Source organism: Acinonyx jubatus, chromosome A2, assembly GCF_027475565.1.
Source record: "Acinonyx jubatus isolate Ajub_Pintada_27869175 chromosome A2, VMU_Ajub_asm_v1.0, whole genome shotgun sequence".
Lineage (NCBI taxonomy): Eukaryota > Metazoa > Chordata > Mammalia > Carnivora > Felidae > Acinonyx > Acinonyx jubatus.
In genome coordinates, this window is record NC_069383.1 from 165,534,786 (window position 1) to 165,669,732 (window position 134,947).

Consider the following 134,947-nt stretch of genomic DNA (forward strand, 5'->3'; position numbering starts at 1 on the left):
GGGCACTTGTGGACAGCAGGGCCTCCCGGGTCTCAGGGTTGTGAGTCCAGGGCGCCTCGCTGAGCAGCGGAGGCAGGAGTGGAGAAGCATTTCAGCGGACATGGAGGGGAGGGAGGGGGGCACACACACCGGGTCGGCCTCGAGCACGGACTTTATTACTGCCGAGGAGAGGGGCCTTTGTGGGGGTGGGGGGACGGGGTGCCCGCTCCCTGGGACCCTCGGCCTCCCCTCCGAAGGGGCTGGGGCATGATTCCAGCTTGGAAGGCGGGCGTGGGGAGGGCTCCCCGCACTCCCCGCTGCATGCAGGGACACTCCAGTTCCGGCCTGAGACCTGCACTCCGCCAGGGAGCGGGGGGGGGTGGGGGGGGGGGTGGGGGGGGTGGGCTACCACCTTGTGGTGCCTCCAGCCGCCCAGGGGGAGGAGGCAGGGAAGGCGTGTGGGCGCTCAGCCCACCGGCTTGACCTTGGCTATGAAGAGGGCGGCAGCCTTCTCCAGGAACTCCTCCCGGGTCATGGGGGAGCTGGGCCGCCGAGCCACCAGGGCGCGGTCCATGGCCAGCGCCAGGCTGTCGGGGCCCAGGCGCGAGCCAGCCTCCAGGAAGCAGGCAGGCACAGCAGCTCCGTCGCTGGCCTGCAGGGCCCCCTCCAGGGTGTCCAGCACGGCCTGGCCCACGCGGCGGTCGGCCACAGCCAGCGTGGGGTCCTCCAGCAGCTGGTAGAGGGCGCCGGCCCGCGCCACGAACTCCAGTAGCACGAAGCAGGTGAGCATCCCGGCGCGGAAGACGTCCAGCGGCACGGCCTCATGGTCCCGGCACTGGATCTTGTGCAGCAGCGGTGCGACGACCTCCTCGGGGGCTTCCCCGTCCCGGCAGATGCGCTTGAGCAGCTCGCTGTAGGTGCGCCCGTCCAGCCCCGGCTTCTTCTTGCGCCCACTGGCACTCAGGCACTCGTAGGCCACGCCGACGTTGTTGTTGAAGGCCGTCCTGCGGGAGGATAGGCGTGTTGGGCCAGCTGAGCAGAGTCCAGCACAGCCCTGGGACCCCTCCCCTGTCCCCATCTATCTTCCTCCAACAAACCAGGCCTGGGGGAGCCCCAGGGCCTTTGCACGGACTATGTGCTTTGCCTGGAGTGCCCTTCCCCCACAGGCCCTCCAGCTCCTGAGTTTTTACTGAGATGTCACCTTTCCTGTGGGGACCTCCCCTGCCTCCTCTATTTTTCTCCATGGCAGTTACCACCATCCGACTTAGTGTAAGATGTCCTTTCGGAATGTCGGCCCAGGAACCCTAGTGCCTAGAGCACTGCTTGGCGTATGGCAGGTGCTCTAGAAATGTCTGCTAAGTCAACCAACGGGCACTGCCCCACAGGGACCGCCCGACAATCACATTTACGCTTACGGGGTGGTCACTCTTGGCCAAAAGCTGAGCCCAGCGTTTAATACGGATTAGCTTATTTCATTCTGTCACAGTCCCATGGGCCAAAAGTAGGCAAACTACACCAGGGGGTCAAGTCTGCCCCAGCCCCCCCTCCCCATCTATTTTGTAAATAAAGCTTTATTGGCACAAGGCCTCGTGCATCCATTGACATGTTGCTTGTGGTCGCTGCAAAGGCAGAGCTGAATGGCTACAACAGCGACTGGGGCACAAAAGCGCCGGCACAGGAGGGGGCTGACCCTGCTGTGAGCTGTCGGTGCAAGGTGGGCATGGCTCAGGTTCCACTGCACGGCCTGGCCGTGCAGGGGGCTTCACGAGCTGATTGGGGAGCACGGCGGTTACGTGCGGGTTGCAGGGTGAGCCTGGGTGGCTGGTTCGCCCCGTGTCTCACTCCCTCACTGGACTGGCAGCCTAGGGCCTGGCCGGTGGCCCAGCGCTACTGTGGCTGGTGGCCCGTTAGCGTTTCCACCGTGACCAATAGGTATTGAGGCTCGGTGCAGGCTCACGGTCAGGCCAAGGATCCCAGAGAGGAGGGGGCCGGGCGACTGTGAGGCTTACACTCCTCCTCTGTCCGTTCCGCTCCAGGTGAGGGAAGGTACGCGGAAGCTCCACTCACCTCCCGTGTGACCTGGGCACGTTGTCTCACCTTTCTATGGGCCAGCGAGCAATGGACCCCAGCAAATGCTGGCCCGTAAGCAGCGGGTGCTTAGTGGAGGCCGGGCTGGCGCACGGCCGGTGCTCAGTACATGCTGGTCAACACGTGACCGCCACTGCGGTCATCACTGCTGCCCGGTGTGGGGCTTGTGGGCGGATGTGCTGACCCAGCGAGCTCTGTGGATTGGAGCCCCACGACAGAGGAGGAAACCGAGGCCCAGAGGCTGCAGAAGTGTAGCCTGGGGGGTTTCTCTGCCAGCTGGGACTCGCTTCTCCGTCGGTCGGGCTACAAACCCCTTTCTCTTCTCACTCATTGGCCCCTCGCCATTGCTGGAGCCAGCGGTCGGTGAGACTGCCCCGGGGAGCGCTGGGGTGGCGTTAGTGCTCACTCCTTTACCACGACTGCCACCCACGTGAGCCGATGCCTCAAACCAGCCCTGTGCAGGACTTGGGTTTTGTTTTTAAACATTTGCTTATTTTTGAGAGAGAGAGAGGAAGCACGAAAGTAGGGGAGGCGCAGAAAGAGGGACACAGAATTGGAAGCAGGCTCCGCGATGTGAGCGCAGAACCCGACGTGGGGCTCCAACTCACGAAACGTGAGATCACGACCTGAGCTGAAATGAGCCGAAATCAAGAGTTGGCCACTTACCCGACCGAGCCCCACAGGGGCCCCTGCAGGAGCCCGAAACATTAACTCCTTCCACCGGGAGGAGGAAAGAACGTGGGGGAGGTCCGCTGTGAACGGACTCGGCTGTCACTGGCGCCCCAGCAGCTACGTGTCGCTGCGTAACAAACTGCCCTGAGCCCAGCGGCCTGAAATGGCAGCAAGCGTTCATGGCCTGTTTCTGCGGGTCGGGGACTCGGCAGTGGCTCAGGGTCTCTCGCGAGGCTGCCGTCAGGGTCCCCTGAAGGCTCACACGCCGGCACCCTGGCGCCCAGGCCCGTGGCGTCTCCAGAGCCACCGTGCGCCCTCCCCACGTGGCAGCCACCCCATCTGACATGCGGGCGCTCTGAAGGCCCGCCACGCCCCTCAAGTGAGAGGAGCCACAGGACGTGGCTCCACCACCGACAGGTGAGCGGAGCCACGCGCAGTCCTCTCTCGAGCCAGCTTTGGGAGTGACTGTGGTGTCCCCACGGTCCGCTCCCCGCCGCCGTACTTGGGGAAACCAAGCAAGAGTCTGTGAGCACAGCCCCTAGCGGCCACGGCCTCGTGGTGTGAGAAGCAGTCCTTCGTGTCGGGGCTGTTTGTTACTGCCGAGTGACACGGCTTGTCTCGACCGACACCGACGTGGCCCAAGACTCATCTTTTCCAGCCACCGATTCTCTTGAGCGAGTTCGCTCCTCCCTAGAGATGGAGACAGCCTGGTGCGAGAAACCCCAGGAGCCGGTTGGGTCCCCTGTTCACTGAGCTCCTGAGCCCCCCACCCTGGGGGTCTGGACCATGAGGGTCCTAATGCCTGTGTTGCAGGATAGAGGGATGGAATTCATGCCAAGGACTTAAAACAGCGCCCCACACGTGGGAGGGCCTCCTGCGCTCTGAGCCGCGTCCAGGGCCGCGGTCCAGTGGGCTGTCCGGATGCCGTCTGCCTCGCGGGGCAGGGAGACACGCAAAGAGGTAATCACAGTCCCAGGCAGGGTGCTGAGGAAGGAGACACCCGGCCTCCAGGGCACTGGCCTCAAGTCAGCCCCTCACCCACACCGCACGCGGGGCCACCTGGCTCTGGCCACGTCACGCTAAAGAGCGCGAGCGTTCGTTTTAAAGATACGTGTACGTGCGTGTATCTCCAGAATGAGACGTGGAAACGTTTCGCTTTAGACCAGAGGTTCTCAACGGGGGTGAGATCTGGGGACACTTCTGGTTGTTACCACCGGGTGGGTGGAGGCGAGAGGTGCTACTCGGCCCCCGGCAGGGCCTAGGATGGCCCCACTCAGAGTGAGGTAAGGAACCGAGCTTGGTGGTGCCTTCTGAGCGTTTTCCCGGGTCATGGGGGCGCGAGGTGGCGCTCTTTCTGTGGCGGTACAGTGGCTCAGAGGCCCCGGGGGCCACAACACCCAGCTCGGGCTCCGGCTCTGCCCCTCAGTGGCCACACGGCCCTCAGCAGGTCTCATAAAGCTTGTTTTGTGCTCTTGGGGACTTGGGGCTGGCAGGGGGTGGCCGACTGCACACCACTGCCACCGTCACCAATCCCGGGGGGCCAGCGCTTCTGATTTTGCAAGACGTAGGACAAGGGGAGTTTGGATGACTTCTTCCCAAACCTTTCATGCCGACGACAGCCCCAACCTGGCCCAGTCAGCCCCTCCGCATCAGGGCGAAGCTGCACGGCTTCAGCGGGCGCCCCTGGTTTCCGCCCGGGGACTTGCCTGGCCTGGCTTCTGCCTTTGGCCCGTCAGGCAAGGTTCAGGGCTCCTGACTGCACTGTCTTCTGAGTTAGCCACTGGCTCCATCTCTGGGGGGCCCAGGTGAGCCCCGATGCCAGCGGCAGACATGCCCTCGTTCACTGCACCCTCGGTGGCCCTGCCGTTCCAAACTGCCTCCAGCCAACGGCTCCCATGCCCCCGCACTGCAGTAAACAGAGTCCCCCACAAACTGCACGTCCATCCAGAACCTGTGACTGGCCTTATTTGGAAATACAGTCTTTGCTGAGGGAACTAGTTCAGGATGTGGAGATGAGATGAGGTGGCCCTACATCAAATGTCCTCAGATGAGAAACAAGAGGACAGAGGGACACAGAAGGAGGGAGGCTTACCCTGGAGGGAGGAGGGCCGTCTGGAGACCCCTGAGCTGGGGAGGCAGGAAGGACCCTCTCCCCTGGAGCCTCCGGAGGGAGCACGGCCCCGGGACACTGACACCTTGATCTCAGACTCTCAGCCTCCAGAACTGTGAGAGAATAAGTTTCTGTGTGTATTTCTCTTTTTTTAAGATTTTATTTTTAAGTAATCTCTTACACCCAACGTGGGGCTCGAACTTACAACTCTGAGATCAAGAGTCGTGTGCTCTACCTACTGAGCCAGCCAGGTGCCCCAGATACCTGTTGTCTTAAGCCACCAAGTTTGTGTTAATTTGTCACAGCAGCCACGGGAAAGGAATAGGGCCCTCCCGGCCTTAAATCCAACAGACGCTTTGCGCCCTCGTCTGCGGGCCACTGGACGGACACAGGACTGCCCCAGTCCACAAAGTGCCTCCGTGCGAATTAGGAAAAAGCTCTGCAAAAAGCCATTTATGTAAATACCCTCATTTGTGGCTGCTTGTAGGTGAGTGCTTCATGCAGTGCTTGACCTGCATCACCCTACATGCTGGCCCTTGTCCTCCCTGCAAGATGCCCCAGGGTGCCATTCTCTGCTGGTTCCCGCCTTCATGTCTGGTTGGCCTGATCACGCTTTTTTGCGGGCTCTCTGAGGCTGGGCTCCTCAGGGTTGGGTCCTGAGCTCTTCTTGGTTCTCCTGAGGCCTTCACACCCCTCCCAGCTGACGACCTCCTGTCCCAGTTGCAGACCTACCTGTCTACTCTCCAGCTGCAAGGTTCTCCCAGAGCCTGACTTAGAGTCCTGGAGCAACACTGCACGCTTTCCCCAAACCAATGACCTCCCATCTCAGTGGATGGCCCCAGGGGCTACCTGGGACTCCCTTCCCACCCCAGCCCCTGCAGACCTTCAGACACATGCATGCTCTTCTCAGATGCCCACCCTCCACACCCCTTCCCACACCTGAGACCTCTCCCCAGCTTCTCTGTGCTGTCCTATGGCCTGTACCCGTGACTCTCTTGGGAGGCCGCCCAAAGGTGGGCACGTGCTTGAAACGTGCGGGGACCCCCTAGTGATCAGGCTGGAACACTCCCTTGCTTGGCTTCCGCTCCCTTCCTTGGTTCTTCTGGAAGCACTCCCTTATAAAATTACCTACCCACAGATGCTTGCCTCAGGCTCTGCTTCTAGGGGCCTCTCTCCAGGGGTCTCAACCAAGACCTAGCCATCCACACCCAGTCATGACCTGGTCTGGTGGACGGTGCATGTCAGAAAGCTTCTCCTCAACCCCCCCTGATGTGGACCATTCATTCAATCCATGGTCCTCAACCACCTTCCTTGGGCTCAGAACGGTTGGGGGCGGGGCCGTGCTCCCGTACGGTGGCCATGTCCTCCACCCCACCAGGCCTCAGCCACCAGAAGGCTAAGCAGCCTGTGGGTCCCACACTGCAGCTCTACAGCCTCCAGGCCAGTGCACCCGCCGGCTTCGTGCCTGCAGCACCTTTCCCTGTGCCTAAAGCAGGCCTCTTTCTGGACACCACTCCTGCCCCATGGGAGCTACCTCCTAAGGTAGGGGTCTTGGGTGACTCTACCGCCCAGCCCTGTAAATATCCATTTTCTGGCCTAACGGATGGGGATGCAACGACGCTAGTAACAACACATCTAGGAAAAAACCTAGCTTCTTAGGACCTGGCTCGGAGGTCTCGCTCCGTGACTTTGGGTGAAGTCCCCTCTGAACTTTGTGATTTTTAAAAGTGGCGTGGGCTTCAAGGGGGAACTCAGCACCTGCAGAAGGGCATCACGACACACGAAGACGGCCAGAACTACAGGCGCCAGACCCCCCACTCCCACCCCCCCGCCGGGAGGCTTGCGCACCACAGTGCCCAGCACGCCCGCGGGCAGCGAGCTGGGGCTGCAGGTCCGCAGCGGCGCCGCCCCGGCCCCGCCCCGCACCTCTGGGAGTGGTGAGCCAGGCGAAGGTGCCACAGCGCGCGGCCCAGGCGCTGCTGCTGCAGCAGGAGCTGGCCCGGGGGCTCCCCGGCGCCGCCGTTTGCAGGCGAGCGCAGGCCCATGTTCTCGAAGTAGTGCGCCAGGAAGGCGATCGGCTCCTCGGGCCGCGCCTCCAGCACCTTCAGCAGAGCCGCGCGCAGCATCTCCGTCACGCCGACCTGCCGCAGGAAGTCCTCCTCACTCTCGGTCGCTGCCGCTGTCCGGGACACCGCCGGCCGGCCGCTGTCGGGGAAACTGGCCGCCGGAGCCACGGCCGGCCGCCGCTTCTCCACTGCCGCCATCTTCGCTGAGGGCAGCGGGACCGGAAGCGCCGCCGTATTCCACAGTGCGCTGGCGCCTCGGGACGGCCATCTTGGTTAAGGGCAGAGCCCGCCCGGATCCCGCTGGAAGACTCTGGCAAATAACTGGAGCAGTCCACTTCCCGCCCCCTTGGGTTTTAATTGGCACGTTCCCTCCGGGTTCCTCTTCACGTGGGTTGGACAGTTTTCCAGGCTTCGGTCAGGAACCTGAATTTTACCAGACTCCAAAATGGCTGTCTAGGAAAGGACATGGTTTCTGGCCTGAAGCCGGATTGTTTGCCATCTTGGTAGTGGGCGAGTCCTTCATTAGCATGGTCCCCTAGCAACCGGTTTCCTTGGTTATCAGCGATGCCGGGCGGAGCGTGCGGGCGATGGTTCCAACTCCAGGACGGAGCGCCGCCCCTGCGCTGTTTTCTGATTTTCCGCTGAGTCTGTGCTCAGCCTGGCCTTCAGCCTAGTCCAATCTCCGTCTGAGTTTCAGGCTCACCCGGTGGGGCGAGGTCTCCTCTCCCCCGCCAACCACCCACCAGGATGAATTGGGGGATCTGCTCTGAGCTCCCACAGCTCCCTGAATGAGTGGACCAACCAAGGCCCCCATTTCCCCGTCCCATGCTGTTGCCTTGCCTCACCACCAGAGGGCTCTCTCACACCACAGCCTCTGAAGCTCTGAACTCTCCGGTAACTCCCCAGTGCCCGCAGGCGGAATCCTCAGCATCTACAGCCTTTCACCTGCTCATCTGATTTCCAGCTCTCCCCAACCCCACCCGACTGACTTAGCCCCCAAGCCACCCCAAGAGAGATAAAATTTCCTTTAACGAGCCGCTTCTGTGTCTTTGCTCACACTCCTCCCCATCCCCCCCGCCCGCCCCCCCCCCCCAATACCTGTCCCCACTTGTTTTGAGGAATCCCAGTTATTCTCAAGTTTCAGTGTTCCCACATCCAGGAGAAGCCACAAACAGTTGTGTTCTCCCACCCGGGCAGAATCCACGCCACGCTCCCTGTTGCGCCCTTTCCCCCAGCCCTGGCCAAGTGGGGGTGGGGTGCCTGTCCATCCCCACCTCTCAGGGGAGCCCCCCAGTGCAGAGGGTCGCTGGGGCTGGGTAGGAGATTCTGGCATCCCCGAAACACCACAGACACCACTGAGGTCAGACCACACGCCCTTTATTCCCTAGCTCTGGCCCATTGGGAGGTGGGGCCCCAGGGGTCCCACGGAGGGGAAACTCAGATGCTGGCCATCAGAGTTAGCAGGTCATGGTCGGCTCTCAACCGTGTAGATCCAGAACCCTGCAGATGTCCTCTGTTTGCAACTGAGTGGAAGGCAAGGAAGGCCATTTCAGGCCAGTCCTCCTCAATCCAGTCTGCATGGGGCAGGGGCCCAGAGGGTCTGCTGGGGTTTGGTGGTCAGCCAGCAGGCCTGCAGCGTCTCCACAGGCGATGGGTGAGGAACGCCAGGAAGAGCAGCCCCAGCACCAAGCTGCCTGGCCACAGGGCTGCGGATGTTGTTGGGGGACCTAGAGAAGGAAGTGTTGGGAGCTCTGAGCACCTCTTGGCGGGTTTGGGGGAGAAGCTTAGTAGAATCTGCTAGGGGCCTCCACATTTACGGGGTTCCCTGAAACTTTACAAAGGACTTCACGGTTTAGAATGTCCTTTGAAATGTCCAAAAGCTGCTAGACTATCCAAAGGTTTTGGAGTGAATCTTTTGAAAGGCACATAGGACCTTGTAGTTAGAAACGGGCTGTCCAGTGAGGTGACCGCCCCCCATGCCTGTGTTTGAAATATGGCCTGTCTGAATGGGAAGTGAGGTCAGCGTAAAATCCACACCACATCTTGAGGACTTAGTTTGAAAAAAGGAGAAAAGAATGTAAGATGTCTCATTTATAGTTCTGAATGTGGCTACTAGAAAATTTGAAATGACCTAAGTGGCTGTATTCTATTCTATAGGCTGTTGTAGGCTATAAAGTTTAGAGTTTACAAAGTGCTGTGAAATCTACACAGTCCCTTAGATTTACAGTCCTCGCCCTGCCAGGTAAGCGTGATCTTACATTTGGGAAGCCCACTGGACAGTTTGGGCAATTGAAGCCAGGCGGGACCATTCCTTGTCTAAGGTCTTGATGCAAGGCTTTCCTCCCTCTGAGGCTCCCCCAGCCCCCTCCCTAGCCCCCAGAACTCACAGATTTCAGGGACCAGGTAGAGGCTGGCCATCTGTCCCCCTGGGTCCAGGCGACACTGAAACCAGCCTTCAGGGTTGCACCTGGCCCACAGCACGCTCAGCCGAGCCAGGGCCCCAGCCTCCTGCCTCTCGTAGGCTTCAAGACCCCCGGGGGCCTGGGTCCAGCTCGCTGACATACCGGGGCCACAGGCTGCCTCACACAGTAGCTCCAGACCCCCTGGTGCTGGTGACTGGTGGATCTCAGGGCGACAGGGCCTGGTGGAGCTGTTCCCAGGCGGGGGCCCAGGACTCCTGGGGCTGTGGGTGGAGCTCAGCTCTGGGGTGGCCTTGGGGGAGGTCGTTACAGGGGGCTCCTGGGAGGTCAGCCTATGCAGGACTGGAAAACAGGGGGGTTGTTTTTTCTCCTGCCCCAGGCCCCTTCTCCTGCCTGCCTCTCCATTTAGACCACAGGGTTTGACCCTGTGGCCCCATCCTGGGCCACTTGGGCAGATCGAAGGGTATCCCAGTGGGTAGGAGTGGGGCCAGGGCCTGTCTCGGTCCTCTCCCCACTCTGAGTAAGCATCTGAACCTCTGCACCTCAATTTCCTCAGTGGTAAAGGGGGTGAGAGCCACCCATCCTAGGGGTGCCATGAGAGCAATCAGGGTGTGGGCTTGGTGAGTACTGGCTTTTATAAATTACAGGGCTAGTAGGTGGACAGAGGGGAGGTGCTCCCTGACAAAGTGAAGGGTGCCGGGGCTCTCTGCTCATCCCTTGTGCCGGAGATGGGAGGCTGAGCCCCAGGAGGGGTTTGTACATCTTACCAGAAAGTACCTTTCAGATCCAGTGGCCTCTCTGTGTGCTCTCCCACCACCCCTTCCCTGCACCCCGCCCCTTCCAATCGATCCCCGCCCCCCCCCCCGGGGAGCTCCCTTGATCTACCCCCACGCCGATGACCCCAAGTGCAGTAACATGAGTTTCAGGGTGCCCTGCTGGAGAAGGAATTTGTGCTTTTTTAATGAGAGCCTGCCAGGGGCTTCATGATGTGGGCAGGGCCCCTCCCACATTAGACACGTTGTTAAATTAATAATGTCTGATACGAACTGAGCACCTGCTGTGTTCTTAGCCCCAAGTTAAATGTTTTCATTTGTTCATTCATTCAGCAAGTATTTACTGCGTCCCTACCACGTGCCAGGCACCGTGATTTCATCTGTCCTTCCGTCTACCCATCCGCTCATTCGGAATGTCTGTTGAATACTTACTATGTGTTGGGCACTGTTTTAGCCACTGGGGACGTAGCCGTGAATAAAACATATTCCTATCTCAGCGAAGCCAACAGTAGGGGAGACAGACAATGGGAAAAAAATGAAGAGAAAATCCAGGATGACAGATATTGATAAAAAGTGTCAAAGAATATACAATAAGAGAAGTCACATGGCTCGTGTGTGTACACATACATGTGTAAGGGACAGTAACGGTGCTTTGACCCTTCAGACAGGTCAGGAAAAGCCTCACTGGGAAGGCAACCCGAGGAAAGTGAGTGATGGAGCAATGGACACAGCTGGGGGAAGAGCATTCCCAGTGGAGGCTGGAGCATGTGTAAAGGTCCTGAGGCAGGACTGCATCTGGCCTGTTGGAGGAGCAGCTGGGAGGCTCATGTGGCTGGAGCAGGGTGATGGAGGAAGAGGGAGGAGGTGACAGCAGGTCATTCAAGGCCCCGTGGATGAAGGAGGATTGTTTTTTTTGTTTTTTGTTTTTTTGTTTTTTTTTTTACCCTGAGGGAGGTAGGAGCCCTGGAGGACTGTGGGCAAAGTAGGACAGAATCTCAGGGGGTCTGACACAGGGTAGGTGCTCAATAAATCTGTTGAATGACTGAATAGATGAGTAGGGAATGTCACTCTGGTGGCAATTGATAGCCCCACCTGCTGTGGGAATTGTGACCGGTCCACACCGGGACACAGCAGGTGAGGGGTGGAGCCAGGATTCCAGAAGAGCCCCTGGGCAGCACTCATCAAGGCACATAGGAGCTGGGTGACTTCACCTACTTCCTGGGGACACCGAGTGCAGGCTGTCCAGAACCCTGAAGACTCACCTGGGATGGGCTGGTGGTGGCTCAGCTCCAAGCCAGGCAGCTTCATGGTTGCCTGGCAGTGGAGGGTAGGTGGGGTGGGGGTCCCCAGGGGGGGCAACAGCCAGCGCTCTGTCACTCGGAACAGCAGGTCCTCACCTTGCTGGGGCTCCTCCTCCACATCCCGGCCCAGGGCCTGCACCCCCTCCAGTTCTCGGTCCCCCAGGAGCAGGGACAAGGAGAGGGCCTCGGGACTGACGGGCGTGACATTGTGCGCTGTGCAGGCTACCTCTCGGTCCTGCTTAGCCACCAGGGCTACTGGGGAGACAGTCAGCTGGGCTGGGAACGCTGCAGAATGGACAGAGGGTTGGGGCCAGGTGGGCTTAGCCCGTAGGTCAGCACTGGGCCCTGAGGAGGAGGCTTGAGGGCAGGGCCAAGGAGTGAGTGGGGGCTGCTGGTGCATAGGGTGAGGGGAAGGCCCAGCGGCCACAGCTCGTGTGTCCAGAGTGCAAGATGCTGAAGAGGAGAGCAGAGCAGAAGGGGCGGGAGTCAGGAGGGGCGGGCTGGGGGGTGAGGAGAGCAGAGCAGAAGGGGCAGGAGTCAGGAGGGGCACTGGGGGGGTGGTGAGGAGGGCGGGGAATGGGTTGCTGAGTGACTCAGGCTGAGCTGGGGCAGTCTTTGATCGGGGTGGGGGGCGGGCTGGGCAATCTGGGAGGGCGCCCAGGAAAACGCGGTATCGGACCGAGGCAGGGCAGGGCTGCTGGGCTGCGGAAAGTGCGAGGGCGGCAGGGGGGGTTGGGAGCTCACCGAACACCAGGAGCTGCACGGTCCGCTGGAAGGTCAGGTCCCCGCAGGAGCCCACGCACACGCGCGGGCCCGCCGCCGACAGGGAGGCGTTGTGCACGGTGAGGACGCTGCGGCCTGCGTCCGACCGCACGGCGCCCAGGCTGGTGTCCAGGCCGCGCCACTGCACCGAGGGCGCCCGGTTGCCGGCGCAGGCCAGCCGGCAGGTGAGCTGCCGCGACCCGCCCAAGGACACCGCCACCACCGGGTCTGGGGGCTCCACCTCCAGGGGCCCACCTGCGGGCAGACGGCGCTCTCAGCCCTGTCCCCCACCCCCACCCCAGCGGCGGACCCCCTTGTCCCCGCCTTAGGGTCCTCAGCGGCCTCCCCGCCGCCCTGCTAGAGTCCTCCCTGTGCCAGCACCCCTCCCCCTCGCCCCAAACTCGTTCCCCTAACGGGGCCCCTTCCCTTGCTGACCGAGGCCTCGATGGAGGAGCCCCAGGAAGAAGGGGAGCAGGAGGCAGAGGCTCTGGTCCATGCCGGTCCGGCTCTTTCTCCCGCCCAACAGGACTGGCTTAAATAGTGGTGACCCGGCTCCTTCCCGCCGCCCCCTCCTCCACCGAGTCCCTGGGGGTTTCCCGAGGGGGTTTCCCGTCCTGACCCCCGACCCTGGAGGCGACACGGCGCTGTGAGGCAGAGGCCCGGGGCCAGAGATGGGGGGCGGGGGGACCTCGCGGCCGAAGTCAGAACAGACGGAGCGGGAGCGGGAAGGTATGAGCGCGCTCCAGTTTGAGAGACCGGAAGGTTGGAGGCTGGAGGCCAGAAAGGGGTGGCAGTTGAGGTCAACTGAATGGAAATCAGAACCAGGCCGGGGGAGGCTGAGCCGGGGCGGGGGTGGAGAGTAGCCTCCTTACCTCCGGGAAGTGCAGAGATGGGTGGGTGGGAGGTGGCCTCCTGGCGGCCAGAGTCTCTGGGGTGGGCTCCTGGGGGGGCGGTTTCTGGGGTGGGGCCTCCTGAAAGAGGGGTCCTTCAGGGTGAGGATTTTGGGGTGGTGGGGGTCTCCTAGGGGTTATGTTCTCGGAGACGGGAGGGTCTCCTGGGGGTGACGGAGCTGAGACAGGTACCACCGCCGCCTCTGAGCTTGTCTGCCCTCAGGTAAGACAGCTCTGGCCCTTGGGAGTCTGGGACCTCCCTGCTGTGTTCCACACAGGTACTGAGATCCACAGGGAGGCCAGGCTCCCCACTCACAGCTGTCATCAGTGAGTCCTGAGAAATCCGTCCACGGTTTCCTCTTGCCTCTCAGCCTGGCCTCGTTTCTTTGTCCTTTGTGGCCATGCATCACCAGCACCCAGAGTGACACCTCTCTGCGCACAGTGACTCACACCGCAAGGCTGCCTGTGGCATAAAGGGAAGAATCCTCACTTGCCGGGAGCCTTGCAGGGTCGGGCAGCCTCAGGGCCTTGGCGTGGCTGTGCCCTCACCCTGTGCCATCTCTGCCCAAAGGTTGCCTCCTCAGAGTCTTTCCCAAGCAGCTTCGGTTTCCCCGGCAATGAGGTGTCGATGGGCCACTAGCCCTGCGCCTGTGCCCTCTCAGTGTCTCAATTGCCAGAGGCAGCAACCGAGGCACAAGAGCGGGGGGCTGGTAGCACAGGGGGGAAACTGAGGCGTCTGTGTGAGCTGAGACCTGTCTTCCTTGGTCCCATCCCCCTCGAGCCTTGTGCCGGGAAAGCGGCACAGGAAGGTGGACTCCAAGGTGCGGCCCTCCCCAGGCCGGAGGTGCGGGCCTTTCTCGGGAAGCTGGGCTCTTAACCCGGGCAGGGGGCAGTGGGCCCGGTGAATGGGCCTCTTCCCAGCCCCTGACCCTGCTTCCTGCTTCCGTCCCTGCTGAGGCCTCTTGTAGGGTGTGACCCAGCTCTCTGGGCTATGCCACCCCACCCATCACCAGTGCTCCATGGTGCTCATTCCAAGCCCCAAACGCTCTACCTGTGTGGATGACAGACCCTCGTGCTCAAGGACACTCACAGCTCTAATCACCGCTGGTATGGGCTGATCAGATTAAGAGGGTTCTGGGCAGAGGTGAGGAGGAGCTGGAACCTGGGGTGGGAGGAGGGGAGAGAGGGGAGGAAGAGGGGGGAAGAGGGACGGGACAGGGCCTGGAGAGAGGGTCGAGGTGGACCCTGGGGAGAGGGGGGGGAACTCTGGGAGCCCAGGACCAGCACTGGAGGGGACTGAACGGCATTTCGCGCCTGCATCTGGGATATCTGGTCTCATTGTTAGGAGACTGAGCCCATGGAGCCGCCTGGGTGGGGACTGAGGTCCTCCCCTACATCCCCCGCCCCCCCAACCTGAGCTTCCTGCAGTGCCTGCCTGCAGATCCCCCCCTCCTTCCCGGCATTGTCCCCGCCCAGGATGAAGTCCTCAGTGGCCTTGGCAGGAAACCTCCTTCCCATGGAGGGTCCCAGCCTCCCCCCACCCAAGACTTGTCATCCTGGACTCTACCTTCCTATGACAGCAGTAGTTCTTGGGGGGGGGGGGTGCTGGCTTCCTCAGAGGGTATCCAGGGGAGACCACTTGCCCAGCCCCCCAGAGATGCCCATTCTCTTCAGGGACACCCTTCCCACCGGGGCTGGGCCAGCTCCACTCATTGGTGCTACTGGTCAGTTGGGGGCTCACAGCTCTTTCTTTGATGTGGGCTGGAGCCATGAGGGCAGGGTCTTCTGGGGTCCTTCATCTAGCTCTGGTGCTGGAGGACCCCAGACCTAGGACATGCCCCCCCCTCCTGTGGTCACTCTCTGCTTCTGTGGGTCTCAGCAATGGTGGAGAAGGCTATGGAGGATGTGAATGATTCTTCAATAAAGACCCACACAGAAGGCTCTGGAGGGCTGGAAAAATTGCCCTGAAGTTGCCTGGCTGAGCTAACCAAGGGAGCATGGCAGGAGGGATGATCCCCAGGGCACCAAGGTTGGGGGCCAGAGCCCCAAGTAAATAATGAACACTGAATGCTCATGAAGGACAACACTGCATGAGTCTCTTTCTGTGAAGCTCAGTCCCAAACTGGTGGTGGCCAGGTAGCTGTCACAGGCAAGGCTGTTAGACCTGGGGGTCTACACCCTCCCTGACCCCTTGGGGCCTGTCTGAGGACCTGAGATGTAAGTTGTTATGAGCATCAAGGGGGCAGAGGCTTTGGGCTGTGATATCTGATTCAGACTGAACGGAGGCACCCAGTGCGGGGTGGGGTTGGGGTAGTCTGCAAAGGCCCCGCAGCTGGGCCCGGTGTCCCTGGGAACTGTGGCGGGTCCCCCCACCAGGGGGACCTCAGGCTGGGGTAGCGCTGAGGGAGTTGAATAGGCAAGGTTGGGGGTGCCCTGAGGATCCTTAGGCCCTGAGGAGCCGGAAGGCACATCTTGGTGACAGCTGATTTTGGGGTGCTGGCTCCATCACCCCAAGGCTGGGGGACCTGAGCAGGAGTTGGTGGGGCCAGGGCTCCCAGAACTGTAACCCCTGACCTCAGGCCCTGTTGCTAAGTCAGGCTATGCTGTCCTCTAGCAGCGGCTTCTTGCTGATGGGGGCCCCACCCGAAGGGCTGTGGGACACCTTGGGGACCCACCACCAAGCTTGTTGTGGGCACTGGGCTGCAGGGCAGGTGATTGTGCTGGGGGCGGAGGGAGGTCAAAAGGGTGACCAGGAGCTCGAGGAGAACAGAGGAGGTGCTGAAGGGGAAGGGTGGCCCAGGGTGATGCGCCAGTGAGAAGACAGTGAGCATCAGAGGTCAATGTGGGTGTCCCTGGAGGCAGGCAGGTAGACATGTGGGACGCAGGAGGGTCAAGGGTTTGTCCAAAGGGTTTGCCATGCTGGTCCTGACTTTGTCTGGGGCCCCGGGCCGCCATTTTGCTCAGCTCCATGCGGGACAGATGGAAGACAAAGCTGTAGTTGGGGGGGGGGGCCAGCCTCTTGCACAGGCCACGGATGCCGGCAGTCATGTTCTGCACGACGCCTGGGGCCAGAACTGCAGGTGAGTCAGCGCCCCTCCCAGATGCCCCCCAGGGCAGGGGGCAGAACAGGCCCAAAGTGACCCTAGGAGGTACGGGCAGACCAGGGTGGAGTTCTGGGGCCAGTCCTGTCAGTCTAACCAGAGATCTGCCCATCTGTCCGTGTGTCATCCACCGCTGTCCATCCATCTATCTCTCCACTCCTTGACCGTCTGTCCATCCATCTGCCCGTCGTCTGTGCATCTACCCGTGCACATGTCCGTCATGTGGACACCCGCTCATTTGTCCTGCCCGACTGAGTGCCCTCACCATTCTCCCCTCGGGCTGACCGTGCCGACCACGGCAGTCACGGACTGGGGACCAGCTGTACCTGAGGAGGCAGTCACTGCTGTGCCCCAGAAAGATGCAGTGCTGGTGACTCTTTGGCTTTTCTGTGAGGCGGTGAGGCGGTGGGCCATCCTTTCCCCATCCCCATCCGTGCCCATATCCATCCACGCAGATGTGGTGGTAAATTCGCATCGTTCAGAAGGATTTGCCCATGGGTCACCGGGTCCGTGCTACACCAGCCACGTGCTACATCAGCCTGGCCCAGCAACCACCGGAGGCCGGGCTGGCGAAGTGACAGCTTTGGGCCACACCGTGAACGGAGGCCAGGGCGGCATTGCCGGTGACTTGTCCCTACTGACCACCTGAAATATAATTCTGAATTAAAGTTTCAACTTACAAGCAGATACTTGACTCAAGTACTAGAAAACTTTTAAGTATGTTTGGAACAACTTGGCTTTGTGAATCTGTTTTTCATCTGCAATTTTGTTAAATCTTATAGATGAAAAACATCCAATGAAAATTAAATGTAAAATGCACGTAAGTGGAAAATACAGAGTAAACTCTGAGGATCTAGTATGAAGAATGTCACACATCCTAATATTTATTATATGTTGAGGGACGCCTGGCTGGCTCAGTTGGTTAAGCGTCTGACTTCAGCTCAGATCATGATCTCACGGTCCGTGGGTTCGAGCCCCGCATCGGGCTCTGTGCGGTCGGCTCAGAGCCTGGAGCCTGTTTCAGATTCTGTGTCTCCCTCTCTCTGACCCTCCCCTGTTCATGCTCTGTCTCTCTCTGTCTAAAAATTAATGTTAAATCTTTTTTAAAAATATTGATTACATATTGAAACAACTGTACTTTGAATATACTATATATAAAATACATTTTATCTTACGTTCTATAAAACTCATTTTATTTATGCTACCTTTTAATTTTTTATTTATCAAAATGTTTATTTTTGAGAGAGAGAGAGGGAGAATGCGAGTGGAGAAGGTGCAGAGAGGGAGGGAGACAGAGGATCCGAAGCAGGCTCCACGCCGACAGCAGAGGGCCTGATTCGAGGCTCGAACTCATGAACCGTGAGATCATAACCTGACCGAAAGCTGACACTTAACTGACTGAACCACCCAGGTGCCCCTTAAAGTTTAAAAAAAAATTATTTATTTTGGGGGCACCGGGCGGCTCGGTCAGTTAAGTGTCTGACTCTTGCTTTCGGCTCGGGTCATGATCTCCTGGTTCGTGGGCTGGAGCCCTGCACTGACATTGAGGAGGCTGCTTGGGATTCTTTCTTGCCCTCTCTCTCTCTGCCTTTCCCCTGCTCGAGTGTGCTCTCCCTCTTTCTCAAGAGAAATAAACTTAAATAAAAAAAGGCTTATTCATTTTTGAAAGAGAGAGAGTGAGCAGAGGAGGGGCAGAAAGAGAGGGACAGAGCATCAGAGGCAGGCTCCATGCTGACAGCAGAGAGCCTGATGCGGGGCTCAAACTCATGAACTGTGAGATCATGACCTGAGCTTAAGGAAGTCGGACGCTTAACCAACTGAGCCACCCAGGTGCCCCTATGCTACTTTTTAGAAAGTTATGTATTGATTTATTGATTTATAGAGCATGAGCTGGGGAGGGGCAGAGGCAGAGGGAGAGAGAGACTCTTAAGCAGGATCTATGCCCAGCGGAGCCCGCCACACTTGGCTTCAAGAGATCATGACCTGATCTGAAATCAGAGTTGGGAGGCTTAACCAACTAAGCTGCCCAGGCGCCCTAAGACTTTTTTTTAAGTAATCTTTCCACCAATGTGGGGCTCAAACCCACAATCCTAGAACAAGAAGAGTCGCATGCTCCCCTGACTGAGCCAGCCAGATGCTATTTATGTCCCTTTTTCACTGTGTTTTTTTCAACATGGTTGCTGGAGCATTTAAGTGAGCTATGTGTTCTAGTGGGCAGGGGGCTCTGTCCTCAGGCTGGGTTTGTGGCCTGTCTTGGGCACAGAATGGAAATGTCCTTTGGTTAGGTGGGTAGCTCCCCTCTCCTCCACCTACCTGCAGGCTAAGACCTGGGAACCCCTGGTGTTTTATCACACTAGGACAGTGGTTCTTACCCTGGTGATCCTGAGTGATATGTAGCAGAGGCAGGTGGTTGTCAGGGGTGGGGGGGGGGGGTGCTCCTGGCATGGCGATGGGGGCTGCTACTGCTCAACCCCCCCCCACGGGGCCCAGAGAACAATCGAGCCCCAATGCCAGCAGTGCTGGGAACTTCAGAGGTTGGGAAATGCTGGATGGGTGACGATGGTGGAGGGGTAGGGATTGAGGCCGGGGGTCACGGTCGGCGCTCACACCAGAGCCCTTCAGAGAAGGTCTCTTGCCCAGGAAGCTTCTTTCAGGCGTCTGCACCTGCGACATGAGTTAGGCCACGGATGGCACGGACGGGAGTCTAGCAGTTATGTCTGAGTGATGAGGCGGGGCCAAGTTCAGAGCATGGAGGTGGTTCTGCGAGGAAGGTGGGAGCTGAGGTTGCAGGACTGTGTCCGGTGTCTGCGACAGAGGCCTGGGTGGACCGAGCTGGCGTTGGGGCTTCTGGGAAGGGAGGGGGTTCAGCGTCCAAGGCTGAGACTGGAGTCCCGGCCCGTCCACACGGGCTATGGGTGCCCAGTATGGTTAGGGTTGGGGTAGGGTTCCGGATCGGGCCGGCGCCGAGGGTCAGGGGTGGGCAGGGGCTCGGGCACTTTCGGCGCCGCCGTCCTCGGTGACGATCTTCTTAGCCAGCGGGACATCGCGAATCTTGTCGTCGGCAGCGGCGCCCCGGCCCCGCAGCATGTTCGCATCCTGCCTTCCGGCCCCGGTCCCGCCCACAAGTCCCGGCGGGCCCTGCGCTCGCCCCGCGCTGCCGCACTACAACTCCCGGCATGCCGCGGACCCCGGTCGGTGTTTCCCACGAAGCACCGCGCACAGCGCCTGCAGGGCCCCGAACCGCGGACCCGCGGGGGCAGGGGCGCGTGCTGTGGGCACCTGGCTGCTTGCGAGGTCGCGCGAGGAACTGCGGTGCTCGTCCCCCGCCCCCCGCCCCCAACCCTCTGGGGTGGGCACCGGCCCGACCTCTCGGTCGCGCGGCCGCGGGGCCAGTGTCGGGGAGGCAGCGAGAGGTCCTGAACCCGGGATCTGCGTGCGGAACCCGGGAGGCAGCAGGCGCTCGATAGATACGCGCGGCATGAGTGCACAGAGGGGCGTCTCTGGGACCGGAGTCCGAGGCCGCGGGGTTCCTGCTCTCTTCCCCGCGGGGCCGGGATCGCGGCTAGGGGCGCTGGGATCCCTCTGCGAGAAGGAGCCCTGTTGCTGGAGGCCGGGGGCTCATTGACCGCCCTGGGGCCAAGGTGCTGGGGAACTCGAGCGTGTCATCTAAAGGTTGGAGGATGTTTCCGGAGTCTGGCGAAATGGTGCCAGAGACCAGAGTCAGGCCGAAGGGTGGTTTGTCACGGGGGGCCTGATGTCAAAGTCTGAGAGCAGTTGCTAGGGATAAGGGTCACTCAATTCAACCAGTATTTATTGAATGCTTCCTAGATGCCAAGCATTGTTCTAGGTGCCAGGGTGACAGCAGAAATCAAGGTGGGCAGACCCCTGCCCCAAGGAGCGTTCATTCTAATGGAAGGGGGAGGGGGCAGGAGACACAGGGTAAAAAGCCTAACTCTGTGGCGCATGCTCATTCCTGTGGTGTCGCTATCCCGTCGTGGCTGATCAAACCACCATCATGACTACCCACATGGCATCAGCCGGCTCACGAAACTCCTGCAAGCTGCACAGTCGTCTCTCACAACTCCAGCCCAACACTGGGCAATGGGAAGAATGGTACACTGTGTTAGCTAGTGATAAATTCTGTGAGAAAAAACGAGTAAGGTGGAAGAGGGGTCGGTAGAGTGGTAAGCTGGGCGGTCAGAGGAAGATGTTTGCAAGGAGGGGTCTGAGCAGAGACTTAGCAAGCATGTATGGGGGAAAGGGTGTACCGGGTGGAAGGTACAGTGAGTGCAAAGGCTCTGAGGCTGGGGCTGCCTGGTGTGTTCTAGAAAAGCAAAGAAGGCAGAGGGCCGCAGCAGAGGGATGGATGGAGCCAGAGAGGAGAGAAAGCACTTGGCCGGGCAGGAGTTTGTAGGCTCCAGGAAGCCTGCCGGGACCCCCATCCAGCCCTCCAGTCCTCCCAATACAGCCCTTCCTTCCTCTGAACCTCAGTGTTTGCACCTGTAAAATGGAGACTTGGCAGACATGCAGCCGGGCACCCAGCAGAACACGAGAGCTCTGTCCCACGTGGAGAGCTGCCACTTTCCTGGAGGGAGAGCGGAGGGGAGCCTGGCTCCCCTGGTTCACTGTGTTCTTGTCTTGGGAGAACAAGTCTTCTTTGTTAGAGTCTGCTCGGAACAAAGGGGCAGGCAGCCGCAGAGGCACGTGAGTCTGAGTCAGGGGGCTGACCTCAGGACAGAGGACAATTGCGAGTGCCCTGGGGGAGTGACAGATCAGGGCAACTGGGGAGCCAGAGCCGCAGCTAACGCTGGATGGGGCGGCCCATGAACACCTGGCCTGCTGCCACCCGTGTGCCAGGGACAGAGAACAGCAGGCCAGTCACTGACCCAGCCTCCTGGCGATGCAGCCCACTTTCAGCCTCCAGATGATTCCAGAAGGGAATGGTGGGGACTGAGACCCACAGCAGGGGTGATGTCAGTGATAGCCCCCTTCACCCACAAGTCAAAGGTGTTTGCTCTGCACCTGCTCTGGACTCCTACCGCCTCTTCCTGTGCGCGCGCCTGTGTGTGCGCGTGCTAGCATGTTGCGTAGAGGAGTGTGGGGGAGACTGGCGATAAACAACTAAAGAAATAAGACCCCCTCGTCTGGGTTAAGGTCAGATCCGTTCTTGAGGAGATTCAGGTCCAAAGAAGCCTTGGCTTCTTTTCTCTTACACCTGACCTCACCCCTCCTCTGCCCAGGGCCCTTCAGGGCTCCCACGTCCCTCAGGGTAAAAGCCCATGTCCACCACCTGCCCCCTCACCCCGTCCTCCTCCCTTCCCTCCCTCTCCTCCTCTCCTCCTTGCTATGCTGGTCCAGCCACAAGAGCTTCCTCGCTCTTCAACACAAAGGCCCAGCGATTCCCCAGGGCCTTGGCACAGGCTGTGCCCTCCGCCTGGAATGTTGGGAACGGCATTATCTAAAGTAGCCTCAAGGGGAAACCTCCTAGAAGCTCATCAGATAAAGTGTGCTGTCTTCATGCAACGGGATATTACACCCAGCAATGAGAGTGAATGGTCTACAGTCGAACCCAGCAAGAGGATGAATCGTACACACTAGGTCCAGGGAAAGAGGGCTCACGGGAACGCAGTGCACTACCATTTATGTAAAGCAAAAAAAGGGGGGGACAACATAGCCCTGCTTTTGAAGTCACCATGGTGGTTACAGGGTAGAGGGGAGGACAGGAGTGCAAGGGGGCATGGTGGGGCTTCTGGAGGGCAGGAAGCATCCTGTCCAGGGATGTCAGTGCTGGCTGTGTGGGCGGGCCGGATCTGTGGGGACAGATGCTGGTTGCAGCCCTCTGCATCAGTCTCCCCTGCAGCATCCCTGGCTCCCACACCCTCAAGTGTCAGGAGCACCCTTCCTGCCCAGTCTTTGCAACAGAAGGGTTAGGGTTAGTGCCCCTAGACATTCTGCAGTGTCCCCTGGGGGACCGACTGCCACAGGACTAAGGGTTTGGTTCTAAAGCACTCTGAATCTGTGCTGACCACACAGTGGCCACGTGTGGTCACCGAGCATCTGGACTGTGGCTGAGCATCTGGACCCCAAGCTGAGATGTGCTGTGGACACAAGACACACTAGGTTCTGAAGCCTTAGCAGGAAAGAAGAATGTAAAATATCTCAAGCACAACTTTTGTATGCTGGAACGACATTTTGGTTATGCTGAGTTAAATAAAATGTATCATTAAAATGATCTTGTTTCTTTTTCTGACATGGCTGCTAGAAAATTCAAAGTTGCACATGTGGTTTGCATTCTGTTTCTTGTGGGCTGTGTTGTTGCACCTGCACAGAGGCTGGTATGTAGTAGGTGCCCAATAGATGCAGCCTGTGCCCTCACAGCCAAACAAAGGCAAGGTTAGAAGTTTGGATTTGTTGATGGCACAGTGGGAGCCTGGGGAATGTTTTGTGAGCAGGACACAGGTACGGGGTGACTTTTTGACTTCAAAAGATCATTTTGTTCTTGTGCAGAAGACGGGTAGCAGGGGAAGAAGGGACGCGAGGGGATTTGGGGGCAGTGATACGTGATTGAAGAAGGATCTAATGGATTCAGGAAGAGATGGGCTGAGAGAGGGAAGAAGAACCCGGGCCCTGGGTGGGACACCTGCTCCCGTTACTGTTATAAACAACATAAGCTCCATCCTGCATGTTGCGCAGACTTTTTCCTTTGGGGCTTTGAGAAACTAAGCAGCCATGCTTGGAGGCCACCTGGCCAGAAGCCAGCTGGAGGTGGGCCCCCCAGTCCCACAGCCACAGATCCTGCAGCAACCCCGGGGAGCTGGGACGTGGGCCCCTCCCCGGGGGAGCCTCCGGATGAGCCCTCAGCCCTGGCCAACAGCAGCACTGCAGCCTGAGCAGAGGACCCAACTCTGTCTATGGACTGTCTTCAGGAGCTGTGATGTAAGAAATGTGGGTGTTTTTGAGCCACTGTGTTGGGAGGGGGGGATTTGTTATGTGGCCCAGAGAGCCAACAGCCTGGACCCGCGTAGCTGGCTGTCCACCGGAGAGTCCACACCTCACAGTTCCCAAACTGAGCTCTAGACCTTCTCCTAACCTGCCCCTCCCCTGCCTGTTCCCTCCTAGTAACAGGGAGCGCCCCCAACACCTCCGGTCCCCTCACCCCTACCTTAAATGTGCCACAAACCCTGTTGCTTGTAGTTTTAAAATAGATCCAGGACCCACCTGCTTCTTACCTCCTCCTCCACCACCGCCCACCAAGCCCCCCACCTCCCCACACCCGTCCGGGACCAGTCCCCTCCCCTGAGCCCCGCTCACGGTCTGTTTCCCCGCGGCCGCCAGAGGGCGCCGGTGAGCACCGGCTCGAGCAGGTGCCAGCTCTGCCCGCGGCCCTCGGGGGCTCCGCGGTGCCTCCCCGGGGACCCTGCACGGCCCGCTCCCTCTCTCCCCATCGCTCGTTCTGTTCCACTCAACACGGGCCTCCTTGCTGCTCCTGCCGGACGCCCGGTGCACTCGAGGCTCAGACCCTTTGTACCCGCTGTGCCTCTGCCTGCTGTGTCTTCTCCCCAGACGGCCCCCTCCATCCCCAACCTCCTTCAAGTCTCTGCGTGAATGTCACCTTCTCAGTGACCACTTCATGTCAGACTGGAAACTCTCCACACCTCCAACCTCCCCTTACCCTTGGTTTTCTTTTTCTTTCTTTCTTTCTTTCTTTCTTTCTTTCTTTCTTTCTTTCTTTCCATGTTTGTTTATTTTGGAGAGAGACAAAGACAGAGCTTGAGTGGGGGAGGGGCAGAGAGAGAGGGAGACACAGGATCCGAAGCAGCTCCAGGCTCTGAGCTGTCAGCACAGAGCCGGACGCGGGGCTCAAACTCACGGACGGTGAGATCACGACCTGAGCCCAAGTGGGCCGCCTAACCGGCGGAGCCCCCCCGGGGCGCCCCAGCCTTGGTTTTGCTCCACGGCACTGCTTTGCCTTCGAAAGCAGTGTAACTCACTTGTTTGCTTCTTTCAACAAAAGGGTGAGGAAGGGAGTTTGTGTGTTTTGTGCACACGTCTTTTCCCAGCACCTGAACAGCGCCTGCACGCGGTGGGCACACAGATGGGTAAAGGTCGGGTTAACCCTTATGCGCTCAGACCCTGCAGCCTCCTCCGAGGCACTGAGGCCGGCGGCCTCAGCCGCGGCCCCCACGCGGCGCCGTATTGCCAGGGCAGAGCCCTGTGCCCCATCCCAGTCCGGGCTTCCTTGTTTCAGTTTGCTGATCTGCTCTTTTCTGCCAGTGAATACGTTGGATTAAAAACGTGGCTCATGTGCATGGGCTTAGAATTAATTAGCTTCTCATTCACATGCTGTTACCTGGCAGTTGTGTGGGTTCTGAGCTGAAAGTGAGAGCTGGAGGAGTCGGGTGGTCACGGGTCGAGGCCGGCTGGGGTGCCTAAGCTCAGTCTGGTGATGTTGCTGGACCTTGAGGCCCCCAAAACCTCCCTTTCAAGCTCAGGCAATCATTCCAGTCTGTTCCCCACCCCACACTTGCTCTTGGCTCCTTCCTATGTCACAGTGGGGAAACTAAGGCAGCTGAGTCCCAGCTAGAACCTGGATGAAGGACTGTCCTCCGGCCGGCACGCTGGTCTTTCTCTGCCTGGCCTAGGGTCCTTGAGGCTGACCCCAGCGGCCGTATCCTGCACTTCTGGCCAGCTTGGGTCAATCAGAGACTCTGCCAGGAGGGAGAGAAGGAGGTGGGGGTGTCTATCTCCCATCTCCATCCTCAGTGCCCAGTTCTGGTCACAGCTCTGGAGTTTGTGCTGCTTCTGGAAGGAAGCAATGGCTTGTGTACTTTGGGGGCCCACAGGTTACTGAGGATGGGGCTGGCTATGGGCTGATTTGTTGGCCGAGTCTCCCCAGGTGAAGGGAGCCCAGTAAGCACCCTGAGGTGGGAACTGGCTTGAGTGGCTTTAAGGACTGGGAGGTTGCTACTGTGGCCAGAGGAGAGGGGGCGAGGGCAGAGGGGGCAAGACTGGGCCCCGTGGGGCCTCGAGTGCCAGGGAGGGCTGGTAGTGGACCCCCAGCACTCCCAGAAGGCTGAGCTGGGGTTGCAGTCTGGGAGAAGACCTGGACCCTTGAGCTAAAATCTGAGTCAGAGAGCCCTGGATTCAACTCCTGGCTCTGCTGATGTTACTCAGGGACCTGAGCTCTGAGCCTCAGTTTCCCCACCTGTAACCACAGGTGAGGTTTTAGCAGCTGCATTTCCGTCAGTGAGATGCTGAGATAATTAAACAACACGAGGCACATGAAGTGCCTGAGCACATGGGAATTTTCTGGTGGCCTCACACAGACCATGCTATCCCTTCAATGTGTGGGGTCTGTAGTAATGTCTCTCTTCCATTTTTTAAAATAGTTTCTTTATTTTGAGAGAGAGCACGTGTGGGTGCACACATATGCGGGGGTGGGGGAGGGGCAGAGAGAGAGGGAGACACAGAGTCTGAGGCAGGCTCCAGGCTCTGAGCTGTCAGCGCAGATCCCGACACGGGGCTCGAATCCACAAACCGCGAGATCATGACCTGAGTCGAAGTCTAACACTCAACCAACTGAGCGCCTAGGCGGCCCTGTTTTCTAGCACATTTGACGCCTTCTTATATACTATGTGCTTATGTATTAGGTTATTGTCTGTTTCCTTTGTCCTCTCCTGAGAACACTACCTTCTTGTCTGTGTATTCCTGTTGTATCGCCTCCAACCCAAACAGAACCTGTATGCAGTAGGTGCTCAATAGGTGCTTATTGGATGAAGGCAAGAAGGAAGGAAGAATGCAGGCAGGCTTCTCGGCCTAAAGTTGCAACCCCCAGAGTGGTAAACTCACTGTACGACCTTGGGCTGCGTCTCAGTTTCCCCAGCTGTAGAAATGGGGCCACACCGCCCATGACCTCACCAGTCCCTTCTGCTACATGGCTGTAGGTGTTGTGTTTGTGGCTCTGGCTCCCTGGAGCCTTCTCTGGCCCCGGCTGCCCAGCTTGGCGGCTCCCCGGGGACCTGCTCTGCTGACACCGGATTCTTCCCTGGACCATCCAGCCACCGGGCCGACACTTGATCCTGGCCTCACTTCCAGGCCAACGTCCGCCGACCAGCCTGCTAGGGCCGGGGCCCCAAGACTCTGTGCTGCGGGACAAGGGACTGTCTGTGCCGTCCCCAGGGGGGTGTGGTGAGGCTGGGGCTCTGCCGACACCAGCACAGTCTGCAAGGACTGAGGACAGTACCTGACCTGCGGCCCGGAGCCGCTGCGGCTGAGGAGAAAACACCAGGCGCAGGACCTGCCCGGCCCCTGTGCCTCGTGCAGCCACCTCCCCTGCTCACCATGGGGACCCTTAGCTGCAACCCTGCTCCACGGCTGACCGCTGAGTGCCAGAGTGTTCAGACCGGCTTGAGGAAGTCCTGTGGGACGGCCACCTCGGAGAACGGTACGCACCAACTGTGGGGGAGGGAGGCCATGGTGGTGGGATCTCGTCCTCTATTCTCCCCAGCTGTGCTGGGGCTTCTAGAATATTCTGGGAGCCACCTGGAGGGGGGAGGCTCTGATGACTCCCTGCTCCTCCCCAAACCTCAGTTTCCCTCCCAGCAGAATGGGTGTGAACATAGCATTTCTGTCGGCTCTTGTGCAGTCTTCCACCCAGCAAGGACTGAGCATTTTCTGGGCCAGGCACCCTTGCAGGTGCTGATGCTACAGCAGTGACAGAGCAGCAAAGGTCTGTGGGGGAGACACACACAAGGCAAAACCAATAAGCAGAATTTATGGCATATTAGTGATAAGTGCCTTCAACAATGTAGAGCAGCAAGGAGAGAACGGGCGGGTGTGGAGGCTTGAGGCCTGGACACTCCGCAGGGGCCACGGGCATCCTGGTTCTGACGCTGTGCATTCTCAGTGAGGGTCGAGGCCCCTGCCTCATTTATCTGTGTGTAGCAAGACAGCAGGAGTTAAGCTCTGTGGCCCTGACATTCTTGCTGAGGACACCAAGCACTGCAGTTGTGGTGGGGTGTCTCTGTCGGGGCCTCAGTTTCCCCAACATGACAGTGTACCTCTGTCTGGGCCTCAGTTTCCCCCACGTGACAGTATATCCCCGTGTCTGGGCCTCAGTCTCCCCACGTGACAGTGTATCTCTGTCTGGGCCTCAGTTTCCCCACGTGACAGTATATCCCCGTGTCTGGGCCTCAGTCTCCCCACGTGACAGCGTATCCCCGTGTCTGGGCCTCAGTTTCCCCACGTGGCAGTGTATCTCCGTGTCTGGGCCTCAGTTTCCCCGATGTGAGAGTGTATCCCCGTGTCTGGGCCTCAGTTTCCCCACGTGACAGTGTATCTCCGTGTCTGGGCCTCAGTTTCCCCACATGACAGTGTATCCCGGTGTCTGGGCCTCAGTTTCCCCACGTGACAGTGTATCCCCGTGTCTGGGCCTCAGTTTCCCCACGTGACAGTGTATCTCCGTGTCTGGGCCTCAGTTTCCCCATGTGACAGCGTATCCCCGTGTCTGGGCCTCAGTTTCCCCACGTGACAGTGTATCTCCGTGTCTGGGCCTCAGTTTCCCCGATGTGAGAGTGTATCCCCGTGTCTGGGCCTCAGTTTCCCCACGTGACAGCGTATCTCTGTCTGGGCCTGCAGCCCCTCCTACCTTTGACTCAGATGTGACTCACAATGCCCCTCCCTCACTTTTCCCCCTCCAGTGGGGGCAGCTCCCCCACCTCCACGTGCCACGGAGGGTGGCTGGGAGCCCAGGCGGGGGCTCAGGGGCCGGGCCCCGGGTTCTCCCCCAAGTCTCAGGGTGTCCGGCCCCAGGCCCTCACCCGAGGGCTTTGGTCGCAGGCTCCGGACCGGGCCTGTACGTCCTGCCGTCCACCGTGGGCTACGTCAACCACGACTGCACCAGGGTGGTCAGTCCCGCCTACTCACTCTTCCGGAGGCCCAGCCCAGGTAAGGCCAGCAGGGGGTGCGGGTGGGGGCGGGGGCCTCCCAAGCCCCCTGTGTCCCCTCAGGCCCCCCGAGGGAGGCAGGCAGCTTGCTGGGGGAGCCTGGAGAGGCTGCGTCCTCGTAGGCAGAAGACAGCAGGGCGTGGTGCTTAGGGCCCGAGTGTGTCTTTGGGCCGCTGCTGACCCCTGGACTTTGGACCAGCGTCCTAACCGCTCTGTGCCCTCGTCTCCTTCTCTGTGAGGAGTGGTGCCACGCTCCTCACAGAGCTGTCCTCGGGGTTAAACAAACATCCGTTACAAGTAGCTCCCACAGTCTGCGGATCTGCACTGTGCTCAGTAGAAGTGGGTGCGGAGGGGTTTCTCTGTCGGCAAGACGAGGCCCCTCACAGGCAGCTGTGGAGAGGACAGGGTGGCAATTCCTGCTGTTGGGCAGGCAGCGGGCGGTGGGGCTGGCCCCGTCAGCGGGGTCCTCGCCTCCGCGTGGTGCACCCTTCTCCCGGCTGGAATGACGGCGTCAGGGTGTGAGTGAACGTCACGGGCATCGATGCTGTTAATGTGGGTGGCCCTGGCCCCAGCACGCCGTCCACGCCTATTAGCAGTGTCACCGTCACGTTCTAGCAAGACTGTGCCCTTCATATGAATGCCCACAAATTCCATCAGCCCATTTTCTAGAGCTGCTCTGAGGTCCCAAGTGCACCTGGGTGGGGAGGGCCCTGAATGAGGACTTTGATTCACCTGGACGAAGGCACGTGGGGAGGGGGCGGCTGACATCTTCAGAATCAGCAAAAACCCCAAACCAAACTGAAACCCAACTCAGGCAACTCCAGGGGGTCCCCAGGAAGGCAAAGGAGGGAATGAGCATCACATCTATCACCAGGAAGGGTTAAGAACTTCGCCTGTGGCCCAGGGCGACCTGGGTTCCCAGGTTCTGTCCTTGTCACAGGGCACACTCTGGGGCAGAGGGACAGAGTGGGGAGTTGAGGGTGAGTGGTGGCCAGTGTAGACTTTGCTAATGTCCAGGGAAGACTTCTTGGAGGAGGAGGAGTTCCATGGAGCCCCAGGAGACAAGAGGCCCAGGAAGGACAGCCCAGGCAGAGGCCTTGATGAGGGGAGGGACGCCCTTCCTTTGTCAGCAAAGGTGCTCCCTGCGTGTGTGTGCCGCATGCACCCAGAGCCGCTAGCCAGAGTGTGTGTCCCACACGCCACACACCGATGCGCGTGCATTTATGCCCGAATGGCTTGCAAGCGGCAGTGACAGCACTGGCCCCAGTGACTGACCCCAGCAGGGAAGTGCCCTGTGCCAGGCTGCCCTCCATGGACCCTCTCAGCTTTCAATCTCCTCACTCACCCCGCCAGTGGGGAAACAGAGGCAGAGACAGGGAGATGGCCTGCCCACAGACAAAGCTCACGGAGGCCCTGCTGAGACCCCCGAGGTCTGACTCAAGGTCCCCTTAGACATGCCCCATGACAAGCCCAAGCATGCAAAGGGCCGTCCTCAGAGCCTAGTCACTCTTACTGTGGCACACTCCTGACCCACCCACCAGCTGGTTTCCTAGTCTGCGGCAGAAGAGAGGTCGAGGGGGGCACAGCTGTGATCACAAGGGCACTGATGTGCTCGTCAGACAAAGTCAAAGCAGGTACCCAGGGCCCCCAGGTCAGTGGTCTAAGGTCCCTGCTCTCCAAGATGGGGCTGGGGGTGGGGCCGACCAGGGGCACTGAGCGGGGTCGGTGGGGCCATCAGAGGTGCCATTAGGACCGGGGGCTCCTCTCCCCAGCGTCTCCACAGGACGTCAGCCCTGGGCCAGTCTACTTCTTGGACCCAAAAGTCACCCGGTTTGGCCGAAGCTGCACCCCTGCTTACTCCATGCAGGGCCGGGGCAAGTCTCGGGGTGAGTATCTGATCAATGCTTCCCCACAAGGACCCCACCCGTTCAGGCTCCCACCTCTGTCCTCTCCTTCTCCTCCCATCATCAGGTTCTTAGAACTTCAGTGTCTTTGGAATGACAAATCAAGGGACTCCGAGGAGGGGCTGGGGGCCCTGAGAGAACCTGAATGAGGAAGTGGGCCAGGGTGACAGTGACCCTGTGTACATATGGTGCCAAGAGGGCATCTGGGGCTCATCCGTGACATCAGGGGATGACAGGACACAGTGGGGACTGTGGCAAATGTGGCAATTCCCTCCACAGACTCCAAAAAACTCACTTCCACCTTAAGTGCCGAATTTAATAACCTGATTCCAGTCTCCCATCCACCCTTTCCTCTTTTGACCTATCACCCATTTGCTCATCTACTCACTGATCAATCAGTTCATCTATCCATCCATTCACTCATCTATCTACTCACCAACCTATCCATGAACCCACTGCTCATCATCCAGTCCATCTGTTGATCCACTGATCCATCCATCCATCCAACTGTCCGTCCACCCACCCACCCACCCACCCATCCATCCATCCATCCACCCACCCAGCCACCTGTCTATCCATCCATCCATCCATCCATCCATCCATCCATCCATCCATCCATCCAATTATCCTTCCGTCTGTCTATCCATCCATTCACCCACCAGCCACCCACCCTTCCTTCCATCCATCCGTCCATCCGTCCATCCATTCATCCGTCCATCCATTCATCCATCCATCCATCCACCCACCCACCCATCCATTCATCCATCCATCCACCCACCCAGCCACCTTTCCATCCATCCATGCATTGATCCATCCAATTATCCTTCCGTCTGTCCATCCATCCATTCACCCACCAGCCACCCACCCTTCCTTCCATCCATCCGTCCATCCGTCTATCCATCCATCCATCCAACCATCCTTCCATCCATCCATCCACCCACCCACCTACCCTTCCATCCATACATCCATCCACCCACCCTTCCTTCCATCCATCCAACCATCCTTCCATCCATCCATTCACCCACCAGACAGCCACCCTTCCTTCCATCCATCTGTCCGTCTGCCCGTCTGTCCATCCATCCATCCAACCATCCTTCCATCTGTCCATCCACCCACCCACCTTTCCTTCCATCCTTCCATCCATCCACCCACCAGCCACCCACCCTTCCTTCCATCCATCCGTCCATCCACCCATCCATCCACCCATCCATCCAACCATCCTTCCATCCGTCCGTCCATCCATCCATCCACCCACCCACCCACCAGACAGCCACCTTTCCTTCCATCCATTCATCCATCCATCCATCCTTCCGTCTGTCTGTCCATCCATCCATCCAACCATGAGTCCATCCATCCATCCATCCATCCACCCACCAGCCACTCACCCTTCCTTCCATCCAACCATCCATCCACCCATCTGTCCATCCTTTCATCCATCCATCTACTGATCCATCCACCATGATCTTTCCATTCACAATCCATCAACCCATTTATCATCCACCCAATCATCCATCCATCTACCCACCCACAAGTCAGCTCTTAATCCCTCTATCTATATATCCATGGATCCATTCATCTACTCATTCACTCCCCATTCAATCACTCACCTCCCATCCTTCTACTCACTCATCCAAACATGTATTAAGCTGAGGAGTTGAAGTAGATTTGACATGCCCTTGCTTTTTATGAGACCCCAGTCTGGTGATGGAGTTAGGCCTACATGGAGACCATCCCACCTCACTGTGCCCATGTCTGGAGGGGAAGATTTTGGAGGGCCCTTGGAAGGGCTGTGAGGGCCTGCCTAGGAGGAGGGAGTGGGGAAGGCTGCAGGAAGGAGGGGGCTGTGGGGCTGTCTGGAAGGGTGAGGAGCAGCCCCTGGGGGGTGGGAATGGGAAAACGGAAGGTATGCGGGGCAGAAGGTTGAGCATGGGCAAAGGCCTGGAGGCTTGAAAGACAACAGGTAGTGTGTGTGTGTGTGGGGGGGGGGGTCTGGGAAGCAGCAGAGACACCTTGGGGCTGCCTGACAAGTGCTGTGAGCTCCAGGATGTGTAGGGGCAGTGGGAGGCCATGCAAGGTCTTTGAGCAGGTGAGGACTCCTATCAACCCTCCTGCGCCATTCTCACAGGTCTGGAGGTGACACCAGGCCCAGGGGCCTACAGCCCAGAGAAGGTGGCCCCTGTGCACCAGCGGACACCCCCAGCTTTCACCCTTGGCTCCCGCCTGCGCCCACAGCTCCAGGACACCTCCACCCCTGCTCCTAACACCTATACCCTGCCCTCCCTCTGGGGTTCCCAGATATTCATTAAGCCCAGCAGCCCCAGCTACACAGTGGTGGGCCGCACGCCCCCCGCCCGTCCCCCTCAGGACCCTGCTGAGATCCCAGGCCCGGGCCAGTACGAGAGCCCCGACCCCAACACCTACCGTCAGCGCCAGCCCGCCTTCACCATGCTGGGCCGGCCCCGTGCCCCCCGGCCCCCAGAGGAGACTCCTGGCCCTGGCACCCACAGCCCTGAGCAGGTCACCATGACCAAAGCCCGGGCGCCAGCGTTCACCATGGGCATCCGCCACTCCAAACGCGCTCCCACCATGGTTGTGGACACCATGCCCTGACACCTTTGGGATTAGCATTCCCAGCTGCCCCGGGACCAACCCAGTTTACCTGTGTTGTCACACGGGGTGTGGGCAGGCCTGGCTGTGGAGAAGACACATCTTGCCTTCCTTTTTTTGAACTCTGAGGTCCTTCTAGGTCCCCTGCTTCCTTTGGTCCCTGGGGGCTGTGACCCCGTGGCTCCGTGCAGGGCGAGCTTCCTTCCAGTGCCCCAGTTTCTTCCTCCCGGTCACAGCAGGTTAAGTCAGGCCATGCAGAGAAAGGGACAGCTGCAGCCCTGCCCAGCGGCCGGCGGAGCTTTCTGTGTCCTGGAGCTCAGTGTCCACCCTGCTAGGGCCTGGGTCCCTGGCACAGTTCACGTTTCTGCTAAACTTGGGCTCTTCTCTGCTTCTCGTGGATGCACAGCCAGCTGCCTGCCCCTGGTCCCAGCCCCCAAATCAGGCTGGAAGCAGCCTGATCCCTCTCTCTCTAGCTGCTTGCCAATAAATCTCTGTGGCAGCAGAGCTGTCAGAATCACACATGTGAGCTCATTTAACCCACTGTCCATGCCAAAGCAAAGAGACTTAACTGTGCCCTTGAGATCCAGACCCCCAATTCTAAAGCCCCTGGGGCCTGGATGGAACCACAGGAGGGATCCAGGGCTGGGTAAGGCCAGAGGCAGACCCGGGCTTTGAATGGGGGAAGTCAGGGAGGCTTCTTGGAAAAGAGGACATTGAAGCTGGGTTTTGAAAGATGCATAGGACTTTAATATATTCTAATATCAGTAGGTGCCTACCGTGTTTCAGATATTTCAGACGATATGAAGATCGTCTAAGCTTCACAGCAATCGGGCGGCAGTTGATGTTCACTGAGAGAAAATGGGGCTTTGGAGAGATGGGACACTTGCCTGAGGACACACTATGAGCCCTCGTGTCCCCCTAATGCCAGGATCCGAATCCTGGCCATTGGGCTCTGTTCCTGCCATTCTTTGCTAGTGACAGGAAGGACACACAGGGGTGGTGTCATGTGACTGAGCCTCCTGTGTGAAAGCCCAGGCCTTATAAATCCTTGACCCAGGAAGACCGTAACCCAGGAGCCTGGGAGGGACAGACTGCCACCATGTCTCCCCAAGGAGGGGGTCCTGGGGCTGCACCTCAGGCTTGACACAGAAGGGTCCTGACATGCATCATGCATGACCTCTGCTCTGTCCCTTTCTCCCAGTCCAGGGATGCCAATCTTGAACACACACCCCTTTAACTGACTAGGTGGACACACACCAGGACCCCTAACACACACACACACACACACACACACACACACACACACACACACCCCTCAGGGGAACCCAGGTGCCTTCCTCACACGCATGTTCAAACTTGCACTCAATATACACTCCCACACAGTCCCATATGTATGCAGACAATAATAGACACAAACACGTCCAGACGGGGGCTCCAGACCCAGACAAACGTCCCCCCCCCCCCCCCCCCCCGGGTCCACCAGCAGACCCAGAGGCCACACCCGCTCTATGGGGGCTCATCCCGACCCTGCACAAGAGCGTCCCAGTGTGAGACACACAGGCTTGGGGCAGCATCCCCGACCCCCACCCCAATGCCGGCCAATCGGCTGCGCGTCCCTCCTCCGCTTCGCCTCCTCCTCCAAGAGCTCCGCGGCGACCGCCAGTCTGTGATCTCATTTCTCTGATTTATCGATCGGGCTCCAGACAGCCTCACCCCTCCTCCACCTGCGCGCGCGCCCCGGCCCCCTCCCATTGTTTCCCGGCAGTCAGCCCCACCCCAGCCGGGGGAGGGGAAGGAAGGTCTGTCAAGAGAGGCCAGGAGGCCTGGGGTGACCGTGGCATCCCTGATCCCCAGTACAGAAAGAATCACCCTTTCAGGTCTGGGTGGGGGACAGAGAGGTTGGGGACCGAAGGGCGGGCCCGCCTGCGAGGCTGAGGCCCACGAGTTCAGCTGGGTCGCTGCGGGACAGAGCTCCCCAGAAATGGAGGAGGAGCCCGTGACCCTCCAGCCCCGCGTCCCCGGCTTACAGCCTTGGAAAGTGAAGCCCACGGGGAAGCGGCAGAAGGGGGGCCTCGGCTTCGTCCTGAGTCCCCCCTCCCAGACCCAGCCAGCCCAATTCACACTTCCGAGTACGAGCGGCCGCTGCGTGCCCCTCTCTGGGTCTCAGCTTCCCCATCAGGACACAGGGCAGGGCGTGATTTTCAAGTACTTTGCAGCTGGAACAGCGGTTGGGGTTAGGGTTTGGGGCTTTCTCCTCTGACCGCGTCCCCACCCCTCCGCAGGCCTCAGTTTTCCCATCGGTCAAAACCGGGAGAAGACAAGTGATTTCCAAGTCTCTCCCACCTCGGTCCTTCTAGGAATTTGGACAACGGGTGGAGGGGCCACGCTGGGGTCGCTGTCCGGGTCTTGGGTTGGAAACATCGCTCCCTCGCTGGCTGGCGGATCCCAGGCAGGGTCCGTGCCCTCTGTGGGCCTCAGTTTCCCCAGCCTCCCCGCAGGCGCCGGGACGCCCAGGGCCCGGGTCCCAGGGGCGCAGCCCCCCGCGGCTGCGCGCTGGGCCGGGCGGATGACATCACCGGGCCGGGGGCGGGGAGGGAGCGGGAGGGAGCGGGAGGGAGCGGGACGGAGGGGAGGGCCTCCTCCGCGCCAGGCGCAGCGCCCGGTCGGGCTCGGTCGGGCGACCGCGGCCATGACGCAGGGTCCGGGCGGGCGCACGCCCCCCGCGCCCCCCGCGCCCCCGGAGCCCGAGGCGCCCACCACCTTCTGCGCGCTGCTGCCGCGCATGCCGCAGTGGAAGTTCGCTGCCCCCGCGGGCTTCCTGGGCCGGGGCCCCGCGGCAGCTCGGGCGGCCGGGGGAGCGGGGGCCGCCGACTCCCAGCCCGAGCCGGCCGGCCCGGCCAGCGTCCCTGCGCTGGCGGCCGCGGTCCTGGGCGCCTGCGAGCCGCGTTGCGCCGCGCCCTGTCCGCTGCCGGCGCTCAGCCGCTGCCGGGCCGCCGGCGGCAGGGGCCCGCGGGGCGCGCGGGGGGCGGCCGGGCCCGCAGACGCCAGCGCCGACGAGTGGATCCGCAAAGGCAGCTTCATCCACAAGCCGGCGCACGGCTGGCTGCACCCAGACGCCAGGGTCCTGGGGCCCGGGGTCTCCTACATCGTGCGGGTGAGTGCGCCGGCCGGGATCCCGCGGACCACACCTCCCCCGGACCCCAGCTGGGGGCGCCCCTCCCCCACTTCCCACTCTTGGACCCTCGGACCCCTCTGCCCCCTCGTCCCTCCTCTCCCTGCCACCCCGGACCCCCACCTCCAGCCGGCTCTGCGCCGGCCGCCCCCAATCGGGAGGCTCCGGGCTCGGTGTTCCCACGGCGTCACGTGGGGAGGGGCGGGGCGAGGGAGGCAGGTGGGTGGGAGACACGCATGCGCAGGGTGAACGCGCTCCCGCTCCGTTGGCGCCCGCTTGCGTAGGGTGAACGCGCTCCCTTTGGCGCCGGGAGGGGGGGGGGGGGGGTCTGCGGAGCGCGGTCGCGGGTGGTCGCGTCCTACCGCCGGAGCCCGTTCAAAGCTCTTTCTCGGACGGCGGAATCGGAACCTGCAGAGACCTTGGCCCAGGTGGGGGGCCCGGGGAAGGGGTATCCGGACCCGGCCGCGCCCAGCCAGACCGCAGTGGGACTAGGGGACTCGCGCTGCGGTGTAAAGAGAGGGGCCCTCTTTTATCCTGGTGCTTTACTGGGAACCTTGCAAACGCACGGAACAGCCCCTGTGTACCTGCACCTACGACGGTCAACATTTTCGCCTGTCCACTCAAAATACCTATCCTGGCGTGTAGTTTTCCTTGAAGCAGAAGGAAGTAAGCGGCCGAGTGTGACGCTTGCTGTGAGATGTCCCGCACGCGTCTCCCTAGATAGCCGTCCTCCTGCACACGTACAGCTCATTGTTACGTCTGGGAAATCACCAGAGATCCCGAAGTGTCATCAAACTGGTAGTCATTCACACCCCGTCAGTTGGCCTTTGGGGACCAGGAGCCTGGAAGTTAATGTGATTGCATTTGGTTATACAACCGTGTCCAGCACCTCTCCCAGGACTGGGCTGAGTAGTGTCTCCCGCTAAATTCATGTCCGTGGGGACCCGCGAATGCAGCCTTATTTAGGAATAGGGTCTTTGTAGAAGCAATCACGTTAAGATGAGGTCATCCTGGAGGGTGGCCCTAATGTAATGGTTGGTGTGTTTATGAGAAGAGGGCATAAGGACACAGACGCACAGGGAGAAGCCACGGAGGACGGAGGCAGAGGCTGGGGTGATGCAGCCACAGTCCTGGGGGCACCAAGGGTTGCCGCTCGCCACCACCGGGAGCTGGAGGAGGCAGGAAGGACCCTCCCCTGGAGCCTGCAGACGGAGTGCGGCCCTGCCTCCACCTTGTTTTCAGACTTCTGGGCCTCCAGAACTGGGAGCATGTATGTTTCTGTTGTTGTAAGCGGCCCAGTTTGTGGTACTTTGATAGGGCCGGCCCCAGCAGAGGACTGTGCCCCTGATAGGGTGGACGTTCTGGATGTCCCAGACACTCCCTCCACGTGGGGTCCAGGTGTGTGACATCACATCCCAGGGGGCCTGTTAGATGTGTAGAGCCTCAGGCCCAACGTGCAGTTGTTGAGGCTGTGGACCGCCCCACATTCTGGATCTCTTTTCTCACGGCGTCTTTTAACTGGGTTCTTTGCCCTTTCCCTCCCTGAGTCCTGGCAGTGGGTCCACAGGCTTGACTGGATTCAGAAGTGGCTTTGTAGCAAGAGTGTCTCGTGGGTAGTGCTGCGGACTTGACAGGGGAGCTGTGTCTGCCCACTGGCTGTGAGGGCAGGCGTGTAGGATGTTCAGAGTTCAGATGCTTGCGTTGTGGGGTGTGGGGTGTTGGGTTCTTCCAATGATCATGACATTTTTGTCAATGCTGCAGGTATTTAATGCATGCCCACCCTGCCAGGCACTGACAATCTGGTCGGAAATGGGGAAGATCTGGTGCCTGCCCTTACAGGGCTTAGGTTCTAGAGGGAGACACTGACAGTAACTAACCAAGAGAACACATAAATGGAAGGTGCAGGCAGGTGCTAAATTACGATGCAGGAACGAAAGTACCAGAGTGAGAGACTGGGTGGTCACCTCAGCAGGGGCATTAAGGAGAAGGCATCTCTCGGCAGATGACATTTAAACTGAGACCTGAAGCTGTGAGGCCCCAGACACGAAATGACTTGGGAAAGAGAGTTCCAGGCAGGGGCAAAGCAAGTGCAAAGGCCCAGTGGCAGGGAATGAGTTTGGCGTGTTTGGGTAACAGCAGGAGACCTACATGGAGCTTAGAGGAGGAGAGATAAGAGATTTGCTGGCAAGTTTGGCTGTAGATGGTTTTAAGCAGGGGTCGCAGGGTGGAGTTGGGGGTTTGAAAGGGTCTTTCTGGTGGCGCTATGGAAACGGGGTGGGAGTGGGGGCTGGAAGGGCAGCAGAGAGACCCAGGAGGGGGTGAGGGGAGAAGACCTGGACCCGGGCAACGTGAGGGTAGAGAGAGGTGGGGACAGGGTCTGTGTTGGAGATGCAGCCCAGAGGGGTCTCCGACTGACAGATGAAGGGCCCTGACCCTGGCCCGTCGGAGGGCCCCGTGGGGTCCGAAACAGCCTCGGCCCCCCGCTGTGTTTGCCTGGGAGCCTCTCTCCGCGCCTACGTCACAGAGCCAAGTAGCGCCTTTTGGTTTACAGAACGGCATGAGGTTAAGGCAGGGGGCAGGCATCCCTCAGGTCACACCGGGATTGGCTGGTCTGAGCAGGACTCTTTCACACTAGGACCCTGGGACTGCAGAAGAGGATGTATGGTTCCCATTTTGTAAGTTGGGAAACTGAGGCACAGCGCGGCAGAGCGTGTCCACAGATGCGGAGTGAAAATCCAGTACCAGACCTGGAACTAAGGTCCCTCCCACAGAGCCTGAACTCGCCCGTCTGTCAGATACTAGGGCAGTTGACAGATTGACAACCCCAGAGACATCCCGTCCTGGGACCTACAGATGTGTCCCCTCACACAGCAGAGGGGACCTTGTCCGGGCCCCTGAGGCAGGGTGACCCTGGGTGCCCTGGGGGCCCGGCGTCCTCACGAGAGGGAGGCAGAGAGCCGGGCGGACCCCGCGCTGCTGGCCGTGAGGATGAGGAGGGGCGGCGGGCCCAGGATGTGGCGCCTCTGGCAGCCGGAAAAGGGGGACACGGGGCTCCCTGGGGCCCCCGGGGAACCGGCCCTGCCCACGCCCGGGTGTTGGCCAGGAGGCCCGGGTCCGACTCCTGACTCCAGAACTATAAGGGGATAAGTTTATGTTAAATTTGTAGTCTTTTATTGTAGCGGCAAGAAGAAGCTAGTATTTCAGTCGGCTCACGTCCCTGACGTCACAGAACCGTCACAAAAGCCTAGAAGGATTCCTGTTTGAGATGAGAAGGCCCAGCCCCGGAGAGCAGAGATGGGAACGTGGCATCTGAGTTCCAGGTGCACCGTGTTCAGTGCTGTGTGTAGATCGGGGGGGATTACCCTCACAACTCTGAGGGTTCCCACCCATTTTATACATCAGGAAGCCGAGGCATGGCGACGTCCAGGAACCTACCAGGAGCGCTGTCCTGGTGAGGGTCCTGGCAGCTGCGATGCCTTCAGCTGTGTCACCACACCCTGACTCAGGGCTTGGAGGTAAAAGATGTCGATTGTCGTATGTGAGAAGAGACCCCGGGTGGACGGCGCTGCGCTTACCTCAGCAGCTTGGTGACCTCATCATGGATTCAGGCTCTTCTCTTGTGTTGGGGTGAATGGTGTCCCCGTGTTCAGGTCAACCTGGAACCTCAGAACACGGTCTTGTTTGGAAGTAGGGTCTTTGCAGATGTATGACCCGAGGATGAGGCCATGCTGGAGGAGGGTGGGCCCTGAATCGGTGACCGGTGTCCTTGTGAGCCGCGTGAGGGCCGGAGAAGGAGGCCACACAAGGGAGGCAGAGATTGGAGTGACCTGGCTACACCAGGAGCTGGACAGCAGCAAGGACCCTCCCCGGAGCCCCCGGAGGGAAGCACTCTGCACCACTTGGATGTCAGGCCTCTGGTCTCCAGACTCTGAGGGCACGTGCTTCTGTTGTTTCAGGCCGCCCAGTCTGTGGTGCCCTGTTACGGCCTCCCCAGGAGACCTCCCCAGGGGGTCCCTAGAGGAGAGACAGAGAGTAGACGCTGGGAGCCAGGGGTGCGGCAGGGGGCTGGGAGTCAGTGCTTCACGGGACAGGGTCTCAGTCTGGGGAGACGGAAAGTTCTGGAGACAGGTGGCGGGGGCGGCTGCGCGACAGTGTGAGTGCGCTCGATGCTGTTGAGCTGTGCGCTTAGAGACGGTTACGGTGAGGGGCGCCGGGCTGGCTTGGTGGAGCATGCGACTCTTGATCTTGGGGCTGTGAGATCGAGCCCCACATTGAGTGTGGAGATTACTTAAAAATAAAATCTTTAAAGAAAAAGAAACGGTTAAGGTGGCAAATCTTATGTGTTTTCTACCACAGGAAGTGAACAGAAGTTGCCTCCCATGGCTTGGGTTATGATTGAGACGAGTTAAGATTGGAGGCACGGTGGTCACACAGGGTTTCCCACATACACGAGAGCCTGCAGGCCATTCTGAAGTCCCTGGGGACCTAGGGCGGTTGGCATCAATGGGAGACTTCCCGTGTTAGGAGCAGGGCGCCCCCGCTTTCTGAAGAGCTCACACTGGTCGTCTTGCAGGCCGTCCCTGGGTCTGTGTCTGACTGGTGTTTGCTCACGATTGGGCTCAGGTTGTGCGTTCTGGGCGAGCAGCACAGAGCTGTGTCTTCCCCACTGAGCAAAGCAGGAGGCAGGGACGGGTGCCAGTCCCGATACCGGTTCTGGAAACTTGGATCGCTTGGTGTACTGGTACGAATGGCGTTCCCCCAAATTCGTGTCTGCCAGAGCCTTAGAATGTGACTTTCTTTGGAAATAGGGTCTTTGCAGACGTAATCTAGTTTAGATGACAGGATGCCATAAATCTACACGGCCAGTGTCCTAAAAGGAGAGAAGTTGGACACAGACACACATGTGACGACAGGGGCAGAGACTGGAGTGTGCCTGGCAGCCGAGGACATCCGGCCACCCCCGTCAGAAGCTGGAGGATGCAAAGCATCAGCTCCCCTGGAGCCCTCAGCTGCAGTGTGGCCCTGCCCACGCTTTGGGTTTGGATGTTTGGCCTCCAGAACTGAGAGAAAATAAATTCCTGTTGTCCTAAGCTGTCCGGATTGTGGTGCTTTGTTACGGTGGCCCCAGGACACGGACACACCGTCACGCTGGTGAATTTATTTCCTTTGTAATTAGTAAGTGTCTGCGGGGAGTGTGTGTGTGTGTGTGTTTGTTTTTTTTTTTTTAATCCGACCTTTAAAACTTAAGGGTGACAAGCATAAAGCGTGTGAGGGCGTGTCAAGCTCATCGTGTCTGCTTGGGCACCTGTAGTGCAGCAACACCAAATCAGATGTGCCCGCGAGTCCCCCCAGGGGCCTGCAGCCTCCCACCCCCACCACCATAGTTTGGTTTTGTCTGTTCTAGAACCTTTCTGGGGAGGGGGGTTGAGAGGCTGTGCAGACAGCCTGGTTCCCAACACGCTCCCACTGATTTGTCGTAGCAGAAATCGACAGTTCTTGCCTGGATGGACGCTTCCCGTTCCGGTAATGATGTTTACTTCAGTGGCCGTTAGGAAAACACTGTTGCGCATCAAACCGGAGTCTGATGGTGCAAAAGGCGGTCTCCTCTCTTCCTCATATAAGCTAAAAAAAAAAAAAAAAGATATAATTCAGTACCATAAAATGTGCCCGCTTAAATTGTACAGTTCAGATTTTTAGTACATTTATACAGTTGTGAAACCCTCACCATGATCTAACCCTAGGACATTCCTCACCCTGAAAGGAAGCCCTGTCCCCATTAGCATTCACCCTCACTCCCCTTCCCCTCCCCCGGCCCCCACGAGCCCCCCTCCCGTCCGTGGATGAGCCTGTTCTGGACGTTTCACACACGCGGACTCACACCCCGTGTGGCCTCTCGTGTCGGGTTCCCTCCCTGAGCGTCCCGTGTTCGGGTCCGTCCGCGGGGCGGCGGGGGCGGGCGCCTCACTCCTGCTCGCGGCCGAGGGACGTGCGTGTGCTCGGGGGACGCGTCGTATCGATTTGTTCAAACATTGATGAAAATTTGAGTCATTTCCTGCCATTTCCTTGAAAAATAAACCCAGTTATGTTTATAATTGGAATTTATTTAAAATGAAATGTTAAGTGAACAATAGTATGAGCCGTGTGGCACGACTTGAGGAGGTAGATGAGGGCGGTGGGAGCTTGGCCCCGTCCCCTTCTGGGCCTCAGTTCCCCCACTGGTAAATCACCCCTTCCCTGTGGCGTCCTGGGGTGGGCTCTGGGCTGCCCTGGTTTTGCAGGTGCACAGGAGCAGGTGGGACGCAGGGCCATTCAGGGGTGTCCTGACCTTCCGTGTTAGTGTCCTGGGGCGGCTGCAACACATTAGCACAAACGAGGCAGCTTAAAACACAAGAGTGTTCTCTCCTGGTCCCGGGGCTCGGGGTCTGAGACCCAGCCGGGCAGGCTGGTTGCTTCTGAGGCCCGGAGGGAAGCACCTGTCCCGGCTCTCCCGGATTCTGGAGGTGCCGGCCTCTCGAATTCTCCACACTCCACCTCCAGCCTCACACACCTCCCTCTGCCTGTGTCTTACTGGGACACTTGTCTTGGATTTGGGGCCCATCCCATCCACAGGCTCCAGGGGTGAGCACGTGTGTCCACCTTCAGGGGGCCAGCCTCCAACACACCACGGCTGACGTTCGGTGAGTTTGGGCTTCTAGGACAGAGGTCACACTCGCTGGCAGACCCAAGGCTGAATTTGACCTCGGATCTTCTCCCACGGCCTTGTCTTTATGTTTGTTTTAATGTGTATTTATTTTTTGAGAGAAGGGGGCACAGGACGAGTGGGGCAGGGGCAGAGAGAGAGGGAGACACAGAATCTGAAGCAGGCTCCGGGCTCTGAGCTGTGAGCATGGGCCTGACCCTGACCTCGAACTCATGACCTGTAAGATCATGACCTGGGCCGAAGTCAGAGGCTTAGCCCCCCAGGCACCCCTGAATTTTTACTTTTAAAGAGAAGGCAGTGGGAAGGGGCACCTGGGGGTTCAGTCAGTTAAGTGTCCGACTTCAGCTCAGCTCACGATCTCCTGGTCCGTGAGTGTGAGCCCCGCGTCGGGCTCTGTGCTCACAGCTCAGAGCCTGGCGCCTGCTCTGGCTCCAAAGTCTTGGATTTCTTGTCTCTTTAAAGAAGACTCAGGTGTCTGGCAGCACTGGGCCCTCTGGCTATGGAATATGCAGTTTAGCCCAGTCCCCACTCCTTCCTGTTGTGCAGTGGGGAGACTCCAGAGCCTAAGGGCATGGGTTCAAACCCCGCATCTGCACCTACCAGCTTATGACTTTTACTGAGCCTCATTGGGCCTCTGTTTCCTGAGAGTGGCCATTCCACCTAACAGTGGTCATTCCAGCACGGGGACGTGAGTGCTGTCATTAAGAGAAGTAATGTGTGCAGCATGCTTGTGTGATAAGTGGGTTGTGATCCATCAGTGTGGGGGGCTCACCTCTCTGCTGGCCTCGCCCGCCTGGCCCTGTAGGGATCTGTCCCAGGGTGGCCCCTTAGTATCCCCTCTTGTGTGAGCTCCCCCTTCCCTTCATCTAAGGAAGGGCCGGGGGCACACTGGAGGACTTCAGCCTCACAGCTAGGGAGGGCTGGCATGAATTAGGTGAGTCTAGGGAATGAGGTGGTATGGGAATCAGAACCTGGGCCTAGAACACCGAAACCCACCAAAGCTGTCCTCTCAGTGTGCAGATCCACTCCTCGGAGCAGCGACCACAGCAAATTCCCTTTGAGGTCCCCTGTGTGTAACACATGCCTGGCATATAGGCCGTGCCCATCCATCTGTCCATCTGTCCATCTGTCCATCGGTCTACCTGTTCATCCATCCATCCATCAGCCATCCAGCCAGCCAGCCAGCCAGCCGGCCATCTTCCCTTCCACCCATCCATTATCCATTTGTTCACTCATCCATCCATCTGTCCATCCGTCACCCTTTCATGCATCCATCCACCATCCATCCATCACCCACCCATCCATCCATCCATCCATCCATCCACCCAAGAGAAGGTGAAACAGATCTGTTCACTTCCCTACTTAAAACTCTCCCATGCCTCCCCAGCTTGCCCAGCATGAAACCCAGACCTTCAGCATAGCCCCAGGGCTCTGCAGCCTTCTTGCCCAGATCCTGCTATCCTACTTAGCTCTTTGTGCTCTGCTCTAGCTACACTGGAGTGAGCCTGCAGCCTCTTCAAACTTGTTCTCACGCGTGGGCCTTGTAGTGGCCATTCCCTTTGCCTGGGTCTTTGCTTGCCTTGCCCCTTGTCTTCTGGTCACTACCTCAGGTAGCAGTCGCTGTGTAGCAAATCATCCCACAGTCTAGTGCAGGACAACAAACGTTATTTTTTTGTGGTTTTGTGGGTCAGCTTGAGCCGATCTCTTCATTCCCATGGCAGCTGGCCAGTGTCAGCTGGGATGATAGGGATGGGGACGTGTCTGTTCTCACAGAGCAGGCTGGCCTAGCAGGGTCTCAGGGACCAGGGACTAGTGAGGGGACAAGCTCCAGGGCACAAGGGCCTTTTAGGCCTTGGCTGCGTCACCTTTCCTGACATGCCATTCGTGACCTGTGTCATCTTTCCTGACATACAAGGGCCTGGATAGGGGGAGGGATAGAGGGAGGGATGGGGGTGGGTAGGGACGGGGAGGGGAGGAGGGAATGGGGTGAGGGACGGCTTGTGAGCATAGTTTCAGTCTGCCAACAGCATGCAGTTTCTCCCCTGGAAACAACCACTTCACCATGCTAGAATCTGCTAGAATTACTCATCTACTCGCACTGTGTATACTCGCATGTGTGCACATCTTCCCCCTTGACCCCTTGTCCGAGGGAATCGTGACTCACCATGACCTCTATTCTGCACCTTGTTCCTGCTGTTTAATAATATACCTTGGAGATAATTTCTTGTAAGTAAACAATTCTTGTCTTTTTTTTACAAATGCATACTCTTCCATTTCAAGAACGATTTGTTTAGATTTAGCAAGCATACAGGGCCCCCAGTTAAATTTAAAGTTCCAACGAATACCAATAATTTTTGGCGTAAGTATGTCCCCTGCACTATTTGGGGCATACTTACACTAAGAAATATTCATTGTTTAGTGGGAATTCCAGTTGGCCTGCAGTCATGTATTGGATCGCACAAGCCCAAATGTGTTGTTTTAGGGTGTCTCTAATTTCTTGCTGATTTGTTCAGTTCTACAGGTCCAGCAGCAAGGGGGTGCGTGTGCAAAAGCTCTCCCTGAGGGGAGACTGAGGCAGGAGACACAGAAGAGGGCCAGGTGTAGGGAGCCAGCCCCTGGTGCCAGCACCAGGGGGGGCCCAAGGGCAAAGGGAGTGGGTAAGCGCGGATCCATGGGGGCACCAAGCACCTGTCCACCTGTCTCCCTGTAGTCCTGTGCTCGGAGCCCCGTGGAGCGGGCAGAGCGTGGGCCACCCCACACAGTGACTTGTGAACACAGTGGCAGTCCCTGGGCTGATGTATGTGTGGGCTAAAGTCCTAAAAATGGAGTTTCAAGGTCAAAATGTATGGGCATCTATGATTTTTAAAAAATTGAGGTAAAATTGACAAAATTAACATTTTATTTTATTTAAACAATTTTTAATGTTTATTTCTGAGAGGGAGAGTACAAGTGGGGGAGGGGCAGAGAGAGAGGAAGACACAGAATCTGAAGCAGGCTCCGGACTCTGAGCCTTCAGCACAGAGCCCGTCATGGGGCTCGAACTCACAAACCGCGAGATCATGGCCTGAGCTGAAGTCGGACGCTTAACTGACTGAGCCACCCAGGCACCCCGACCATTAACCATTTTAAAGTGTACAAAGTTTAATAGTATTTAGTACATTCGCAAGGTGGTGCAACCATCACCATTATCTGGTTCCAGGACATTCCGTCACCCTAGAAGAAACCTGTCCTCATTAGCCATCATCCCCTCCCCTCCCCTAACTGCTGGCACCTGCCAACCCTCTCTGTGTCTGTGGATTTACTTGTCTGGACGTTGCACAGACAGGGAATCACAGGACAGGTGCTACTGCCACGTGGCCCTCAAGATGCTGTGCCAGATGCCCCCCAGCACACAGGCACTAGCTGGAAAGAGGCTTGTGGCCCTAGTCTGGTGCCCGTTCCCCCTCCCTGGGCGCTCTGCTGACTGTTTCTACCTCCTCTGTCCCTCTGCATTGTCTCTTGGAGGTTCTGAACTACCTTTCCGTGGACATGGTGGCCTAGGCAGGAGTTAGCAAACTTTCCCTGTAAAGGGCCAGACGGTCAATGCGCTGGGTTTCACAGGCCAGATGGTTTCCTCCCAGTCTGCTTGCAGGCCCTGTGCTGGGTTCTGGGGCTATAGTAGTGACAGGAGCATCACCATCCTGGTCTTCCTGGGCTCCCACTCTAATGCAACAGGAAGGGAGAACAAGCAGCTGATGGTTAAGCCAAAGCGAGACTGAGCCTGGGGGTCAACCAGCTTCCGTGGAACAACTTGCTTAGCATCAGGGAAGGGGGTTCTCTCTGAGGAGGTGACACTGAGCCTGGAGATGGGGAAGGAACCAGTGCACACGAAGATGGGGAAAGGGAGCAGCAGGGGCACAGCAGGTGCAAAGGCCCTGAGGCAGCAAAGCTGGACATTGCTGAGGACGGGGCTGGAGATGAGGGTGAAGAGGTTGCTGCAGGGAGGGCTTGGATTCACTTGTCACCTGACCCAGGCTCTGCTGGGCTCGTGCTTAGGGCCTGCCTGCTAATTGCTTCTTCTCTCTTCTCTTAGTACATGGGCTGCATCGAAGTCCTCCGCTCCATGCGCTCTCTGGATTTTAACACTCGCACCCAGGTGACCAGGTGAGCCTTTGAGACCGGCTGCTGTGGGGCCAGGGCCTCGGGGCAGCTGAGGGAGGGCTGATGTGAGGCTTTGGAGAGGTGGCAGTAGCCGCTCAGACAGTCTGTGCAGTGACATTCCCTCCTGCCTCACAGCTTGGAGAACAGTGTGGCGGGACTGAGAATGGCCTTGTGGCGGGGCATAAGCTGAGTTCCAGCTCTGTCCTGCAGTCCAGTTGTCTCTGCTCCCCAGACCCCGGATTCTAATAGAAATGACACCTGGCGCCTTGCCGTGTGCGAATTCCACAGGCGTGCTGGACCCGCGGGTGCTGGCTGGTGTCCGGCTAGGACTCAGGTCAGGCCTGGAAGGGGCTAGGAGCTGGTTCTGGGTGGCACCTCCGTTGTGCCTTCTTTTTTTGGTGCAAAGCACATCCGTCTCGTGATGCTCTGAGCTGCCAGGAATGAGTCATGAAGAGGCTTAGGGATCCACGTCCATTTTGTTTTTTAATGTTTTATTTATTTATTTATTTATTTATTTATTTATTTATTTATTTATTTTGAGAGAGAGAGCGCGCGCGCGCGCGAGCATGAGCGGGGGAGGGGCAGGGCTGCCAGCTGTCAGCACGGAGCCCCACGTGGGGCTCGAACGCATGGACCCCTGTGAGATCATGACCTGAGCCCAGCCACCCAGGCGTCCCAGGATCGGATGTCTTTTTGCATGTGAAAACAGGCCATTCACTGTAGACATAAAAACACTCTACTGAGTTGTAATTCACACATCAAACAATTCACGCACTTAAAGTCCACAACGCGATGTGTTTTGGTTTCTTCACAGAGGTGTGCCTGTTCTGGACGTTTCCCAGACGCGGACTCACACCCCCTGTGGCCTCTCGTGTCTGGTTCCTTCCCTGAGCGTCGTGTGTCCAGGGTCTGCCCGCGGGGCGGCGGGTGCGGGTGCCTCTCACGCCTGCTCCCGGCTGAGTGATGTGCGCGTGCGCGGTGGAGGGGTGTCCGCGTGCGGGGTGGACACGTTCATCTGTGGACGTGCGCGTGCGCGGTGGATGTACCTGAGTGACACGTGCGTGCGCGGTGGTCACGTTTGTCTGTGGATGTGCGCATGCGCGATGGACACACCTGAGTGATGTGCGCGTGCGCGATGGACACGTTCCTCTGTGGACCTTTGCCTGCACGGTGGACGCGTTGTCTGTCAGCCTGTCAATGGACACTTGGGTGGCTTCGACCTTTTGGTGATTGTTGTGACTCGTGCTGCTGTGAACACGCGTGCACAGGTTTTGTGTGCACGTGTGTTTTCATGTCTCCTGGGATGGGAGGTGGGGTGTTGGGCTGTGTGGTGTCTCCACATCTCGCTGTTTGAGCAGCAAGACCTTTCCCGCTGCGCCTTTTCGCCTTCGCGCCTGCCAGGTGTGAGGGCCCCGGCCACTTGGGGCCCAGCACTGTCCCTCTGACCTTCAGGGCCCTTGAAGTCCCAGTCCTCCCCGGGGCTAGCGGTTTCACAGAGGTCTGTCTCTTAGTCTGGCGAGCCCAGAGCAGAGGTCAGGCTCTCATGCCACAGCTGGGGATCTTGGCTGGCCTGTGGCCGCATGACACTTGGGGTCCAGGCTGAGGCCCTAGGTCGTTGGCTCCCCTGAATCTCACCCCTGTGGTTTGGAGTTGGGCCATGGCCCAGGGATGTGTTGATCACTGAGAAGGAAGCCCCAGAGGGCAAGAGCTGAGGTCGGTATGTGCATGGGTATCTGCCAGGTACAAACGGGTTGGGGGCTGAGAGCCCCCGGTCCATGGCTCTGTTCCTCCCTCCTCTCTCCAGGTGCCCGCTTCCCTCCCTCCTGTGAGCCCCTTCCCAGCTCAGGATCCAAGTACCTTCTCTGCCCATGGCTTCTGCCCCCCACACTCCCTGAGCTCCTACCCCCTCCCCAAGCCTCCCTCTGAGTTCACTAAGCCTCCTCCTACAACCCCCCACACAGGGAAGCCATCAACCGGCTCCATGAGGCAGTGCCTGGCATCCGGGGCTCCTGGAAGAAGAAGGTGGGTGAAGGGCTTGTGGTCCTGGTGGGTGTGGTTGGAGCGGGGGTGGGGGCGCCGTGGCCTTCCTGGATCTTGCCCCAGCTGGAGCCCCTCTGCTGTCCCACCTTTCCCAGTGCCTGGGCTCCCCACTCTGCAGGCCCAGCACTGCCCTCTGCCCTGTCCCCAGGCCCCGAACAAGGCGCTAGCCTCCATCCTGGGCAAGACCAACCTGCGCTTCGCTGGCATGAGCATCGCTGTGAGCATCTCCACCGACGGCCTCAACCTGTCCGTGCCTGCCACGCGCCAGGTGAGTGCCGCCACCCGTGTCCTCAGCCCCCAGCAGCCCCCCGTGCAGGGCAGGTCCAGGGTCCCGTGGGCAAAGCTGGAGAGATGGCAGGTGTGGGGCTGTGTGTGAACATGTTCACCTGGAGATGTGCTGAGGCCCCGCCTGAGCCAGGAGCCGAGCTGCCCTCATGGCACTCACAGTGGGCACGAGTGCAGGGGTGGGGTGCAGGGAGGCTGCTGAACCCCCACAGTGCCCAGGACACCCCCGCCGAGATGGACCCCACCCCATTGTCAGCAGTGCTGAGGGTGAGAGCCCTGGCCAGGAATCTTCTAGTGGAAACAATTCAGCAAAATAATATTGCACAGATAAGGGAATAATTACAAATTCTAAAAAGCATTGTGAGGCCAGGCAAGGGGTGCTGTAGGTGTGCACAGGGCACTGTAACCTAGCAGGGGTGTCACGAAGGGCTTCCTGGAGGCGGTGATGCTGGCTCCAAGGGAGGAGGTGAGGAGAGATGTCCCAGGCATAGGTCACCCTGTGGGGAGACAGAGCTGGAGAGGTCAGTGAGGTTCGTGGTGGGGAGCTAGGACTTGTCCAGACAGCACTGTGAGCCTGGGAAGAGCAGTGATGTGGGGGCACCGCAGAGGGAGCCCAAGCAGGGCATCTGTGGAGCACCTGGTGAGGCGGCCACTGCTCCCTGGGCCCTGAAGGAACATGAGCACTGAGGACAGCAATGGGAGGTGGCAAATGGATGCAAACGAGCACGCGAATGAACACGGAAACAGGCCTGCAAGTGTGCACCAAAAACAAGCATGCAAATGAGCAAGCAAATGCAAATGAGCGTGCAAATGAGCACGCAAATGAGCACACAGACGATGATGCCCGGGCGCTGGTGCCAGAACAGAGCCTCCGGCTCTTCCCTCCTGTGTCTCCTCCAAGCCTCCATGGCTGCATTGGCTGTGCCAGATTAGTGCGCCGTCCGCGGTGTGTGTCTGGGTGGACATGCGGGCCAGAACACCAGGCGTGAGGGCGCAAAGATGGGCTTGAGTGTGTGTGACTGCATGTGTGAGCATCTGTGTGTAGGAGGGCGTGTCCATGTGTCTGTGCACGTCTACGGGCGTGTCCGTGTCTGTGCACAGCTGCGGGCATTTCTGTGCGTCTGTGCACATCTGTGGGCTGTCCATGTGTCTGTGCATGTCTGCGGGCATGTCCGTGCGTCTGTGTCTGGGTGTCAGAAGTATGCATGTGTGAGGGTGGTGGGCGTTCCCCATCCAGCTGCTCTCCTGGTCACCCTGGTACCCATTCTGACTCCAGCCCTTTCCTGGTCGCTTCTCTGTGGCCCTGGCCTGGTGAGCCTGCCCCCTTCCCCGGCCCCAGGACTGTGGCCCCCCATGACTGTGTCTCTCTCCTGCCAGGTCATTGCCAACCACCACATGCAGTCTATCTCCTTTGCGTCGGGAGGTGACACGGTAAGGCCAGGGACTGGGGGGGGTAGACTTCTGGTCCTGTCTGCCCTACGGCCCCATGCCCATCCACCCCTGCCCCCTTACCAGGCCGGGGTGGCCCTGGCAGGTCCAGCCCTCCCACTTGTCCTCTCTCTCCCCCAGGACATGACTGATTATGTGGCCTACGTAGCCAAGGATCCCATCAACCAGAGAGGTGAGGTCCCAGTGGGGGCGGGCGGGGGCCCTGTGGGCTGCTGTGCCAGTGGGCCGAGGCTACGCTGATGCTACATGACCGTGACCCTCTGCAGCCTGCCACATCCTGGAGTGCTGTGAGGGCCTCGCCCAGAGCATCATCAGCACCGTGGGCCAAGCCTTCGAGCTGCGCTTCAAACAGTACCTGCACAGCCCCCCCAGGGTGGTCCTGCCCCCGGAAAGGTACCAGGCCACGTCCTCCACGTCTTCCCAGAGACATCGTGCCACCTGACCAAGGCCAGATGCGCAGTCCCTGCGCTCACCATCTCCACCCCGGGTGTGGGCCTTCGCTTTGTCCCTCCTTCCCTCTCTGCTCCCAGCGGGCACGCGGCTCCACTGCCCGGTCGCCACACCCTCCTCTATGAAACCCGGGTGAAAACAGCCCGCGCCTGGGCTGAGGCGAGGATTAGGGGAGCCAGTCAGCGGCTGTGGTCATCACCAGCCTGGACGGGTGTGGCCAACACTTCTGCAAAAGGGCCAGTCAGTGTGTTCAGCTTCCTGGGCCAGAACGCCTGCCTCAGCCATTGTAGCAAGAGCGGCTGGGGACCATACGTGAAAAGATCAATGGGCTGCCTGCCAGCAAAACTGTATTTATAGGCGCTAAATTCGGAATTTCATGTAATTTTCACGTGTCACCAAATATTGTTCTTTGGATGTTCTCCTAATCGCTTAAAAGTTTTGTGGTTTAAAAGAGTAGAAAGCATTCTTAGCGCCTGGGCTGCGCGCACGCAGGCGGGGGCCAGACTTGCTGAGCCCTGCTTTTAGCTACTTAGTAGCTCACTGGGTGGAAACTTGCCAGACTAAATGACGGACAGGTGAACGTGTTAGACGTACAAACGTGCTCACGTTAAGGAATAGGGAGCGTCTGCAGGAGTGCATGCTGCCGTGCGCCTCTCCTGCGTTCAGCCCCTCACCAGCATGCCTGCGCCACATGGGCTCACGTGTCCATCGGGTCCGCTCGCGGGGCCCTCCTCTGCTGCCTGCACCCTCGTGCCTGATAAACACTGATAACAGCCTCCCCCGTCTGGCTGTCAGGAACCGCAGTCGCCTGATCAATTTCTACAGGGGCCCTTGCAGGGCCAGATGGTGCTGAGGGCACTCCCATCCTGGCCCCGCGGCACCGGCTCTGTGTGCCAGACCGGCACCCTGTGTGTGCTGCCTGGTGCGGGTGGGGTGGGCAGAGGTGGGCGCAAGGGAGTGGAGACCAGCTGTAGTTGCTAGAAGGCACTGGAAAGAGTGTGAGGTCCCATCTTACAGAGGAGGAAAGCGCACTGGCCCAGAGCAGGAAGGGGCTCAGCCTGGCCCACCGAGCAAAGCTCCAGCCACGCAGCTTTGGCGTCCTGGCAGGAGCTCCCTCTCTCTCTGCCCCTGAGACCTGAGGTCCCTGCCTGTGCTCCTTCTTGCTGTCTGTCCCCAGGCTGACCAGGCCCGAGGAGTCGGCCTGGGGGGACGAGGAGGAAACGGAACACAATTACTACAACAGCATCCCAGGGAAGGAGCCGCCCCTGGGTGGGCTGGTGGACTCCAGGCTCGCCCTAACTCAGCCCTGTGCCGTCGGCACCCTCGGCCAGGTCAGCCTCTGTGGCCCTCATGGGGGAGGGATGGTGGGAGGTCATCTCTAGGCACTGGCTCCTTGGGCCTGACCCTGGCTTCTCCTTCTGCTCCCCTTCTCCTTGACCCTAGGGGAGGGTATCTCATGCTTCCCTGCCCCTCCTTTCCCTCCTTCCTGCCCCAAATTGCACAGATGGGTCTGGCCCTACTCCAGATGTGACTCCCACCCTCAGATACTGATTAGAGAATTCTATTGGCAGTTTAATCAGGGCCACGAGACGAGACAGGTTTCCAGGGGAGGTGATGAGAATGTACAACCGGGAGACTGACTTTGTGGTCGGAGGACTTCCACAAGGAAGCAGTGTTTGGGCTGGGCCCTGACGGGTGAATAGGAGTTGCCCGGGAGAGCAGTGCAGGGAAGGGCATCTAGGTGAAGGGAACAGCATGCAGCAGCCAGGGCCTGGGGGCAGGGTTGGCAGGGTTGGCAGGGTGCAGAGCTTCCCTCTTAGCATCTGACTTAGGTCTCCAGCCGTGCAGGAGGGCAGGGTGTTGGATGGTGGGGTGTTGGGCTGGGAAGGTCCAGCCCTCCGGGAGGGCGGGGTGCTGGGCTGGGAAGGGGCTTGGACGTGGCAGAAGGACCCCTCACTCTCTTTTTCAGGGCGTATCGCCTGCTCGAAGGGACACCCGCAGTCTGCCGTGGGACCTGGGCCCCTCAGGTAACAGTAGATGCCCTGGAGGCTCAGGGAGGCCCCTGCCCCCCCCCCCAGTGCCTCTCCTCTGCCCCACTTCACTTTCACCCGCGAGATGTTGTGCGCCCCCCACACTCTTAGTTGGTTTGTCTTTCTTCTGTACAGACTAGGTTCATTGCATTTTGGGAGGGACACAGCATTCACGTGGTTCAAAATGCCAGAGCACAGAAAGGCCTTCAGTGAGAAGTCATGGTGTCACCCTGGCCCCGTCTGCCTATCCACCTCCCCAGTCAGGCCACCACTGTCAGTACCAGTTTCCGTTATTTTTCCAGTATTTTCCACGGACGTTCAAGCGCATTCCAATCCATGTACTATGTCTTTCGCTCCCGCCTAGCTTTTCCCATGTAGCAATCCACCCCGAAGTTCCTTCCGCATCAGCACGCGCCCCGTGCCCGTTCTTGTTCGCACTGCCCACGACCCCCCCGCGCAGAGGGTCTCTTTTATCTCGCCTGCACTTGACTCACGGACACTTGGGTAGACTCCAGGTGCTTGCTGTGGCATCTGCGGTGTGACGAAGGGCCACGGATGTTCGCCATTCCGCTGGTTCTGGTCTCCACACGGTCCGGTCCCCTGAGGGCGGCTCCTTGTTCTCTTGTGATGGAAATCACGCGTGTCCCCACCACCCGGCACTTCAGGCTTTGGCTTTCACGACTCGACTGGGTGTTCGGCCCACGAGCACTTTGCCCTGTTACACAGAATGAGAAGTGACGTAAGTGGCACCCCCTTGGCCCTCCGCTCCCAGTCGGGGCGCTCAGCCCCCCGGCTCCTCTGTGTCTCCTTTCGGGCTTGGTAAGAACAGGCACCTGCAGACATGGTGACTCTCCAGGCGTGCTGTGGGCGTCTTGGTCGCTTTGAGGTTCTGCAGCGTCAGCCTCCTGGAGCTTGCGTGCCTACGTAGCCCCTACTGGTGGGCACCGAGGGTCCCCCCCACACACACGGTGTGCAGCCCCGTGTTTCTCCTGTGGGTGCCGAGCCGTGAGGCTGCTGACATCAGAGCCTGTTAGTCACATTACTGGAGGCCGCTAAGCTGCTCTCCGAAGCGAGGGTGCCCGTCGGTTCGCCCACCAGCCTGCTGTAGTCGCCCGTCCCCTCACAGCCTAACATCTGTGCTGGGCTTTTTTTTTTAGATCTTCCCAGATAATCTGGGCACTTCGCTGCCAAGCATCAGAACCCTCGTCGACTGCCAGCACCCAGTGGTTAAAGAACCAGGTGCCAAGCTATAACGTGGCCCTTGTGTGCTGTTTTTCTGGGACATGGGCTGCTCACCCATGACTTCCAGGGCTCATAGGCACTTCCCAGCCCTGAGCCTTTGCCCACACTGTTAAGGCTTCTTTTTATACCTTTCTTAATTCTCTAGCCAAGAACTCCTTCCAATACATCGATGCCCCAGCTCCTGTGTCTGGGGATTCTCTCTGTCCGGATTCTACAACCTGAGTGTCTTCCCTCTTCCCTGGCCCTGGCCATGAAAGGCTGGGTGAATCCATGCCTCCTCCAGGCAGACCGGGAAGCCTGCACTGAAACCCCTCTGCCCCCATCAGCCATCCAGGCCTAGCACATGGTCAGCACTCATATTGAATCATATCTGTTTGCCAGACGCTGTTCTACGGTTTTGGTCCTCACCCCGCTTATGAAGCAGACTCCTATTCTCCCTGTTTTACAGAGGAAGAGAGTTAGGCACAGAGAGGGTGGCAAACTTTCCCCTGTCCACAGAGGGCAGGTGGAGCTGGCCTGTGAGCCCAATGCCCATGAGGTTAAGGATGTAGTTGGCATACCATGGGGATTGCAAACAGTAGGGCCCTTGGGCTGGATTTGGCCACCCAGTGTGCCAAAATCATTATTTCTCTGCCAAGGATTAAAAGTGGTGACGTCTGGAAATGAAGAGACAGTTCTGAGAAAAATACGCACAAATGCCCTTTGAACCTGGGAAAAGCTCAGCCTTGCTCAAAATAAGAGAAATGGGAAGTAAGGTCCCCCAGACGCCATTTACCTGGGAACCTGTCAGACCAGCAAAAACCCAACACCCTGGGAGGGGTGAGGGCAGGGGAACAGGGCAGAGGCAAAGTGGTCAGGATCCAGCAGAATCTGAATGGGGCACTGAGTGGACCCAAGTGAGAAATCCCTCCAAGGACAATTTTTACTGTGGTTGTGGCTTTTGAACCATGCAAATGCGTTACACACTTACAATTAAGCTTGAAAAGAAAGGAAATCCTACAATAGGACAGAAACAGAAACACATGACCTATGTGTCATGTGGATAGCATAATTACAGGGGGGACAGTTCGTTGTTAGTAATTTTTAGATGGGGACATTTAACAGAAACATGGGGGTTTCTGCCATCGTCCTGCCTAGTCGCAGTGGCCCCTCCCCGAGAGTGGCCCTCTAGTGCCCCACAGCCCCTGGTTGGACACTTATGGGTTTTCGCTCCAGATGGCTCTGCAAGAGGGTGTGAAGTTTCCATCCGGCAGGGAGGCGGGCTTGGGCGGGGCTCCCAGGTGGGGTCCGCTGCTCCCCCAGCTGCCCCCTCCACTCCTCCTACCCTCCCCAGGCCCACCAGGGGATGGCTACGTGCAGGCTGATGCACGGGGCCCCAGAGACTATGAGGACCACCTGTACGTCAACACACAGGGTCTGGATGCCCCAGAGCCCCTGCAGCCGGAGGACAGCCCCAAGAAGGACCTGTTCGACATGCGTATGTAGGGGCAGGCCAGCCTGAGGGGGGAGGCCATGCCCCTAGCAACCTGTAGTCTGATGGGGGAGGCCCAGCCCTCTCCAGTTGGGACTTTGCAAAGTGGTGAGGGTGGGGTGGGAAGTGTTTCCTACAGGACTCCCTAGGTGATAGGGGAGGCTCTGGTGGCCTCCCCCCACCCCCCTCCCCGGGGCTCTTCAGTCTGTTGGGAGTAAGCCAGCCTCCTCTCTATAGGGGTCCCTAGTCTGAGGGGAGGGGCCTAGTTCATGCCTAGTTCAAGAGTGGCTAGTATGATGGGGGAGGCTCAGGCCCCTGTTCTCCATGATACTCCTTAGTCTCTTGGGGGCGGGGGTAGCTCCTTATCAATGGGTCTCCCAGTCTGACAAGGGGATTTTAGCTCCCTCTTCAGGTGACTCTGTGGCTCAAGGCAGTAGGCCCAAGCCCCTTCCACTGGGAATCCCAGCCTGGTGGGGGAGGCAACCTTGAGGGGACCCCAGTCTAATGAGGGAGGCCGAACCACAAATTGATGGAGTGAACACTTGATTCCTTTCTTCCCTCTGTGATGCCCCAGCCTGAGGGGGTGGTCAGTCTAACGGGGGAAGTTTGCGATCCAAACAGCGTCATTATCTGCAACCACGCCAATGTCGTGGTCATCCACAGGCATGGTCATCTCCCTTCCTCGGGACGCCTCCCTAGTGGGAGAGCCCCAGGAAGCCGGCTGGAAATTTCTTCCTTCACAAAGTCTGCCAAGCCCCCTTCCCCACCATCTGACAACTGGAGAGTGTGCATGTGAGCGGGGGGCAGAGAGAGAGGGAGGCAGAGAATCCTAAGCAGGTTCCATGCCGTCATCCAGGCCCCCTAACTGGATTTCTTATGGCAATAGGACATGGGCTGATAGTGCCCACTGTGCAGCAGTTGCCAGACTAAAGGCGTGGCCCCCGCTGCCTCCCCCCAGCAGTCCTCACCTGGGAAAGGAGCTGCTCCAGTGTGGGGCCTTCTGAGGCCGGTGGTCCCCCCGGGGTGATCAGGCGGCCCAGCAACTCTGGCCAGGCTTCCACTGAAAATTCTGGGTCTGTCTCTGATTTGTGTGGTCACACGTCCTGGTGGCTGGAGGCTGGGTTGGCTGCCCCCAGACCATGGAAGGAGTCAGGGAGGAGGGATTCCCAAGGGCGAGAAAGTGGAAGGCATGTGGGAGTGCGGGGGTCAGCGCTGGGATTCTGCCTTCCAGGGTGTCTGATCTATACTGCTCCACAGCTCCACATCCAACTTTACAGTGAGGAGACAGGCCCAGAGAGGGCGAGTGGCTTGTCCAGTGTCACACTGGTGCTTGCTGGAAGCCTCAGAAAACCCCTGCAGATCATAGGAAGCTTTTCTGTGAACGTCTGTAAGAGAAAGGGATGCCTGCCGCCTGCCACCGAGATGCAGTGTCGTATTAGAGGGGCTGGCGATGTCACCAGGCAATTAGTGAAACAGGCATAAACATTGGAGAGGAAGAAACGCTGACCTCATTTGCATAGATTTAACCAAATCCGTGAAAATATACTGCATAACTAATAGAACCCATTAGAGGGGCAGGAAGGTGACTGGTGACCAGGTTGGCACCACACAGAGCACACACACACCCACTCAGCGCACGGCCAGTGACATACTGTGACCTTAGGGCAAGGTCTGAGGCACCCTAGGTGCTCAATGTTGCTCAGGTCCTGGGTGGGGAGTAACCACCTGGAGCTTTTTCCTCCCAGCCCAGGCCACCCCCCTCCGCTTTCCAGCAGGAGGCAGCTGCCAACCCCGCCTCCTGCACTTCATCTTCGCCTCCAGGACCCTTCGAGGACGCTCTGAAGCTGCACGAGTGCTCTGCGGGGGCGGGGGCGGCGGTAGCGCCCCTTCCCCTGGAGGATCAGTGGCCCAGCCCCCCCACCCGCCGGGCTCCCATCGCCCCCACGGAGGAGCAGCTGCGGCAGGAGCCCTGGTACCACGGCCAGATGAGCCGAAGGGCCGCAGAGAAGCTGCTTCGAGCCGACGGGGACTTCCTGGTGCGCGACAGCGTCACCAATCCCGGGCAGTACGTCCTCACAGGCATGCACGCGGGGCAGCCCAAGCACCTGCTACTTGTGGACCCTGAGGGCGTGGTAAGGTGGCGCGCGGGGGCCGGAGGCGGGGCTTGAGAGCGGAGGGGCGGGGCCGCAGGGGGCGGGGCCGGGGCCGGGAGCATGGCCCGATGGACGGCCTTAGCATCTTTAGGTTTAACAAAGTAGTTTGAGGGTTACAAAGCAGATTCTGTTTCCGTTTACCAGGTAATTTAGAATTACAAAGTATTTTCCCGTTTAAGAAGAACTTCAGGGTTTACAAGGGAGTTCCCAGTCTATACGGCGTTTTAGGGGTTACAAAACCTTTTCTAGCCTCGAGGCCTTTCAGGGGTTACAAAGTGCTGTATTTGATCAATTATAAGATGCGCTTTTGCCCCTACAGTCTGTCATCACTATGCGTCTTTTTTTTTTTTTTTTGATATATTTATTTTACTTTTTATTTTTTAAAATTTACATCCAAGTTAGTTAGCATTTAGTATGACAATGATTTCAGGAGTAGATTCCTTGGTGCCCCTTACCCATTTAGCTCATCCCCCCTCCCATACCCCCTCCTGTAACTCTCAGTTTGTTCTTCATATTTATGGGTCTCTTGTTTTGTCCCCCCACCCCGTTTTTACATTATCTTTGTCTCATGTCATCACTGTGTGTCTTACAAAGAATGATGTCTTGGAGTGTTTTTTTTTTAAATAATGTATTTCAAGCCTCATAAACATGTCAATTTGCAAGGAGTTCTAGGGTCTACAAGTTAGTAAATTTCTTCATGATGCACACTTTCCTTTCATCTATTTATTAAAAATTTCTTAATGTTTATTTATTTTTGAGAGAGAGACAGACTGCAAGCCAGGGAGGGGCAGTGAGAGAGGGAGACACAGAATCTGAAGCAGGCTCCAGGCTCTGAGCTGTCAGCACAGAGCCCGACCCGGGGCTCAAACTCACAAACTGCGAGATCATGAGCTGAGCCGAAGCCGGTCGCTTAACCGACTGAGTCACCCAGGCACCCCAAAGTTTATTTATTTTTGAGAAGCAGGGGAGAGAGAACAATTGAGGGGGGGGAGCACAGAGAGAGGGAGACAGAGAATCCCAAGCAGGTTCCAGGCTCCAAACTGTCAGTGTAGACTCCAATGTGGGGCTCGAACCCATGGACCACGAGAACATGACCTGAGCCAAAGTCAGATGCTTAACCGACTGAGCCCCCAGCCACCCCTCTCTCATTTTTTTTGAAGAGACTAAGCTTAGTTCCTTTTTCAAATTCAAGTTTTATTTTTTGACATCAAGTATTTACTGAAATTCTAGTTAGTTCACATGTATAGTAAAATTGGCTTCAGGAGTGTAATTCAGTGATTCATAACACATACAACATCCAGTGCTCATCACAATAAATGCCCTCCTTAGTGCCCATCACCCGTCTAGCCCACCCCCACCCACCTCCCTCTCTCAGCCCTCAGTTTGTTCTGTATCATTGAGACTCTTGTGGTTTGCTTCCCTCTACCCCCCCACCCCCTTTCCCTACGTTCATCTGTTTTGACGTCTTTGAAGCCTGCGTGGTTTTTAAACATCAGCTGTGTCTTTGAACTGCATCAAAGACACATCTGCAAAGACACTTTCTCCAAACAAGTTCCTGTCCACGGCTTTCAGGGTTTGGGACACGGACATGACTTTTTGGGGACCACCAAAAAGGGGTCTGTTGGGGACCACAGAACCCTGGTGGTTTTGGGGCCCGTGTGCATACCTTACTCTGGAATCTTGAGTCTGATTCTGTGGTTGAAGTCCTGGAAGCTTCTGATGCAGCAGCTCTCAGACTGGAGCGTGCATCAGACCCACGGGGCGGGCTCCTGAGGTTGCAGATTCCCAGTCAGCAGGCCTCTCCAGCTCCCAGTGCTGCTGACGCTGACGCCTCTGGCCCCACAGGTGCGGACGAAGGATGTGCTCTTTGAGAGCATCAGCCATCTGATCGACTACCACCTGCAGAATGGGCAACCCATCGTGGCGGCTGAAAGCGAGCTGCATCTGCGCGGCGTGGTCAAACGCGAGCCCTGAGCCAGGTGCGCAGTGGGCCCCACGGATCCCAGCTTCTCCCGTTCGCCAGCTTTTCTCTCATTTTAGAAACTAAGAAAATTCACAAAGCACACAGTTCACCCATTTAAAGTGTGCCACTCAGTGTTTGTTTTGTTTTGTTTTTTAGCATGTTTAGAGATGTGCAACCATCCTCTACCTAATTCCAGAACATTCTACCACCCCAAAAGGTACCCTGTCACCATCACCCCTCCCCCAGTCCCCGGCCCCCACGAGCTCCCTTCCCATCCGTGGATGAGCCTGTTCTGGACGTTTCACACACGTGGACTCACACTCCGTGTGGCCTCTCGTGTCTGGTTCCCTCCCTGAGCGTCGTGTGTTCGGGGTGCGCCCACGGGCAGCAGGTGTGGATGTCTCGCTTCGGCTTGCAGCCGAGGGACGTGCGCATGCGCGGGGGATGCGGTCATCTGTGGACGTGCGCGTGCGCGGTGGGCACGTGTTTATCCACTCACTGTCAGTGGACATTTGGGTGTTTCCACTTTTTGGCTATCACGGGGAAGATCACTCAGAACACATACGTCCAGGTTTTTGCGTGGACTATGTTCATGGCTCTTGGGCATATACCCAGGAGTGGAATTGCCGAGTTGCTATGGTAACTCCGTGTTTAACGGAGGGGGGGGGGCACTATTCTGGAGGAGGGGCTAGCGTAGCCTGGGTCCGATGGGTGTTTCAGGAGAGGTGCGCGAGATGAAAAGGTGCACCCTTGGGCTTTTGCTTTTGGTGTTGGGGAGGGACAGGCAGGTCTGGGTCTGGGTGGTTCCAGGACCTTTTGGTGAGAGACTGGGGCCTCTGGGGGAGGTGGGGGGTGGTTTAGGCAGGACATGCGCGTGAGCTGCGGGTGCAGGGGGTGGTGGTGGCATGAACTGTCTTGGGGAGGAGGGAGAGGCAGGACCTGGGATTTGGAAGCCAGGAGCTGGGGGCTCAGCTGGGAAGGGAGGGGCTGCAAAGGAAGAGGGTTGTGGAATTTCCCCAAGGGCTCAGCAGAGAGGAGCTTCTGGCCAGGTTGGGCTGCTCTCCTGTCCCCAAGACAACGGTCCCCTTCCTGCCTCCTCCCGCACCCAGGCCTCAGGCTGCAGGCACAGAAGGGGTTTCCAGTCTAGGGAAGGGCTTTTGGGGGCTGGGGGTGGGCCCATGGGACACCTGAAAGGATCAGCAGGTCGGGGGCTGTGTGTTTGCACGTTTGCTTCCCTTCCCCAAGGTGTTTGTGACCCGAGAAACAATGCTGATGGCAGTAATAATAGCTATGCCCCCACCTCCCGAAACTCCACAGGCTTCCCCCGTGGTTCTGAACTGGCACTGTCGTTAGCATTGTCGTTTTGCAGAAGAAATAGCACCTAGAGCACTACCCTAGGTCACACTGTAAGAACGTGGGGAGCTTCACCCCGGTCCCTCAGCCTGGAGGCCCTCACTGGGCCCTGTCACTGAGGTTCAGGGTCCCGGACGCTGGAACCTGGGCCTCTGGTTGCCGTCTCAGCTGACCCTTGACCTCTCCTTCTCTTTCTTCCCCAGGTGATGGTTCTCAGCTCCCAGCTCCTGTCCTGCTCCGCAGATGCCCCTGTTGTGGCCTTACGGGCTCCTCAGCCTCTCCCGCCGGACCCTGGTCAGGCTGGAACCGCCACTGCCTCTCCTTCCCCCGCATAGGCCTCTCTCCAGCTGTCCCTGGGCGGGGTCAACAAGGCCAAGAAATGGGGGCCCACGACCCCTTTATCCTGCTGACGCCCTGCCTGCCTCCACCCTCTGCCTGGAGTGAGGGTGTCCATACCAAAGACAGAACCTTTTCTCACCTCTAAAGAAAATACGTTAAAGACAAGCAGTCCTCCATCTCCAAGCCCTGGCCAGGGCCCCCGATGGGTTAAGGAGGCCCACCTCTTTTCCCAGATGGACTTGAGCTTCTCTCCCTGGAAAGAGGGATTCCTGTCCTTGACTGGTTCAGTTTTTCCACCTGAAAAATCAGTGCACAGTTGTCTTTTATGGGGAAGAATTGAGATGCTTTGGGTCCTCAGGCCGGGGCACCTGCTGATGTTGAAGGGGCGGGTAGCCTTGGGGCCCAGCTGGGATGGGGGGCATCCAGGCAAGGCCAGCACAACCGGCGCGGGGGTGGGGGGTGGTGGGTGGTTGTGGGACTCTGCCCTCCCGGCTGCCAACCTGCATGGACATTTGGGATCTGCTGGTAACACGACCATGAGGAAACGAACCCACCTGCACATTGAGAGGCCCTCTGGCTGGAAGGCTGAGGCCAGTGTCCCAGGGGCAGAGCCAAGGCCCACGGTGTGGCCTTTCGGGGCTGGAGGATGTGGGGACTGGAGGGGGGGGATGGGGAAGAGGGCGCTGGGCCCGTGGGGCAGTGGTCTGCTGTCCGACAACCCCCGGCATCTCCCTCACACCTGTTTTTACCCCGAGATAAAGCTTCCCCAACACCCCCGTCTTCCCCTTGGAAACATCTGTATTTCCTGAATGCTGCAAACCTCTTTCAAGATGCCCCTGCATGTCTGGCAAAAACTTCTTTTCCCTCCAAACTGCTCCTGACTTCCCCCCGAATGTAGCCTGACTTCTCTCAGACCACCCCTGTCACCGACAGAGCCCCTGCACACAGCTGTTGCTCTGCAGACCTTGCCTCATATGATTTCTGGGCTCTCCTTCCCAGAGACCGCCATCTCTCCCGGAACCCCTCCTCTGGCCCTCCTGGAGAGGCCTCCCTGCCAGGGCCACACCCCTGCCCAGGGTCTGGATCTCTGGGGAGACTGAGAGATCCGATGAGATTTCTCTGCAGTCAGCAGGCCACACCCCCTGCCCTGGGGGAGCCTGGTGAGGGTGAGGGGAGCAGCCCATACCCTGCTCTGTCTGTAACCAGGGGGGAAAGCCGTCAAAAAACAGAGCCCGAGGAGACAGACGCCGTGCCTCTTACTTTAGAGACACGGAGGCAGAGAGCCACCGGTGTGTGCACCCAACCCACGTCCACCCATCCATCCAGCCATCTATTGGGCATTCCATTCACTGGTCCATCCACCCCTCCCCCCCGTCCTGATACCCTTTAGTAAGCCTGCATTCCCCTCTTACCTGCCTGGACCTCTGGTGGAGTAACAAGGATGCAGCAGGACCGAGACTGGTCCTTGTGGTCTGTCCTTGTGGAGTTAACAGCCAAGTGACATTAATCAGCAAATCACTGCTAAGCGTGTAATGACAACAGTGAAAAGGAAGGAGTCCTGAACTTAGTGATCTGTGGGAATGACACAGGGGCTGCGATCTGGAGGATGAGAGCCCCAGATGACGAGGACAGAGTTCTAGGCAGAAGGAATGGCATGTGCAAAGGCCCTGTGGTGTGTGTGGCTCCCAGCACATTTAGGGACCAGAAGGATGACCTGTGTGTGACTACAGGTGGAGCGGAGGACACAGCTTGTTCGAGGCCTCACCGCCGGGGGGTAGCAGAGCTGGGGTTCGCACCCCATCACCTCCTCGTCCTGCTCTCTGCGCTGGAAGAGCCAGGTCTGGGGTGCACACACAGTGACGGGAGCTGTGAGCCTAGCTTCAGCTGGGTCCCCCACACGTCTCTTGCGCCATTCTACCTTCAATTGTTCAACAGATGCTCCTTGCGCCAGCCTCACCCTCAGGGAGTCTTGGGGTGGGAGGCAGCCACCGTGTCAACTCAGACTGGTTGCTTCCCTTCCCTGAACTGCGTACCCTGTGGAATTGGGCTGCCCCGTGTGCCTCAGTTTCCTTACCTGGAAACTGGGCGTGGTGGCCCTCCCCCACAGAGAGTTAACCTCTGCCTTGTTGGGTCGGGGTCTCTCCTGGGAGCTTGCAGACAGGCCTTCCTTTTCCAGGGGAGGAGACAGAGCTCAGAGGAGCAGCTGTTGCCACAGCTGTGTGGGTACAAGGTGGCCCTCTGGACTGGAGCTTCCTTCTTTGAGGCCCCTCCCTGTGCTTCTCCCAAGACCTGTCTGTGGTGGCTGTGGGGGGGCGGCCTATGACTCAGGCTAGCTCCTGGGAAGCACCCTGTCCCTCCTCCTTCCCATGAGGCTAGCTCCCTGGGGGGTGGGAGTGGAAGACCAAGGCCATCCGTCATGCAGTGGCATGACTCAGGTCAGGGGTGGGGGTGCTGGCCAATATCGCCTGGTCCCCCTCCCCAGCTTGGACTGGAAGCCTGCACCTCTCCGTTTCTGATCCCAGGAAGGCTGCAACTTGGGGTGTGGGGGAGTCCGGGGGGGTCTGCCACGCCGGTCAGCCACAGGGCTCTGCAGAGGAGGTAGGTTTTGTTGGCCGGGAGAGGTTCTTCTGTACGGACCGCAAGCCTCACTAACCAGCAGGAAGGGCCAGCCTCCTGGCCCCCGCCCCTCCCAAGGCAGGTGTTTGGGACCTGTCCCCAGGTACCTTTTCTGTCTGGGGCTCAGTTTCCCCAGCCCCCAAAGGTGATGGGGTGGAGGCACAGGGGCGTGGCTTCGGCTGAGCTAGCAGTGGTGGGGTTCAGGTTCTGGGGTTCCCTTCGAGGCCCGGCCAGGCCTCCCACAGCTGAGCCCCTTTTCTCACCAGGAGCAACGTCCAAGAAGTGAAGGCTGGCGCTCACATCAGTGCTCTAGGCCCTGTTGTGAGCACTTTGCCTGTCAGCACCTGTCTGTCCTTGCTCTGTGGCTGTGGTGCAGGGACAGCTGTTATGCTGGTGGACAGCCGAGGAGATAGAGGCAGAGAGGTCTGGACGCTTCAGGAAGTGTTGGCCTCAGGATTCGAACCCCAGATGAGCATCCCCAGTTGCTTAGCACAGGAACCGGCACAGAATAAACTCATTGCCTCCTCCCTCAACCCAACTGGGAGTAGACCTGCCCCAGCTGGGTAGGGGTGAGGGCGGAGTGAAGCCCCCAGCACGCAGCGTGGCTTGTCGTCAGAAGACCTGAGGTGGTCACTCCACCTTAGTGGGCACCACTGTCCCTGTCTGTGCAATGGAGAAAGGCGGCCCGTGGCCTCTGAGGTCCTCCCTCCTGCCTGCTTCCAGAAAGAGTGCACTTCCAGGAGTCATCCCTCTTACTGTGGTGCTAGTTCATCCATCTGTCTGCCAGGTAGTTATTAAAGACCCCAGTGTCTTGGGGACAAGGCAGGGACAAGGCTGCCACACCCCTTCCTCCCTGCAGTTCCAGGCTGGCAGGGGCAACAGATGTCAAACAAGTATGCGCTCCAGGGCATTCTTCATGGTAGCTCAAGCTGCGGTTCAGTGGGCTCTGCCGGGCCGTGACGCTGGCCCAGCCCAGGCTGGCAGGCAGGGCAGGCTTCCTGGAGGCAGTGGTGAAATGATGCATTCATTGGCATCTGCCTCCCCTGTCAGACTCTGTGGTCGTGCCAGTGTTGCCCACAGCACAAAGAGGGGCCTTAATATTTGCTGAGAGAGAGCAAAGCTGAGACAGACCTTTGGGGGGGAGTCATGGGCCCTGCTGAGCCTTGCTTTTCTCATCTGGACAATGGAACTCCAAAGCCCACCTCACTCTAAGGTCAGGTGGAGGCATTGGAGGGGCAGGAGTTCTGTCCGGCTCCCACCTGCCCCCCTGCACCCCCTTCTGCTGTTGAACCAGTGGTCACTCCAGACCAGCCCCAGCCGAAGCTGGGGCCACGATGGGGCTTGGGGACACTCTTGGAACACAGGAGGCTCTGGGACAATCGTAATTTAATAAAGCCCAGGCTTTGGATCAGTCCTGGCCATACATTATCGTGCTGTCTCCTCACCCAAGACGGGTAGGCCTTAGGTTTCAGAAGGGGGCATCGATGCTGGGAGGGAGGGCCAGGAATGAGGAAGCAGAGGTTGAGGGGAGCAGATCACAAGTCGGGAGGGGCTGGGATCCAGCAGACCTTGTGTGCTCAGGAGCTGCCAGGCCTGGGGCCCTGTCCTGGTCTCACCCCTCCTCTGTCTCTCCGTCTGTGAACAGCATGTCGGTGCTGTCCCCTCTTCCCCTGGGTCACGGTTTCCTGTTATGCGTGTGTCAACAGGAACCACCGAACCCGTAACACTTCATCGGTGTCTGTCTTCTGGCATCCCTCGCACTGGGACGCATCGGAAAGCTGGACATTGTGTCCATGCATCACAGTCGCGTCCTCAGCACCCAGACTGCTGCCCGCCCGGCGTCCACCAGCTGCTCAATAAACATTTGTTCTCGAAATGAAGGCCGCTTCTTGCACGGCTGCAACGTGCGGACGCCTGCCCGTTTCCTGGGGAGGAGCGCGTCTCAGCGGCCATGTCCTTATTTCCAGAAGGAAACCCTCACTTCCCCTGCACAGACCCACCCGGTTCTGGTGAATCCTTGGGGGCCGGCGGGGACACCTTCAGCCGCACTTTTTTTTTTTTTTTTAATGTTTATTCATTTTTGAGAGAGAGAGAGAGAGAGAGAGAGAGAGAGCGCGCGCGCGCACGAGTGGGGGAGGGGCAGAGAGCAAGAGGGAGACACAGAATCCGAAGCAGGCTCCAGGTTCTGAGCGGTCAGCCCAGAGCCCGACGCGGGGCTCGAACCCACCAACCGTGAGATCATGACCCGAGCGGAAGTTGGAGGCTCAACCGACTGCGCCCCCCCAGGCGCCCCAATTGTTGCCATTACTGTACTCATCGCGTGAGACGGGAAGGGCCTGTCTCTGGAGCCCCGGCCCACGGCAGGTGCGGGTCTGTGTCCCGCCCAGGTGAGCTGAGGCAGGGGCTTGGGGCCTCCAGGGGCCCTACAGCGCGGATCCGCAGGCACAAGAGCTACGACTGGCCTTCGACGAGGCGCAACCACCTGCTTGCCTCCCATCGACCCCCACCAGGCCCCTGGGGCCTGGGCCTGGGGGCGGGGCGGGGGCTGCGCGTGCGGCTGTACTAGGAGGAATACGGCGGCGCGGCGGCCGGGCTGGGCGGTTTCCCGCCGCCGCCGCCGCCGGTGAATGAGTCCCTGCTGCGCTGCCGCCGCCGCCCGAGCTGGCGCTGCGACCGCGTCCCCCCGCGGGCCCCGACCCCTTCGCGCTGCGACTCCGGCGTGCCCGCGGGACAGCCTCCAGCCTCGGGTCACCACCCCGGGGCAGGTGAGTGTGGGGACCCCGCCACGGTCCGCGGGGGTCTGCTAGGACCCCCGCCCCCACCCCAAGCTGAGTCTGGCGGGGAGGGGGGGGCGGGGAGACACGCGGGAGGGGTCAGCTCGCTGCGCCTTCAGTCCTCCGACTGACCTCCTCTCCCTGCCCAGACCCTGGTGCCTGGACCCTCAGTCCTGGGCAAAGCCACAGGTGGGTGGGAGCTTGGCGGGGGGTGGGAGCTTGGCGGGGGGTGGGAGGGGGGACATCCTGGGGATCCGCGCATACCAGGGGTGCCTTCCCTTTGGACTGAGCACAGACCCTTTAGCAAGCGCTTTGAGATCCTCAAGACGGGGTGGGGGCGGGAGAGGGGTCGCTGTCCCCTGGGAGCTTCCCAAGAGTCGAACGTCGCCCCCACCTCCCTCGCTTCGCCTTGGTTCTGGGAAGTTAAGCTCGATCTCCCTGGGGAGGGAGGACGGGGGAGAGGTGATGCGCTCTGAGTGATCCTGCGCAACCCCCCTTGGCCGGGACCTGCCCCTGTGGCTCCCCTACACAGGCGTCGGGAGCCCCTGTTCCCTTCTCCCAGGGCCTGGGATGCAGCTCCTGACCCCGCTTGTCCTCTCAGACTCTGCAGAGCTCTTCCTGGCCTCCCCTCTGCCTGCCCCCATGAAGAAAACCAACGTGTGGTTCCTGGAGCGTCTCCGGGGGTCCGGAGAAAACACCAGCCCTGGGAGTGAGGCAGGGGACAGGGGATCCAAGGGACCCCTGTACAGCAATGTGCTCACACCCGACAAGATCCCTGACTTCTTCATACCCCCCAAGCTGCCCGCTGGCCCCACAGATCCCGAGGCGCAGGCAGAGCTGGGCCCCGCCACCTCCGATCAGAACCTGGCCTCGGGGACACCCCGCCGAGCCCCCCGGAGTCCCCGGCTGTCTGCCAAGCTGCCGGCTGAGAGCAAGAGTCTGCTGAAGGCAGCCACCCGGCACGTGATCCAGATTGAGAGTGCGGAGGACTGGCCAGCGGAGGAGGCTGCCACCAACGCAGACCCCCAGGCCCAGGGCGCCATGTCCCTGCCCTCTGTGCCCAAAGCCCAGACGTCCTATGGCTTTGCCACACTGGCAGAGAGCCCCCACACGCGGCGCAAGGAGTCCCTGTTCCACAGCGAGCATGGAGCCCTGGCTCAGGTGGGGTCCCCAGGTGCCGGGCGCCGTCGGGGGGCCCCCAAGGCCAATGGGGGAGATGGGGTGCCCAGGGAGGCTGGTGGGGCCCTCATGAGCCCCAGTCGCTACTTCAGCGGTGGGGAGAGTGATACTGGGTCCTCGGCCGAGTCCTCCCCATTCGGGTCCCCTCTGCTCTCTCGCTCTGTGTCACTGCTGAAAGGCTTTGCGCAGGACAGCCAGGCCAAAGTGAGCCAGCTCAAGCACTCGGCGGGCCGCCACGGCTCTCTGTCTGCTGAGGACAGTGCACCAGACGCCAGCCCGGGGGCTCGGCGCCGTTTGACCCGCAGGGCCACCCCGGAGCCGGGCCCTGAGACTGGCCAGGCGCCCCGGGCGGAGCACGCCGTCCGGATGGGCCCTCGGGGCAGCGTCAGGCTGCTGGCAGAGTATGAGGCGGCCCAGGCCCGCCTGCGGGTGCGCCTGCTGGCTGCCGAGGGCCTCTATGACCGCCTGTGTGACGCCAGGAGCATCAACTGCTGTGTGGGCCTGTGCCTGGTCCCCGGCAAGCTGCAGAAGCAGCGCAGCACCATCATCAAGAACAGCCGCCACCCCGTCTTCAACGAGGACTTCTTTTTCGACGGCCTGGGGCCGGCCAGTGTCCGGAAGCTGGCCCTCCGGATCAAGGTGGTCAACAAGGGTGGCAGCCTCAAGCGGGACACGCTGCTCGGGGAGAAGGAGCTGCCCCTGGCCTCCCTGCTGCCTTTCCTGTAAAGGCCCCTCCCTGCCTCCCTGCGGAGGGTTAGGGTGCGGGGGGGGCGGGGGGGGGGGAAGACCCCACCCGGGTCCCCATGGGCGGGAGGCCGCGTGGCCAGGCCGGTGGGGGGCGGGGGCTGGGGTGTGGCGTGTTCAAGCTCAGACTGGGGCTGCAGTCGATGCCGGGGGTGGCCAGGATACTATTTTTCACGGATTCATTTTTTTTTTTTTGGGAAGAGGAAGAGAGGGGGCTGCCAGCAAAGAGAAAGGGACACTTGGCAGGGCTGAGCGTCCCCCCTCCCGACCCCCCCCGTGCCCCAAGTTCTGTGCGGCCTTACCCCTTCAAGAGTTCTGGAAAGGGGTTCTCAGGGTGGGGTGTAGGGGGCCGGAACCTGTTCCTGGAGGCAGCTGGTGTGGATCACAGGCCTAGAGGTGACCAGTCCTGAGGCTGAGGCCCATCTTTCCCTTGGTCGTATGGGAGTTCTCCTGGCCCGGCCCATGAGACACCCCCTCTCCCGCCAGAGAGCAGTAGCAGGCCTGGGATCTGCCAACAGCACCCACAGGGCCCCAGAGCCAGAGCCCGCCGGGGAGCAGGGTGCCACGTGTGGTCTGAGAGCCACGACCTGGCAAAAGACAGGCAGAGAAGGGGGCCCGGACTCAGAGGAAGCCCCAGGAGGGCTGGTGGAAAGCAGACAGCTCTCCTGTGTGCTGTCTTCCTCCAGCGCCTTCCCTGGCCCGACTCCCCTCACCTGAGACCCTGCTGGGACATCTGGAGCCTGCTTCCCCAGGAGGGGCTGCTCAGAACAGACCCAGAGAGCAGCCTCCCGGCCCCCCGGCCCCCTCCTCCCTGCCCCTCCGGGGCTGGGAGCTGCCACCCTGCCAGCCTCCTGCGCAGCACCCTTGGCAGCTGGACACCAGGGACTGATGGCTGGATTTTACTCCACGTGGTAAATGATTGTGGTTAGTGTGGGTGGGACGGAGGGATGAAGCTGGCAGGCCAGGAGTACCCTGCTTGTGCCCCTTCATGCCGCTAGGCCGCTGCATGGATTTAAGTGTTGTGTCAGTACGTGGCTCCTTGAATGATGTTTGCAGACAGTTTCTGGCCTAACAGGACAGAAACAGTATGGTTTGAAGCAGGGGCCTCTCCTAGCCCACCTGGTGGGCACCCTTGGACCAGGGCAGACCAGGATGGGGGCACCCCTCCCCATCCAAACACTGTCTCTCCTAAGTAGGTTCCCAAATCCCACTGGGGAAGGGGAGGAGGACCCTTCCCCCATAGCCTGGGAAAGCACTTGGTCCCCTTTGCACTTCGGGGAGAATTTGGGGCCCTTGGAGCTGAGGTCCCTTGCTGTGCCCCCCTTGCCCCTACCTCTGTCCCAGGCCTGCTCCTTCATGCTCCCTGCTGCTAGTGTCAGAGGGGCTCCCCTTTACTCTGGAACCTGGGGACCACCCAGCACCAGGCTTGTGGGCTGGAACAGGCAGACAGAGGACCCTGCATTGAGTCAGATGCTTGGGGCTTCCACTATCTCCCTTCCCTCTGACCCCGACCTCTCATCCCTGCTTTCCGTCTGGGGGGGGGGATGTTTTATACACCCCTGCACTATTCGATATCTTTGTGTTCCGTGTCGACTGTGGGTAAATCTTCAAGACACCCTCCCCCAAGTGTGTTTGTTTATAAATGCTGTTTTTAGTGCAATAAAGGTGTTTCGGGAGTGCGGGGGTGGAGATCTGCTTGTTTAGTAACGAGAGGAATTTTGCCTTGAGTTCCAGGGAGGGTCGGTGGAGTTTTCTCAGCCCTTTGGATCCTCTGGGACTGTCTCCTGCTTGTGGGGGAGGCAGGAATGCCAGACTGCCGCAGAGCAATGGCCCTGGGGACCCCCAGGCCCTCTCGCAGTCACAGCAGGTCAGTGAGCAGGGTCCTGTTTTCGTCCCCCATCTGCACACATGACATCCCACCTCACAGGCCAGGCTGGGGACCTTCAGTAAGCTGCCTGTGGCAGCCCAGCTAATGAGAGCCAGGACGGGAACCCACTGTGGCCACCAGAAGGATGCTCGGGCCTGCCACTTCCAGGCTATGGAGCAAACTGGACTGAGGTGTCATCACCGATAAGGACCCCCCCTCAGATGCCATGAGCTGCCAAGGCAGGAATGCCCCCGCTGACGCAGCCCTCACTCTCAAGCCCTAGGCCTTGAGGTCAGACAGGAATAGAAAGCCAGCATTTCAGCCAGGAGGCCACCCCCACCCTTGTCATGCCACTTGGAGATGCCCCGGGCCAGGGCGGCAGGAACAGCCCGGGCTGTAGGCCATTCACATCGATGCTGTGCCCTCAGCCTCGAATGCCTCCCAGCCCTCAACTTCTCCACTTTCAGGCTTCAGCTGAGATGGTACCTCCTCCAGGAAGCCTTCCCAGTCCTCTTGGCCGGGAAGGGGGGCTTTTCTCAGTATGTCCTACATCCAACCTCGGCTCACATGCTGCATGGGGTCCTGTCTGTCTCCGACTCCAGGGTCGTCGGGACAGGTTCATCTCGGTGAGTGGTGTCTTCAGGTCCAAAACCATGCTGGGCTCCCAAGAGGTGCCTGACCGGCGACTGATGAATAATTGGAAAGCCACAGCTTGACCCCCACGTCTGTGCTCCTGCAGGGTAGCTGGGGAACAGGGAAGCCGGCAGTGAAGGGGCACCCGCCCTTCACCCCAGCTTGGCTCTCACCAAGGAGCTGAGTTGGCATGAGATGTGGAGAACCCTTGTCCCGTCAAGGTGTGATGGGAGGTGGCATCCATGACCTGGGGGATGTGTGGGAGCTCCTGTCACAGAATGCCGGGGGTCGGAGGTGGGGCATCATGAGGAGGAGAGCAGGTCAGTCTCGGGGAGTGTGGGAGCTCGGCTGACGTGGGCTCCGTTTACTCCAGACTCGCTCCGTCTGATGTGGGGGCGGGGGGACCGGTCCAGAGAATAGAAGCAGGTCAGCTGCATTTCCAGTGACCTGCTCAACAAGGGTGTGCTTCCTCCTCAACACCAGTTCTGGGACAGAGTCACTGCCGGCAGTCGAGGGGGCACGGCTGAGCCCTGGGGGTGCTTCCCTGCCACGCCTTCCTCCACAAAGCCTGTGTGGGGCCTGCCCACCCCCACCTGGCACAGCCAGTGTCCTTGTAGAACTGGTGGGACTGAGCGGCCCCACCAGACCCGGTGGGCTGTGGGGACAGCAAACACATCTGAGTGTTCAGTCTTTCTGCCTGAAGGGGGCGTTAGCTGAGCTCCCGGGGTATGCTGGGAACAAGGCCACCACATCCCAGCCGGGAAGCTGCATGTCGCAGACCAGAGGCGAGGATCCGGGTGTGGCCCTACTGTGTGCAGCTCCTGTGCCCTGGGTGCCTGCAGTTGTCTGCTGGTCTCTTCCTCTGGCAGAGAAACGAGAGCGCAGGGAGCCCGGGAAGGAGCTGGCCTTGAACCCATGTGCAGTAGGACTGGGGACTGGGGCGTGGCCAAGGGCTGGATTGGATCCCCCCACCCCCACCCCCGACTGCTGGCTCAGAGCTGGGGTCCACTAGGACACCCCCCCCCCACCCCAACACCAGAGCTGGTTTCCTCTGGGATTCTTGAGCAGACTGTGAGTGCCCTGTGTCCCAGTTCAGGGCCCTGTCTCCTGGTCTGAACCCAGGCCTGGCTCCTTTCTCTCCTCTCACCCTCACGGGGCCTGGACTGTCAGGCCCACCACGAAACCACCAGGAGCCTTTGTGTGGAGCTGGGGTCCTGAGCAGCCTTCCACCTGCTGACAGCCCGCCAGATGAGCCGCGCTAATGAGGCCTGGTCCGGCACGGTTGGTCCCAGGATGCGTTGCCAGGGCAACCGGGCTCCTTCTTGCCTCTTCCCCACTAGCCACTCGTTGCCGGCAGCCTGTGTGCTGTGTGTGTGTGTGCGTGCGCAGGTGTGTGCTGTGCGTGTGCGCATGGGCGTCTGTGCACATGTTCACTCTGTGGGCGTGTTTGTGTGGCCACATGCCTGCTGCGTGCACAGGACACAGCGCAGGGGTAAGTGCAGGAGCGCGCGTGTGTTCGAACGTGTGCACCTGCTGCCCTCGCACCTGCACGGGCTGTGTGTGTGCTTCTCTGTGCACGCACCGTGTGCACGTGTCACCATGGAGTGTGCATGTGCTGTGGCTGCCCCATGCCTCACGACACTCAAGAGGACGTGCCCAGATGGGACCAGCAGCTCAATAAGGCCCCTGCCTCCTGTCCCCGTGCTGGCTCCTCGCTGGGAACACCCTCGCCATGTGCTCTCACTCTGCGTTTAGGTATCAAGCCGCCTTCTCCTTCTCAGGGTGGCTGGCCCCCCGGTGAGGTCAGATCCCCCTTCATAACCCTGGTTGTGTCACGCACCGCCTGTGATAGCAAGTTGATAGGGATGGCCTGTTGTTTGTGCCCAGCGCTCAGCCCTGGGTGCAACCCGCAGGGTGGGGGGGAGGCATGAGTCTTTTGTCCCTCCAGCCTGGCTGCTACACTGAGTGCCCCTACACCCAGGAGAGCCATGGACATCCAGGGCCACCACTAGCAGTGGGCAAATCACAAAATGGTGTCCCTGTCTGACCCGAGCCGGTACCATTGACAACAGAGCCCAGAGATGAGGAGTCAGATGCCTGGTGACCTTGTGGGCACCTGGATCTGACTGTGCCTGAAGTCCATGACTGCACACCATTGCAGTTCAGAGGGCCAGTAAAGTTCCTTCTCTGTGTAAGCCAGCTTGATAATATTTGTTTGTTTGTTTGTTGTTTTTCCATTTGTAGTCAAAGAACACTGATAGGCCAAGTCTTCAGTCTGGTGAAGTAGAAACAGCCCTGACCTAGGCAGGCAGCCCCGGAAGGCCTGGGAGCTGCACATCCCACTGCGTTGGGGAAGGTGGCACTAACCAAGGAGGGCTTTGCAGAAGGGGCAGAATCTGAGACAGGGAAGGGCACTGGGGCAGCAGGGACCTTCCAAAGGTGGAGGGAAGGGGCCTGGGGATGGGGCCCACCATGGGTCTGCATCCCACCCCAGTCTGCCCTCTGCCTTCACCTGCTACCCCTCCTCCCAAACCTTCCATGGCTCCTCATGGCCCCATATCCTGGCCTTGGAGACCCACCCTGTGCCCAGGCCCCCACTGTCTGTGAACCTGTTCTCTGCGTGTGCTGTACTTTTCTGGGCCTGGAGATCCGAACCCTAAGCTCAGGGAGGAGCTTAAGGGCAGCGCTCCACGCTGGAATTCAAGCCCCAGATTTTTCCATGGCGCGGCCTCCAGCGAGTCCCGGGGCATGTCTGGGTCTCCGACGCTTGGGCTGCGATGAGGCCCAGGCGCCTTTGTGGGCAGAGCTCGACGCACAGGCGCGTTCTGCAGAAGCAGGCACAGTTTTGCGATGATAATTAATATAATCACATTAGGGTGATAATTGTAGGCTACCGCCAGACCCACTGTGGTCGGGCTCCCCCTTGGCCGCCGGGGCCTGACCTCGCTCCCCCGCCCCTGCTCTTCCCTCCAGCTGCCGGCACCCCCTCTCCGGTGTGGGATTCAATTAAGCTGTTCCCCGCCTCTCCCCGCTCGCCCGCTTCTCTCCGCAGCGGCGGTGGCGGCGACGGAGCGGCTACCACGGAGAAAAACGACTTCAATAAACAGGAACCTCGGGGAGGAGCGGACTGCGTTTGCCGACCCCTGTCAAGCCAGCCTCTGCGGAGGGCCTGCTGGGGCCGCGCCCCACCTGTATGTTGGAGATGTTTCGCCCTCCAGGGTTGCGTGGACATGCAGACTGCGCAGGGCCCGTCGTTAAGCCCGCAGTGGGTGACAGGGATGGACTGCTGAACCCTTAGACTCTGCTGACCCGACTCACACAGGGGGAAACTGAGGCACAGGGCGGTAGGCCCAGCTGGCAGGTGGAGGAAGGCGATTCCGCCAGCGCTGGGTGCAGACCCCAAGCCTTCAGCCTCAGCCAGGCTGCCTTCCCACACCCTCACAGCCTCCTTCTCAGGGAGACGCCACCCCCTGCCTTCCAGGCCCTGCCTGGGCCTCTGGCCTGAGTTTGAATCAGGACAAGTCAGTCCCTTCTCTGTGGTTCAGCCTCCTCCTCGCACTCTGCGTCCTACCCCATGCTGTTGGTGGCTGGGGGAAGGTCTGATCTGGCACAGGTGTGCACCCAAAGCGGGCGCTGCTAGGGCCGCTGCCTGGCGGGGAACTTGAGCTTGCCCGGAGGGCTCCGGGACACAGCCCATGCCTGTGGTTTAAAGTGGGGCCTTGGGTCCCCAAATCCGTGGACCTGGAGGTGGAGTTCAGCCACAGGGGGCCACCTGCTGGGTCTGGCGGGGATGTGGCAGGAGGCCAGCCTGGCTGTTCCTGCTGAACCGCGCCCCGCCCCCCACGCTTCTCCCTTGGCCCTGTTCGCCCCGCATGGGCTTTGCCCGCGTGTTCAGTGAGTTCTGTGATTCCCTTCCAGAGAGTCACCAAGCGTGAGGGGGTTCTGGGGTTGCCTAGATTTGGAGTTGGTGTCATCTAGTCTTTCCAGCTGGGCTTCCTCCCGCACCGCCACGCCAGCCCCTCGCCCTCCCTGGGAGCTCATGTTGCCATGGTGACCACTCATTTCCCCTCCCCCACCCCTCCCCACTCCCTGCCAGCCCCTGCCTGGCGCTTACCTTTACCTCCCCGGAGGGAGGACTCAATCCCTGAGCCCCTGGATAAGGCTACCCCTTTGATCCCCATCCTTACTTTAGCTCCCCCAACCAAGCCACAGAGCCCCTTCTTTGTTCCTTGAAGTCAGGGAGGCCACTCGCATCGTGGATGGCAGCCTGGCTCCCTGAACTGCCCAGAGGACCCTGGGCAAAACCCTCTGCCCTGCCCTCAGTTTCCCCATGTGTAAAATAAAGTGCTAAACTAGCTTTTAGCTCTGGGGGTGGGGCAGTGGCAAAGTCAAACTTGCAAAACGTTCACAACATAAACTTCATCCAAATATGCAGTGACCACCTAACGTACGTCATAGATTTATCTGAGTGCAAAGCTGCTTCAAAGGAGACTCAAATTTTACAAATTCCGAGTTCAAGGTGAAGCAAAAGTAGTTAACGCCTTCCAGGGCAATAAAGTGCAGCCTTGGGGATAGAATTCTTCTGTTTGCAGCTGTGAGTCTTCAGGTTAGCAATTAGCAACCAGCCCCACAAGCTGAAGTGTCAGAGTCAATGAGAAAGCACCTTTCCCACCTTTCCCTGGGCGTCCGGTGGCCCTGCCTCCCCCCTCCCACGACCTGCTCCCTCCCCTGCCCCTGCACTACCTGCCCGCCCCCCCCCCCCGCCCCCACTCATTCTGTTCCAGCCAACACGGGCCTGCCTCCCGGTTGCACCCCCGACAAGGCGGGTATGGTCCGGTGCCAGGACTTTTGCACGTGCTGTGCCCTCTGCCTGCCTGGTGTGCTCTTTCTCCAGATCTCCACAGGACTCTCACAGAGGAAAGGCCCTCCCTGGCCGTCCATCCAAAATGCCCCTCCCACTCCCTTTCCCCCTACTCTTCATTTTCTTTTAGCACTCTGGGTCGGCCAGGACTGCCTCCTTGCTGAATTTCGAGGCCTAGACCAGTGCTTGGCTCACAGTAGGTGCCCCACAAATGTTTGCGGAGCGAATGAGCCACGGAATGGCCATCAAGACTCCAAGATGCTGTGTTTTTCTGAGGAGTCAGCCAGAGGGGGTGCAGGGCCAGGCCTCCTCCCACCTTCAGAGGCAGCAGCAGACCCCCTTTCCCCTCACACGCAGACTCTCTCCAGCTGACTGGGAAGGACCTTTTTACTGCGTGGTCGGCCGCCTCCAGTTACTTAATCGCACAATAATAAGGGCAGGCTGATAGGTAAATAGACCCAGGATTTTGGGGGCACACACAGCAGGTGTGTGGGTGCCGGCCTGGTCCGCGTGTCCCATCGCATGCCCGCCCTTGCACACTCGTACCTGCAGCCTTCGGGGTCCTTGGCTTGCATACACGTTCCTCCCGTCTCCGCCTCTATCCTCCTTGGCCTCCTCCTCTGTCTGTGTCCTTATTCCCTCTTCTTATAAGGACACCAGTCACTGGACTTAGGGCCACTCTACTTCAGTATGACCTTGTCTTGTTTCAAGTTCATTTCCCAACTCCGTTTTCGAATAAGGTCTCATTCACAGGTTCTGGGAGTTGGGACGTGAACATGTTTGGGGGCCACACAGTCCAACCCACAACAGCTTTCTTGTCCTCAGCTGCTGGTTAATTCAGACTCTGGGCCTGTACAGCCAAGTCTCTTGATGGGGTCCAGCGCTCTGCACTTTGGGTATTGTTTTTCTCAACTTTTAATTTTGCTCTAATTTCAAATTTGCAGAAACTTTCAAGGTTAATACCAGAAACTCTCATAGACTCTGCACAGACTCACCAATTGGTTGCATTTAGTCCTGTCTGCTTTGTTGTGTTCTGTGTCTATATCTATCTATTATCTGTATGCATATAGTTATATTTAAATGCACTTTTCTGAATCATTTAAGACTGGAAGTGTAATGCCCCTTCACCCATAACACATCACCGTATATTTTCTAAAAACCAGGATTCTCTTTTATAACCCACCACGGTTATCACAATCGGGAACTTTCACATCAATACAGTACTCATATCTAGCACACTGTCCGTATTCAAATGTCACCAGCTGCTCCAATGATGTCCCACTGGGGGGACTTGGTAATGAGCAGGTTGCCATGGCAACAGATTCTGGCAGCCGGGTCAGCAGGCAACAGCTCAGAGGAGCCTGGGCTGTGCCTCCTGGGGGGCAGCCTGGGGGAGGAGGGCCCAGAGGGGGCAGGAGAGCATCCCCTGCTACTCTTGGAGATGGCCCTTGCCCTGGGTCCAGGGTTAATGGAGCCTTGGGGACCACACAGAGTGAAGTTCCTCCTGGTCTTCTCAGATCGCTGGTGTGGAGGGGGTTTTGGGACTTGAACGTGTCTTTCTGGGGAGACACAATTCAAGCCGGTACAAGCAGAGCCCAAATTCCTGAGGCACAGGGTTTAGATATTAGCCAAGACATTGCTGGGCAAGGCAGCGCGTGTCGTGTCTTCTGTGGTGACCACCCCGTGTAGGGCACCTGCCTCAGAGCTGCCCCTGCCTTGCAAGTCTGCGTTGCTGCTGCCTGCACACCGTGCTGCCTCCTCTCATTCCAGCCTTTCACGCTCCTGGTCCCACAGCTGGTCGCCAGTCACCTGTCAGTCTCCTTCCTTGCGGACAGAGCCTAATGTTTGGTTGCCCCTCCCCATGGTGTGACTCGGGGAAGCCCGTTCTATGTGGTGCTGGCACAAATCTTCACTGGTGGTCCACTTCGTTGCTGGGGATTGGTTTATGCATGGGCGTGTAACCCCCTCCTGGCCAATGAGATGGGGGAGAGGTCTTGGAGGGGGGCAGCTTCTGGAAGCCGCTGCCGTCCTCTGCTTATACCCCTTCAGCCATGTGGGCTGATTCCTCATGCTGCCAGCTCTGGAGCTCTCTCTCTTTCACCTCCTGCTTTCACTTATCAAGACCCTTACGATTACATTGAGCCCACGAAGATAATCCGGGATGATCTCCCCACCTCAAGGTCAGCCGATCACAGCCCTGATTCCATCTGCAACTGTGATCCCCCTTGTCCACAGCATAATGTGTTCACAGGTGCCGGGGATTTGGAGCGCATCTTTGGGGCTGTTGTTCAGCTGACCGCAGAAGGTTTCCTTGCTGACCGTGTGCCTTTGGCTATGGCAGCCTCATGATGAGATGTCCGGAGCAGCTGCAGCCATACTAGTGCCCACCGAGGAAGAAAACCATGCAAAAAGTAGCAGAACCCAGAGGATCACAGAGCAGCAAAGCGGAGAGAAGTCCAGGAGATTCTGAGTAGGGAGGCTTGCTGGGAAGGGTCGGGAGCCGTTTTGGGGGGAGACAATACGTTGCCTCACTGCTTAAGCCCCTTTGAGGCAGGATCTTCTGTTGTTGGCTGCTGAAGGCATCCACAGAAGAGAACCGCAGCCACCCCTTAAATGCCCTTGAAATAGAAGCTCTAGCTGTGCGTGCGCGTGCGCGTGCGTGTGCGTGCGTGTGCGAGAGAGAGAGAGAGAGAGACTACCTTTCCCAGACTCCCTTGCAACCGAGCGTAGCCATGTGACTAAGTTCCAGCCAATGGGATATGAACAAGAGTGGCAGCGTCTTTTCTGGGCCTGGACCCCCCTCCCCCCCCCCCCCCCCCCCCCGCCCCAGGTCCTACCATCTGTGGGTCGGGCAAACGACCCAGGTGTGTTCACTCGGTGGGACCCGGCCCGGCTGTGTGAACACAGGGCGTCTCACGGGCACCATTCTGAGCCTCATAGGCCAGACGCAAATGAACACGAATACCGAAGGATCCCATTGATAAAGAAAAGTCATGTATGAGGACAGAAGGCAGGACAGTGGTTATTCCCGTGGACGAGGGACAGGGGGTGGAGGGTTTGGGGGTCTGCTGTGAAATCCGCCAAGCTCTGTATTAGGACAGATGCTATCCAGCCCCGAAAGTAAAGTGCAGGACCCAGGACAGGGGGCACAGCCTCCCCTCCCCCTCTTTCTTGAGCTGCAATGCACAGACCCCGACTTGTGAGAGAGAAAAGATCCCTCCATTTCAATAAGCCTAGACCTGCTGGGTCTTTGTCGCAGCCATGAAGCTATGTTTCATCTGTGACGACAGACAGGCTGTCTTCACTGGGGTCAGAGATGTCAAAGCCACGACAAGCGTCTTCCTCAGGGTCAAAGCTTCTTAAACATGAGTGAAGGATGCTTTTCTATTTCAGATGAGAGCAGACAGCATGAACTTCACCCTGCTGGTCAGACTCCCTGCAGCAGGCCTCACCCACGTGTCAGTCCTGACATGGGGGCTGTCCTGCCCCAGGGGCCACGGGGCCCTGTCTGGGGTCACATCTGGGGCGCTCCTGGCACCAGGTAGGTGGGGCCAGGGCCAGGAATGCTGGGGAAACCCTGTCTTGTAAAACGTGCAACAGGCTGGGAGGCCCTAGGCCGCCTCCTCCAGGGCCCTTCAGACCAGCAAATCCCAGCCGACCCCAATCTCCGATCCTGCAGGCACCACCTCGGTGGGGGGTAGGTGGGTAGGGCTCATGGACCCCAGGACCCCCAGTGCGGACTCACTGCCCGATCACTTACCCCTCCCATTTGGGGAGGTCTTAATTTAGTCTTAGGTGAGGGTGGGGTAAGGAAGCTTTGGCCGGGGTGGTGGTAGGCAGGGTTCAGAGGGTTCAGAGGTGGGGGTCGTGGGAGGCGTCAGGAGGCCGTATTAGTCCCCCCGGAACATCCTTCCATGATGGATGGATGGACACTTCATGGTCCGACCGCCCGGAGGGAGGAAGGCATCACATCCCTCGGCTTTTGCTAGGAAACCAGCGTGAGGTCAGTGGTGACACCTCGGGGGTGGCGCTCAGCAGTGGGCGCTTAGCGTGTTGGGGTCGGCTGGCCGCGCTGACCCCGCTGTGTCCCACATGTCCTCATCCTCCAGCAGGCTTGCCCAGGCACGTTTTCAATGGCAAGCGGAGACGGCGAGGGTAGGAACAGGCACAGCCACCCACGTCTTCCACCTTCTGTTTGCCAAAGTCAGCCATCAGAGGAAGAACTTCAGAGTCACCCGACAAAGGGCACGAGCAGAGGGCGGGTGAGGCCTCGGGGCCTCTGTATAAATGATTTCCCTCCATCACAAAGTTTTGGGAAACATGACTAGTTTAATAATAATGATAGGATTTTAAGCGGGCTCCATGCCCAACGTGCTGCCCAGCACGAGGCCTGAACTCACGACCCTGAGATCAAGACCTGAGCTGGGACCAAGAGTCAGAGACGCTCAACGGACTGAGCCACCCAGGCGCCCCCAGTTACTGTAACAAAATACGATCCTACCACACACCAAAGGATTTAGCATTTCAGTGTCACTGCTGCTTCCTTGAACAGAGCAGGGCAAGCGACCTGGAGAGCAGGTCACTGGCCCCTCTGCACTCGGCCCGCCCCCCGCCTGCTCCGCGCTGTAGAAAAAACTCGACACCTCGGAGAACCCCTGCCCTGTCTCTTCCACCAGTGGGAGATCTGGGGGAACCCTAGAGGGAGAAGCCGGGTGTCTGTCCCTCTCCCTTTCTTCTGGCTTTAGGTGGTGTCCCCGCTGTGGCTCCAGCTCTCTGGACAGGCCCACCGAGGTCCCAGCTTCCATCATGTGGCTTCTGCTGCAGCCCCTAACAGTGGTGGCAGTAGTGGCTCCTTGATGTGGCTCCTCTTTAAATTGTCACCCCATCCCCTGTGTGGCTTCTCGGATCTGTGGGAACAGATGCTCCCCTGGAGCCTTCCGAGGGAACCAGCCCTTCCCACACCCTGACTTTAGCGCAGTGAGACCGAGTTGACTTCTGACCCCAGAACTGTAAGAGAATAAATGTGTGTTGTTTGAAACCACTGCCTTTGGGGCAATTTGTTAGAGCAGCCGCAGGAGACTCTAGATGCCCCCAGGTGCCGGGTTTTGTGGGGGAGGGGGGCCCCAGCAGAAACACGTCACTCCGCCCTATACAGCTTGTGCTCCGGCCATCCCTACATCCCCAAAGCCTGTGTTGGGAACGGCCACTGGGAAGCCCATAGTCTGGGGACACATGTTCCCACTGAGCAGGAGGGATTTTGGGGGAGGGGCCTGGAGTGTCGCCTGGAGGACAACACACAGCTTTTGCGTCCCTATCACTCGAGTCGCTGTCATGATTTTGGTCGACCCACGCGTACTCTTGTAGCCTGATGTATTTCTTTAGGTCACCACATTGACCCATTTCCTGAGTAAATTTGTACGAAAAAGAGTGTACCGTGTCTGTAAATGGGAAACCAGCACAACTTTCCATAAAAAGAAAGAAGCTGTAAAAGTCGTGGCTGAAAGTTTGATGAGAGGAAACAGTATTTGAATAGTCTTCAAGTATTTCTCAAAAGATGCTTATTAACTTCAAGGGGGAGAACATGGCACTGTATTGTGGAGAAACCTGGACAGACCACCTGAGTCAAAGGAGGGAGGTTCGCGTCCGCAGCGATGGGATGTGTTGTTGGCTCCGCTCGCCTTCGGACAGCACCCGCTGAGGGATTCTTGCCAAAATGCACATCCCTTCACCGATCATGAGAACATATTAGAGAAACCCAGACAGTGTGACATAACTGGCCCAAACCTTCAAAACTGTTTAGGTCATGAAAGAGAGTGAAGGGTTGTCAGAGGACAGGGTACCGAAGAGGCTCATAGGTGTGATGCCTCGCTTGGACTGACTCTGGAGGGGAAGAAACAGTGGGAAAGGACATTATGGGGACTGTCTCTGAAATTTGGGGAAGAATTCTTGATGAACTAAGGGGTTGTATCAATGCTATGTTCACCCGGATTTTGATAACCTGCTGTGGTTATGCAAGAGAACATCCTCGTTCTTAGAAATACGTGCCGAGTCTTCAAGTCTTGGCGGGGGGGGTGACGGGGTGTGATGCTTGCAACTGTCTTCAAATGTTCAGGGAATGATAAAGCAGTGTGTCGACATGTTAACAGTTGGTGAAACCGGGTGGAAAGTCCATGGTGGTTCTCAGTACACGCTTGGAACTTTTCTAGGCAGTTATTTTGAAACAATCACAGAACGAAACCAGAAACAAGGTGTGTAAACAAACAGCAGTACAAACAAAAGAAGGTTCTTAAATTCCAGCTTTTTTGGGTCTCCCTCCCTGCCCCCAGACATGGGCCTGCTCTCTTTTGGTTAAAAAGGGTTAATAAAACTGAGCAAGTCAAACTTTGGTTAGCTGCAAGCTGAGATTTTCCTCTAGAGGTACCCAGAAGCATTGTAATTCAGCAAAAAGGGGAGTGATTTATCACCACCATATTTGATGGTACTGAACTCTGGGCCTTTATCTCACTTACAGGCACCTTGAAGATACCAGTCTGTGTCCCTGCTTTAGGAAATATTCTGTGGAAGGTGGGAGCCACAGAAGGTTGCTGTGTGAGGGAAGAGCATAGTTGTGGCTGGTCTTCAGGGAGACTACTTTAGCCCGAGGAAGCTACCCGCTTCATCTGTAGTCTTAGGGCATCCCCCATCACCACTGCATTTTGCAAGTGTGGTCCTAGCTGGGGGCACCACCGGAGGCAGCCGCCGCGTGTGCGAGACCAGCGCAGACTTGGGCGGTGACTTTGTCTCCCTGAGCACGTTTCTTCCCGGAGGAAAGTGGGGGCGGGGAATAAGAGATGAGGAGTGGGGCGGGGCCTCGAGGCGGTGAGGGCGCCCGGTCGGCCCGGCTCCCGGGGAGCCCGACATGCCCTTGAGAGGGGCGACCTCTGGTGGCCACGCCGCGTCACTGCCGCGTCTCCCTGCGAAGGGCCGCCGCGCACCTGCGCCTCCCCCCCTCCCCACGCCATCCCCCACTTCCCTCCCGCCACCACGGGGTCCAGGCAGGGTCCCGGGCTCTGGCCTGCATTGCGCCCCGCAGGCACGGCGGGGTGAGTAGCTGTGTCTTCTCTCTGCAGGCTTAGTTTGAAGTCACTTAAAACCAGGTGGAGGGAGTTTAGGGAACAGTACCGGTCATGCCACCGCTCCTTCGTTTCTTTCCTCCCTCCTCGTCCCCCCCCCCCCCCCCCCGCCCTGGCCTGTGTTCGGAATCCGAGTAAGTAAGGGTCCTGTGTCCCTCCTGAGATGCCATCGCTACTAGTCCGGTGTGACCCTGTCTTACGTCTCACTTCTTGTTCGGCTGCCCGCTGGGGCGCTTGCTCCTGCCTCACATAACGAGCACCCGTGAGCTGGACTCAGAACCCCAGAACAGGGAGGGAAGGACTCAGCCACCTGCCCCCCACGACCAGCACCGCCCTCAGGTCTCCTTGTGGGCACACGGGTGCCTGCAGGCCGCTCCTTCCGTTCCGCCTGCTTCTCCTGAGCCACGTCCGTGCTCTCCGGGTGCTGCTCGTGCTCACGCTGCCGGGCCCTCCTCCGCTTCCCCTGTGAGCCGGCTCCTGGGCTGCCCTCTGCTTCTCCCCATTGTGAGTGGTGCTGCCGGGCCCCCGCGGTCAGCTCTGCCAGTGTCCAGCTGGGTGTCGCCAGATGCACCTTTATGACTTCATGCCAAATTGTTCTCCACAGTTGGGCCGCGCCCCTGTGTGTAAAAGAGGTCGTTCTCTCCCACGTCTTACCGCCAGTCTTCGGTTTTGCCGGCTGGATGGATGTGAACTGTGACCTCACCAGTTTTCCCTTCATTGCCCTATTTGTGACACCGCGTGTCATGTCTTCGTGTCTCCTGTGAAATGTCTCCACCTGTCTGCTTCCTATTTTACACTTGGTTTATGCTTTTTCTTACCGATTGCCTTTTGAACCCTGAAATCATTTCGAGTGGATTTTTGTGTGTGGAGTGAGCTGGGTGTGGTAGGAAGCATAGTACCCTCAAAGGTGCCGGGAACACAGTGTCCTGTGTAGCCAAAGGGACTGTACGATGTGGTTAAGGCTGCAGACCCTGCGCTGGGTTACCCAGGAGGGGCCTCATGTGGTCACGTGGGTCCTTAGGAACTGAGGCCCTTTCTCGGCTGACTCCAGACACGTGAGGGGCAGGCCTCGCTGCTGGCTAGAAATGGAAGGAGGGCCCTGGGCCAGCGCTGCGGTGCCTCTTGGGAGCCGGGACTGCCCTCGGCTGACAGCCATGGGAAGTGGGGACCCCAGGCCTACCGCCACAAGGGGCAGGGAACGGACCCTCCCTGGCAGGCTGCGGCCTGTTCTCCATTGGAAACATCCGCATATCCAGAGATTACCACCCTGCCTTCAGCCCTTTGGCTGTGAACTTTCCTGCTTTTCCGCATATTTGGGCAGCAGAAGTGGACTGTCCAGCCCTTCCCTCAGGGCCGGTGGAGCTCTGGCCTCTTCAGCGCCCTCTCCTTGACCTCGTGTGTGCGTCTGGCTCTGGAGATCCTGGTCCCCCCGTGAGCTCGAAGGGATGCCTGGCCTTCCCAATATGGACTTGAATTCACGTGAAGCAGGTTTAATGAGCTGTCTCTAGAAGAAAAGTGGACTTAACAAGGATTTTTATCGCTTCTCAGCCTTTTGGCTAAGATCAATTGTAGCATCTGTTCTTATCAGTTTAACATGTGACACGTCCTCTATCGGAGGACAACATATTAAATGGAGTTTTGGAGCCGGAGATATAGAACAGGAACTTGCTCTGTCCACTCCGCACATCGACCTGGGATTGCAGAACTTCGGGCGGATGGGGGGGCAGACGGCAGCGTGGGAGGTCTTGTGCAGGGGCATAGCATTCCTGGCGTGAGCGCCTAGGGACTACCCTCCACGTGGGACCGCACGTGTCTCCCGTCCTGGGCCCACAGGCCTGTGTGCCCGCACCGTCAGGATCAGCCTCACCACACTCCATCCACCACAGGAAAGCCCCCCCTGCCACGCCCTCGTACCTCTGTCTTTTCTCTGTGTCATATGCCTCCCCCCCCAAAAAAGAAGGGAAATAAATTTTATTACTTAAACAATTTTTTTAATGTTTATTTATTTTTGAGAGAGAGAGAGAGAGAGAGAGAGAGAGAGAGAGCATGAGCGGGGGAGGGGCAGAGAGAGAGGGAGACACAGGATCCGAAGCTGACTCCAGGCTCCAAGCTGTCTGCACAGAGCCCGACCCAGGGCTCGAACCCACAAACTGCAAGATCATGACCTAAGCTAAATAAAGCCGGCCGCTCAACCGACTGAGGCACCCAGGCACCCCCTATGTGTCCTTTCAAGAGAGAGGAAACCATTCCTCGAAGCCCCCTGCAGATTCCCCCTCGGGTCTCGTTCCTAAGCCAGTCCTGGGAAGGTACAGCCGCCAGCATTGGCCCCTTGAACTGAGCACAACTGGGGCCTCTTACTAAGAAGAAATGTGGGATGGGGTCAGGTCCTACTCCTGGTTCAGCCAGGAAAAGACAGAGAGAGGGGCTAAGCAGCCCCCTGGCAGGACCTGGTGGGAGAGCCCCCATGGGGAGGGGCAGACCTGTTGGGAATGGAATGTGGACCCCGAGAATGCGAATGCGGGCGGGCCATTCTCCTGTTGCCCGGTGACCGCGACCACAGACACACTTGGGTGTTGGGGAGCAAGGCTGCAGGACTGGGGAGGACCCAGTACATGGGGGACCGCCGGCGAAGTCTGTCCCACAGCCACCACGGCTCGGAGGCCGAAGGCGGGCCCGACTGGGGACAGGACGATGATGCCCTCGGCGTGCAGGGCACAGTGTTCAGGAGTCCAGGGACCAAGGACACCACGTGCCTGGATGACGAGGAGCTGAGTTTTGAAGACCGAGAAGCGGAGACCCTCCCAGAGGAGGTGACTGGGGGAGAACCACCTGGCCCCCGGGCCCCCGAGGAGGCCCTCGAGCCGCTGGAGAGGGTTCTGGAGAAAGACGCGGAGGGCATACCTGAGATGAGGTGGGCACCACGGAGTGGGGCTTGTGGCAGGGGCAGGGGCAGCGGGGGGAGGGCAGCAGCCCCAGCGAGGCCCCAGGTGCCCCCGCTGTGGGCGGGAGGACTGGGGGACAGCCGCTCACTGGCCTCTGAGGCAGGAGCCAGCGAACACAGCCCTGTCCAGGCGGAGGGTGGGCTGGGGTTGGAGACCTTCCCCGAGTTGAGGAGTCAGGGGTGGAGACTCCGTCAGAGAGGAAAGCATGTGGGAGGGTCTCCCGGCACAGCTCAGAAGCTGAAAGAAACCATTCCAAGTCCCCGCCAGTTCGGGTACAGTGGTAACTGGTGGCCTGCGAACCTGCGGGGGCTGGTTTCTGGCAAGTTGTGTGTCCTGGAAAGAAGCGGGTGCTCCCTCGCACGTGGGGGGCTCTGCGCTGTGGGCCTCCCGCCCGCCCTCCACCGGCCCTGGCCAGCCTCAGCCGGTTCCAGCGGGAGCGCCCGTGGGCCAGCACTGGTGGACTCCATGTGCGCTCCCCGTGGCCCCTCTGGAACCCTGCACAGCCCCCACGCCCCCCATGGAGCTTGTGTGATAAACACACACCCAGACCTGTGGTGTGGCGGGCGGTGGCCGGGGACACCTGCCGTGGGGAAAAAAGGCGCAGGCCGGTGGGAGGGGCCCTGGTGGGGCTTCAGGCCAGGGGCAGCACCCGGCGAGGGGACAGGCGGGTGTCTGAGCCCCCAACATCCTATTCCTCTCGCTCCCTGGGTTTCCAGGGCTCTGGCACACAGTAGGCACTTAATGCATGCTCACGAGATTTAGGGAGCCGGGAGCAGGTCTCCTGCCGTTTCACAGAGGCGGTGACCTGGCCGGGGTTGCACACCTGCCTGGGGGAGCTAGGACTTCACCCAGGTGTCTGCGATGCCAGACCCGCCCCCAGACAGGCCAGGAGCCTCACTGGGCACAGCCCCCGACCCGCTCACCACGCCCCTCTCCCCAAGCCGGCTGTCCATCACCCAGAGGCTCCCCAGTGCTGCCTCAGCCAGAGGGGTGCGGAGGAGGAGGAAGCGGGTCTTTGAGCTGGCAAAGCCCAAGACCAACTGGCAAGTCCTAAGACACAGGTGAGGCCTGTGGGAAGCCTCACTGGAGGCAGGGGTGGGGGTCCATGAGGAGGAGGGCAGCTCCTGGCAGTCCCCCCGCCACGGCCCGCGTGTTCAGCCCCTGGGCTGCCCGTCCCGACTGCTCTCTGCCACTCACGTGATGACCTGGGGGCAGGTGCAGAGGGAGGTGAGAAGTCAGGGTTCCAGAGGCGGGACTGGGGTGGCCTCTGGGAACTGCCTGAGGACAGTGAGGCCTTTGGGCCAATGGAGCCGCAGAGCAGAGGCAGGGGCTTGGGCCGTCTCATCACAGGATGGGGTGCTGCTGTAAGGGCTATGCCTGGGTGTCCCCGTGCAAGAGGAACTTGCAGTTCTGTGTCTACTGGTGAGTCTCAGGGAGCCTCTCCATCTCCTGACACGGGGGGATCTGCCCTCCTCTCCAGGGGCAAGAACTGGGGGAAAGGGCCCTCCGATGGGGGGCTTCCTCACCCCAAGGGCCGTTCCCAACCACCCTGGTGCTCTGGACGCCAGCCCACCCAGCTGAGGAGTGGGTCTGCTGCTGTGATAGGGCCCCTGGGCTCCGCCCTTAGCTGCGCCTTTTTCTTTTCCCACCTCCCCTTTCTCTGAACACCAGCCCTGCTCAAAATAAACCACATTTCCCACGAGCCTCTCTGACCTGCCCCTTTCCACAGCCTCTCAACTTGTCCTCCTCCAACTTCCTTCCTCCTCCAACCACCCTGCCTGTGCCCCATTGTCTGTGTCCTGTGCCCTGGCTTCCTTCGCTCTGAGCCACGCCTCGGTGTATTCCAGGCCTTCTGTGTACTGGACAGAGAGGTTTCTTGAAGACACCACCCTCACTGTCACGGTGCCAGGTAGGCTGAGCCCACCCACCACCCCCACTTCTCCATCAGGGGTCACCTAGCTCAGGGGTTGGCCAGAGGTAGCCCTTGTCCCAGCTCTGGTGCTTGGCCACCCTGTCTCACGTGCTGCCCCTGGTCTCCTGGGTCACCCCCATTCCACTCCAACCCATGCCTCGTTCCAACTGAGGAGATCTTGGGGCTTCCCTAGCCCTAACCTCAGGACAGAACTCCCTGCTGCTCCTCCCTCATCGGCCATCCCCCTTCCCCCCGGTGTGTCATCTCTGGCCTCAGTCCCCTGAGGAGCCAGAGCCTCAGGAGGCTGGTCCTGGGGTGAGGGGGGTGTGGGGCAGACTCTCTAGGGGGAATCCAAATTTGCACTACAGCCAAAATGGGGATTAATACTAAATTTATTAAAAGACTCTTTGCCTTCCCTTCTGCAATGGTCTCTATAGTTTTTGAGAGAAATGGATTCCTTCAAATAAAATATTTCAAGAAAGCTCTTCCTGGAGAGAAGTAATAAGGCAAGTTCTCTCTTGGGGGTTTAGAATCTTTCTCGCAGTGAACACGAAGCCCCTGTAAACCCTACGCTTGTACTAACTGCAGACCAAAATCCACTTTCCCAGCCAGTGGGTTGTTGGAGCCACACTGAGTTCTGTTGAGGAACTGATGATGGGTCTGAGCTCCCATGCCAGCCCCGTGGCTCCCATCCTGTGTGTCCTGAGTAAGGGGCTTCAGGCCCCTGAGACCATTGTCCCCAGGATGGGGGCAGCAAAAGTCACTCCTCTGCAAGGTAACTGGTGCTCAGCTCTCTAGGCGCTCAGTGCTGTACATTGTGCCATTTGCCGTAGCCAGTGAAACGCTGGATTCAGCAAGAAGGAAACCCCTGAGGGTGGGCAGGTTTTCAAGTTGGGGCTGTTTCTCCTATTTTGCATAGTGGTGACGCGCCGAGTGGAGGAGCTAGCTCGACCTAAAAGGTTCTACTCGGAGTATTTCAACAACAACAGGTAAGGGAAGGAAGGCAGAGTGGGGCAGAAAACCTCCCCTTTTCCTCGACAAGCTGTAGTATGGGGAGAGTCCAGGTCCTAGGAGTAGATGACCTGACTTCAAACAGGGCTGGGCTATCCCCAGCTGGAGGCCCATGGGCAGGTTCTCGACCCCTGAGGCACAGCTATGCACCTGTGGGATGGGTGGAGGTGGGGAGCATCCACAAAAGGTACTTAGTACAGTGTCAGACCTAGCAAGTGCTCAATAAATGTTACTTATCACCATTATGGATTTTTTTGGCCCCCAAAAGCTAGGAATCCTAAGACATTATTTTATGTACAACTTTTAACACAATTCCTTCTTATCACTCAGAACTTTAATGTTGTTAAAAGTGATCTTTAGAGTTATTTAGATACAGATTTTAATTGCCTACTTTTATGCACACAAAAGGGAAAATAATAATGGAAATAAATTAGCTGAAATGCGTCTGAATGTTTTGAATCACTTTTTGACTCAGATGTTGACAAGTTCCACACACTGTATTTTTTTTAACATTTATTTATTTTTGAGAGAGAGAGAGAGAGAGAGAGAGAGAGAGAGAGAGAGAGAGGAGCAGGGAGAGGAAGACACAGAATCTGAAGCAGGCTCCAGGCTCTGAGCTGTCGGCACAGAACCCGACGCGGGGCTCAAACTCATGAACCATGAGATCATGACCTGAGCCGAAGCCGGACGCTTAACCGACTGAGCCCCCCAGACGTCCCCCACACACTATCTTTATGCCTGTCTTTGTGACAGTAACTTTTCACTTTAATGCTGACTCACCGTGTAATCTGAAGATAATGTAAAGTGCGATTAGACTTGATATCTGCACGTGGAGGGATGCATGTAACTCGGCGGAGGCCATTATCTGTGCCAACAACTATGCAGAGCACATGCGGGCAGGGGCACCCGTGGAGCTTCTGACGTTTGGCTGACAGCATTTATCAGCTGCATTCCAACCTCAGAGATGAGAAAAGATGAAACATGGCTTTATTTCGGGGACACAGGCAGAGCTGACGTCTGAGTTAAGGAGATGCGAGCCCCTCAAGCTCAGTACAAGTGCACTTTCCCCAGCTTCCTGTGGCAAGAACAGGACACGCCCTTCTATCCCTTCTATCCTGACCCCAGCCCCGATGACAGGTGTGTGCGCAAGAGGCCCCGGGAGATGCTGTCACCACAGACGGGGACATGGGAGTGCTGAATGGGGAGGCGGCCACTGCACACAGAGCTGGGACGACCTCGGGAGAGGGTAGCTCCATCCTTGAGAACACTTAGGGGCCTTCTTTTGGGGATTGTTTAAGGAATCCCTTCCTGGAGGTGTTTTCAAAACCCTCCGCGGCCCCCGGGGGCTGTCCCTTATTCCCCAAGTCAGAGATGGGCTGAGAAGAGGTGACAGAAGCACACGGACATGCCCCTGGTCGGGCTGCTGTCTCAAATGTGGATGTCCCTTAGGAGCACCTCCGTCTGGCCCGTTCCTCGCCCTACTCTGGCATACCAAGCTTCGAGTCGCCTGAGGGAACTGGCCACCCCGAGGGTCCGGAATAACATTTGGAGCATAAACATGTCTGAGGTAGGTGCCTTGCTATCCTCTGGAGCCTCCCCCTCAACCGGGGGCCGGGGGCCGGGGGCCGGAGGTCCGCGGCAGAAGGGACACACAGACTCCAGAGCGGCCTGCGTGTCACCGCGCAGGTGAACACGCAGGATTCACAGGTGTCTGCTCAGGACAGAGCTTCGTTTTGCTTGAAGCCTGCGCGGGGACACCTTCCCTGCCCACGTGGGCTCAAGGTGGGGCCCAGGCCTTCGGCTCACACGCGGGCATCTCAGAGGGCCTGGAACCGTTCAGTCCGTTCCGAACCAAACACTGGTCGGCTGCCCGCTCAGGCCGGACGCGTGACCCCCGTTCCCCCGCCTCCCCTTCTCCCCGGGGCCGGGAATGAGCCGCAGACTCGTGGCCGCCCTCGCGGCTCAGCTAACGTCTCCGAGATCCTCGCGCCTGCCAGCAGTTCATGCCTTCTTAGTTGCCGAGTCCTGTTTCGTCCCACGGATGGCCACAACTTTATTCCCTCGCCCACTGAAGAGGTCTGAGCTGTCTCCCGGTTGGGGCTGGCACCAATAAAGCTGCCTTGGAGCTGGTATCTCACTGTGGTTTTAACGTGCGTCAAAGAACGTGTTGATGGATTTTTTCACGTGGTTATTTTCTGGACGGACCCCCGCCCTTCAAAAATATTTAAAAGTAAATCCAGACGTCATACCGTTGTAAGCACTCCAGGATGTACTTCTAACTGACAACCATAGTAACAATGATCACACTAAAAAGTTTAACAGTAATACTTTAATATCAGAATACTCAGTCCGTGTTCACTTTTTCAGTGGTCCCCAAAAAGGCCTTTTATGGTCAATTTGGTTGAACCAGGATCCGAAGGAGGGCACTGTCCTCTCGACCGGTCCCACCCACCTCTTACCCAGGGACGCATCTGCTGTTTTCTGGGCTCCTGCCCTGACACCTCCTCCCTTCTGTGCACCTGACCCTGGCACGGTCCGGTCCCTGGGAGAGTCCACATCCCCGGGCCGAGGAGTGAAGGCTCAACAAGGCTTGGTGCTCCCTGACCTCCCTCCCTCATGCTCCTGCCTTGCCGGGCTCCATTGCAGGGTCCCTCAACAACCCTCTGGGCCTGTACCCACTCGGGTCCCGCTACTTGGAACACCTCTGCCGTCTACGTGTGGCCCCTGTGTACTCAATGAACTCAATGAACTCTCCTCCTCCAACCCTCCCGTTTCCGACCAGTCTGGTGGGAACCCCACCTTCAGCCTGCTTCCCAGCCCCTAGCATAGTCTCTGGATGGACCCTTGATCCTTCCACCAGACTGTGAGCAGCCTGAGGACAGAGACTGCACCTTTCTTGCTTACGGTGGCAGCATTCCTGAGCCTGTCTTACCCTGTGCGGGGCACAGAGTGGTAATCAGTGTTCGCTGAAGGCATGGGTAGGTGAAAGTTTACCTGCCTGCCCACCTCTCCAGGCAGGACTGCCATTGGGCCCGTGTCTACCTCAGCAGTCAGGTCTGGGCTATGTCAGTTGTGGGGGAAGAAAGGAGGCAGGGAGAGGAGGGAGTGGGGAGGAGGGAGGCAATAGAGGGTTGAATGGGACATAACATTGTAAACACCAAGATGTCTTTGATAGGAGTAGCATCTGTGATTTTCAAGGAAGACAATTTTAAGAGGAAAGGGACTCAAATTTCGGACTGACCCCTGGAGGTCATTTCAGCCAACCCTGCTTCCAAGCAGGTTCCTGCTAAAACTGTACTGTGCAGAGAGCTTTCGTATGACACGAGACATTAAAACACAGCGCCACCGATCACAAGCATTCCTGGACCTACTCCAACACGTCGACAGGTTTATTTCAGACCTACGCCTCCTCTATAAGGAGTAAAACATCCCAACAACTACCCTTGCTTCCTCCTCCCTCTCCAGAGGTGGCGGGAGTGGCCAGCTCATCTTCCCCTTTTGTCACAGCCAGACACATTCAGAATGTTATTTTTCCCACCCTTCGATTCATTTGCGGGCAGACTGTTTGCACATGTGCAGGAGCCAGCTGGTGGGCTAGTGGTAAGGAAAGAGGGGGGGCGGAGCAGGACACATACTAAAGAGAGCGCAGCCTGGGAAGAGCGTGTCTTGTATGCACTTTTTTGGGGGTGGGGGCAGACAACGATTAGCCTTGAGATGACAGAGCTCAGTCTAGGCACTGCGTTTGTGTAGGCTGATGCACAGTAGCCAAGCCGACAATTGTGATTGTGTCTGGATTCTCTGGAAAACACTAAGAAGTTGTCTATGGAGGAAGTGGGTCAAGTTTCTCAGTGAAATGTCTGCCAGGGTTTCCCCCTCCATCATCCCCACTCTTTCTAGCTCTGCCTCATATCCATAATTGTAAACTTTATTATTATAGACCCATAAACTATAATCGTAGCCATATACATACACAGCATCTTAACTTTCTTGCTTTCCTCTCAATATTTGTTTTCTAGAACACTGCATGTGATTCATATAGAAACACTACTTAATATGCTGGATTGCACCCTACCATACGAGTATAGAATAATCGATTTACCCAGTCCCCTACTGGTAGACAACCTGGCTGCTTCCAACTGTTTGCCATGATATTCAAGCTACGGTGAATACCACTCATTCCCTTGTGCTTCGGTGTAGGGCTTCTCTATATGGTGGTCTTCAACAGCGCACATGTTCAACCTGAGAAGGACAAACGCTCTCCAAAGTGTTTGTACTAATTTACTGTCCTACCAGCCATGCATGAGGATTTCTCTCCTCCCATATTCTTGCCAGGGCATGATAGTTTTTTAGACTTTTTAATTTTTTCTGAGTCTGCTTGCATAAAGTAATATTTTGTGGTTTTAATTTATATTTCCCTGGTCAAGGAGATGATTATTCACCATTTAGGTTTACTCTCCTACATGATTAGCCCAGTCATATAAATCATAAAAACCCATAGTGATTTTTGGGTTATTGATTTAGAGGAACTCTTTATATATGATAGCTACTAATCCTTTGCTGAACTTCCCAATCTTTTTCTTTCTTTCTTTCTTTCTTTCTTTCTTTCTTTCTTTCTTTCTTTCTTTCTTTCTTTCTTTCTTTTTTTTTTTTAGAACACTAAAGGGGTCTTTCTGATCCAGGGGCCTATGAGGAATCATGGGCTGTTTTACTCTTCCCTTGTAATTGTTTCCAGGTGTCCCAAGTATCCAAGGCAGCCCAGATGGCAATCCCCAGCACAAGGATCCTACAGCTGGCAAAGCCCAGGGCCCCAGCCACCCTGTTGGAAGAGTGGGACCCCATGCCAAAACCCAAGCCGCACGTGTCGGACTACAATCGCCTCCTTCACTTGGCCAGTAAGTAGTTCCGCTGGGGCTTGCCTCCTTGTCAGGCTCTTGTGTCCTTCCCCACTGGCCACAGGCCATGGGGTGGGGGTGGGGGGGTCAGTCAGTAGACCTGGGCTACAGGCCTGCTTCTTCTAGATTTGCCCTTCCCCCTTTGCTTCATCTTCTCCCCAGACTGCACACCAGTTGTCCAGACACCTGTAGACCATTCACAGTGTGGCCCATACAGGCTCCCCTGGGGGCTGGCAGAGGGGACCACTCCCCAGGAGCAGAACTGAGAGGGCTTGTGGCCTGACTGGGTCTCCTGGCAAGGGCAAGTGGGTGCAGGAGAGCAAGGTGGGGTGCAAGGCCAGACGCCAACCCAAGAGCCAGGCTGAGGTCCAAGGGAAGCTTTAAGGTGGCACCTACCTGATTCTTCCCCTTTCCTCTAAAACACATGAGGTACCCGGCCCCCCAACCACACAGGAGCGGTAGAGAACTGGACCCACACCAAAGATAATCCAGTTTGGTGTGTTTCTGGGTGTGCACACACAGATCCGCAAAGTTGTGTGGCCACATGTATGTGCTTGCCTGCGTGCACCTTTCCAGATGCTCTCCCTGCCCGGCGTTTCTATGACACCGTCCACGTCCAAGGCAGGGAGGACTCCTGTGGGCTCTGCCTTCTGAGCTATGGAGGCCCCTAGCTGCCTCCACCCCCACAACCCTTGTGGGCCCACCATGCGTCCCTGGACCAGACCAGGACTGCCCTGATCCTGGGCGCCACCCCTGCCTGTTTCAGATTCTGTCCTTCTCTGCTCATGACCCACTCAGGGGACCTGCCTCTCTCGGTGTGGCCCATGGGACCTTGCGATCTGTGCCCTGGCTTCCTCCACCTGACTGCATTCTGCTTGCGCCTCCCCAGTGGCCCTTCCTACAGCCTGGCAAGCGCTCCCCAGATGCCCCTCTGCCTCCCACAGGGCTTGGCTCCTCTCTGCCCCCTTGGTGAGGGCCCTCACTGCCCTGTCTCAGTCCACAAGCCAGCCCACCTCTGGGGACCACTTGTTCAGCACCCGTCACCTTCTAACAGACCTTCCAGTATATTTCTGCATCTGTTATGTGCCAGGCCAACAGTGTCAGAGGCACTTAGTCACCAGAGAGCCCGATTGGCCACTTTGGTTCACTCTGTTCTATCATTTTCCTGGTTTTCTAGTTCCCTTTTTTTTTGTTATTGATTTAGAGCAGCTCTTTATATAAGATAATCACCAACCCTTTGTTGAGCACATGGCAACATAACCTTTTCCTGGTCTCTCTTCTTTTAACTGTGCTTATGGGTTCTTTTGTTTGCCCATCCATTTATCCATTCTCTTAATATTCATGAAAAGACCAGTTAAGTGAACGTACACGTGAGAACACGTACCACTGTGTTAGGCCACATTGTCTTTCTGTCCCTGTCACACACCCGCATCTGGGATATAAACATACATGTGTGTGTTGTGTGTTTGCAAGGAGGGTATAAGGCTGTGTTTTTCACACTGCAGACTCACGTCCACTGATGGCTGTGACCAGCACTTGAAGGGGAGAGACAGTGCACGTGAAGCTAGACAGGTGTGGGCACAGTCCATGGCTGCTTTGCTTCTCCGTGTGTCCATTGTGTATTGTATGGAAACACACTCTGTCACCACTGTTAAGTTGTCCCGGGCAGAGTCGGAAAGTCTAGATGTCACGATGGTGGTCGTGCTCCTAGATTCTCAGAGGAGTTCAAAGAAGCCTGGGTCTGGGCACGGTCCTCTTAGCCCTGAGGGGCGCTGAGGCCCTTCTGCTCGGCCCCTTCCCTTTGGACAGGCCGCTTCTTGGGTCACCTGCCCGGCACATCTGTGTCCAACCCTGGTGACCTTGCCCCGCCAGGCCCCCCCCCCCCCCCCGTGGACTTGTGCCTGCCTGGTGGGAGGGACCCCACTGAGCTGGGGTTGCTCCGCCGAGAGGGCGGACGGCCCGTTTCCATTCGCACGGAGGCTCTGGGCCAAGCGGGTGTGGAAAGGAGGCAACCCCAGGGTCCTGAAGCTCGCACAGACCGAAGGCTAAGACAGTGGCCACCGGTGACCACTTCTCTTCTAGTCCCCAGACAGCCCACGTGCTGCAGGAAGGGGTGGTGGGGAGGAGGTGAGGAGGGGCAGACCAGCAGGAGGGGTTTCCGCGGGGGCCGCCGGGGGTGAGAAGGAGGAGCCTGGCTGAGCCACAGGCCTCTGCGCGTGAGAGCCGTGAGTCCTCAACCGCAGCCGCTGGCCGTGTGTGGCTACTTGGATGAAATTGAAATCAACCTATCGGTTGATCTAAATTAGTTGATTGATTTCATTAAAATTGAATCAAATAAAGGGGCGCCTGGGTGGCGCAGTCGGTTGAGCGTCCGACTTCAGCCAGGTCACGATCTCGCGGTCGGTGAGTTCGAGCCCCGCGTCAGGCTCTGGGCTGACGGCTCAGAGCCTGGAGCCTGTTTCCGATTCTGTGTCTCCCTCTCTCTCTGCCCCTCCCCCGTTCATGCTCTGTCTCTCTCTGTCCCAAAAATAAATAAACGTTGAAAAAAAATTAAAAAAAAATTGAATCAAATAAAGCTGCAGCCCAAATCAGGCATTCTGTACTCACACGTGGCTGGTGGGAGCCACGTTACCCAGTGCAGAAATCTGCGTTTCTTGAGAGGGCCCGGCAGGAGCCCAGAGGATCAGGGCAGTCTCAGCCAGGAGGCTGGTGCCGAGTCCCCAGGGGGCCCTGTCCTGGGGAGCTGCCCTCCATCCCCCCACCAGGCGTGCAGCACCAGCCAGGGAGAGGAGATGCCTCTCACACCCGTCTGCTTCAGAGGCTGAGGCATCAGAGCAGGGAGGGGAGGAGGTGAAGGGGCCGGCCAGGCACCCCCCTCACCCTCGGCCGCTAGCCTCCCTCCTTTGGCTGGCTCCCCTGTGTGCCCCTGTCTGGGACCTGTGGCCACTTGAAATATTTTTTCTCTTTTCAATTCACCCTTTTGAAGCGTACAGTTCAACATACCTCAGTAAAAAATAAAATAAAGCTTACATTTGAAAAGTTTTTAGTACATTCACAGGGTTGTGCATCAATTACCACAATCAATTTTAGAATTTTCATCTCCCTAAAGAGAAACCCCGTCCCTATGAGAGGTTACACCCCCTCCCCAGCCCCCGGCCCCCACGAGCCCCCTTCCCGTCAGTGGATGAGCCTGTTCTGGATGTTTCACACATGTGGACTCACACCCCGTGTGGCCTCTCGTGTCTGGTTCCCTCCCTGAGTGTCGTGTGTCCAGGGTCTGTCCTCAGGGTGGCGGGGGTGGGCGCCTCGCTCCGCTCTGGCTGAGTGGTGGTCCAGCAGGCGGATGGGCCATGTCGTGTGTATCCGTTTTGAACTTGGGAGCTCTGACCTCCACATGTCTGAAGTCTCAGTGCCTGACTCGGTCCCTCTCTCCTGCCCTCTCCAGTGCCCAAGGCCCAGTCGGACCAGTGTGTTCCTGACCGAGATCCACGCTGGGAGGTGCTGGACGTCACCAAGAAGGCAGTGGCCAGTCCCCGGATCATCTCCCTGGCCAAGCCCAAAGTGCGCAAAGACCTCAACGAGGGCTATGACCCCTACCACATTTCCCCCGCGTCTCTGGTGGCTCAGGCATCCCCCCGCTTGTACGAGCTGGCCATCCCCAAGAGCATCACCAAAAGAGTGTGAGCGACCCAGGCCTGGCCTCTGAGATCCCATTCCCAGTAAACACCCAACTGCACCCTAACCTTGTGTGTCGTCGGCTCTGAGTGTTTTGGCCCGAAGGCGGGAGGGCAGGCTGGTGGCCAAATCGAGGACAAGGAGGAAAATGATAATGTTCATGCTTACATTCAGCCTGGGATTTGTATGGCCCTGTTATCTTCCAGATCGCGCTGTCCTGCCCTCTGCGCTTCTCAGGTGCCCACTTCCCTCCCTCGTTCCCTCTGAGTCTCCTGGGTGTCCCCATTCACCTCAAACTCGGTGACCCTATAATAAAACCAGCTGATGCCTATTGCATGACTTACTGATCTTTCCAGTGACCCAGTGAAGGGGGGCTGTACTTGTGCACATTTTACAGAAGTGGACACTGAGGCTCTCAGAAGTTGGGCAAGACTCACAGCCCCTATCCGAGCCTCCAGGGTGGGGGCGCTGCTCTAACAATTCACCACACACACTGGTTCTGACGGCTCTGGCCTCAGAAGTCCTAACACCCAAGCGTGGGCAGGGCCGGTTCCCCCGGGGCCCCAGGGAGCCCTGTGTCCCCCTTTTCCGGCTGCCAGAGACGCCGCATCCTGGGCCCGCGGCCCCTCCTCATCCTCACGGCCAGCAGCATGGGGTCTGCCCGGCTCTCTGCCTCCCTCTTGTGAGGATCTCGTGAGGACGCTGGGCCCCCTGGGAACCCAGGGTCACTCTTGCCTCAGGGGTCTTGACAAGGTCCCCCTTTGAGGTGACAAACCCCAGGTCCCGGGACAATGACATTGGCATCTTTGAGAGCTGTTATTCAGGGGACCACAGCCGGAGAGATATCTTTTCTCTTTCTGAAACTCTAAACAAAGGCTCATATTTTGCTGGTTCTGGTCAGGCTACTTCTGGGCTATTTGCTGGGTCCTGACAGTGTGCGGTGATGACCCCCTTAGGCCAGCTCTCCACAAGGGTTCTCCTAGCGCCTGCCAAGTGTCGGGTCCTGAGCCATGAGTCTGAGAATACAAAACTGCTAACAGGCTCTAAGTCACTTAAAGACATTAATTCATTCACTAACAAAGGATATTTAGTGAATACTTACCGCTGCTCGAGACAGGTGCTCAGAAGTAAAAAGTTAACAGCAAAAATCTACCCTCACCCTCTTGAATGATACGATGACATAAACCAGCAAATAACTGACATTCCAGGAGGCTGGGACCCTAGCTCAGAGCCTGTGGCAATTGTTGCTTAAATATGTACACATTTTAACTTTAATTTAATTTAATTTTAGTAATCTCTACACCCCGCATGGGGCTTGAACTCACAAACCTGAAATCCTTGGACCCAGCCAGCCAGGCGCCCCTGCTCTAATGGGTGGACCCGCTGACTTTCTATGCTGCTCTGGGGGGCACAGTTGGGACCACTGAAGACCTTCCGAGGACGTGTTTGGGAGGAAGAGCACGAGTGAACAAGCAAGACTCAAACCCCTGTGATGTCGTGAGGTCCCATCCTGAATCTGCCAGAGTGGTTCCCTGAAGAATGCCCCAAAGATGTCCCGAAACCTGTGAATCTTATTTTGTTTGGCAAAAGGGAGTTTGTGGATGAGATTAAAGATTTGGAGGTAAAGAGATTATCCTGTGCGATACAGTCACACATCCTTAGAGAGGCAAAGGGAGATTTGGCCTCAGAAAAAGAAGGTACTTTTTCTGCCACCAGAGCAAGGTGATGTCAAGCCCCGGCTTTGATGGAGGAACGCAGCTGTGGAAGGAAACGCATTCTCCCCTTAGGGCTTCGGGTTGGAGCAAGCCCCTGCTGGCCCCTTCATTTCTGTCCCCCGAATGACACGTGCGTGTGGATTCTATGGGCTGATTTTGCAGTAATCTGTTACAGCAGCGAGAGGAAGCTAGCACAGATTAGCGACCCTAAAGACTCCTAACAGGAGGCGGAGGGCGAGGGCCGTCCTTGGTTGGTTGCTGCGCAGCTGGCGGCCCCGCAGGCAGTTCAGGCACACTTCCACCAAGAAAGGGAAGGCGAACCGGCATTTTCAACCTCAGGGACCTTCGAAACAAGACGAAACAGAAGCTTTGAACCAATTCAGGGTCCGAAATGACGTGTATGATCTCTGGTCAAAGACCATCTCGTGTTTTAATGTTCTTATACAAGTTGAGAAAAAACAAACTTCACACTGACGTATCTTTATAAAATAAAATTTAACCAGCCGATGTTTAAATTATTATCTTTTTTAAAATGAGAATTGCTGGTCTTCATTGATTTGTAGAAAGTCTTTAGATACAGAATTATGGAAATTAGCCCTTTGTAACATGAGTAGCCAGGTATTTTCCTAGGGTTACAATCTATTTATTTATTTATTTATTTATTTATTTATTTTTAAATTTTTTTTAACGTTTATTTATTTTTGAGACAGAGAGAGACAGAGCATGAACGGGGGAGGGGCAGAGAGAGAGGGAGACACAGAATCGGAAACAGGCTCCAGGCTCTGAGCCGTCAGCCCAGAGCCCGACGCGGGGCTCGAACTCACGGACCTCAAGATCGTGACCTGAGCTGAAGTCGGACGCTTAACCGACTGAGCCACCCAGGTGCCCCTATTTATTTATTTTTTAATGTACATCCAAGTTACTTAGTATGTTGTGCAGTAGTGACTTCAGGAGTAGAACCCAGTGATTCATCCCCTACGTATAACACTGAGTGCTCATCCCAACAAGTGTCCTCCTTAATGCCCCTCGCCCATTTAGCGCATCCCCCCACCCGCAACCCCCCCAGCAGCCCTCAGTTTGTTCTCTGTCTTTAAGAGTCTCTTGGGGCGCCTGAGTGGCTCAGTTGGTTAAGCGTCTGACTTCGGCTCAGGTCATGATCTCACGGTTCTTGAGTTCGAGCCCCACGTCAGGCTCTGTGCAGACAGCTCAGAGCCTGGAGCCTGCTTCAGATTCTGTGTGTGTCTCTCTCTGCCCCACCCCGCTTCCACTCTGTCTCTGTCTCTCTCAAAAATAAACATTAAAAAAAAGTCTCTTGTATTTTGCCCCCCTCCCCGTTTTTGTATTATTTTTCTTTCCCTTCCCCTATGTTCACCTGTTAAGTTTTTAAAATTCCACCTATGGGTGAAGTCATAGGATACTTGTCTTTCTCTGACTAATTTCACTTAGCATAATACCCCCAGTTCCATCCACGTAGTTGCAAATGGCAAGATTTCGTTCTTTTTGATGGCCGAGTAATACTCCATTGTACCTATATACCATTCATCCGTCCATGGACATTTGGGCTCCTTCCATACTTTGGCTATTGTGGATAGTGCTGTTTAAATTCTTATCTTGTGATTTAAGGCATGAATGAAGAATCATATATGTTGCATGTCACAACTGTGTTTTGTGGTCAGCTTTATCGAGATGTACGGACTGTTGTGGATACAGTTTGACGAGCACTGACACAGGCAGCTGTATAACTGCCACCACTATTGACAGAGACGGGTTTTGTCCCCCTTTGAACTTCCCTCACGCTGCTCTGCTGTCATCCGGTCCCTCCAACCCCGGGGCCCTGGCAACCACTCATCTGTTCTCTGTCCCCACGGTTTGGAATTTTCTAGAACATGGTAAACTGGTGGAAGAGTGTGACTAGCTTTGTCTCCATGCAGCTTGTCCTTACTAGACAGCATGTAGAGCACGTGGCTGGGATTTGCCCTGTCACCTGTTCTGAGAGTCCTTCTGAGTTTGGCCTATTACATCTCCTGACTGGACATTTGGTCTTAGTTCTTCCTCAGTTTTACGTTACGCTTTTAAATTGTATAACTCCTTTTGTTTGTTCTTTAAATCGTTCAGAATAGGACTCGGAGGTTATGCCCTCGGGAAACAGACTTTGAGACAGGGATCACGGACAGGGGGGTTCCTGGGGACCGCCCTTGTGGTTGGAGCGTGCCAGGCAGTGAAGCAAGCAGGGCTGGACAGAGGGACAGGGGGCTGAGAAGATGGTCTCAGCTGACCCTACGGGGGCCTCTGGAGCTACACAGTTGTCCCCCGGTAGCCACAGGTGCTGGCCTTTATGCGTTTGCATGGAGAAGTCCTGGTGTGGGCAGCCTCTGTGAAGGAGGGGGGACCTGGGAGACACTCAGCTTCGAGCCACCAGCCACTGGCACCCCTAGCAGCTGAGAGAAATGCTGCTTCTGTATGTTTGGGGGGTTTGCATGGTGCACACAGCATCCAGTACAGTCCACCCAGAACTGCTCAGCTCGATGTGTGTTCTGGAAACACCTCACCCAGGACCTTGTTAGGCTTCTTTTTCTGCAGGGAAACTCGTAAGAAAAAGATTAGTGTGGTGAGCTGCAGTCCCCAGCGCCACCCTGGGCTGCACTCAACGTCTCCCACCTGCAGCCACAGCCTCCTCCCTCTCTCCCTGTCTCCGAGGCTGAGTTGCTGGGGCAGCCCGCCCAGACCCCAGTCCCCGAGGGGCCCGAGTGCTTTGTCAGCAACCGTCAGACCAAGGGTGCTGTGCACTCCCCGTCTGCACCAGGAGGGCCTGCGCCCTTGCAGGTGCCCAGTCATCAGCTCTCCAGGCCTTTGTCTTCATGGTCCCTACTGGGAGGACACCCTCCCAGCCTCTTCTTCCTCCTTTAAGACTCGGCTAAAGACACTGCTTTTTATTTTCTTAGCTTTATTACTTTTACTTTTTATTTGAAAACGATTCAGGTATACAGAACGATTGCAAGAAGAAGCGTAGGAAGATATCTTCACATACCCTCTCCCAGGTTCCGCTATTAGCATTTTGCTCCGTTTGCTTTATCATTTGTTCCGAACCACCTAAGTTGCTGGTGTCATGGCTCCTTACTCCTGTCTAGTCCCTTTGGGCCGTTCTAACAGAAACGTCATAGACCGGGTGCCTTATAAACAGCAGAAAAGTATTTTCCATAGTTCTAGAGGCTGGAAAGTCCAAGATCAAAGCGCCAGGAGATTTGGTCACTGGTGAGGACCTGCTTCCTGGTTCAGAGGCTGTCTTTGCACCATCTGCTCATGGGGACAGAAGGGGCAAGGGTGCTCCCTGGGGTCTCTGCCATAAGGGCACTGATCCCAGGGCACCTGGGTGGCTCAGTTGGTTGAGTGTCCATCCAACTCCTGGTTTCGGCTCAGGTCACGATCCCGAGGTTTGTGAGTTCGAGCCCCACATTGGGCTCTGTGCCAATAGCACGGAGCCTGCTTGGGAGGCTCTCTCTCTTTCTTTCTCTGACCCTCCCCTCCCCTCTGTCTCTCTCTGAAAAATAGATAAATAAACATAAAAATTTTAAGAAAAATAAGGCACTCATCCCATTCACGTAGGTTCCATCCTCATGACGTCCCCAAGTCTCCACCATCAAATACCATCATATCGGGGATTCAGTTTCAACATATGAATTCTGGGGGGACACGGACATTCAGTCTACGTTAACCTCTAAATATTTCAGTGTAAATTTTTTGAGAATAAACTGTAAGAGAACTGTGGTTCTCTTACAGAACCACAGGACTGTTATCAATTTCCCCGAACTTAACATTGATGTAACACGTTATCTAATCCACGTGTGAATTCCAGTTTTGTCACTCATGTTCCAGTTATGTTTCCAATAATGGTCCTTATAGTCTTTCCGTCTGCACTGGCAGATCCAGTAGGATCAGATATTGCATTTAGTTGTCCTGTCGGAAAAAGTGGTCTTTTATGGCAGTGACATTTCTGAAGAATACAGTCCTTCTCTGTTTGTTTAACAGCATGTTCCTTATTCAGGGTTTGTCCGCAGTTTTCTCAAATATATGCAGGATACGCATTCCTGGCCAGATTAAGTGATGTAGTGTCCTTCTAAGGGCAACGCATTGGAAGGTACATGGTGTTCGTCTGCCCCTCACTGCCACGTTAATTTTTTATCAGCCGGCCAATGTTGCCTCATTTCTACACTGTAACTGTAATAATCAGCCTGTGGAGAGAGGCTTTCAGACCTTAAAAACTTTCTTCCCTTCATCTGGATCCCCTGCTGCCCCTTCGCATCTCTCTGATGATTCTTGTCCAAGCCGTTTCTAAGAAGTCTTCTCTGGTTTCTCAGCCTGACTCAAACCCTTTGCCTTGGTTTCTGCACATGTTATAAACACAGACACCCCCCTCTCGTTGTATCTATTGGCCGTCTCCCTGCCTCACTGGATCCCTGCAAGCCCAGCACCTAGTTGAGGGCTGTAGGGGCCATGCGCTTAGTTCATTGATTAACTGAATGAATAAATGGATGAATGAATGAATGATCAACTGCTCTAGGTATCAGTGAGGACTCTCAGACACAAGTGCCTGAACCTCCAATCTGAATGAGGCGTATCTAACACAAGGAGTAGGGAGCCCACTGACTCATATAACTGTGAGGGGCAGGGTAGACTTTTTTTTTTTTTTTAACGTTTTTACTTATTTTTGAGAGAGCAAGAGAGAGTGGGGTGGGGGGGGGGGGCGGACAGATGATCCGAAGAGGGCTCTGTGCTGACAGTAGAAAGCCCGATGCGGGCTCAAACTCACCAATGGTGAGGTCACGACCTGAGCTAAAGTCAGATGCCCAACTAACCGAGGTGCCCCAGGGTAGACCTTTCAAAAGTGGTTCTTCTGTCTCCTGGCTGGTAGACTCTCAGAGGGCTGGGGATAATGCTTTTTTTTTTTTTTAACAAATCTTTTTTTTAAAATTTTTTTTTCAACGTTTATTTATTTTTGGGACAGAGAGACAGAGCATGAACGGGGGAGGGGCAGAGAGAGAGGGAGACACAGAATCGGAAACAGGCTCCAGGCTCTGAGCCGTCAGCCCAGAGCCTGACGCGGGGCTCGAACTCCCGGACAGCGAGATCGTGACCTGGCTGAAGTCGGACGCTTAACCGACTGCGCCACCCAGGCGCCCCGATAATGCTTTTTACCAAGCATCATGCCTGGTGGATCTCGACTTCTCAGCACCCCACTGGCCGACGGCTGGGAAAGGAACTAGGCTTTTGAATTCCCCACCTCCTCAGTCTTGGAACCACCACCCGCTCATTTGCGCCAGCCAGAAATCTGGGAGCCATCGTCACATTCTCGCCACTTTCACTGCATCAGGGGGTCTTGTGGGGTCTACTTTTCCAAGCTGTCCACCTCTGTCCCCACCCCTCCATCCTAGTCAGCAGCTGACGTCTCTGCAGGCTGAGGGCCTTGCCACTGGCCTGCCTCCGTCCTCTCTTGCTTTTGATTACAACACTCTTGGTACACCTTCTGCCCTCGTGCTCAGAGCCCTCGTCAGTCCGAAATTTAAAATGTTGGGGCTGTCACGTTCAAACTCTGCCCCCGTGCCTAGCAAAGGTTCGGGAAGTGCATTAGGTCCACAGACATTTAATCAATAAACGAAACACAACAACTACGACTTCGGAGCCAAATGGCCCTGCGTTGGGATCCTCCCCTCTCGCCCACCCCGCCAGGACCGGCTCCCAGCACAGGGAGCCGCCTTCTCAAAGCTCGTCTTCAGGCACATTTTCGCAAGCCCCAGTCGACTCTGCGGCACACGAGGTGGGTCATCCCCGGGCCAAAAGTGCAGAAAGTTCCAGAACCACGCTGCCCAGCCTTCCATCCTGGGTCCAACACCGGCGCACGGGCGGCCCGTTTCCTCATCCCTAACTCGGGGCGCGGACAGCACTCGGCCCTGGGATCGGAAGGAGGAAATGGGACAGGGCTCCCTGCGCAGGTGTGGCTCTCAGGGATCAGCCTCCCTCCACCACAGCCCGCCGCCCAGGCGCGGCCCAGGCCGGGGTCCGGCGACGGCCCCGCGCATCCCCGTCCGCGCGCCCGCTCCGCGCTCCCCGCATAGCCAGCTCCGCGCACCTACTACGCGCCCGCCCGCGCCCCGCCCCCGGCCCCGCCCCGGCCCCGCCCGGTGCCCCCGCCTTCCCGGGCGCCGCAGCCAATGAGCGCGCGGCCCCGCATCCGGGGATCCCGGCGCGGCCGCCGCCTCCCGCGCACACACGGCCATGGCGGAGGTGAGTGAGCGGGCCGGGGGAGCCGGCCCCCCGCCCCCGCGCGCCCGCACCCCCGCCCCTGGGCCCGGCCGTGCGGGGGCCCCGGGCGCGGAGGCCCCTGCCCCGGGGCGCGGAGGCTGGGCTCGGGGCGCCGCGCCCGTCGGGGCCCGAGGGGCGCGGAGCTCCGTCGGCGGCCGCCCCCGGCTCTGTTCCCCCCCCCCCCCCGGTCGGCTGCCACATCGCGGGGTGCAGTGCGCATGTGCGGGCAGGGGGCGGGGGCGCGGAGTGGGGAGGGGAGGGGCGGGGTGGGGGCACGCGCCCTGCTCTCCGGCCGGGATTCCCCGGCACTCGACCCCCCCCACCCCGCTCCCCACCCCCCTCCCCGGTTCCTCGTTCCTAGGCCCTGGACCCCCGGGGGCTCCCGGCGGCGCGCAGCCCTGCCCTCCCGGCGTTGGCCAACTTTGCGGAGTGCGCTCTCCGGGCGCGCGGTCGTGGCGCGCCGCGCTCTCCCGTCGGAACCCCGGGTGAGACCCGGCACCGCAGCCCGCTCGTGAGCCCCTCCCCCCCCCCCCCCCCCCCCGCTCCGTGCTGGGCACCGCGCATTCGCTCCCACCAGGTCCCGAACGGGACTCGAACTCCGACATAGGGCCCGCCCTGCGTAGCGCCGGCACCGGGGTGCGCTGGGAGGGCCTAGGGCGTCGGGGCTCCCCCCCCCCCGCCCCGCCTCCCCGGCGGGCAGACCAGCCTGGCCAGGCTGCTTCAAGTTACTTCTCGGAGCCTCCTGTCTCGGGCCGTGAAGCAGGCCCACGAACCCTTCCCCGAAGTCCTTGGGGCCAGATGTGTTTTCCGATGCAGAGGTTTTCCGATTTGAGGGTTTGTGGGGTGTGGAGCTGTGAGGGCTGATCTGATAACGCCTGGGATCGTTTGGGAAAACACAGTCAGCAAGTAGTTTCAAGTCCTGTCAAACCAGGGACGGGAAACTTTCACTTTTGGGCCTTTTTTAAACTTTGGAATGTTGGATAAGACTGGGTGCACTGCTCTGCTCTTGGGGCCCTACTGAGGATTAAAGGAGACTGCAGCTGCCAGGGCTCAGTAATGTGACTCTCAGCGCGCCACGTTTTAGTCTGGGGATGCAGCCGGTTGTCAGACTCAGCACGCAACCCTCATCAAATGGGTAGCCCCGCCCCCCCCTCCCCGAGACCCAGAGAGGAGAAGGGGTCCACCCAGTGAGGCGCAGCAGGGTCGTGGGATACTCGGCATGGCTGTGGGGCCACGGTGAGTTCTCTGTCCTGGCACGACGTGGGTAGGTGCTGTGCAGGGCGGACATGGCCATTCTCTCCCACCAGTGACCTTCTGAGGGGCAGCAACAGGCCCTGGTTTGCGCTAGAGGTGGTGTGGGTGTCTGGGTGCAAGGCGGGGCCTCACCAGCCAGGTGTGTGGGGTGGCTGGACCCGAAGGTTTCTTAGTTCTCCTTGCTTTGCGTTTAGGGAAGCTGGTCTTGGGAGTCAAAGGCAGAAAAGCTAGGTGTCTCCGTGGCCTAGCGGGGTGTGGCGGTAGTGTCTTTGGGTCTGTGTGTGCTCCCGGCTCAGGGGCTGGGTCAGCCCCGCATTGGGTCAGCACTCTCGGCCTGGCAGGTGTGCTGTGGATGGACGGGGCAGACTCCCCAGCTGGCCTCCCCTGGGAGCTGTTGGGTTTGGCTGTTGACTCTTCCTTGCCTGGTGCGAAGGCCCTAGACCCTCACAGCAGCCCGCTGCCCAGGGTGTCCCCGTCCCACATGTTGACAGTGTGCAGTGGTGCATTTGAGTGGATTTGAGTTGGTTTCCTAGGAGAAGGTCTTTGTGTGAGATCCCCCACGTGCCTGGCTCGGTGCAAGGCCCGAGCGTCTGGCCGTGAGCACAAACCTGATGGTGCCTGTCCTAAATGAAGGGCCTTAGAGTCTGGTCAGAGAGAGCCTGGTCAGTAAAGGGCCAAGAAGTGTGCAGATGTCAGAAGCGGTGAGCCACAGCCAGTCTCTGCCCAGGGGACCTGTTGCAGCGCTGGAACCTCTTAGTTCTGTGTGACCTTGGGCAGGTGACTGAATGTTTCAGAGCCTTGGTTTCCTCATCTCTGAAATGAGACCCTCCAGTCGAGAGCTCTCCCAAGATCTCAGCTCCGTGGCTGGCACGGGGAAGCTGCTGGCAATCGGCTGTGTCTAACCGGTACAGATGGCAGTTTGTAAGCTACTGGTACGTGCTTGATCGGTATTAGCCGCCTGATTGGTGTAGTTGCTGGAGTAGTTGTCAGCACCAGGAGAAAAGATGGGAGCGTTTCACACTGTCTTCCTCCTGGATATCGGTCTTTGAAAGACCCAAGTACCCTTTGTCTCGTGCTTAAAACCCTCCACGCCTTTCCTTTGTCCTTAGGGTAAAGTGCATCTCCTCCCTGTGATCTCACCCCAGTGATGTGACCCTCACAGACCACCTCCCCCCGCCCCCACTCCTTCCATTCCTTCCTGCGGCGTAATGCCCTTGGGGAGACTCCGCTGCCCTGGTGTTGTCCCAGAACCCCATCGTGTCCCCTCAGTCCTGTGGATGTCCACTCCCACTCGTTTGCTGTCCGTGTCCCCAGCTAGACTGGTGACGTGTGTGGGAGGAGACGGGCAGAACCTGTTTGTAGATGGACTGTGGTGCACCTGGCCCAGAGCACGTGTTCGGTAAGCGTTGGTCAGCTGGGGGAGGGTGGCGCCCCAGCAGTCAGTGGGGAACCAGGCAGTGCAACTGGCTGTGGGTGGAAGGTGTTCTGGGTAGCTGTCACCGTGTAAGGAATCACTTTGAAAGTCAGTTGTTTATTTATTGAAAAAAATTTTTTTAAATCTTTTATTTATTTTTGAGAGAGAGAGACAGAGCGTCAGTGGGTGAGGAGCAGAGAGACAGAGGGAGACACAGAATCCGAATCAGCTCCAGGCTCCGAGCTGTCAGCACAGAGCCCGACGCAGGGCTCGAGCCCACAGACCACGAGATCGTGACCTGAGCCGAAGCCAGACGCTTAACCACCTGAGCCACCCAGGCACCCCTGAAATTCAATTTAAAATTACAGTTGTTTCATTGCTGTCTTTTGTGGTGCTGAGGGCTGGCTGGGCTCAGCCAGGCGGTTTTCACTCAGGGTTGCTCTTGGCGGTTGCAGTCGTTGGTGGCCGGGGCTGGAGCCGACCCCCATGGAGGCAGGCTTCCTTGCTCACGTGTGGTTGGTGTTGGCTGTTGTCTGGGACACGGACACACGACCTTTGTGTAGCTTGGGCTTCCTCACAGCATGGCAGCTGAATGGCTTTGCCAGAAGGTACCAGATGGAACCTGACTTGCATTTTAAGACCTAGCCTTGGAAGTCACATGGAGTGTGCCCCCGTCCCCCACCCTGCCTGAAGTCCCAGGCCCATCCAGATCCCCAGGGAAGGGGCACAGAATCCCACTTCTGGAGGGGGTGGCGTGTCAGTGTCCCAGAAGAGCTTGCGGGACGGGATGTGTGGGTGCAGCTATTTTGCAGAGTGGAATCTGCCACGGCATCATTGTGGGTTCTGCTTGGAAGTTGTGGGAGGAGTCATACGCTGTCCTGGGAGAAGAGCTGCCCTGGCCTCCACATCTGAGCAGTCAGGGTCCCCTGAGTCAGGACTGGTGACCGTGCCTGTCCTTCCCGAGGCTGGGGTCGCCCACTCCTCTGTGATCAAGTCTTTAGAGTTCCTTTTCTTCCTCCCTCCTTTCCTTGTTTTTTACCCAGAATGTCCTCCACCCACTCCCCATCCTGTTTCTTCTTCCATTTTGGCAGAGTGGAGGGCTTTGACTCTGATGGAGACATCCAGAGTGTTCTGAACAGAGGAAGTAGAACCCCTGGGAACCCCAGGGCTTGCACTGAGAGGTCAGATGTTGGGACGGGGGGAGGGAAGAGAATCCACAAAGTCAGTGTTTCTTGGTGAGTTTTGAGGAACTTGGAGTCCTCTGGAAATGAACTTGGGGATCTGAGGCCACTGAGTCCCCTGTGGGGAGCAGGGTGCTCAGAGTCCTGCCCCCTCCTTGGGGGGTGGGGTGGGGTGGGAAGGAGCCTTCCAGACACTTGTCTTTGCTCCTTTGCCTGAGCTCTTCTGTCGGAGGGCAAGTCACATAAGGGCCACATCCTTCTCAGACCCTGCACCTCAGGTCTGGACTGGGAGCAGCGTTCTGTCTGGAAAAGGAGCCGTCCACACGCTGGCCTCTCTCGGCCTGCCCATCAGAGCTCTTGGTAGCAAGAGACAGAAAGCCAGCCTAGTTGCACTGGGGGAGGGAGCCCAGGGAGGCTGGAAACTCATCACTGTGGAGGGTCCTAGAGAGGGTCCGTGTGATTTCAGAGGACACTTAGGGTGCGGGCTGAAGGTGAAGCCATCTGTGGCAGGCCACGCGGGCCACGGTGCTCTGTGTCCCCTGCCTGCTTCCAGCCCCCGCTGCCGCGTCTCAGCTCCACCCCACTGGCTCCTTTCCCCTCTGTCTGTGCTGCCTCTGCTGCCCCAACCGGGCTCCCTAACTCCCTACTCCCTGCTCCAGCCCAGAACCTCCCAGTGCTCCCGGCAGAGGCCGTGTACCAATGCTACACTTCCTCCTGGAGAAGCTGGGGCCCCATGCCCACCAGCCCTGTGCCCCTCATTTCTGCACCACGGTCCTTGTGAGCCCCTGCCTGCTGTGCTCCGGTGCCTGTGGCTTGCTTGGCTTTGCCTACCAGCTCTCTCTCCTGGCTGTGCTGTTCCTTCATTTATGCTGCCAGGTTTTTGAAGGGCCTCGGTCGGAGTTTGTAGTCGCTCTCCTTATGTGCTGTGTGAGCTAGGGTATGTGGCTCGATCTCTCTGAGCTTCAGTCCCTTTGTTTCTCTTAGGAGGAGGGTTACACAACCTCTTGAGGTTTTCTTGAGGACTCTGAGGAAATTCTTACTAAACTGCTGTTCTAAGCTCTAAAAGTTTTATTAGATACTCCAGTTGTGTGTGTGTGCGCGCACGCACGTACAGATGGCTTTAAGGAGGTATAATTCGTATACAGTTCGCTCATTTTAAAGTGTACAATTCAGTGGTTTTAAGTACATTCAGAGTTGTATGACCATCGGCAGTCAACTCTAGAACATTCCATCTCCCCTGAAGCAAACCCTGTCTCTATCAGCCATCACCCCTGATCTTTCCTCACCCCTGGCCCCCACGAGCCCCCGTCCTGTCCGTGGATGGGCCTATTCTGGACGTTCACACACGTGGACTCACACCTTGTGTGGCCTCTTGTGTCTGGTTCCCTCCCTGAGCGTCGTGTGTTCAGGGTCCGTCCGCGGGGTGGCGGGTGTGGGCGCCTCGCTCCTGCTCGGGGCCAAGGGACGTTCCATTGTTCAGCTCTGGTTTGTCTGTTCATCAGCGGATGGACATTCGTGTTCTTTCCATCTTTGGCTCTCGTGAATGGTTTCGCCACGAATGCTCATGTGCGAGTGTTAGTGTAGATGTGTGGTTTCTTCTCCCTTGGGTGTCTTAGGGGAAGCAGGGCTTAACCCTTTCCCTTCCCCTCTTAGGTTTTCAGGTGAGGCCTTAGACTGTCAAGAGACAGATGAACAAAGGAGAAACATACACAGTTTATTAACCCAGCAGCACATGTGCCGGAGAAGTCAGATGAGTAACCCGAGGGGGTGGCTAGGGCTTGGACTTCTGAGAGCATCTGCACAAAAGAACGATAAACTTGTATGGACTGTTACGACACAGGAGGACTTTGAGTCTGTCCAGGCAACAAGTCGTGGGAAGGTGGATGTGCAGGGAACTAGTAGAAGGTCAGGCTAGTTAGTAAGGTGTGTGTGTTCAGTGAGCTGGGTGCCGGGTCATCTTCAGTGCTAACCTGCTCCCTTCCTGGTTCGGGAGGGGAGGCACCCGCACAGTGATTTACAGAGGTCGTCCTGTGTCTGTTCTTGCTCAGTGTCTTCGTCCCAGAGTAGCCCTCACGCCAGAGTGGCACACGTTGGGGTGACACACTCTGACCCCTAGGTGTCTAGCAAGCAGTGGAACTCCTACGCCAGCTGCTCCCCAAAGTGCTGGCTCCGTTTTGCATTTCCGCCTTTGATTTGCTTCTGATGAGCATTTCTTCATGTGCTCATTGGCCGTCTGTGTATCTCTTTGAAGAAATGTCTGTGCAGATGCTTTGCACATTTTTAAATTGGGTTATCTTTTCATTAACAAGTTGCAAGAGTTCCTTGTGTGTTCTCGACACAGGTCCTTTCTCAGCTGCACGGTTCGAAGGCCTCTCCCTGCTCTGTGGATTGCCTTCTTCAGTGATGGCCTTTCAAACAGAAAAGTTTTTCTTTAGATGAAATCTGGTTCATGTAGTTTAACTCTTGGTGCCTTATCTAAGAAGCCACGGCCTGTGTCCAGGGTAACAAAAGATGTATTCCTGTGTTTTTCTCTAAGACTTCTATAGTTTCATAGTTTTATGTCTTGGGGCACCTGGGTGGCTCAGTCGGTTCAGTGTCCGACTCTGGCTCAGGTCATGATCTCATGGTTCGTGGGTTCGAGCCCTGCGTTGGGCTCTGTGCTGTCAGTTGAGAGCCTGGAGCCTGCTTCAGATTCTGTGTCTCCCTCGCTGTCTGCCCCTCCTCATGTGATTTTTGGACTCTGTCAGTTTCTGCACAGAAGCCAGATGAGATTCCTCCCATATGAGGCCACTTCTGAGGCTGCCTGGGGAGTTGGGCTCTGACCTGAACCTGCTCCCAGGCGGGATGCAGAGATGTGCCCCAGCGGGTCCTGGGCCCACCGGGCTAACCTTGCTTCTCTTTCTCCGCAGGCCTCCTCGCTGGAGAGGCAGAGCCCTCGCGTGGCCTCCTGCCTCACTCACAGCCTGTGCCCCGGGGAGCCCAGCTTGCAGACAACAGCAGGTACATTCCTTGCCCCTTCCTTCCTCCTGCCCAGGGCCACCAGGGCCTTTGCGGTTGTGACAGACAGAGTCCCACCCAGCCTGGCAGAGCCAGACACAGTGTGCTGGCTCCCAGGGTCCAGGGACAGGTATGTAGGCAGAGTGGCCAGGGCTCTCCCCATTTTCTGGTGCGGGCAGGGCTGCCCAGGAGAGGGCCAGAGTGCCTTACTCCTGGCATGTCCCGCTGGCCTGGCAGGCATCTTAGCCAAGGCCTCGGGCTGGAGCCGCTGGCCGCAGGAAAACTGGGGGCTTTGCTGTGGGTGAGCTCCTGGGTGCTGTGCACCCCTCCCAGGCTGGCTGTTGGCCCCCTTCCCGTCCAGCCTCAGCCTTCATCGCTCCCTGGCCTAGGGGGATTGAGCTCTAGCCATTTCCTTTTGTGTTTGTTTTCTTTAAATTTGACTTACTGAAGACCAGAATGGGGAGAGAGAGAGCAATGATCACATCCTGCTTCTTCTGGGAAAACCAGAAATCCAGTGACGTGCACCACACATTGGCCTGTGCGGGTGGCACTGGTGTTGCTCTGCCGAGGCAGCAGAAAGGACTGGCCTCGGACGGGCCTGCTGCGTGTGTCCTGCGGGCATCCTGCCCGCACCGTGCTGGCCCCGCAGGCCCTCGTGGGTGCGCAGTCACCTGTGCGTTTCCGGAGTTGAGGGCCCCGCCAGGCCTTCCGCTCTTCCTGCCCTCGCTCGCCTGGTGCTCATTTCTTCCCAGTGTGTGGGCTCTTGCCCACACCCTCACCGGTGTCTGTGGTTGGGGGACCAAGCAAGCGCCCAGGAGAACACATCCCCCCAAATGTCCAGAATCCGTGTGTCCAGTTAGCCAGGTGTGTTCTTCTCTCAGGGGTCGTTCTGTTGGGAGTTCCCACGTGGTAGACTGACCATGCTGGCCACTGGTGTGCACACGCGTCTGAACGTGCACGCACGTGCACGCACACACACACACACACACACACACACACACACACAGCCTTCTGCACGTATATGCATGTACCCACACGTGCACATACCTGCAGGCTGTGGGCTTTGTCCCAGGTGACAGCGGGCCACTGTTGCGTCCTACCCCAGCCGTCCTCAGCCTTGCACGATGGCTGGTGTGCGTGGGGTGAGGGGTGGGGAGCTCACGCAGGCGGGTGTCTCCTCCACAGTGGTGTCCATGGGCTCTGCAGACCATCAGTTCAACCTTGTTGAGATCCTGTCCCAGAACTACGGCATTCGGCAGGAGTGCGACCAGGCTGCAGGAGACCCAGGGAAGCCGGAGGGAGAGTTGGAGAAGGACTTCATCTCCCAGGTGCTTGGCTGAGCTCGTCCCCCGTGCCCCTGTGTAGGGGGAGCCCCCGGGCAAGGTCACGGTTTCTTCATTTGCTGAATTAGTCTTGAAGCTCAGATTTCACAGGGACAAGTGCTGTGTGCACATCTGTTTGCAAAGCGCCAGGCACTGTGCTAGGAGCTGAGATGGTGGGGGCCGGGCCAGACCCGGTCGTGCCTCTGGGGCTTTAGGGTTCTAGGCACAAAACCCACTGTCGTCAGACTTTTTGGCCTCAGAACCCCCTCTATGGCCTTCAAACGTTGGAGGATCTCAAGGGGTTTTGTGCGGGTTATGCGGTAAATCCATTGTTAATAGAAATAGCGTATTTTTGTGAAAATGAAAAAACAGCTTTTCCCCAACTAAAGCAAGTTGGGGAGAAGAGTGGAACCGCTTTGTGTTTCTGTAAATGCAGAAGCGGATCCGAGAGCCCAGCTACTGTCTTGAAGGCAGATGTTGATGAGCAGTGATCTGTTCTCTTGGTTGGAGTGTAAACCTAGCTTCATACACGTCTGTTCTTGGAAGAGGAGAGCGCCTTCCCAGATCGTGGTGGACATTCCTGGACGCTGCCCCCAGAGTCAGTCAGTGGTGGTTCTGTAAAGGGGATTGCAGAGGGGCTTCTGCCACATGCCCTGTGACATTCCGTGCTTGGTTGTGTCAGGACCTGTTGGTGGTGACCTTGCGGTGGCTCTTTATCCTCCTCATCGTGAGGTGTTTGCAGCCTGTGCACCACAGGATCCGAGACACCCGGGGGGCTTCCGCACAAGAGATTCATTTCTGTCATAATCGTGGAGGCCAGAAGGCCGCAGCCAGGCTCAGGCATGGTGGTTTCTGCCGAGGGCCCTCATCCTGACTTCCGTCCGGTTCATTGCCTTCTCGCTGTGTCCTTGTGCTCGTGTCGGAGCGAGGGCGGGCTGTCTGGGGCCCGTTCTCTTGAGGACCTGACCCTCTTGGATCAGGGCCCCATCCTCACGACTCATTTCCCTGTAATTCCTTGTGTAAAGGCTCATCTCCACGTGCAGTCACATTGAGAGTTGGGGCTCTGGCATGTGCATCTTGGCGAGACACGAACATTTGGTTTGTTCAGTATCTACACTGATCTCATCAAACATCTTTCAAGTGTTGGGAATTTTTTTTTTTTAACGTAATAATCGCGGGCACTTTATGCAGTTTGGTGCTATGTATCGCTCGGTGCCAATTTGGTCTTAAGACCAAAGGCAAGTCTTCTCTGCAGAAAAGAAAACACGGAGGTTGCCTGGGTGGCTCAGTCGGTTGAGCGTCCGACTTCGGCTCAGGTCATGATCTCACGGCTCATGAGTTCGAGCCCCACGTCGGGCTCTGGGCTGACAGCTCGGAGCCTGGAGCCTGCTTCGGATTCTGTGTCTCCCTCTGTCTCTGTCCCTCCTCTGCTCACACTCTGTCTGTCTCTTTCTGAAAAATAAACAAACATAAAAAAGTTAAAAACAACAAAAAAAAGAAAACATGGGTACCTGGGGGGCTCAGTCGGTTAAACATCTGACTGTTGACTTTGGCTCAGGTCATGATCTCAAGATTCCTGGGCTTGAGCCCCACATTGGGGCTCTGCACTCACAGCTAGAGCCTGCTTGGGATTCTCTCTCTCTCTCTCTCTCTCTCTCTCTCTCTCTCTCTCTGTGTGTGTGTGTGTGTGTGTCCCTCTCCTTTTCATGCTCTGTCTCTCTCAAAAATAAATAAATAAACATCAAAGAAAAAAACAAAAGTTTAACGTGAATTTAAAACTTCTCAAATCTAACCAAAAACTAAAGTCAGCCATTTATTAGTTGAATACCTTATCTAGGTTTTCTTCAGACGTAATTTTTAAAAACTGATTAGGAAAGAATATAACATCCAAGGTAATTGTGGAAACACTGCCGTTCTGTATGACCTTACCTAACAGCATCGTGAATTTGTCAGGCACACGTTGTCAGATCCAGAGTTCCCAAAATTCTAATTTTTTCCTCAGGGACCGGAGTTTCACCCTTGTAGCACATAGTTGTTTGTTTGGACGTAACGGCCAACTTGGCCCGTGTCCGAAGGCGTCTGCCCCGGGCCAGACCACTGTCACCTGCCAGCCGTGCCGTCCGGTACGAGTGCAGCGGCGAGCTCAGGACGGTGTGCGTCCGGCACGGCTGTGACCCTGGTGCTTCTGCACAAACCCTCACTGCAGGGTGTGGCAGCCACTCCGCGTGCTTCTTGTCTCCTCACGCGGCAAATTGAACCACGGCTGCTCAGAGGGAGAGTTGATGAAATCAGTGATTTTGTACAGGATATTCTGGAGCGAGAATGGCACGCTTACAGCGGAGTGGGTGGTGGGAGGTGCGCACGCTAACCGCTCGCACACCCTGTGCTCCTGCCTCGACCGGAGGGTGCTGTGCCCCACCGTTGGCTCGCTCCCTTGGCACCAGCGCCAGCACAGCGAGAGCCGGAAGTCACGTCCTATTACCGTGAAAGTTGCCGTGCCTCTGGGACCCCCCAGAAAGGGTCCCGGGAGCCCAGGGGGTCTTTGGGCCACTGTGTTAATCCCCCAACAAATGCACGGTTGGAAACTGTGGTGGAGGTACCGAATGTCCCTGTCAGTGGGGTCCCGTGAGGGTGGAAGGGGGACCTCGGGGTCAGTTGGGAGGGGGCTGGGCACAAGTTGGGTGTTCTTCCACGTGGACTTGGGGCCCCCCGGGGTGAGGGCAGGGCAGGGACTGGGGTACAGGGGAGGCAGGCATCTTGAGAGAATGAGAGGGAGGTCCAGGGAGCCGGAGGCTGGCTGTGACCCGCAGGGTCAGGGCGCAGTGTGGCTGGGCAACACTGGCTTCAGGAGCAGACAGGTGGGTGTGAGGAACAGCGACCAGCACTAGAGAGGAAGGCAGTGGTAGTTTTGTCTCTTCCTTCCCAGTCATCAAATGCCTCATTCCTGTTTCTTGTCCTGTTGCATTGGCGTGTAGTGTCTTACGGTGGGCTTGAGCCTCCCTTCTTGTTCAGATGGGATGGGGTTGCTCTGGTGGCTCGTTACCAACCCCTTGAGGGCTCACGGCACCTCTGTTACATTCATGAGGCAGACATCTCTCTACTTAGCATCTTGAGTTTTCGTTGTCGTTGTAGTTGTTGTTTTGGTTTTCTCAATCAGAAGCAGATGTTGGATTTTCCCAGATGTTTCTTTCACGTTTATCAAGATGGTCTTGTTTTTCCCCGTCTGATTTATTGACATCATAAGTTGTGAGGGTAGATTTACAGGTATCGAGCCATCCTTGCATTGCTGGAGTTAAGCCTGGGCAGTGCCGTGAGGATGGAGAGGCCAATCCTGGCCCCACCCTTCAAGGCTGGTGACCTTGGGCAAATAGCTGACTTCTCTGGGAACAGGTGTCTTGTCCCTGCATCTATTGGGGGTCGTAAGGGAGTCTTTGGTTGAAGGACTGGGCCTGGGGTCTGGCTGGAGTTAGCTGCTGTGAGTGTGACGAGGTGGTTCTGCTTGTGGTGGCCAACGTGGCTCAGAACCCCGAGCAGCCTCCTGACTCAGCCCTGGCCCCTGCAGAGCAGCGACATGCCCCTTGATGAACTGCTTGCCCTCTATGGCTATGAAGCGTCAGACCCCATCTCGGAGCGGGAGAGCGAGGGCAGTGACACCACAGCCAATCTCCCTGACATGACCCTGGACAAGGTGAGTGGACTGGGAGCAGGGTTCAGGGAGGACAGGCGAGAAGGCCCTGGCGCTCACAGATGTGCTGTCGCGGCATCAGGCCAGGCCTACTGCTTCAAGAGCCCTGTCTGTTCCCCCGCCCCACTCCCCAGAGTCAGAGCTGATTCAGTGGCTGTGGCTTCCCACCCATGGCTCGGGTGGCCACGGGCAGGGGCTAGAGAAGGGGCCGAGTGGAGACTGGTGTGGAGAAATGCCCTTGGGCCGGGCCCTCTGGGGCAGGTGTCAGGAGGGAGGGGCTCTGCTGACCCTGGGTGTAAGGAGTGGTCCCCTTGCCGGCCTGTCCTTGTGCCTGGTCCCTTCATCTTCAGAGCGGAAGGAACCACCCACGGGCGCTCTCGGGGCGTTTCCAGCGTGAGGCTGCTGCTGGTAGTCGCTGAGTTAGCGCGGTCACTTGTTATTAAGTGTCGTCTCGAGGTTGTTGAAACAAACCACAAAAACGTTCTTTGCTTTCTTGTTAAAAGGAACAAATAGCGAAGGATTTGCTTTCAGGGGAAGAAGAGGAAGAGACACAGTCCTCGGCTGATGACCTTACCCCGTCCGTGACCTCCCATGCGGCCTCCGATCTGTTTCCTAACCGGAGTGGACGTAGGTGTCCCGCCCGCTCCTGCACTGTCCTTGGGGGCGGGCCACGCACAGCTCTGGTGATGCAGGGGAAGGGGCCCCGGGATGCTGGGGATCGAGGACTTGTGCACGGATGTCTGTTGCACCTGGATGTGTCCCGATCTCAGTCTGAGCTCCTCAGGGGCTCCTGTCTCCTTGCCTTGGCCTGTGAGCTGACACGAATGGCTTTGGTTTACATGAGGAGGGAATGTGCGGGTTCTTGTAGCTGACAGCCCGTCCCCTCGACTCTGCCTGCCTGTGAGGCCTGGCAGTGTGAGGTACCTCCTGAGTCCCCAGTCCTGTGCCCTGTGCCCATCTCACACCCATCGCCTGTCCAGGGTCAGGCTCCTTTTCCGGAAGGGCAAAGTGTGGGGTCAGGTGGATGGAGAGTCGGGGGGAAGTGCAGGCAGTGGCCCTCCAGGGCCCACTAGCCAGTTAGGCCACTCAGACTGCCGTGGGCGCGACTCAGCTGTTCCCCTTTCCCCAAAGCCTGCTTCCTGGCTGACGGAGACAAAGAGCCTGGCTCCTCCACCTCGTCCGACACAGAGGAGGACCCTCTTCCTGCCAACAAGTGTAAGAAGGTGAGTGGCTCTGACCCAGCGGTGCCTTGAACCTGGATCTGTGCCCCTTGGGGGCAAGGCTGAGCACGTGGTTTCTGAGAGGGGAGCTGGGCTGCGGCCTGACCGTGCTGTTGGGGACTGAGACTCACACCTGCTGCTCTTGTCCCCATCATGGGGCCTGAGGACCTGTCCCCGGAGTCCTGTCCCTGTGATGTGGCCCAAGGTCCTGTCCTGGAGGTCCTTCTGGGGCCTTCAGGCTGGACCTCAGAACCCTTGGGTCTTTGAGCCTCCCGCCCCGGCCACATGACAGCTATAGCAGACAGATGGATAGGTGGATGTAGACAGAGTCACTCACACGCACACACATCCACCTCTGCCTCTTGTGCTCAAGATCACAGGACTTGGTATCTGTGGGCAGATTGCACAGATGAGCCCTGGGCTCTAGGCAGCCACCCAGGGGCCCATGTCATCACCTTGTGGCCTGGCCTCCCATCATCCCTGAGTGTCCTGGGCCTTTGCCTTTGCAGGAGATCATGGTTGGGCCTCAGTTCCAAGCTGACCTCAGCAGCCTGCACTTGGACCGCCATGGTGAGAAAAGTAAGTGGGGCCTGGTGAGTGTGGGCTACAGGGAGGAGAAGAGAGGAGAGCCCCAGTCCAGTCAGGAACGAACCTGCTGCATGCCTTCTTGGTGGGGGGATCTGAGGGGCCAGGCTCAGGCCAGGTGCCCCCTGCACCACCCTGAGCTTGTAGGACACTTGGGGCCAAGGCCAGGGCAGGAAGGGGTGGGTCAGTTGACGCCCCATCCCTGCTCACTGTCCTTCCAGCTTAGTGCTGTGTGGTCCTGCCACCCTGTGCAGCTGGTACCCCTCTGCTGCCCTCGGCCCACCCCTTCTGCCCCTTTCCTCCCTGCCCAGGTCACTGTCCTCGTCTCTCTGGGCATGCACACCTTTCCCCGCTTGGCCCTTCATGTGTCTGGACCTTGTCCCAAGTGTCCTCCAGAGACTAGGGTCTCTGTGCCTTGCACTGTTCCCCCTAGAACATGGGGTGAGGCTCAGGATGCTCGCCGTCCCGGACCTGATGTCTGTCTGTCCCCGATCCCCCTAGAACATGGGATGAGGCTTGTTGTGTTTCCAGATAGGCGTTGACACCTCCAGCTGTAGGTGAAGAAAATGGGACGTGAAGTCACCTGGCTATTGGCCTGAGTCTTGTTTTCCGGGCCCCAAAGCCCCTGTGAGCCTGGGGCTGGCACTCATGGCCAGGGGTCTTTCCCAGGATGATTCAGCAGCTGAGATTGGTGGAGAGACGGGGCAGGCAGGGGAGATGTCAGGGGCTCTGGCTGGTGGCTGGGATGTGGGCTTGGTGGCACGTGGTTGCTGCACCATAAGCAGTTTGGGTAAAGGAGGGGCCGGGAAAGCTCAGGTCGGCTGGGTCACAGGGAGGTCAGGTGGAGGTCAGTCTGTGAGAGAACCCGAGACTGTCCGCCAGAAAGAGGCACCAGTGCGCACTCCTTAGCTACACCCTTGGAGGGTCTTGAGGACGGGTGGACCCCAGTCTGGAACCGCAGCCTCAGTAGCGTCTGGGCTTCGGGCCTTTTCCTCTTCTGCAAGCCGGCCCTTGACCCCGAGGGGCTGGGAGCTGGCATCTCCCTTTGTGCTGCACCCGAGAAGAACCTCGATTGCGCTGTGCCCTGTTTCCTTGTGTGGACGGACCGCATGGCCCATCTCTTCTATTGTTGGTCGATAGCTACGGCTGGCACGTGTGGCCGCGAACGTGTACGTGTGTGTCTCTCTCTTCCCGGACAGATGGCTGGGAGCTGCACTGTCGGCTCATGTTTTGGTCAGGAGACACTTGTCAGGGGCCCCTCCGGCCACGTTCCGCGTCCCCGTGCACACGTGACAGTGTGATGTTGACTGGAGCCCTCCTAGCGGGTGTGGAGGGGCGTCTCTTTGTGGCTGTAATTGGCGTTTCTCTGAGGGCGAACACGTTTACTGGCCGTTGCGTCTGTTGTGAGGCACCTGCTCAAGGCTTTTCCCCTCTTTCAAACCGGTGTGCCTCTCTCTCTCATTTGTGGCAGTCCCTCCTGCGCTCCGGGTACGAGTCTGTCATCTGCCGCATGTGCCGCCACGGTCCCTCCCGGGAGGCAGCGGCCAAGCTTTCACTCTGCCCACAGTGTGTGTGCCGGTGAGACGTTTCTGTGCAAGACGTTCTGCTTTGTTTCCCTGCTGCACAGAAAGCCGAGGTTTGGCTTCATGTCCAGGGTGTGGTTGGAGGTGTGGGTCAGGACTGCTTTAACCCATGTGGTGTGCCGCTGCTCCAGCACCGCTTCTGGAATGGTCCGCTGCTGCCCTGCCGGTCTCTCTGGCGGGACCCTGGCCATCAGCACGCTGTCTTACTGTTGCCGCTCAGAGGAAGTGGGAGACGACGCCAGGCCTCCACCCTCTGGAGCCTTGTTGTCCACACAAGTTGTGCACAGCTTGTCAGCTGCCTCAAGATGCCTGCCAGGATTGTGATCAGAGGTGCCCTGGACCCTGAAATGAATTTGTGCAGAATTGATCTTTGTGGTATTGACACTTGCCGTCCACACGTGTGGTTCCCTCTCGAACCCCAGCGGGGCCAGCCGTGGTTTTGCAGCAGTCCTGTGCATACTTTGTGCTCCTATTTGTGCTGCTTTACGAGAGGTTTTCAGAAGTTTCATCTGTACTCGATTTCTGTTAGTAGACGTGCAGTTTGTGTTAGTTGATCTTGTACGGAGTGACTTTGCTAAGCTCATTTACCAACTTCAATGTTTTGTGGGTTCTTTTGTGTTTTCTCAGGTATTCAGTGGCATAACTTGCGATGGCTTTCTTTCTTCGCGATCTTTGTATTTTTATTTTTTTTCCTTGCTTTGTTGTACTGGTTTTTCCTCTAGGATCTAGAGGTGATAGAGGACGTTTTTCTCTTGTTCCCAGAGTTGGGGGAAGTGTTCAGTAACCCCTTTAGTATGCTGTTGGCTCTAAGCTTCTGTAGGTGCTCTGTATTGGATAAGGCGCCTGTGGGGCTCAGTCGGTTACATGTCCAGCTCTTGGTTTCAGCTCAGGTCGTGATCTCATGGTTCATGAGTTCGAGCCCTGTGTTGCGCTCTGTGCTGACAGTGTAGAGCCTGGAGCCTGCTTGGGATTCTCTCCCTCCTCTCTCTCTGCCCTTCCTCACTTGCACTCATGCTCTCTCAAAAAATAAATAAATAAACAATCATAATTTTATTTGTAGAGGAGAAAGTTCCCTCCTGTTAGTAGCTGACAGTTTTTACCATGAACGAGTTGGACTCGTGTCAAGTATTTTTTCTGAGTCTCTTGAGATGGTTGTTTTTTTTTCCATCCTGTTCATGTAATGCTTTATATTGATAGATTTTCAAACATTAAACCAACCTCGCGTTCTGGAGTAACCGCTAGTTGGTCGTGAAATAGTATCTTTTGATATCTGTGTGTATGGTCTTCGTTGTGGAAGAACCAGGGGAGTCCCCTGGAAGGAGCTGAGATGGCCTGCCCTGACAGGTGCTTCTGACGGGGCCGCTGGAAGAGGGGCGCGTGAGCTCCGGAGGTGGGTGCAGGCCGCGTGCCTGTGATGTGACCCTGGCTCTCCTTCTCCACAGTCTATGAGAATGACGACCAGCTGCTTTGGGACCCCAACGTCCTCCCTGAGAGGGAGGTGGAGGAGTTCCTGTACCGGGCAGTGAAGCGCAGGTGGCACGAGATGGCTGGGTCTCAGCTCCCGGAGGGAGAAACGGTGAAAGACAGTGAGCAGGTGGGGCTGCCACAGGGGCGCAGAGGGCGGTGGCGCTCAGAGCACCCTGAGTCAGAGGGCAGGGCCCACGCAAGGGCGGGAGGGGGTTTGGGAGGTGCGCCAGTGTGGTCGTGTGATGGTGGCAAATTGAAATGAAAAACAACTTGTCAAGGGGGAAATGATGGTATAAACACCCCGATATCCCTACCCCGGTGGCGGTGTGAACGTCCCTGACATTCCCCACCCCGGTGGCGGTGTGAGTGCTCCCGGTATCCCCACCCCCATGGTGGTCTGAATGCCCCGTGATGTCGTCCCCCCCACCCAGGTGGCGGTGTGAACGTCCCTGACATTCCCCACCCCGGTGGCGGTGTGAGTGCTCCCGGTATCCCTGCCCCAGTGGGGGTCTGAATGCCCCCTGATGTCGTCCCTCCCCCCCCGTGGTGGTGCGAACGTCCCTGGCTGTTACTCCGGGGTGGGTTGGGTGGGATGAAGCGGGCAGGTTGGAAGAGTGAGCGTGGCTTCCCCCCAGGCACTTTATGAGCTGGTGAAATGCAATTTCAACGCAGAGGAGGCTCTGCGGAGGCTGCGATTCAACGTGAAGGTGATCCGAGGTGAGCGTGCAGCGCCAGCTCTTCCCGCTCTCTCTGTTGTCACGTCCTGGGCACTGCTGATGCCGTTGTGCCCTCCCTCCTGCTTGCAGATGGGTTCTGTGCTTGGAGCGAGGAGGAGTGCAGGAACTTTGAGCATGGCTTCCGAGTGCACGGGAAGAACTTCCACCTGATCCAGGCCAACAAGGTGAGGGTGTGGCCTGCCCAGCTCCCGCCGGGGCTCCACCAGCTACGCCTTGGGGCTGCGAGCGGCTTGGGAGCCCAGGCACGTCGCCTTCACCCCCTAGCGAGCTTGAGACTCACCAGGCCCAGGGCGGGCCCCTCTGAGCCGTGGCTGAAGCCCTGTCGCCTGCCTCTGGCTTGCCACATGTCCCTTGATGTCTTGCTCTGGTTCCTCTGCTGACGTTTGCTGGGCCACCTTCCGGTCCCCAAGAGAAGGCTCCAGTTTGGGGAGAGACATTGCCTCGAGGTGGACTCTAGCAGTCTTGTCTGCTCGCGATTCCTCGGTACTGCCCTGCTGTTCCTTGAAGTAGAGCCTGTTGGTTGGTGTGGTGCCCACCCCCAGCCTGGACTCCACCCTCCGCCGCTTGCCTTGCGGTCTGAGGGTCTCTGCTTTCCTCAGAGGACCCACCCACGGCAAACACTCATGACCGGGGGCACAGCCGAGTGCCAGGTTCCCCTGCCTACCCCCCCCCCCCACCCGCCCCAGGCCTGGGTCTCTGCTGGTCCCTGCATATCCCTCGGTGATGCCATCTGCCCGTGGCTTCGTGCGTCATGACTCCCAGATTGACCTCTTGGCAGAGCCTTGGCCCCTCTGGTGTGCAGCCTGGGGGACATCTACCTGGGCACATGCCTGTGGCTCCGTCTCACCGTGGCTCCCCCACCTCACCCGTCATCCAGTCTGCTGTCCTCTGTCTAGGGCTACTAGTGTGGCTCCTTCCCGCTGCTCATGGGGACGTATGTAGTAGAGAAGGGCCTGGCTGAGGCCAGGCTCGCATTCAGGCCTCGGTGTCTTCTTCCGGGAGGTTGGAGTGAATGAGGTGCCTGCTGGGGGCCAGGGGCTGTGGAGAGTCAGGGGGCTGATGGTGCTCAGCTGACCATGCCCAGCGCTGTGACAGGCAGTGCTTGATTCTCTTGTCACATCTGTGCCCTGTGGCCTGATGCAGCTCTCTGCTCACTGCGTTTTCACCACAGCCCAGGCCGCTTTCGTAAGCACGGCACTGTCGGCACAGTGCCGTTGTTTCCTTTGCGTGCCGTCAGCCACGTGCCTGCCCACCCTGGTTACGGCTGTGGCCGCCTTCTCCGGGCACTTCCGGTTTTTGCTGGAGCTGGCCCCAGGGAGATTGCACAGGACTTCATCCCCTGGCAAGATGGGTGTGCGAAGGGGTCTCACTGAGATGAGACCATCTACGTGTGCCCCGTCCCTGCTGGTTTCCAGACTCGTCCTGGGCACCAGTGTCTGGTCCCTCATCTTGGCCAACAGTGGTGTGGACTCTGGTGCCATTGCCCTCTGCAGGCAGAGCCCTGGGCTTGCCGTGGGCTGGTCCTCCAAAGTGGGAAGATGCCCTGTGTTGTCAAGAGAGGGTTTTTAAACATTTGTTTCTAACGCAAGTATAGTTGGCACGTGATATCGAATTGGTTTTGGGTTGGACAGTTCTGTGCGTCAGTCAGCGCTCACCCCAGTAACATAGTCGCTTTCTGTTGCTCTGTAACCTTGTTACGCTTCGTTGACCATGTTCCCTGGGTTGTACATTTCATTCCTGTGACTTTTCTTCCCCATAAGAGGTTTTGTAAGTGGAGGGTCCAGCTCCCCGCCAGACGTATTTGTGTGCTTCCCTTCCCGGGACACCATACACACACAGTTATTTTCGCTTTTCCCTGTTGTGTTGTTGAGCTGGGTTCACGAACCCGTGGCGTGTGCCTTAGTGGTGTCTGGTTTGCCCTCGTGGGCAGCTCTCCCCTGCTGTTCGTGACCCTTTGCACTTGGTGGGAAAAGCAGGCTTCCGTCCCTGTGTCTGTACCAGCACCTTTGCTCCCCCTCTCTGCTGGGCGACAAGGTGGATGCCGCTGCCTTTGGGAGCTAGTGGTCTGGAGCGAGGGAGGTGGGCACTGGATGTGTGGATCTGGGGTGAGTAATGGGGTTCTGGCTCCACACCAGTTAGGTGGTGGGATGGGGCGCCGTCCTGCTTCAGGAGAGGGGATGCCCCCCGGGGGCGGGTTGGAAGCAGGCGATGGGGGCTGCAGGCAGAGTCTTGCTTTGTCCAGGAGCGGCAGGGGCCAGGACCTGTCCCTGCCGTTCTGGAGGCAGAAGGGGCTGGCAGGTGAGGACAGCGGGGTCTGGGGGCCACGGTGACCGCTGGGCTCGCTCGCAGGTACGCACGCGGTCCGTGGGCGAATGTGTGGAGTACTACTACCTGTGGAAGAAGTCCGAGCGCTACGACTACTTCTCCCAGCAGACGAGGCTGGGCCGGAGGAAATACGGCCCGTCTGGAGCCACGTGCGTGCCGGGGGTGGGCATCCCAGGCGGACACCTCCCACCTGAGGCTGTGTCTCCCACAACCCCTCACCGTATGCCCCCCCCCCCCCCACAGGGATGTAGACCAGGACCTGGACAGCAGTGACCCTGATGGCCGCCCCCACCCCTCACCGCCTCTGCCCCCTGCTGCCGACAGCCTGGGCTCTGAGCAGGACCCCCTGGCACGGATGCACACAGGTGAGAATACGGGGTGGGTCCCTGCTCTTGGGGGAGCCCCCTCCTCACTGGTGCCCTGACACGGGCCCCAGGAGCTCTCAGGGCTGGGCTCGGGGAGCCAGCCAGTGCCCATCTACCCCAGTACGTTACCATACGTGGGCAGCCACACGCACGAGTGGCCGTGGGGACTTGTTACGTGGAGGGGAACTTTGTGCCCCACGGCCTGAAGTGGGGGCCCCTCTGCAGGCCCCAGGTGCCATGTGGGAGGTCAGATGGGTGTCCAAGCCTCTCTGGCATCCTGGGCTTAGGGCCACACGAGAGCAAGACCGGGTCTGGCTCAGGACTGAGTTTCTGACAGAGGCCACAGAGATAACGGTGGGGACCTTGGTTCTGGGAGCCTGTGGTCCTGTGGGCTTTAGATCGTCCCTCATTCCTGAATCTGGCACGTTCCATGGTTTGTCTGAAAGGGGGACCACATCTGCCTAGCCCCCGGGACTGCTCGTCATGAACCTGTGCACAAAGGGTTCTCAAATTCCATGTTTAGCTGTACTTGGCATCCAGGCGTTTTCCTTTGAACCTGTTTCGCTCTGATCTGGTTTAAAAAATGGGGGTCAGTACCTCCCAGGGCAGGGCTGTTAGCCCAGGCACACAGTTTCAGTACGACCGGTTTCCTCTGTGTCTGTATGTATTTTCTGTCTTTGCGTGAAAACGCCTTTTTGCAGAGGGGTCCTCAGGCTTTGCTGGGCCCCGCAAAGATTGGGCAGGAGCCCTGCACAGGTTGTAGGAGGCATAAGTGTGATTTTACCTGAGTGTACGTGAGCCAGGATGGCTCTGGGTCTCAGGAGGGCTGGTGTGGGGTGCCACCGGGGGCCCGGCCTCAGCTGTGTTCTCCCCCGCAGAGCCGCTGAGCGTAGACAGCGCGGCCGGCAGTCTCGGTGAGCCTGGGGAGAGCTCCGACAGCCTCCGGTCCTCGGAGCCAGGGCCTTGTCCGTTTCAGCAGCTGGACACGCCCCCAGCTGTGCCCCTGCCCAGGCGGCCCCCAGCCCTGGCCGAACCAGCCTTCTACCCCCCGGCCACAGCCACTCCGGAGCCCAGCACCAGCCCGAGATTGGCTGTGGACTTGGCCCTGCCGGGGGCCCTCCCCGAGGAGCTGCCCCTCATCTCTAGCCACGTGGATATGAATGGAGAGTCTGAGGAGGCTGTGGCCCCAGCACAGGTGGCCTTGTCGGTCACTGAGTTTGGACTCATCGGCATTGGGGACGTGAATCCCTTCCTGGCCGCCCACCCAGCGTGCCCAGCCCCCGGGCTGCACTCGGAGCCCCTGTCACAGTGAGTGCGGCCCCTGCCCCGGGTCCCCATGCCCAGCTGGAGTGTCCCCCAGCCTTAGGCTGAGCTTTGGAGAGGGGAGGGATGTGCCCCCCAGGGCCCGAGGATGGCATGGCCATGTGGAGCAGGCTCTGTTGGTTTCTTTACTTTTATTCTCTACTTTTAATTTGGCTTATTTATTTTTTTGACTAGGTAATACACTCATATGGTTCAAAACCCAAAAAGGTACAAACGGGGCCAGTGCCAGGCTCCTCCCACCCCTGCCCGGGCCACCAGCCCTCCCCAGGCGCCAAGGACAGTGCTGCCTTGGGGAGCCTGTCAGCCAGCACGAGTGAAAACACGGTCTGCTGGGGGCGGCAAGGTCGGGAGCCACGGTTTCAGCCCACGGTGCCGAGGCCGTGCCTTCAGTGGGACTGGACTGACCCTCACCCTCTCTCGGTCTCTCCCCTGCAGCTGTAACGTGATGACGTGTTGAGCTCTGGCCGCGGGAGGCACGTGTGGCCCGGACAGGACGCGGGGCTACCGCGGGGCCTGCCTCTGCCAGTCTTCCCGACCCCTCCCCTCCTTGTGGGTCCTGGGTCACGCCGCCTCTGCTTCAGAACGCGTCAAGGACGGGGGTGAGCGGTGGCTGGGACGCTGCCCTGCCCTCCTCACACACAGACTGGCGCTCTCAGTGCCCAGCACCACTGTTCGTGCTGTCCAGGCCGCTGCCCCCACCGCAGGACCCGCCAGGCAGCTGGATGCAGAGGGCCCGGCCCCGTCTAGCCAGCAGAGGAAGGTGTCCCTGCCCCATCGGGGAGGTGGGAGATGGGGCGGGATGCTGCCCCACCAGCAGCCTCCGCCCGGGGCGCCCTCGGCCCTCCGCTTGGCTCTGTCTCCCTGCACCTGGCAGGGCCTCAGGCTGCCCCAGCTCGGGGGTCGTGGGCAGCTGCTACTCGGTGCCAAACCCCTTGGGGCACAGAGCCATATACCTCGATGTCGGCCCCGCCCACCCTTGACCTCCACCCTGCTCTCCTCGTCAGGAAAAGCCGCACTTTACCCCACACCTGCCTACCCCCTCTCTCCAGCCAGGAGTAGCCTGGGGGTGGGGTCGAGGGGACAGGTGACCCCCCGCCCCCCCGCCCCCTTGGTACCAAGGCACCGAGGGGGCTGGCTCCAGTCCGTTCCCCTGACCCCGTGGGTCATATTTCTGTTGAAGCTCCCCAGCAAGATGGTTTGGGGGCCCGGTCCTTCTCTTTCCCAGCTTTCCTCATTTTATTTATGTTTCTGTTTACAAATTGGAGTGGGGTCCTCCATGGGGCCAGGGCAGTGCTCCCCAACCCCCGGGTGTCACCAGGAGAGGGTTTTGGCTCGAGCCCGTCTGCAGAGTTGGCCTCGACCTTCCCTCACCCCACCAAGGACCACACTGTGAAGTGATAACTGCCTTGAATCCCTTGCTGTTTTATTTATTAAACTTGATTTGAAGCCCATGGGTGCCTTGTGCTGTTGGGAGGAGGTGCTGGGGACCGTGGGTCGTTTGGTGGGCCCTGTGCTGGCAGCAGTCAGGCTGTGGGGGGCCGGTCCACCATGAGGGCCAAGGCCACAGAAAAGCCCCAGGTCCCCGGGGAAGAGGCCCAGGGTGAGAGCTGGAGGGTAGTGGGAGAGGCTGGGCAGGTCAGGGATGGCTGGCTTCATTCTGGGTCTGGAGTCCCTGGGGGAGTAAGCAGGGGCTTAAGACCATTGTTTGTAGTTGCCTGTGGTGACTGCAGAGGGGAGGGGGCTGGAGGCAGAGTCAGGTGGGGCGCCTTACCGGGAGGGGGGGCGGGAGACAGCGGGGAGAGGGGCAGCCTGGCTGGGACGGGGGTGGAGTCCAAGAGAGGACGAATCAGGTACCAGGTATGTTGGGAGGGTCGGGGGAGTCAGGGTCTCGGCATCTGGGGTTTATTCCTGCAGGGTTGGTTGTCCAGTGTTGGAAGCCAGGGCACAGGGGCCAGGGCACTAGAGGGACTTGAGAATGATTTTGATTGAGGCGTTTTCGTGTAGTTACATTTTCCTGAGTGCTTTAGAGAAGTTGCTCTGCTGTCTTCTGGTTGGCTCTGTTTACAACAAGAAATCTGCTTATCTCAGTTTTTTTATCCAGCTTTTAAGATTTTTATCTTTTTATTTTTTTATTTTTTGCTTCCCGGTATTCAATAACATGCCTTTTGTTTCTTTGTTTCTCGTTTCTGGAGAGTTAGAGGTTAGAAGTATCTTTAAAAAAAAAAAAAAATTTTTTTTTAATGTTTGTTTATTTTTGAGAGAGAGAGACAGTGAGAGCCAGGGAGGGGCAGAGAGAGAGAGAGAGAGGGAGACACAGAATCCGAAGCAGGCTCCAGGCTCCGAGCTGTCAGCACAGAGCCTGGCACAGAGCCCAAACCCACGAACCGTGAGATCGTGACCTGAGCCGGAGTCGGACACCCAACCAACTGAGCCGCCCAGGCCCTGGGGTGTCACTCACCTGTTTGTTCTTTTGGTCATTCCTGTATGGTCAGCGCTAAATTATATTTTGGGTAAAGAAATGAGTAAGATGTTTCTTATCTCAGGGTGCTTATGTCTACACGAGGGAAGAGGCTTGCAGATACACCTGTAATTGCAGCATTCTGACATGGCTCTCTAATCCTGGTGCAGTAGATCCTAAAATGTTTGGCTTTTCTGGGGAGATTAGTGAGGGCTTCACAGATAAGTGTGTGATTGTACTGAAACCTAAAACTGGACTTTCTTGCTGGTTCTGAGCAGCTTGATGAGGGTGTCCCTTGGTGTGTGTGTGCAGTGTGGCCCTCCCGGCTTCCTTCCCTCTGTGCACTGAAGGCGCCTCCAAGTCTGTGGTTTGATGGCTCGTTTCTGTTAGTGCTGAGTAGTATTCCAGCCTCTGCGTGGACCACGGCTGGCATCCCCTCCTGCTGAAGGTGTCTTGGTCGCATCCAGTTTGGGCACTTCTGGAGGCAGCTGCTGCAAAATCCGTGTGCACGTTTGTTTTCAAGCACACGTTTTCAACTCGGTTGGGTAAATCAAATGGCAAGAGCGTGTCCAGTTTTGTGAGAAATCCCCAGCCCTCGGTGTCTGCATTCCAGGCTTTGGAGACGGGTGTCGTGGGAGCTCGTTGTTCTGCGTGGCCTTTGAAGGTGGGTGTCTGTCCCTGTGCTCACTCCTCACTGGACTCTGGGTTTCCGGGCGGGCTCCTCGTCTGTCACTGTGAGGCGCTGCGCTCAGTGTCTGTGGGTGGCAGCTTTGCTGGCCTGACCAGTCAGGCCCTGATTTCTCCGTGTTTGAAGTACTTCCTAGCTGTGTTTTATTTTTGCTGGATACAGGATTCTGGGTTGATTTATTTTCTTTCAGCATCTTAAATATGGTCCATTTACCCCTGGTTTCTGTTGCTTCAGATGAAGAACTCCAGTGTTTCCCCAGGTAGAGCCTGTCTCTTTCCTCTGACGGTGATTTTTGTTTCGTATGTGGCGCCCCCAGTCTGATTGGGGCGCACGGAGGTGTGGCTTTTATGCGGAGCTGTTTGGGCACGCTGGTTAGTGCCTTTCCTAAGTTTGGGGACGTCTTGGCCACTGTCTCTCCTGACATCTCTGCTGCCCCCGAGTGTCCGGCCACACACGAGACCGCCGGGTGCTCCCTGCCCCGCAGGCCTCCGCACGTGTCTCCTTCCCTCCTGCGGACCCCCAGCTGCTACGCACACTGCGTGTGGCCCGTCCCCCAGCGTTGTCTCGCTCACACCTCGTATGTTTTGGTTCCGGTATGTGTACTTGGGTTTTTCCATTTCTCTGCTGAAATTCCCCATTTTCTACCTTCTCCTGTCGAAACTTTAACTTTTTTATGATAGTCACCTGGGATCTTTGCTGTTTCAGCCTCTGGGTCGTTTCTGGATGCACTTTCCTCTGGGTTGGGGGTCCCCCTTTCTCCAGCCCTGCCTGTTGTTTGTAAATGAGTCCTATTCCTAGTGTTGATCTGGACACACAGAGGCCCCTGCCAGTCTTCCCTGTGACCGTGGCGCTGCTCAGCATGCCCTGTTTGTGGTGGCAGCTGTCCTCCTCCTGCCTTCCTCAGCTTTGAGACGGTAGCACCTCTCAGCGCTGGAAGTTGTGCTCTTGGGACAGTGCAGCGGTGTGGGCAGCGCTCAGGCCGGGCATCGCCGGTGCGGTGTTCTGCTTCCTGTACGCTCACCCTTAGGTGCGCTTTCCTCCCTGGTGCCTGCGGTGGCACCGGAAACTGCAGGGAACCGGGCCTTGTGTCTGTGCTCCCTCCCCCAGTAGCGCCAGCGGAAGCCCTTGAATAGTATGTCCTCTAGTGTCTTGTAACTGAACTAGTGACCGGCCAGGCCTGTGTCAGCTGCTCACCCGCGGAGGCAGAAGCGGCCTCCCAGGCAGGGTCTGGCGGTCGGTCTGGGTGGAGGGGTGACAGCAGCAGGGAGCACGTGGGGGCAGGAGCGGCAGCTCAGTCCGGAGGGGTGCTCAGGCTGAAGGGCCCTGGAGTGGGAGTCACCCTGATAACCCCAGGCTGTGGGCCCTCAGTCATTCGTTATTGGGTAAGCATTGATTGGGGGCCTGCTGTGTGCCGGCCCCTGCCCCTGGTGCTCAGGGCTGGGGAGGAGAGGATGGTACACAGACACAGATAGTGCCAGAGCTCAAGGGGCTGCTGGACACGGAGGTGCGTGTGTGTCTGGGCGGGGGTGGGGGGGTGGGGGGGTGTGACTGTGCAGTCAGGGTGGTCTGCCTGAGGTGGCAGCTTAACCTGGGATTCAGAATTCACCGCTGCTGGATTCTAACTTGAAGGGGACTCCCCAGGACTTGAAGCAGCCTCCCCGCTGCTGTTTGATTAACCCTCCGGGGTGGTTCCTAGTGAGTCAGGTGTTCCTGGTGAAGTACTTCAGTGCCACCTCAGGGCTTAGGTGGGCAGACATGCTCGCGGACCGGCCTGTCCCAGCTCCCCAGGTGTACAGCTCTGGGACCCTTAGCAGGGGCTAAGCCCCAGTTCTGGAAGAACTCCCAGTACGGCCTGAGCCTCTGAGAGAAGTGTAGTAAGACCTGGGAGCGATGGCGGCACTCAGGTGGCACCCACTGTGTGGGCGGCACCTTTCTGCCCACCCGCCGGGCATCGCACCCTCAACTTCCATCACCTGGAGCCCACGAGGTTGATGAGAACTGACCGCCACTCCTTGGTAGACCATAAGGGACCAAGGGGTTGGTGTGGTCTCTAGAGGACATAGGCAAGTCCCTGGCACCTGCAGGTGGGGAGAAGCCTTCCAGGGCTGGCTCCCAGCCCAGGTTCTGTCCCCAGAGCAGGCCTCACTAGCCTCGGATTCTCTCCGAGAAGGATGTAAGACGGATTCCAAGTGCAAAGCCTCCTTGAAGTGTGAAGGAACCCAGCTAGCAGACCCCATTCCTAACCTTAATCCTAATCCTTACTGCCCACATTAGATTTTAATCCTGACCCTATCCAGGTGTGTTTTAAGGACAGGGTGGGATTGAGGTCAGCGGGGAGGGCTGATGGCTCATCAGAGAACAGGCCATACTTCTTCCTACCCCTGGCCTCTGCCCGCAGGAGCCTCCCCTAGAGACTGCTTGGGTCCCACTCGCAGCCCCGGCCCAGGTCACCCCCAGGACCACGCTCCCATTGGCACGCTCCCCCCAGCGAGTAGTAGGGGCTCAGTAAGAACCCCGCATTTCCTGGACTCTGGTATAGCATTGCCCTTCGTCTACTTTAACTGAACATGTCTGGGCAGTCACCCTGAGGTTAAAGTGAGTTAAATACAGCAATGAGGAGGCTAGCTAGCATTTATGGAACATTTTGCTGGGCATCGCGGATGCTGATCGCATGTAAGTCAGGTAATTTGCACAAAAACCGTGATTCATTAGGCATTGCCTGAATGAGTGAACAAATGAAAGACGGGAGCTGGAGCCCAGGACCTGCGTTACCCCGGGGCGCCCCCCCCCCCCCCTCCGAGTGGCAGCAGGAAAAGCCAGTGAGCAGGGCCAGAGCCTACCTGCGGGGTGGGGGGGGGTGCCGCACCTGCTCGAGGAGCGGGATCCAGCCGAGCCTGAAACAGGACCCTTGGGACAGCCCCACCCCGGCCCAGACACTGGAAAATCCCTCTGGGCAAGTAAATATGATCTCCCCACCCCCCCACCACCGGAAGAAGTCTAGGGGCGAGGGAGGAAGCTGGATTTTTTTTTTTTTAGGATGTGCCCATCACTCCCGCCCCCAACAACGAATGCGGTTGGAAAGAGGGGAAGCCATACTGGGGACATGCCTATCACACTATCTTTCCGGCACACCACAGACGGAAAATCCGGGTCCAGAAGTTTCCATGCTAGCCTTTGCCAGGTCCTGGGAGTGGGCTGAGTTATTTTGAGTGAGTGTGTGGGGGAGTGTCTCTGCCGGCCCCTCAGAAGAAGGAAGTTGTCCCAGGGCGCAGAGGAGCTGGCGCTCAGACACCCGCCCCCAACCCTAATAGCAAAGGAGCTCCAGGTCTGCTGCACACTGCCCCTCTTCCCCAAGGTCCCCGGCTCCCTCCTGGGTCCCCCGCACCCTGTAAGTGCCTGTGCCTGGTCACCTTCCCAGGGAGCAGGGTCAGTGGGACTCTGAGTTTAAGCCCCAGCCACCTTTGGATCAGGGGCTCCCTGTCTTTCTTTGGGTCTGGCTCCCTTCATCTCTAAAAAGGGTTGAGACTCCCTCGCTAATGCTCTGTCTCTCAAAAATGAATAAATGTAAAAAAAATTTTTAAAGAGTTGGGAAACATCCTGTTTTAGGGTTGTTGGAGGGGCTTGGAGGGTGAATGTGTTTGAGAAGTCAAGGGAGCAAACCCTGGGGCCAGGCCCCCTGGGTTCGACTCTCCCCCACCTCCCCCTTTACACTGCGTGACCCTGAGTGACAGAACCTCGTGTTTGTGTCATGTTTCCTGCCGTGTCAAAGCAGGGCTCTCGCCAAGGTTTCTCAGATGGTTTCAGCCCAAAGGATCTAGTGATGGCCCCTTGGACCTCAGTTTCCCTAGCTTAGATGCTCTTGACTCCTGGGCGCCTCCCAGCTCAGGGCTCCCTGGGACCTAGTGGGGGCACGGGGCACAGAACCTAACCAGCTTGTGAGCGAGTTCCTACGTCTACCTCCTGCCACCTCCGTTTCCTCCTCTGTAAAGTGGGGACAGCGCCAACAGCCTCCACGGTGGGTGCTGAGGGGCCTGACCTGAAACGCCACGCATCACCGGAATGCCAGGGCTTCTTCCAGCATTGGGAGGAGAGAAAAAAAACCCCGCGATTAAGCCATGACACCCCATCGGTTTTCATACTTTTTAGGCACTTCCTGACTCAGACGTACTAAGATGTGCGCAGCGCGAGCGCCGCCCCCCCCAGTGAAACCGATGCTCAGAGAGGGGCCTGGCCCCTCGCCCGCTCCCTCCCTCCCTCGCTGGTTCGCTGGTTCCTTCCTTCCTTCTCGCCACCCGGCCCTTCCCCGACTCAGCCTGCCCAGTCTGAGGGTGACTCTGGGCCTCGGTCCCTCAGCCTCCCGGCCAGGGCGCGGACGACCCCTCCGGGCCCTCCAGACCCGGGCTGGGGTCTCCCGCCCCCACGCGCAGGAACTCTCCAGCCGGCCCCTCCCTGCCCGCCGCGGCCGGACTCTGCCCCCGCCCCGCCCTCCCGCCGCTCCCCTGCCCTCCGCTGCCCTCCCCTGCACGCCCCGCCCCGCCCCGCCCCTGCTGGGCCCAGCTCGGCGCCCATGTGACCCCGCTGCCAGGTCGGGGCGCGACGGGACGCGCTGGGACCGGCGTCGGGGGGCGCGGGCGCGGCCCGGGGCGGGGGCGGCATGGAGCGGAGGTGGGTCTTCGTGCTGCTCGACGTGCTGTGCGTGCTGGTCGGT

The 134,947-nt window shown here is 58.1% G+C and overlaps 8 protein-coding genes and 1 non-coding gene across 22 annotated transcripts in view; 7 read left to right on the forward strand and 2 right to left on the reverse strand.

The window, feature by feature from the left end:
- Positions 1–378: 378 nt before the first annotated feature.
- On the reverse strand, positions 379–7,138 carry TPGS1 (tubulin polyglutamylase complex subunit 1). The gene is made up of 2 exons (XM_053220272.1): positions 6,776–7,138; positions 379–983 (listed from the first exon to the last, which is right to left on the reverse strand). The coding sequence occupies exons 1-2, from the start codon at positions 7,111–7,113 to the stop codon at positions 446–448; spliced, it is 876 nt and encodes a 291-aa protein (XP_053076247.1). The 5' UTR covers positions 7,114–7,138; the 3' UTR covers positions 379–445.
- Positions 7,139–8,278: 1,140 nt separating this feature from the next.
- Positions 8,279–12,933, reverse strand: MADCAM1 (mucosal vascular addressin cell adhesion molecule 1). Of its 2 annotated transcripts, none has more exons than XM_027049119.2 (5): positions 12,607–12,933; positions 12,154–12,426; positions 11,371–11,694; positions 9,303–9,677; positions 8,279–8,642 (listed from the first exon to the last, which is right to left on the reverse strand). In XM_027049119.2, the coding sequence occupies exons 1-5, from the start codon at positions 12,665–12,667 to the stop codon at positions 8,533–8,535; spliced, it is 1,143 nt and encodes a 380-aa protein (XP_026904920.1). In that variant the 5' UTR covers positions 12,668–12,933; the 3' UTR covers positions 8,279–8,532. The 2 variants fall into 2 exon arrangements, with proteins under 2 accessions (XP_026904920.1, XP_053073751.1); XM_053217776.1 differs by having other exon boundaries at positions 11,506–11,694; positions 12,607–12,930.
- A 12,926-nt stretch (positions 12,934–25,859) lies between these two features.
- Positions 25,860–33,135, forward strand: ODF3L2 (outer dense fiber of sperm tails 3 like 2). 2 transcript variants are annotated; one of them, XM_015075731.3, is made up of 4 exons: positions 25,860–26,606; positions 28,001–28,108; positions 29,880–29,993; positions 32,137–33,135. In XM_015075731.3, the coding sequence occupies exons 1-4, from the start codon at positions 26,504–26,506 to the stop codon at positions 32,619–32,621; spliced, it is 810 nt and encodes a 269-aa protein (XP_014931217.1). In that variant the 5' UTR covers positions 25,860–26,503; the 3' UTR covers positions 32,622–33,135. The 2 variants fall into 2 exon arrangements, with proteins under 2 accessions (XP_014931217.1, XP_026905129.2); XM_027049328.2 differs by lacking the exon at positions 25,860–26,606 and having other exon boundaries at positions 27,851–28,108; positions 29,891–29,993.
- Positions 33,136–35,234: 2,099 nt separating this feature from the next.
- SHC2 (SHC adaptor protein 2) lies at positions 35,235–65,901 on the forward strand. 4 transcript variants are annotated; one of them, XR_008297387.1, is made up of 14 exons: positions 35,241–35,772; positions 46,563–46,633; positions 48,592–48,652; positions 48,789–48,938; positions 50,333–50,386; positions 50,525–50,576; positions 50,671–50,797; positions 52,032–52,185; positions 52,824–52,881; positions 55,460–55,603; positions 57,419–57,729; positions 59,596–59,729; positions 59,870–59,930; positions 61,270–65,901. XR_008297387.1 is itself a non-coding variant. In XM_053220273.1 (13 exons), exons 1-12 carry the CDS (start codon positions 35,308–35,310, stop codon positions 59,722–59,724), a joined length of 1,776 nt encoding a protein of 591 aa, XP_053076248.1. In that variant the 5' UTR covers positions 35,241–35,307; the 3' UTR covers positions 59,725–59,729; positions 61,270–65,901. The 4 variants fall into 4 exon arrangements, 3 of the variants coding, with proteins under 3 accessions (XP_053076250.1, XP_053076248.1, XP_053076249.1); XM_053220273.1 differs by lacking the exon at positions 59,870–59,930; XM_053220274.1 differs by lacking the exon at positions 59,870–59,930 and having other exon boundaries at positions 35,243–35,772; positions 48,819–48,938.
- Positions 65,902–66,635: 734 nt separating this feature from the next.
- On the forward strand, positions 66,636–70,394 carry C2CD4C (C2 calcium dependent domain containing 4C). The gene is made up of 2 exons (XM_027049343.2): positions 66,636–66,786; positions 67,397–70,394. The coding sequence occupies exon 2, from the start codon at positions 67,438–67,440 to the stop codon at positions 68,698–68,700; it is 1,263 nt and encodes a 420-aa protein (XP_026905144.2). The 5' UTR covers positions 66,636–66,786; positions 67,397–67,437; the 3' UTR covers positions 68,701–70,394.
- A 14,333-nt stretch (positions 70,395–84,727) lies between these two features.
- Positions 84,728–84,917, forward strand: LOC113596421 (U2 spliceosomal RNA). Its single transcript, XR_003417153.1, has one exon. It is a non-coding gene; the product is annotated as a U2 spliceosomal RNA (small nuclear RNA).
- Positions 84,918–85,665: 748 nt separating this feature from the next.
- On the forward strand, positions 85,666–97,954 carry THEG (theg spermatid protein). Of its 4 annotated transcripts, XM_027049340.2 has the most exons (8): positions 85,666–86,102; positions 87,075–87,194; positions 87,484–87,555; positions 87,981–88,042; positions 88,965–89,034; positions 90,506–90,623; positions 93,789–93,948; positions 97,394–97,954. In XM_027049340.2, exons 1-8 carry the CDS (start codon positions 85,681–85,683, stop codon positions 97,630–97,632), a joined length of 1,263 nt encoding a protein of 420 aa, XP_026905141.2. In that variant the 5' UTR covers positions 85,666–85,680; the 3' UTR covers positions 97,633–97,954. The 4 variants fall into 4 exon arrangements, with proteins under 4 accessions (XP_026905141.2, XP_053076252.1, XP_026905142.2 ...); XM_053220277.1 differs by lacking the exon at positions 90,506–90,623; XM_027049341.2 differs by lacking the exon at positions 87,484–87,555.
- A 7,601-nt stretch (positions 97,955–105,555) lies between these two features.
- MIER2 (MIER family member 2) lies at positions 105,556–128,544 on the forward strand. 5 transcript variants are annotated; one of them, XM_027049108.2, is made up of 14 exons: positions 105,556–105,617; positions 112,394–112,484; positions 113,667–113,809; positions 117,366–117,491; positions 117,992–118,115; positions 118,620–118,711; positions 119,218–119,287; positions 122,319–122,470; positions 122,979–123,060; positions 123,150–123,244; positions 125,430–125,554; positions 125,649–125,770; positions 126,649–127,078; positions 127,268–128,544. In XM_027049108.2, the coding sequence occupies exons 1-14, from the start codon at positions 105,609–105,611 to the stop codon at positions 127,269–127,271; spliced, it is 1,665 nt and encodes a 554-aa protein (XP_026904909.1). In that variant the 5' UTR covers positions 105,556–105,608; the 3' UTR covers positions 127,272–128,544. The 5 variants fall into 5 exon arrangements, with proteins under 5 accessions (XP_026904909.1, XP_026904908.1, XP_026904911.1 ...); XM_027049107.2 differs by having other exon boundaries at positions 127,529–128,544; XM_027049110.2 differs by having other exon boundaries at positions 126,829–127,078; positions 127,529–128,544.
- Positions 128,545–134,787: 6,243 nt separating this feature from the next.
- PLPP2 (phospholipid phosphatase 2) overlaps positions 134,788–134,947 on the forward strand; it is an 8,802-nt gene continuing 8,642 nt past the window's right edge. Inside the window, exon 1 of one of the 2 annotated variants that reach the window (XM_027049200.2) lies at positions 134,788–134,945. In XM_027049200.2, the coding sequence (XP_026905001.1) occupies positions 134,894–134,945 (52 nt within the window). In that variant the 5' untranslated portion in view covers positions 134,788–134,893. The remainder of the gene's footprint in view (positions 134,946–134,947) is intronic. The other variant, XM_027049198.2, reaches the window with a different exon arrangement.

Coding starts and splice junctions, on each gene's coding strand:
- TPGS1 (XM_053220272.1), bottom strand. CDS start 7,113: ATGGCGGCAGTGGAGAAGCGGCGGCCGGCCGTGGCTCCGGCGGCCAGT. Junction 984..6,775: donor CTGGCTCACCACTCCCAGAG/GTGCGGGGCGGG, acceptor ATCCTCCCGCAG/GACGGCCTTCAACAACAACG.
- MADCAM1 (XM_027049119.2), bottom strand. CDS start 12,667: ATGGACCAGAGCCTCTGCCTCCTGCTCCCCTTCTTCCTGGGGCTCCTC. Junction 11,695..12,153: donor CGTGCAGCTCCTGGTGTTCG/GTGAGCTCCCAA, acceptor TCCATTCTGCAG/CGTTCCCAGCCCAGCTGACT. Junction 9,678..11,370: donor CCACCACCAGCCCATCCCAG/GTGAGTCTTCAG, acceptor CCTGTTTTCCAG/TCCTGCATAGGCTGACCTCC.
- ODF3L2 (XM_015075731.3), top strand. CDS start 26,504: ATGGGGACCCTTAGCTGCAACCCTGCTCCACGGCTGACCGCTGAGTGC. Junction 26,607..28,000: donor GACGGCCACCTCGGAGAACG/GTACGCACCAAC, acceptor CTTTGGTCGCAG/GCTCCGGACCGGGCCTGTAC. Junction 28,109..29,879: donor CTTCCGGAGGCCCAGCCCAG/GTAAGGCCAGCA, acceptor TCCTCTCCCCAG/CGTCTCCACAGGACGTCAGC.
- SHC2 (XM_053220273.1), top strand. CDS start 35,308: ATGACGCAGGGTCCGGGCGGGCGCACGCCCCCCGCGCCCCCCGCGCCC. Junction 50,577..50,670: donor GGATCCCATCAACCAGAGAG/GTGAGGTCCCAG, acceptor GACCCTCTGCAG/CCTGCCACATCCTGGAGTGC. Junction 57,730..59,595: donor TTGTGGACCCTGAGGGCGTG/GTAAGGTGGCGC, acceptor CTGGCCCCACAG/GTGCGGACGAAGGATGTGCT.
- C2CD4C (XM_027049343.2), top strand. CDS start 67,438: ATGAAGAAAACCAACGTGTGGTTCCTGGAGCGTCTCCGGGGGTCCGGA.
- THEG (XM_027049340.2), top strand. CDS start 85,681: ATGGAATGTGGACCCCGAGAATGCGAATGCGGGCGGGCCATTCTCCTG. Junction 88,043..88,964: donor CCTCACTGTCACGGTGCCAG/GTAGGCTGAGCC, acceptor TATTTTGCATAG/TGGTGACGCGCCGAGTGGAG. Junction 90,624..93,788: donor GGAGCATAAACATGTCTGAG/GTAGGTGCCTTG, acceptor AATTGTTTCCAG/GTGTCCCAAGTATCCAAGGC.
- MIER2 (XM_027049107.2), top strand. Junction 112,485..113,666: donor CAGCTTGCAGACAACAGCAG/GTACATTCCTTG, acceptor TCTCCTCCACAG/TGGTGTCCATGGGCTCTGCA. Junction 118,712..119,217: donor CTGCCAACAAGTGTAAGAAG/GTGAGTGGCTCT, acceptor TTGCCTTTGCAG/GAGATCATGGTTGGGCCTCA.